A 144,179-nucleotide genomic window follows, 5' to 3' on the forward strand; every position below is an offset into this window, starting at 1 on the left:
GTATAGGTCGTAACAACAATCTCATTCAAATCGTCAATGTCGATGAGCAAACCGGCAACAAATCGTCCTTCAAAATTGTCTGTCTGGTGTCAGTGGTCGTATAACCAGGACTTGTGATATACAGCAGCGCCCCAATCGACCATCCTCCAGCAGCTCCCACGGCTGCACGTGGCCATATCGGTGGGGTTGGGGCGCTGAGCCGTGGCTGCAGCATGCTCGAGTGTAAGCTGAAGACTCGTGGACGGAAGGAGCGTTTTATCATCTCTGTTACTTGGTCTATCTGCACAAAATTAATTCCAGGCATTGCTCAGAGGAGTAGTGGATAGAGAAGCTAAAATATGAAAAGATGTGCAGCTTGTGTTCAGTGATGCAGATAATTAAACACACGGAGGACCTAAAATAGCGAGTTCACATCACTTACTGCTTTATACAGTTGCTTTTATCTGATCCCGTATAATGCCAATAACATAGTAAACATAATGGTTAAATATTCCTCTAACATACTGAAACACTAAATATATTGTGATGAATGCTACAAATAAGCATTCAGATTCGTGTTATTTCAGCCAGGCTGTGTAGAGCAACAAAGAGAATTATTCTACATCACGAATCAGATTGATTGCAGTCAGAAATAGATGTAGTTAACCCGTTGTAGCTCAGCACATGCAGAAATATGGAACACGTCACATGTCGGTGTAAAATGAAATTATGACATGTTATAATTAAAGATTCTGCAAGGATTTGAAATGCTTGCTCCAATTGAAGTAAATATTCCAAGGAAGAGGTCTCTGCGGATGGGACGGATGTGAAACATAACCTTGATGAATCTGCCCGAAGTCTCCACTACTCATGTCACTGACCACGCTGATGTTGTCACTGTTCTGGATCTCCACTCACTAAACTGAGATGATGCAGGCCAAGATGCCGAAGTCATTATTATTCCACGCCGACTGTTGATCGTGATGGTAATATTATTGTCTCTAGAGCCTTAACACTGACCACGGCGGTAATGTTACAGCGTGTCCTGGTCATTCACCGAAATGTATTCCTAAAGCAACTCTATTTTAGATTCCTTCTCGCAGCGGAGAGAGATTTATCCATCTCCTGGAGAGTTCCCTGCAGTCATCTGATCGCGATTATCTAGATCAAAGACAGCAATAGCTTGTTTTGTAGCTCGGACGACGGAGCGAAACGATTGAGCAACGCAGTAATGTAGTTCGCACCTTCAAATCTCTTACTATCTCTTCTTCCAGTTAGTCCTGACGAAGGGTCTCGGGCCGAAACTTCGACTGTACTTCTTCCTATAGATGCTGCCTGGCCTGCTGCGTCCCAACAGCTGTTTGTGTGTGTGTTGCTTGACTTTCCAGCATCTGCAGATTTCCTCGTGTTTGCAGCAATGTAATTTGTTGGCAAACGCGTCAGTCATTTCAACTTTACCTTCTGTGCAGTCAATTTTTCTACAGGATAAGTCATCATAAGCATCTACTTCATTACACCTGGTGGTGGAAACGGGACAGCTTTCTCACCATGCGAGACAGGACACTACTTAGACAATAGAATCGGGTGAAGAGCTTGATAATACAGAGGAGTCTGAGGAAAAAGAAATTCCAACCATATGTCAGTAGGAATATGGACGCACTGAGTAAGGTGATTGGTGGTAGAGGGTAAACACAAATCTTTTGGATGTGTTATGTTTTAAAGTAGACTAGGAATGGTGCCAGATATGATGGAGACAAAACGTTTGCTCTTCTGGACCCTGACTACTACCAGAGGCGTAGTTGAATTCTTAAATGGAGCCGACGCAGCAATAAACAAAGCAGCCGCGGAAGTTAGAAGCGAACCAACTGCACAAGCTCAGAACCAGAACCATGTCGTGAAATGCGGCAGCTGTACGTGGCAACAGATAATAATTAAAACAAAACTATACGAATAAAAATAATAATAGAAACTGTAAATCACAGTTAGGAGATAATATATAAAAAGATAAATTAAATAAGTGCAAAAAAGGGCGAAGCGAAATGAGGAAGGGTTTATGGGTTCAACGTCCAATCAGAATCCTGATGGCTGGTGGAACGACGCTAATCCTATGTTATTATTGCAGATCCAGACACATCACTGACCAGACTGACAGGGCCCCTAATGATCAAATCCACAGCCCGAACCACAGTGATGATTTGGCTACATATCCAGTCCCATCACTGTCCACACGGAGAACTAAGCTGCTCGCCCAGTTCCATTATGATCAGCACGAGTAATGCCGCTGCTCCTCCAACACCATCACTGCCAATCCGAATGTGTGTCTTTAAACACGCCACTCAGCAGAACTATACGACCAAAGATGATGTCCGTTTGCCATCGATCCCTTTGTTACGGATTACAAAGGCAGGAATGAAAATATTCGTATATATTGAATTGCTACTGCCCGCCCACATGCCAGCAAACTTCACGGCTATCTGTTCAGCAAGATATAAAAGCTTTGGATCAATAAAGGAACTTATAACACATGGACATGAAGATCAAATGATCCCTTTACACAGAATTTTCAGCAAGCAGCCAAGCTGTTGGGGAGGAACGTTCGCTGTGTTTTATTGCTATCATTACATTGGCTCGTGGTTACACTCCGAGCAGACTGGAGAAAGTGAGTGTTACACAGGGTTACACATTCTTAATGCTGAAAGTACTTGTTTAATGTACACCTAAGACATTTGTGAATTATACGTTCCAGTCTAAATGTGATCGTTGTTTAGTTGATAAGCAGATAAACAACTTGAATTACACAATCATGTGCCGTTTGTATTCAGTGTCTGGACGTAATGGTGCCGACAATACAATCTGTTAACATCTTTACTTCAACAGCTATAGAACGTTACACAACTTTGCTTGTCTGATGTTTTGTGTGATGAAACAGTATGTTTTAATGTAAACTACATTTAGCTCCATCAGCCTGCGAAAATAGGACCATTTTCCAAGTACTTCAAATAATATATCAATGCAGATTTTGCTCAAGTGACAGAATAATAAATTAAACCGAATAACGGATTTAGATCACTGGTGGTTGTTTGTTTTAGTGTGATTTTCAATGGAGATTAAATTCTACAATGTCACAGCTTCCTCGTTTGTCTGCCAAAAAATACAAAGTATTTTTGTATAAAAATGCTTATGTTCCTGAATCAAAGCCTATTCTGTCATGGATCAGAATCCAGGAATCCGGGAGGGGCATAATTATTTCATTATTTTAAGTACCATTTTGTAGATATTAAGGACAATTTTAAAGAGCTATTTTAAAGAGTTAAGATCACCGAAATGTTTTGAGTTTTTTTTTTGTCAATTCCAATATGTGAAACAACAGCAGCGCTTATCGGCACACTTCTTCCTCAGCTCCTGGGTAAACCAAGGGTTAACTCTTCGTAGTTTCAGGGAAAATAATTAGTGCTTTTTCAAAGTTGGCTGCTGACGTCACTGGAGAGTTTCTCTCTCTTATTAATAAGAGTCGCTTTCAATCAGTTCCCCAGTTTCAGCGAGATCAGCCTCTCCTGCCACGGACACAGATCCGGAGCTGAACAAAGAGGGAGAGTAAGGACAGACAGGCTCGTTCCGTCATGGATCACAATCCGGGAACGACAGCTTGGAACATAACAGGGAATGGGAAATATATCTTCTGGATGGTTCCATATATTTTTGCAGCTGGTGATTGGATAACGGTAGATTTTCGGGTCACGCATACTTTAGTCACCATTCAAGTGATTTTCTACCCCGTCCTCGCCATCATTGCTCTGCCCGGTGAGTCTCTTTCCAAAGATAACTTATGAAGCAACATTTAACTGCACATTTTCCTTCCGATGTGCACTTCTCATTATAATAACTAATGCTGCTCTCGTACATACCAGCTGCTGATTAAGCAAACCTTTGCTAAGTTACTGTCCTGAGGACCTCTGTCGGACGCAGTGATGATCCAGAGCAGGTATGCGAGGATAATCTGGGAAATAATAGATTTAATGTATGAATCGTGTTTCATAGCCCTGTGCCTGTATTCGTAGGAATTCAGCAGAATGGGACCGGGGGACCGGGGAAGCTTACCAGTAATTGAAAGGTTCAGATAGAGCTGTCGTGCGGAGGATGTATCCATCAGTGAGGGAGTCTAGGGCCAGAGAGCGCAGCCTCAGAATAGATGAATTCCCCCTGAGAACAGAGCTGCGGAAGAATTTCGACTGCCAGAGACATTATGTGGAACTCATTGCCTTAGACGGATGCCTATGCCAAATAATGGGTAGTCTTTTAAGCGGAGGTTAATAGGTATGTAATTAACAGAGGTATCAAAGTTTATGGATAGAGGACAAGATAACAGTGTTGGGAAGGAAATTCATCACCCATAATTGAATGTCATTTGGTCGTTTGCTGTGGTCATACGGTCTCAGTTAATGCTCCGGATGTAACGGTCCAATTTCTGACCTGAAGAGTTACATACACTCGTTGCACACAGCAGCCTATCGCTGATCATAGGGCATTTTGTTGGTGACAAATCAACTTCTTGGTTGCGGAAAAACAAAGCATTATCGAGACCTTAATGAATAGCATTCGATTGTAAAGACGAAAGTAAAAGAAGGAGACAGTGAGCCCCGTGGTATGATTTCAAGGTGGTAAATGCTTCCTCAGTGCTGGTACACAGCAAGAGAGGTGCAATAACAGGGTTTTGGCTGCTACTCCACTTGCAAATCCAGGCGCCCTGGGAAACGATAAGGGGCCGGAACCTGCGCTTTATCTGAACTTGACTGTTATCAATTACACTTATTTCACGACATTTGAGATTCTGCAGTAAATAGATTCAGCGCTCTTTCACTCAACGCATACGAAATTGTCTAATCATCATCCATCCTCATCCGTGATCCTTACTGTTCCTGTGATCTTCCTATTTCATTAGTGATATTTGACCGAACAGATTGCAGTGAGTTTACACTGGTTTGCAAAACGGTTTACTTTTATTGATTGACAATCGCTACGATTGTATTATTCCGTCAAGTACACTTACTTTTCTCGTTGGCACAAGTAGAAAAGCCGTCTGCAAAATATGTTTGCTTTTAGAGAACCCTTCCTGATGTGTTTACCCTGATTGTTTCGTTTGTTCGCAGTGAACATGGTGACCATATTCATCCTGTCTCAGGGAAAGTGCGGCCTCTCCAGAGTTGTCACTTACTACCTGGTTGCCATGGCAGCGGCGGATCTTCTGATTCTTATCCTGGACCTGATATTGAGCAAATTTCCACTTATGTACATGTCATACTATGTTTTCATCCAATCAATGCCCAAGGGGTGTAATATCCACGCGGCTCTGATTTACACCGTCACCGACTGTTCGGTCTGGTTCACCGTCACGTTCACCTTTGATCGGTTTATCGCCATTTGTTGCAAGAAGCTGAAAACAAAATATTGCACCGGGAAAACTGCGGCTGTGGTTTTGGGAACTGTAACTGCGATCAGCTGTTTAAAGAATATCTTCTGGTATTTTCGGCTCTCAGAGAAATACACGTGGGTAATCCATCCATTCATTTGTATGATGAGAGATCATTATTTCAATGTATTTATTGCGACCCAAATTGAACTCTTTTATTACTTCCTCACCCCTGTACTCCCATTTGTGTTGATTCTGGTATCGAATGGCTTCACCACCAGGCACGTCTTAGTTACCAGCAGAGCTCGCGGGAGACTCAGGGATCCCGGCAACGGACAGAGTACCAGAGACCCGGAGATGGAGAATCGCAGAAAGTCCCTCGTTTTATTGCTGATTGTCTCGGGTAATTTCATCCTGTTGTGGGCACCTTTCACGGTGTATTCTGCGTGGAATCGACTGGATGATCTTACCATGTCCCTGCGTCCGCCCGATTCGCTGCGAGAGCTGGGTATTATTCTGCAGCTTCTGAGCTGTTGTACGAACACGGCCCTTTACGCCGTTACACAGACCAAGTTCAGGGAGCAGCTAAAGAATGTGGTGAAATCTCCCCTGAGATTCATTGTTGCGAGGTAGTCGTGAATTATCAGTGTCATCCGCACTGGCATAACTGAAATCCATACATTGCGGGCACCTTGTGTCCCTCTGGTCCTGGCGCTGTCCTTGCACCACTCACACCTCCCAAGCGGATATTACATATGAAGTTCCGTCACACAGACTCAATGCGTTTCCTTCATTCGCCGACCTATCTTCCCATCGCTGATCCTTGGGAGCATCCTACAATTCTAATACATTTTGCCCCAGAATTTCACCGTGTAGCCCTGCTGTCCGCCCGTGTACATCGGTCCAGCGATAAGCCTGAGGGGCATCAGTGTTCCCGAGACAACGTCGACAACGACGACTGAATTGGTGCTGCTACCCGTACTGACGCTGAACTCGCCAATTCCATTAGTGTTTCCGACAACGTTCCTCAGCGCCCTCAGATTTATTCGGTCCCCCCCCCCCCCACCCCCAGATGCCTGCCTCGACTCTGGCCTCCAGACATCTTCGCCCCAATTCCAGAGGCAGATTGTCTATCAACATCGTTTGGAAAACCATTTATCCTCTCGGCTGTTGAAACTATACCGCTGCCTCACTGACACATTCAAAATGATATTCCATTCTATAATTTCTTTGATGAGTATATTATCTCTAGTCATGGGGAGTGGGGGGAGAAGGGAGGCGACATTTCCAAATTTTACAGTAAACAGAAATTACCTTCCACCATGATCTACGCTTACATCAACAGTATCTGCTGTATTTTCATCAGGTCTAACATCACACCATACCACACAAAATAATACATAAAAAATAAAGGATATTGGTCTCCTTGTCCGCAGATAACAAGCCACGAGCCTCCGCATGCAAGATAACCCATAACTTCCGTAACCTCTAAATCCACTCTACCAATAAACACGTCCTTTTCTTCCAATTTCGAAGATCGTTCTCTGCGGAATTATTTTATTCACTCGTCGCTTCCCACAGGTCTCCCTCATTCCTGCCACCTTGCTTATTACTACATCTTCCCGTACACTATCTCTTCACCGTCATTAAGACCCCAAGCCGTCCTCTCCTGTACGGTGATGCTTTCACCTGCGAATCTTTCAGGGTCATTGACTGAATCCCGAGCTCCCACTACGGCCTCCTCCACCTCTTTGGGACCCCAGGCAGATTGAGGGACCGTTTAATAGGACACATTTGTTCTATTCGCTGCCTCATTCAGAATTAGCAGGTGTCTATCTACTTGAGTTCTGTAACACAGCCCTACACGTTATATCGATCCACAACATCCAATTCTGCCACAATAAGTCCATCTCAGGTAAAAGGAATAACACCTCATAATACCTCTGGTTCTGCATTTCTCTTAGCGCCGGGAACAATCGTTTTTTTCTCACCGCTTACCCCTTTGTTTTCCAGCAGTATGTTGCGCTTCTCGCGCATTCTCGGCCACCCCGCCCTCATGACCTGTCTATCACCATCCTCTAGTTCCCAGGCTCTGTGCTTTATTCCACGGTTCACAGTCCTCTTCGTCTTCCTCTGCTCTTTTGTCTTCCACTGATCAACTCCCTGCTTCACTTGTGATTCTGTTTCATGCCACCTTTCCAAACCACCTGCTTTCCCGCTCAGCTGAACTCAGAGATCAGCTTCTAGTTTCAGCTGCACCCCTTCAACGGGACTTTTGTTTATTCCCGGGCTTCTGTCGATATCCCTTCCAAACCTAAAGGAGCGTGTCGGCAGGAAACGGCGACAGCCCATGCTGGCTTCCTCCTACAATTTGTTCGTTTTGCTCATCATTTCCACTATCTGCAGCGGTCAATTAACTCACTTCCCAGAATCAGACGGGACAGAATATTCTGAGCTGGCTATCGCTGAAACGATGACAAATATTGCAGAAACTCCGTGCAGTCTCAGATTTCCACCATCTTGGGTAATCGATGCTTTTACCGTGATATTTGTGAGCGCAGAAGCGGAAAATTAAGTTATTCAAGTTTGGTCATAGCGGATCAATTTGGTGACTGACAAGCGCGAGAATAGATATGCCAGTGTGGGAAAAAGAAGGGGAATAAATATGACTTTGGGGTTGGGGTGGGGGTGGTGGTGTCGGCGGCTCTAGACAGCAGCAAAGACAGATCCAGACTGGTAGATGAAGTGGTTATTGAGCCAACGTCAGACCTTAACACTGCAGAGGATTTGTCACAATCGGAGCATCGGTGATTTCACTTAACGCCCAATGGTTTGCATATGAAATACTGCCGCTCCGGCAGGGCAGTTTAGGCACCTGGAGAGTAACGAAGTAATTGGTTTCTCGCAGATGAAATACGTTTTTGCTGACTTTCCTGCTAAAATTTCTTCTTCGGTTCAATGTTGCCGAATCTGAGCGATGCCTGGAAGCGTTTGTGTTTTCATGTTTTACGACGCGAATGTGTTTACAGCAAGTTGACCCCTTCACGTCGTCCCTGTTGCTGGTGCTAGAGGACAGCTGATATGATTGACCCTTGAACTCACAAGGTATCTTGTTGTAGCATTCTACATGATTGTTCACCTGTAGCTGTTACAACTTATACTGCACTGCTGATGCTTTACTTCAATTCACTGTATAAAAGTTATTCTCCATGAATACTATGCACCACAAGCTTTTCCATGAACATCCAATTCATTGCTTTACCGTATACATCATAATAAACAAATCCAATTGCATAATAAAACAATTAATCAAACAAATCCCACTACAATCCACCCGAGGGGAGTCGCTGATCGCATGTGAATCAGGGTGACCACTACAAGGGTTCGCACTGCAACAGATGGCCCACAATGGGTTTTCTTGTCTAGAGCACATCAGTTTCCGTTGCCGCCGGTAAACAATCTCGACCATTTTCTCACAGCACTTCCTTTCCTTTCCCCTCAGTCAGGTGAGCTTCTCGTGCGGTCTCGCCATCCACACCCTCATGACCTGCCCATCAGCATCGAAATTCTTTACATGATTCCAGGGACTTCTTTCCTTTCGGATTCGTCATCCAGCTATCACCTCCCGGCTTATTTATGAATCTCTTTCATCCCGACTCCCCAGTCACCTGCCTTCCCACTCCGCTTAACTTTCCTATCACTTTCCAGCTTCTGTTCCTTCCCTTCACTGTCCTTTTACAGTGTTTACAGTGAGTCGGCTCCTTTACGGGTTTCTCTCTTGCTGTGGCTTGTGTAGAGCGGGGAAGACTGAAACGGCCTCACCGTGAATCTTGATGTGGTATTGTGCCTTACTGTTCACCTTTAACTTTAAAACTTATTCTGCACCGCTGTTGTTTTACTGCAGTTCGCTGTATAATGATTTGTTCTGCATGAATACTATCCATTATAAGCTTTTCGATGAACGCCCATTTCACTGCTTTACAGTAAGTGTGACAATAGTGAAAATAACCAATTCCAATCCGCCCGCCGGGTATCCCGGAGCACATGCGAAACATCCTGACCGCTACGGAGATCAGAATTCCATCAGGTGTCCCAGATCATCTTGCCCAAAGAAGTGTGAGACCCGACCGCTAACTTGATCACAGATTCTTTATGATATAGTCACGAATATTCGGCCAAACTTGTCCACATGAAGTATTCGCAAATATTGCATTTGGTCAGAAGCCCTATTCGTCTTTCCTTTCCAAGTGTTCATGTCGACACTTCAGAAGTCCAGTGAAATCCGATCCAATTGATCGGGCAACATGTTAGAGCTAGTAAACACTCTCTGAGTGAAGGAAGAAGGACCTCTTTTCCCCTTTGAACCTGTTTCTCTTGACAACAACCCATCCCTCTAAATTTGTACGCCAACTGATTAGTCCGCTGATATTCTATGCTCTCTGTCCGCCTCGGCTTGTTTCACCGCAACAAGTACACTCTCTGCCGGATCCAGTTACTTCTTTGCACTGAAAAACTGCCACGGCACAATTGCAGTACCATGTTCAGCACCATTGCAGTACCGTCATTATTTACTGTACAGTGTCGACCGGACCGGCTTGTAGTCCACTAATGGTAGAAGAAACGATGTTATATGCATTTGTAAGAACACCTCAATGTACTTGTGTTCTATGTCGGAAGTGAATTAAAAAAACAAAAAACAAAAACTGGTTGTATGTAATATCAGACGGCGGAAATGTTAGGTTGATGTTTATTTAATCAGTGCCTCTATTTATCTGAAATTTCGAAATCGCCTGTTTGTTCTTGCTCTGGTCTGAGCAAAGGGAAAAAAATGTGCATTATTGACTGTCCCTTCCAACTTTGTGGCTACCTTTATGAACCGATCGATTTAGAAGGCGGGAATGGTCTGTTACTCCAGACTACAAATCTGGCACTCAGAGCGCCTTCTCTCTACTTAGCAGTCTTTCCAAATCCCTTCAATATAACTGATGCACGTTAGAAAAAATGTCGCAAATTTCAGGCCCAATGTTGGTCCTATGCAATGATCTTCCGACTTACAGAACATAGATTATTTGGAGATTAGCTGTGGTGAAGAGGGTGGAGGAGAATATTTCAGCACAGGTTCAGGGTATTTGACCCACTACATTTATGCAGAGCACCGTGTTAATTTTCCACTATTACATGTTAGTTTGCACGGTCCATATCACAAGTACCGCCGGTTGATCTGCCGAAGTTCCTCTTACACTTTCTGACCGTATCGATTTCGACCTCCTCCTCGGGCAGTCCGTTCTGCCTGAGAAAATGCCATCGATATGGCCTCTATTTTTTTCCCCCTCTCGGAAGAAAAAGATGCTTTCTAATGTTTATGATTTACTCGTGAGGGTAAAATGTTGCTGACTGATCTATATCTCCCATTCACTTATGTACTTCTACCAATTCAGAAGCTTGACCACGCAAGGTGACAGGCCCTGTCGGAGTACCTGGTGAGCCTCTGAGAACCTGCACCGTACAACTACCGGGTGTATACAAGGCAAATATCAACACCTAGTAAGTATCCATCTGCTTCAAAATGGCAACAATTATACCATATATTTCAAACTCAAGGCCCGCGGGTCAAATACGGCCAGCGGTGGAATTATCTTTGGCCCGCGAGATAATATCTAATTACTATTAAAGCTGGCCCCAGTAATCGAAGCGCCTATGGCGTATGATATGGCTAATGCTGAGTTTATTCAGGTACCAGGTTTTCAGGGTTTTTAGTGTTTATTCGGCAGTCTTCTTCATAAGAAACGGAATTTGTAAAGTGAAACACTTTGTAGTTATAGCAGAGACTGAGACGCATGAGAGCAGGCTAAAAAAACGGAGGCAACGAAAGCTGCGTTCGCACGCGTCGACTGATCCGGACCGCATGAAGCTGCATTTTGCTCAATCCGGCCCGTGACCTAAAATGAGTTTGACACCCCTAAATTATACTAATGTCCAAGAAGTGTGGTGTGAGCGCTCTTCATCCCTATCATCCAGTATCACCATTAGTCCTCATTAGAATGAAATGCTTTGAAAGGTTTGTCATGGCTACAACCAGCTCCATCCTCTGCAAGAACCTGGACCCGTTGCAATTTGCCTATCGCCACAATAGGTCTACTGCAAACGCAATCTCAATGGTCCTTCGCATCTTAGATCACCAGGCCAATACAAACAGCTATGTCAGGATGCTGTTCGTTGACTGTAGCTCAAAGTTTAACACGCTAATTCCTCAAGTCCTGATGAAAAGGCTACCAAATCTGGGCATCTGTACCTCCTCTGCAATTGGATCCTCGACCTCCTGACCTCAATCTGTGTGGATAGATAACTCAATCGCCTCCACACAGGCGATCAACACTGTTGCACTCAAGTGATGCGTGCTTTGTCCTTTATTCTACTCTCTTTATACCCTTAATTCCGTTGCTATGTATAATTCTACTGTCATCTATAAATTTGCTACTGATAGAACCATTGTTAGTAGAATCTCAGGTGGAGATGTGTACAGGAGTGATATCCATCAGGTAGCTGAGTGGTGTCGCAGGAACGTCTTTCCACTCAATGTCAGTAAGCGAAAAAAAAAACTGATTGTGGACATCAGTAATGGTAACACAAGAGAACAGAAGAGAAACCAACTCTCATAGTGGGAACAGAGGTGGAGAGAGTAACTAATTTCAGGTTCCTTGTTGTTGAGATCTCTGAGGACATAACGTCGTCGCCTCATATTTATGTCGCTATAAAGAAGGCAAGGGACTGGTAATGGTTCTTTCGGAGTAGGCGGGGATTTGAAACATCACGTGCAACGCTCGAGTACGTCTGAAAATGTTACATAGGTTTATTCTGACAGGCTGCATCACTGTCTAGTTTGCGGGATTGGGTTGCTACTGCACAGGATCGAAAGAAACTGCAGAAAGTTGTAAAATTATTCACCCCTATCTTAGGTACCGGCTTCCGTAGTACCCAAGACATATATAGACAGCGTTGCCACAGAAGTATGGCATCTAATAATAAAGACAACCATCAGCCAGGACATGCCTCCTTCTCATTGCTAGTATCAGGATAGAGGTACCAAAGCCTGGAGGAACACGCTCAGCGATTCAAGAACAGGTTCTTCCCTCTGCCATATGGGGAATGTTCCTGTTTCTACTTTGTGATTCACCTTAATCTTAGTTGCCAAGGCTTTTCGTGGCCATTCCTGGCTTTCCGAATACCCTTCTGTAACACTTTTCTAACTTCTCTGTACTCCTAATGTGCTTCCTCAGATGCCAACATTCCATGATTTCCATGCGTTTCCATGTACGTTTTGACGAGATTCATGTAAACATCCAAGTTTATATAGACATAGCAGCAGAATTAGGCCATTTGCCCAATCGTCTCTCCTCCAGCATTCTACCATTGCTCATCCCTTTTTACCACTCCTCAGCTCCACTTCCCGTAACCGTTTTGCCCTCAACTTTGATGCCGTTCCATAAAGATCATATAAATCTGCGCCTTAAAAACACCCAACGATCTCGCCTCCACAGCTACATCTTGCAACAAATTCAACAGATTTCCCAGTCTCTGGCTCAATTAATTTCCCGTATCACTATTTTCAATGGACGCCGCTTTGTCCTGATACTGTGCCCTCTTGTACTGCACTCCCCACCGTGGGAAACATCTTTTACACGTTCGCTCAGTCTAGGTATTTCATCATTAGAAATGTTTTACTGAGATCCCCCTTCATTCTTCTAACTCTCAGCGAGTACAGGCCCAGAGCCATCAAACGACCCTCAGATGATAACACTTTCATTCCCGGAATTTTTCCGGACTACTCTGAACCCTTTCCAATGCCAGGACATTTTTCTCAGATGAGAAGCCCCAAACTGTTCACGCCACTCAGTATGAGGCCTGACCAGTACCTTAAAAACCTCAGCATCACATCCCTCCTCTTACCTTCCAGCGCTTTCGAATTGGATGCTGATATTGCATTTGCCTTAGTTACCATTGATTCCAATTACAAGCTAACATTTAGGGTGTTATGCACGAGAACTGCCAATTCCATTTGCATCTCAGATTTTTGGAGTTTCTCCTTGTTATGAAAATTGCCTGCACATTTATTTCTTTTACCTAAAAAAATGCCGATGAATATTCCAACACTTTCATTTGCCACTTCCTTGCTCATTCCTCTTATCCAAGTCCGTCCGTATCCTGCCTCTTTCCTCCACCCCCATTAGCTCTTCCACAAATCTTCGTATCATCTGCAAAATTGGCAACAAAACCATATAATCAATCATCTAAGTCATTGATATGCAGAATAAAATGAAGCAGTCTCAACACAGAACCCAGTGGAGCAGCACCAGTAACATGCTGCCAAACGGAAAAGGATCCTTTCTTTCCCACTGACTTCCTCTTACCAATTAGCCAACGGGCTGAACATACTACTAACTTGCTTGTAAAACCATAGGCCCTTAACTTGGTAGGCAACCTGATGTATGGCATATTGTCATAGGCATTTTGAAATCAAAATGTACAACGTCCACTGCATCTTCTTTATCTATCCTACTTGTTATCTACTCAAGAACTGCAACAGGTTTGGCATGATTACCCTTACAGAAAAGGTGTTCATTTTGACCTATCGTGTCCTGTGTCATCAAGTTCTCCATAATCTCATCCTTAACGTTAGATTCCAATATCTTCCCGACCACTGAGGTCAGGGTAGCCTGTTTACAATTTCCTTCCTGCTGCTAGAGGTTGTGCAGGCAGTTCAGTGTTGAGGTGAGTGAAGGTACTCATTGTACTTCCGGATGCTGAGGTTTTCAGAATTTTAAATGTCCTTCAATTTGGTAGAGTGGGGCCTAAGCCTCCTGCACCTCGTTTCTGATGGTAGCTACGGGAAGATAGCATAGCCTGGTTCGTTGAGTCTTTGATGAATGATGTTGATTTCTTGTGGTAGCACCAAGTCCGGAAGCTTTGAATGGTGAGGAAGGCTTTTCCTATGATGTACCTGACTGGTCTACATCCACCACGTTTGTCGGCTTTTCCATTCTTAGACATCACTGTTTCTTCACGCGGCTCACTACCAACCACTCAGGACACACCACAGTGTACATCTATAGAACTTTGTCAAAGGGTTACATGATACGCCGAATCCATATAATCGCCTGTGAAAGTAGGGAGTGTTGCTCTGTCTTCTTTCTAAAGACAATTTCGTCCGGATCCCAGGACACGTCCTCAGATATAATGCAAATTAATTTAATGTTACTGACCATTTCCACCTCGGATTCCTGAATGTGGGTTCTTAGAGTCATCTGAAAACTTCTCAATCTACCCATCTAGATGTTCATCCAAATTTTCGATATCACAAACAAAAGAGAATCCACCACCGATGACTGTGGAACACAACTGATGATGCAGTCATGCATCCAGAATAACAGTTTTGCACCCCTATTCACCCTTCTCTGGGTAAGCCAGTCCCTTATCTAAACGGATTATCTAAATGAATCCAGTACATCTCAATGAAGATGGCATGAAAATAGCTATTAAGAGCATTGATACGGTTCACGTAGATAACATCAACTGTATTAGCATAATCACATATCTATTTCACTACCTTAAAAAAAACCTCACTCAGGTTAATGAGGCATGAACTGCCCAGACAAAGCTATGCTGTCCTGTTCCCAAGCAGAAACTGCCTTTCCAAATTTGCATAAATCCTGTCCGTCTTTATCCTCTTCAACAGCTTACAGCGATGTTTGGCTCACTGGCCTATTCTTGAGCAAAAGGCACAAAATTACTACAAAATTACTCCAGGGTTGTTGCTTCCGAGGCTATACTGATCCTTGTCAAATCCCCATCATTATTCTCACTTGCTTCTTTTACGATTGTGGGATGTAAGCCATCAGACTTACTGTTTTCTGAAGATCCAGCATTCCTTCCTCGTCAATCTCAACACATCTCTGCACACTCAGATTTCTTCACCTCGGTAGATACCGTCAAAAAATACTCATTTAGTATCTCGGCAACTTGCAGTGACTCCGACCACGACGTTCTACCCTTAACCTGTCCTCTCCTTGCTTAACTCCCTGTCCTTAAATAAACTATAAAATGCATTGTGATTATGCTTGATCCTGCTCGTCAAAAACATTTCATGGACTCTTTTTGGCATTTCAAATCAATCTTTTGAGTATCCTCCTGCTGCCTCTGTCCGTAACAGATCGGGTTTGTATTCGTGTTTCTTGAAACCCTTTAGCTGCGCTGTAGTAGACTGTTGGAAAACAGATCTCTTTGTATATTTTACTCTTCCTGTGACCGGATTTTCATTTCGTCTTCAGTCACTGGTTCATCTTCTGTTTTGATTAATTAATCACTAATTACTGATGAAGGCTAAGCCAGCGACAATATTTAGTGCTCAATGACAAATCCAGGGTAGGACCAAACCCAGTTTACGCGCCTGATGTTGATATCCTACATTTAAGACAGGAGGAGTACCTGCTGATGGACGCCCTGCAACTTGGGACAGCCACTGCAAAGGGTCGGTAGAAACGGACCACAGTTTCATGTTGTTCTGCTACTCCAGAATGAGGGGCCAGTTTGGAAATATAAAGCCCTCAGTAAGTGCAGTAGTAAACCACAACAGGACGTCACATAAGTTGCAGCAGTGCTAATAATTGGTGTGTAATATTGACTTTGTCTGGAATAAATTGTAAGGCTTCGCACGTTTTATTCCTATAGTTTTTAAGTGAATGAAGTTAATTTTATAATAATCTCCCGCCGACTGCGTATCTGCAAAACGATGTGAGTCTAGATTGCATAGTCCAGCTATCTTCAGCTTCCTTAGAAAGTACACAACTGCCTGCGTTGGAATGTACTTGCCACTCTGTAGCCCTCTTCCCCAACTGATCAGGATTTCCCTGTGATCTATGATAACCTTCTTCAGTATCAACATCATGTCTTAACTTATCAATCAATTCTTCTGCATTTGAATTGTGCGTTGAGTGTTCCGCCCTTTGTAACGGCCTCCTTTGGCGCCCTGCGCCCCCCCCCCCCACTCTGTGAGTATTACCTGTACGTTGCTGAGGCCAAGCGAGTCCTCTCAGTCCCCTGCTCTTACATACCTCTTGAACAGGACCCCACTAGGGATCTCAAGCCATTGCCCCCTACACCTCTACTTACCTTATTAGCTTTGGGGATCTCCCATCCACTGCCACCAACATCATAGTTCACTCACCTCACAGCTCACGTTCTACCCCCTAACCGTGATCCATAAACCTGTCTTCCCTGTAGACGCATTGTCTCTGTTTATTCCGGCCGCACTGAACTGATATCTGCATACTGCGACTCGTTTTCACATCCCTGTTCAAGATTTTGCTATTTAAATCGCTAGCAGTTACTACATTCCTGATCTTTTCAGTGATTTCCAGTTCCACCGCCTTGATATCCAGTACCAATAAACATCCAGCCACCGCAGAAAACTTTCAAAACTGTCTGTATATGTTTTTTAACATCAGGGCCAATCCGATCCACTCCATCACCAGTCACCGCCGTTTAGAATTTCAAATTCGTCGCATACATCCCAGTTATGCATGCATTCTTGTCAGTTAAATGGAACCGTCTATGTTTCAAGCCTACACTAGCATCAGTTCCAGGCAATTCCTACACTACATCGACGACTGCATACGTGATGCTTCGTATAATCTTCAACTACTTTGACTCCGACATAGCCCTCAAATCTACCTGGTCCATTTTCACACCTCAGACACGGTCCTTAACCTTTCTAATTTTATCGCTAGAGACAGATTATCTACTGATGTCTTTTATAAATCAACTGACTCTCACAGCTAACTGGACCCCACCTCTACCTTATCTGTCACTTGCAAAATCACCACCCTCTTCTCTCAGTTCTTCCGTCTCCACTGTATCTGCTTTCCTGACGAGACCTTTCCTTCCAGAACAACAGAGATGCCATCCTTCTTCAAAGAAAGGAACTTCCTATCCTCCACCATCAACGCTGCCGTTAACCGCATCGCTTCCATTTTGTGCACATCTGTCTTCACTCCGGCATCTCACCACGCTACCACGTACAGCGATCCTCTTGACCTTCCCTACCACCCCACTAGGATCCAAGTCCTGCACATAGTGCTCTGCAACTTCCACCATTTGCAAAGGAATCCCACCACGTAGCATATATTTCCCTTCCTCCCTCTTTCTGTATTCCACTGGGATTACCCCCTTTGCGACGCCATTTTCCATTTAGCCATTCCTATTGACCTCCCTCCTGGCACTCATCCTTCCATGTGGAATACGTGCTACACCTACGCCAACACCTCCTCCCTCACAAACGTTCAGAGCACAAAACAGTCCTTCCTGGTCAGGCGACACTGCATTTGAGAGTCTGTTAGGCTAATATTCTGTACCCACTGCTCTTTCAATATTTACCATTCCTATTTCCCTCTCTTACGTTATCCCCTTATTTGCTGCACATTTCTCTGTCGTGCTCCGCCTTCCCTTTCTTCCATGGCATTCTGCACTCTCCTATCACTTTCTCCCTTCTCCAGCATTTTGAATCTTTCAAAATTCGCCTTTCCAGCTATTTGCTTCACTCGCCTCAACTAGCGGTTTCACCTGTCAATTACTACCTGGCATTTCTTCCGCACCTTGCCCCATATTCATAGTCTGTACTCATCTTTTTTCTCCAGTCCTGATGAAGAGTCTCCGACCGAAACGCTGACTGTTTTCTCTTTTTCATAGATGCTCCCTGGCTGCTGAAAACCTCAAGCAATTTTTAAAGGAGAACGCAGCACATTCTTCCAACCCCAGCGAGTACATGCCCAGAGGCAGAGAACACTTCTCATATGTTAACTTTTTCCTTCCGGGAATTATTCTCATGAGCCTCATCTGGACGCTCTCCAGTGCCATCTTATTTGTTCTTATATACGAAACCCAAAACTGCTCACAATATTCCAAGTGAGACCGGATCACTGCCTTATATTTGCCCAACACTGCATCATTTTTTTTTTCATATTCGATTCACCTCAAAGTAAATGTGAAGAGTACATTTGCCTTTCTCACCAGCGGCTTTAGGAAATCCTACAGGAGGACTCACTATTCTCTGTGCTCCATCGATTATTTATTAATTTGCTCTCCATTTAAAATATTGTCGGTATCCTTAGTCATTCTATTAAACTGCATAATTATACATATCCCAACAACTTTTTCTATCTGCCACTTCTTTACTGATTACCTAATCTGTCTATTGATCTTGCATAGCACTGCTTATTCCACCGGCTATCTTCATGTCATCGGCAAACCTGGCGATAAGAGCATCGTTTCATTGAGCGATAATGTGAAAAGAAGCAGTTCCACACTGAAGTGTGCTGTGGCATTTGCAATGTTCCTGTCCAACAGACAATAATATGATAAGGCATAGGAGCAGCTTTTGGCCACATGGCTCATCGGGTCTATTCCGCCGTTCAATCATGGGTGATTCATTTCCCGTTCTCAGCCCCATTCCTCGACCTTCTCTCCGCAATCTTGCATGCCATGGCCAATCAAGGATATATAAGGCTCTGCCATTAATATACCCAACGAGCTGGCCTGCACAGATACTCGTGTGAAACAGGAGCCGAGGAGTACATGAGGAACATTACAATCCTACACTCTATTTCTCTGTCTATGGCTGTCTGTCTGCTTACTTGTCGGTCAATCTGACTGTCAGAATCTCAGACTGATTGACTGTCAGACACCTACACAAACACACACACCCCTAGACACACATTAAAACAGACCCACATGCGCACACACACAGACACAGACACTGACCCACACGCGCATAAACACACACACACTCACCAACGCAAACACATAAATAACACCGTATCTGACGCTTGTCCTTTTTTCATTCACTTCCAATCTACCTGCATCTGTTCATCTCCCATTTTAGAGTTCTGTTTATTTTTTTCATTATTTAAATAGTCTGCTTATTCTTTTGCAGATTGAAACATTCCTTCCTTACGTCTGGCAGATTTGAGATATTGATAAAAGTCCATAACATCAGTAACATAACAAAATGCTGGAAGATATCAGCAGACATTTTCCAGCACCTTGTGTGTATTCCCTTGTATTTCCAGCGTCGGCAGAATTTCTCATGTTTGTCCAACAGCAACAAGGACATCCGAGCGTTGCCATCCCGACTTTATTGTGTGTGTGTGTGTATGTGTGTGTGTGTGTGTGTGTGTGTGTGTGTGTGTGTGTGTGTGTGTGTGTGTGTGTGAGTGTGTGTGTGTGTGTGTGTGAGTGTGTCTGTGTGTGTGTGTGTGTGTGTGTGAGTGTGTGTGTGTGTGTGTGAGTGTGTCTGTGTGAGTGTGTGTGTGTATGAGTGTGTCTGTGTGAGTGTGTGTGTGTGTGAGTGTGTGTGTGTGTGTGAGTGTGAGTGTGTGTGTGTGTGTGTGTGTGTGTGTCTGTGTGAGTGTGTGTGTGTGAGTGTGTGTGTGTGTGTGTGTGTGTGAGTGTGTGTCTGTATCTGCATGTGCTTGAGTGTGCGTGCGTGTGTATGCAGCCAGGAGGCTATTGAAGGACTGAGGTACAGTACGAAATGGGTAACGACAGGGACTGAAGTTAAATGTCGGGCGCTGTCGGTGAACTCCGTTTACAGATAAGTGAGTAGCTAACAACAAACCTGATATCTGAAAATGCAGCTGCACTCTGGCAAAGCTCAGTGTTTGTAATCAGAGCTTCGGCATTATTTTCACCAGATGAGCAATGCTGAGGTAATGGTCAGGAAATTTGCTCATCTGGTGAAAATAATGCCGTGGTATTGAATAAAATTGTTTGTTCTTGTATCTTTAACAAATGAAGTCAGTCAGGGGTATAACCGTATTTCAGGAGACTGATCGTCTGCATAAATAGGGCCGTTTTGAATGCATCAGATCAGAGTTTCCGCCGGAGCTGTGAATTCAGAAACAACAGAGTCACAGATTCTCCCTGAAATGGTGTATCCAGTCGTCTGGAGGATAGAGGACGTTTACCATCCTTTCATTTCAGCCTTTGGAATTCCCGGTAAGCCCCAGTGTCAGAGCCATAGGTGGGAATTGACATTTAATTCCAATGTCATGAATGTTTCTAAAGCTGGTTTCCACCGCCGCATGTCCAGTCCCAGTATTCTGCATTTCAACAATGAATTGGAAGGATTGGGACTGTGGAGTCTGGGATTTGGATCTACAAACGGTTTTGTAGAAACAAACCGCATTTCAAAGGGTCCAGCTGCTTGTCATCAATAATGTGATGTCAGAGTTTCTTTTCTTTTGTTCTTATAGTAGCTGAACAGCATTTACACACATTGTGTTTACCAGTTGATTGTCTACATTTGTATGTGAGCGGTTATCTGAAATAGGTTTATCAATCAAACCATCGACAGGTAGCAACACTTCAGCAGATGTGAGGAGGTCCATGTTGTGGCATAAAACGTGTGGATTGTTACTGAATCTGTGCGCCATGACTGAATGTGAGACAGTTCATGGACAACACAATGAAGTCTTTGTTCCGCAATTTCGCAAAACAGACGTGATGCTTCATAGTTATCTATATTGTGAAATACATTCTATTCTATCTATATCTGACACTGTTATAGGCATATGATTCGGGCAATGAGCTTGGTGCTGGACGTTGAATTCCTCTTCCCTGCCCCACCCCCCCCCCCCGGTGAGGGATTTAGTGGGGCATGTCATGTTTATCTGTGAGGTTGTGTTAGAATGCGCTTTATTTGTTGGAATCAGTAAATGTTCTGTTGTAATGAGTGAACTGACAAATGCTGGAATAGGAAACAAACATGGAGAATGCTGGAAGCACTAAGACCCAGCAACTTGGTTTGGAAATAGAAGCGAGTAACACTCATATCAGGGGTCTGTCAAAGAATATTTCTCAGAAGAGACACGAACATATTTTCCATTTGGCCTGGATGTGTTTTCAGCATTTCCTGTTTTTTGTTCCGCCCTTCGACTGTTCTGTCGCTGACAGGGAGAACCAAGGATGTTGATGATTCTCAAATGGAAGAATCCCTCCATGTATTCTTTCCATCCTTACGGGATGTGGAAGGCAACGGTGGAAAATGATTCAGTATTGATTCTAAGGAGTCTTTAGCTTTCCGCTAACCGTTCATATTTCGGGTATCAGTAATGAATCGGTATTGAGAACACATTGACTCTGTTTTACCGTGTAAACTCCGTCCATGACTCTAGCAGCTCTGAGCACTCGCTTGAACACCACTAAATGCAGCAAAACGGTGAAATATTACTGAATACCCTCACACTGCTACATTAGTTTCTGCTCAGAAATTTCGCAACTTGCTGTTCCTGTTTCTCTTCCAGTGAATTTGGTAGCGATTGTGATTCTGTCCCGGGGAAAGTGCGGTCTCTCCAAATGTGTCTCTCGCTACCTGGTGGGAATGGCAGCGGCCGATCTCCTAGTCGTTATCTCCGATCCGCTGCTGAGGTGGACTGCTCGGATTTATTTTCCCCAGTCATTCCTTCTCTTCACTCCCGTGTGCAAACTCTATTATTGGTTGATTTTTGCGAGCACTGCGACCTCTGTCTGGCTGACTGTCGCTTTCACCGTCGATCGATTTGTGGCCATTTGCTGTGAGAAGCTGAAAACAAAATATTGCACCGAGAGAACGGCGGCTGTGGTTATCGGGACAGTGACTGTGCTGGCCTGTTTGGAGAGTGTCCCCTGGAGCTTTACATTGGAGCATGTTCTAATAATTAATGGTCTTCCCTGGGATTGTGCTCACAAACCGAGCTTCGTTAAATCTCCCTCCTGGGCGGCATTTGAGTTGTTACACCGGATTTTAACCCCTTGTGTCGCATTCTTTCTTATTTTGCTGTTCAATGTTCTGACTGTCAGAAGGATTTTAACGGCCAGTCGAGCCCGCAGGGGGCTGAAGGGACAAAAGAGCGGACAGAATGACAAGGGCCGGGAGATGGAGAACCGACGCAAGGCCATTGTTCTACTCTTCAGCATTACCGGTAGTTTCATATTGTTGTGGATAACACAGGTGGTATTTTATATCTATCAACGGATTTCAATGAGTTCTGGTTGTTCTGTCACCGATCCCCGTTACATCACAGAACATACACCGGTGATGCTACAGGTTCTCAGCTCCTGCACCAACACGTGTATTTACGCCCTGACCCAGAGCAAGTTCCGAGAGGAACTGAAGAAAGGGGTGACATACCCGCTGAATCGGATTTTGAAACTCAGTAATCGTTATAAATAAATGTTGTGATGTATTTCATTTCAGCTGCTTTCATGTTATATTTTCTATTGTCCTAAATATGGGATAAGATCAGGCCTGATGAATGGTGTCTGTCAGAATTGTGTTCTCCCTGGTTGCTGCCTGGTCTACTGAGTTCCTTCAGCATTTTGGGTTTGTTCTCTTACAGTAGCATAACAGCTGTTTATAGCTGTTCCCCACAACTCACTGGCCTCAGCATCCCAGAGACATCCTTGTTGCACCTTACCTCCCGGATCGATTAAATTGTTTTTTGTGGCTAACCTGTTATCCCTGGTTCCTGGTTCTGAAAAAATAAAGGAGCTTGTAAGCCTTCTCTTTTGCTTTCACTTTCTGACTTCACTTGTCAACCATGGTATTGTCCTTCTTCCGTTCGAAAATTTCATCTTATTTGGAATAAACCATTGCTGCTCTGCTGTCCTTCCTGCTAAGTTATCTTCATAGTCACTCTTGGTCGGTTCCCTTCTCATTCTATTGTAATTTCCCTTATTCCACTGAAATACCGACACATTGGGATACAGTTCCTTCTTGCACTCAAATTTCAGTGAATTCGATCATATTGTGAATACTACTTAAATGTCCCTTAGCCTTAACCTCTCTATCACCTCCGGATCGTTGTACAACACCCTATCTACCACAGCCGATCCCCGAGTAGGCTTAACAACAAGCTGTTCTAAAATGCCACTCTCAGAAATCTCTGTCTTGAGGTCCAGTACTGGCCTAGTTTTCCCAATCCAGTTTCATATTAATGTCCCTAACGATTATCCTCACGTTGGTCTTCCGCTATAATTTGTACTCCACACCCCAGTTGTTGTTTGGATGCCTGATGACGACTGCCATTGGGGTCGTTTTACCCTTGTCCTTTGTTAAATCAACCCACAGGGTTCTTTACACTTCCTGTACCTATATCATCCCTTTCTAATGAATTAATATTTCTTATACAAATTGCCAGACCACACCCCCTGCCTATTAATTAACTTTCCTATACACAGTATATCTTTGAAAGTTCAGCACGCAATGGCGGCCTTCCTTTAGCCAAGTTTCAGAGATGGCCACAACGTCATACTTGGCTGTCTGTAGCTGAATTTCCAGATCGTCCATTTTCTTTCAAGCTGCGTGTATTCAAATATAACTTTCCTGGTGCAGTTTTTGTTTCTTTCTGTTTTAAGGGCACAACGCTTCTATTGACCTGTAACGCATCCCACTGGCTGTGATTATGCCTCAGCTCTTGGATGTCTTTTCTGTCATCTCCGCTGTACGCTATCTTTCTGTTTCCCCGTTCTTCAGCCCTGTCACTCCGGTTCCCATCTCCGCTGTACGCTATCTTTCTGTTTCCCCGTCCTTCAGCCCTATCACTCCGGTTCCCATCTCCGCTGTACGCTATCTTTCTGTTTCCCCGTCCTTCAGCCCTATCACTCCGGTTCCCATCCCGCTGCCAAATTAGGTTAAACCATCCCGAACAGCGCCATTAAACCTGCCTGCTCGGAAATTGGTCCCATTTGGGTTCAGGTGGAACCCATCCTTTTTCTGCAGGTCGTATGTTCCGCAGAAGAGGCCCCGATGACCTGGGAACTTGAGGCCCTGCCCTCTACACCAGTCCCTTAGCCAGGATTAATTTAATATGTCTGATCATGCTATTCTTGCGTTATAATGTCGCTCAGGCAGCAAACTTGAGATTGCTAGTTCTACTAAAGCTGAGGGCTAACTGAAATAGGTTTAACAATTAAATAGTGAACAGTGGCAGTTGTAGTTGCGATTCAAAACGCGTTTGTGAGTTATCCGCAACACTTTCTGTAATGAGCATTTTGTGTCATTTGTCACCCCTTACATTGTCGTACAATTGCACCATGACAGAGGGTCTGCGGAGGCAGAGGAAAGAACCAATGTTCCATCACCCTCAGTATTGGCGTCAGTGCACAGTCCCCTTCTGAGCCGAGTCGTCCAGTTCCTGCTAACGAATCTATGAATCTTTGCAATGCCTTTCTTGGTTATTCGCAAAATTCCTGAGGCGGTCGATCAGATATGCACAGAGCATTCCAACAGTTTTCCTACCAGCATTGAACAGTACAGCATTGGCCCTATGTTGATCAGAACCAACTGAACTGAACATTTCATGTCACACTAATCCCTTCTGCCCACACAAGGTCCACATCCCTCCATTCTCCACATACTCATGTGTATCTAATAGCCTGTATCGCATCTGCCTCACGCACAATCCCTGGCATTCATTCCAGTTACACACCACTATGTGTATGAAAATATTCCGAGTCAAGTTTAGAACTACTGCTTTTTTAGGTTGATTATTCTTACAGCAACAGTGAGGGGAAAATATACAGAATTACACGAAATTACAAAGTAAATAAAAAAAATAAACAGTGTGAAAAAGGACTTATGAGGTACTGTTCCCCCTTCCAAACTGAATACATGCCCTCTGATATTAGACACTTCAACTGAAGGGCAAATTACCGGCTGTCCACTCTGTCTATACATCTCATGTTCACCTAAGTGCACATTAGATTATCCTTGAGCAAGAAACATTTCAAATAATTCTAAAATATCTGGCTCACATTAGAATAATAATAATAATAACAAAAAACAAAAATAAAAAACAGTGCTCAAAGTGCAAATAATATTACAGTTTTATATAAATGAAACATCTTTGAGATTTGTCACTATCCCGGAACCTCACAGACAAAAGTTCATGTGCACCTATATTCGCCGTCGTTCCCCTGAATCTGCCCACACCCATAAATCCTGAAGTGCAACATAATCCTTCCGCAACGCCTAATCCATCTGCACTCCAAATTTGTGTACAACCCCAAACCAACTGATTGACCCATATTCAATCTTGTTTATCCTGAAATCTGTGCACATTCGGAAATCCGGAAACTCGAATTTGTTTGTTATATCTCCCCTCTCACAGTGACACGGAGACACATTTTTTCCCTTATTAGGGAGAAAGAGCCTATGGAATGTCGACTTACACGATGATCAAGTAGTCTTTGAGGTACAGCATGTCTCTGTCCTTATTGATTCTTTGCTGTACGCTTGGGTGCGCGGAGGGAAGCTCCAATGCTTTGTTTGCTGACGGGGAAGCGGATCGCTGCTAAGCTGCTGCTTGCGCGTGGGACGGTGGTGCTGGCGGGGAGCATTGGGTCTTAACGTTCATTACAGCTGTCATTCATGCTTTGGTACAGACCTCTGTTTTGGTCGATTTTTGCGAAGAAAAAGATTATCAGGATTTATATTATACTCATTTCTCTGACATTATTCTTACCTTTGAATCCTTTGAAATTTCTTCAGCAGTTTTGATCGGCGAACAACTGCGCAAGCACGTGAACGTCAACCAATGAAAACAGCGAGAAAAGAAGACGTCTACTTCTTCAGCGGTTTACTTCTTCACGACTGAGCAAGCGCGTGGACGTCAGCCAGGGAGAAGAGCGAAAAGAGTTTAAAAGGAGAAAACTTTAGAGAGCGGACGTCAGGGGAGCGGGCGACAGAGTAGAGAGAAATAGAGTAAGAAGGCTTTGCTTCAATGGGGTTTCAGCGATAACGGGTTGAGGCGAGGTAGGTTGACTGTGTAGAATACAGACAGGAAAAAAGTGCGTGAGGCCGTTGTTCTGTGCCCGGTGTCACATGTGGGAAGTACTTAGGAACCGTGTTAGGGAATTGGAGATGCAGCACAATGACCCTTGTCTGTTCAGGAAAAGTGAGGAGGTGATAAATAGGAGCTATGTGCAGGTAGACACACCGGATCCTAGGGTATCAGATAAGTGGGTAACCGTCTGTTGAGGGAAAGGCAGGATCGGAGTCTAGAGAGCACACCTGTTGCTTTTCACCCTGACAATAAGTATAGCTTGAGTACTGTTGGGGGACGGACTACCTGGGGGAAGCAACAGTGGCCGTGCATTTGACAAGGGACTCCATCAAACGCTTATTGAGAAAGTAAGGAGGCATGAAATCCATGGAGCTTTAGAACTGGCTTGCCCACAGAAGGCAAAAACTGAGTTGCAGATGGGTCATATTCTGCATAGAGGTCGGTCACCAGTGGTCTGCCACAGGGATCTGTTCTGGGACACCCACACTTTGTGAGTTTTTTAAATGAACTGGATGAAGATGTGAGGGGATGGGTTACTAAATTAGCTGATGACAAGGTTGGAGGTATTGTGCATAGTGTGGAGGGCAGTCAGACGTCGCAGCGGACATTGAGAGGATGCTAAACTGGATTGGCAAGTGGCAGATGCAGTTCGTCACGAAGTGTGAAATGCTTCATTTTGGTAGGTCAAATATTACGGCAGAATATAATTTTAATGGTAAGACTCTTGGCAAAGTGGAGGGTCAGCGGGATCATAGGGGTCCGCGTCCGTAGGACACTCAAAGGTGCTGCACAGGTTGACTCTGTGGTTATGACGGCATACAGTTGCATTAACCTTCATCAATCGGAGCATTGACTTTAGGAACTTAACGCCGAGTTTAATGATGCTGTTATATAGGACCCTAGTCAGACTCCACTACAGGAAAGACGTGGAAACCATAGAAAGGGTGCAGAGGAGACTTACAAGTATGTTGCCTGGATTGGGGAGCATGCCTAATGAGAAAAGGTTGAGTGAGCTCGACCTTTCTTCCTTGCAACGACGGAGGATAAGATGTGATCTGGTCGAGTTGAATAGGATGATGAGAGACATTGATCCTGTTAAAGTCGGAGGCTATTTATTTCCCCACGGCTGAAATGGGTAGCCCAAGAGGGGACAGTTTTAAGGTGCTTCGAAGTAGGTACAGAGGAGATATCAGGGGTATTTCTTTTACGCAGAGATTAGTGAGTGCGTGGATTGGGCTGCTGGCGATCGTAGTGGAGGCGGATACGATATGGTCTTTTAAGAGAGTCGTGGACAGGTACATGGAGCTCAGAAAAATAGAGGGCTATAAGTAACCTTAGGTAATGTCTAAGTTAAGGATATGACCGGCGCAGCTTTGTGGGCCGAAGACCCTGTATTGTGCTGTAGGTTTTCTATGTTTATGTTTCTATGTTTCTAACCGACAATCGCGCTGACACCCCCATATACACATTCGTTATCCCAGAGGAAAAAAAAACATCATTTCAAACAGTTCGCAAAGTAGCTGCCTCCACCTTACAGAAACAGCAAGGCCAAAGTTCAGTTTATACATGCTTTTATACATGTATTATAAACATGTAATAAAGTATCTATAAATGAAACAATCTTGAGTTTCGTTACACCTCCAAATGCACTGACACCTTGCAAATCCGTGTGCATTCAAATACTCGCAGACACACCCCAAAATCTGCGGACATCCCTATATCCGTGAACACCTCAAATCCGTGACCATATCTACAGAAACACCTATATGCACATTTGATCATCCCAGCAAAACTATCATTTGAAACGGTTCAGAATGTAAATGTCTGCACCATAAAGATACTGCAAGAACAAACTTAGGTATCCATAAATGATACAAATTTGAGACGATTCAAACCCAAAATCCACCGGCATCCATTAATCCTTGTGAACCTATATGCGCTGACACACCCCTAAATCCTCAAATCGGCACACACTGACCAAGTCAGAGTGCAAAACAAAATGCATGCGCATCCCCAAAATCTCTGACAGCTGCGCATGCACAATTGATTATCCCAGATAAAGATTCCCTTCAAACACTGCAGAAAATGTTTTTTCCACCTTAAAAATAGAGCAAGAATGGCGTTCAACATTTAAAGATGAGGATTTAAACATGAGGGTATCTATAAAAACAAACATCCTTGAGTTTGTCACATTTCTACGTACACCTTTCCATTGACAGCCATTTTCAACACACCCCTAAGTGTGCGCACCTCCCCAAATCCGCACGCACCCTCAGACCATGTGCGCAGACCCTAATCCATCTGCAGCACCCAGCAAACATGCAACCCAGAAATCAGTGTGCACCACATAACACACCGACATCCCCAAGTCTGTGTGCACTCCCAACTTCTCCAGCAGAGGTAAATCTGAGTACATCCCCAAAGCCACTGTCACCGCCACGTGCGCATTAGATTACCCCAGAGCAAGAAACATTCTTATAATAGCTGTCTCTGCTCTAAGCAATATCAAGGACAAAGTTCAAAATTCAAAGTGCCTTGAGATTCATCACACCGCATATCGCTTGTAATCCGTGTGCACCCGAATCTCTGTCCACTGCCATTCCGAATCCAACAAACTATTCGAAACCACACACCAAATCTCTGCACACCCCAAGTCCGCGTGCACCTCTATTTGGCATACAGATCCCTAACTCTTTTCGCATCCACTAAGTACGATGCACACGTATTTGCCGACGAATCCCAAACTCTGTGAGCATCCCCAAACCGGTGTGCATCATATCCATGTTCACCCTAAAATCTGTGTTTTCGTCTAACTGGAAACAACCCCAACATCAGCGTGCACACTTAAATCCACAGGAATCCCAAATACGTGTGTTCCCCCAAATCCTCAAGCAACCACAAATACGTCCACCCCAAGCCGGCTAATACCACCTGCCCTCCACACCCCGCCATGCACATGAGATTATCGCTGAACAAGAATCATTACAGTGAGTTCATAAAATAGCTGTCTCAATGAAACAATATCGAGTTTCGTCATACATCCGAATGTGCAGATACCTACATGTGTGTACACGTGACAGAGCCACAGTCCCAAATGCGCATACACACCCAAATTCGTGTGCAACCCTAAATACGCCGAGACACTCCAATCTGTGTTCATCTACCAATTCGTGCGTTTCACCAAACCAAAGGGGTTGCCCATATCCCAAGTAAGTGCGCACCCCAAGCCCGCTGATACCCCGACATGCACAGTGGAGTACCCTAAAGGAATAATCATTTCACACAGTTCACAAAATTGCAGTCTCCATTATAAAACCACATGAGTACCGATGAAATTTCAATGTGCATTGATTATGAACGTATCTGTGAATGAAATGTTAACATACGTCACAAGTGCAAATCCAGTGACACCACAAATCTTTTCCGTTTTCCCAAATCGGTGAGCACCTTTATTTGCCGGACACTGCACTGAATCTGTGCAATCCGTAAATCAGTGCGCACCACAAACACACGGCCAACGCTACATGCATTTTAGTTTAACCCAAAGCAGAATCATTTCAAAAAGATCTGAAACTGGGTGTTTCGACATTAAAAATCCGCAAGCAGCCCAAATTTCGATTGCAACGCCAGATCGGCCGACACGCCCATGTCTGGGTGTAACTGCAAATCCGTGTGCACCGGAATATTCGAGAACACACCCTAAACCTGCTAACGTCGCCAAATCCTTGTGCAACACTAAATCTGCGCACATCACCAAATTCGAGCAACCCAGAATCAAAGTACACCACAATCACATAGACAACCCCACATGCACACTAGATTATTCAAAAGCAATAGTCGTATCAAACTGTTCACAAAATAGCTGCCCACTCCTTCAAAGTTGAAAGGTGTATGTGCATTTATTATGAGAGTATCGATAAAAAAGGACCTTGAGATTAGTCACCCACCAAAATTCATCAACACTTCCAAATCTGTATGTACGCAATTTCGCAGTGCATATCGCCAAATCTCTGTCCACTCTCAAAACCGAATGGGACCCTACATGTATAATTATTTATCCCAGAGCAAAGGTTATTTTAAACATTTCACAAGATTGTTTAGTCCACTTTAAAAATAGCAAGAACGCTGAAGTTTAAAGTTCATTATTTATTAAAGTATCTGTATACGGAACCCCAACTCCTCTAACACGTTCAAATCCACGTGTCCACACTCATCCGTCTGCATGACCAAATGGGTGCGCACTCCGAATCCGCCAATATACCCTACATATACATTACAGTATCCCAGAGGAGGAATACTTACAAATAGTTCACTTAATTGCAACCTCCAACTTAAAAATCACGGTGACAGCAGAGTAGAAAATTGAACGTGCATTTATTAATAAAGTACCTATCAATCAAATTGGGGGCTCTGCTCCGCCATTGTATCATGGCTGATCCTGGATCTAAGTCAACTGCATATACCCGTCTTCTCGCCATATCATCTGGATGACCTGACCGCTCAGAAAACGATCAACTTCCCCCTTAAGGAAATGCACCGACGTCGCTCCACTGCAGTCTGTGGCAGAGCATTCAGATTTACCGCTCTGTGTTTAAAAAAGAAATCTCGCCTTCCCTCGAGTCCACAATTGTGAGCCTGTGCCCTCTAGATGTGATGCACCCAACATAGAAAAACAACCTTTCCACATCCACACGATCCGTTTCTTTCAACATTCGGCAAGTTTCAATAAGATTCCCCCGCAGTCTTCGAAGTTCCAGTGAGTGCAGTCCGAAAGCACACAAACCGTCCTCTGATGTTTACCTCTTCATTCCCGGAATCATTCTCGTCAACTTCATCTGGAGTATCTATAACGACAACACAACCTTTTGGAGATATGGGGCACATGACTATTGACAATACTCTCGTTATTGTTACCTTTTATGCGCTTTTCTTTATTTTTCTCTCGTCTGTAACTTCCTCTGTTAGCAACGATCATCTTCTTATGTGGGACTTATCAAGCCTGCGCTTTGTGTACGGCACAAACTTCAGCCATCCCGGTTCCGCCGTCATCCCCAACAGTATAATCCTCCAATCCACCTGGGCAAGTTTCTATTCCATGCATCTCTGATTCCATTTATTCCATTGCGATACTGATCCATGTGAGTTAACCTTCCGCCTCTCAAACTTCAGCTTGAGTTCAATCCTATTATGCTCATTGTCTCCCGAGTGTTCCTTAAGTTAAGCTCCCTAATAAGACCTGGGTTATTACACATAACCCGATCGAAGATAGCCTTTGCCCGATTAGGCTCGAGCGCAAGCTTCTCTTAGAAGCCATCTCATAGGCATTCAACAAATTCCCTCTGTTGCGATCCAACACCAGTTGTCTCAATCCCCTGGAATTTTGAACACCCATTACATTTTTTTTGCACTTATTACATACTTTATCCCGCTCCCTTTGCAAACTTACCCCACATCTTGGGCACTCTTTAGAGGTCTATATGTGAATCTCATAATGGTTTATTTTACCCATTGCAATTTCTTAACTCCACTCACAAAATTATATATTCTCTGACCCTATGTCACCTCTTTCGAAAGATATACTGTCATTCCATCTCTTACCAACATATGCGCACCGCCTAAGACTTTCCGCTTCTCATTTCGAAACAAAGTTTCTCTTTCGATCTCCCAAGTATGGCCTTCTTTCAGTCATGACTCAGTGATGCCCAGAATGTCATGCCAATCAAGCTCTAATTCGTTCGCGTTATACCGAATGCTACGCGCATTTAAATACAGCAGGTTCAGTCCTGCATGATTCGGACTTTTGAATTGTGCCTCTGTGGTATAATTTAACTCTCCGCGCTGTCTGCGTTTATAGCCAAATATTGGCTTGTACTTCCTAACATTCATGTCCGACGCATCGTCTAATTGTAAACCTTCAGCTCCATTATTCTGGTTATATTTCCCCTGTCATATTAGTCTAAACCACACCAAACACCTCGTGTATATCCGCCCCCAAGAATATTCCCCGAGGCCCCGGATTCAAGTGCAATCCGCCGCCTTTGTACAGGTCCCACCTGCCACGGAAGACGTCCGAATTATCCAAAAATCGAGGTACTGCATCACAGATTCCTTCCCAACTTTCTATATTCTGTTTTTTAGGCCCTCCTCTCTTCTCCTTCCTTTGACTTTTATAGCCATATATACACGATCCAGGCACCTTGAAGCGAACTACCACCCATGCTTCACTTTCGCGTCCACATACCATCTACCTCAGTTACTATAGAGTCCCCTATTAATGCCACTTTCTTCATTTCCCCACTCTTCTCATCCACAGGGCCACACTCAGTGCCAGAAGCACGACCACCGTTGCTTCATGCAGGTGTCGCTCTCCCCAACAATATCCAAATGATCAAAAGCACAATTTAATGTATGAAAAATGCATACAATCTGACACGAGAAGAATGCTGAAAAGGGCTTATGAATTAGCTGCGATCCCGGCTGCTAAACGTAATCAAGTTAAAAAAAAAGGAAGCACGATCAAAGATGAAGTTTTCCCAGCTCCTGCCGGGAGATCGGGCCCTCATAAGGAACTTGGAGATTCCTGGGAAACAAGTTGGCGGACCGCTGTGCCGCTGTGCCCTATGTGGTGGAGATGCAAAAGCCAAACCTCAAACCAAGGGTTAGGAATGGGCGTGTAAATATTCTCCATTGGAAAAGGAACTACTGCCTCTTGGACAACAGGTGCAGTTAGACCCAGAGCCCAACCTGGAGCCTACATCTACACTTGGACTCTGCAGAAACGCTGAGGGACTTCAGGACCCACAGCAAGAGAGGTTAGGGCTTACCCCACTCCTGGGATGGATACTGATTCGGAGTATGAGGCCCTGAATGCGTGATATATGCTGTCTTTTGCTAACTCCCCAGTGATTGAGGAAGAAACTCCCAGCCCTTCTCCCGCTGAGTCAGGTGAAATTGGGGGTGGGGCCTATCTGTGTATATCCTGGGCTGCAGGGGTATCCTGCAAGGGTTGAGGCGGGTGCTGGCCACTGTACAGAAGGCTCTGAGTCGTTGGTGGGCACGTGCAATACCGGTGGAGACCTGGACACGTAGACCAGAAGTATCCCTAGTTGTGTCTGAACCTGAAGAATTAGGTGAGGGGTCCAGACTTCTTGAGAATAAAGAGACCACCGGATAGGCTGGCCTACGTAGCACCGGGGTGCAGAGTGTGACTCCTACTGTTTTGGGAAGGCTTTGTCACTGCATCCTTACACCAGGAATGGACTTTGTGTATTGCAGGAAGGGTTGGCGAATTATCTCAATGTCATGAGAACACGTCTAAATTTGGTGGGTGGGGGAGTGTAACACTCTGTAACGTTTCACTGCTAATGTAACGGCCTCTCTGTAACGCTCCACACCTAAGGTAATGCTAAGGTAATGCTTTCTTTGTATATGCAATGTTTGTGTTATGATTAAGGCGAACAGCTGCTTCGTATGTGGGATATCCAATGAGAAGCATGCCGTTCTTTCGTCTGGGTCTGGGAGCAAGGATTGCGCGGTCTTTTGTTGGACAGAGAAGAAGAGAGAAGACGCGAATGGAGAGAGCTGGCGGACCACCGGACGGACTGGACTTAAAGCGAGGGCCGACTCAGCTCCGATGAGGTCGATGTGGAACGATTGGACCGATACGTGAGCTCCCTTGTTCACAACAGACTGTTTCATGTGAATGGGCTTTTTTATTTACATGCATCGAGTCAAATTAAGAATTACAATTTCAGTCATTTAACCGCTTATTGTGTACCCTTTATTATCTCGTGGTATTAATTTGCAATAGGGAAACGCATTACGCAGCATCCACCTGAACAAGATTTCTTCTGTTTGGCCGGAGGGGGCTGGTGGCTGAGTCTGTCTTCCCCTTGATTAAGCCGTTAGCATAACCGAGGGTTACGTGTGTTTACATCCAAATATACACTCGTCCTTGCCAGATATGCACGGCATGATGTGGAACACGTGAAGTACAAAAAAAGAAAACACAATAATAGCTGTTATGGGTGTTATAACAGAAGGGGCCCGGTCGACACGTTAGTCAAAATTTACAAGAGCAGAGGTGAACATTTCACTGCATTTGCATCTCGTTTATGGACCTTTATGGGGTGTCTGTAACAGCAGCAGAACAGGACTGTTTGCGACTAGAGGCCTCAAATAGATTGTTGAAGATACTGGTGTCTTACTGAACCGATGAATCTAAAAAAGGCATTGGAAATGTTTGATCCTTCTGAACCCATACATACTGGGGCACGAGTACTGAGGAAAATGAGTGGAGCGCGAGAAAATGAGATACAAGGAACAACTAACCCCTCTAATGGGAAGGGGATACCTGTTAAATTCGCTTTCTGGGAGACTGGTTCGTTTGGAAAGCAACAAAGAATACTGCTGAATATTTTGAAATGCTGATCTTGAGTTGCAGGGTTCCACTGGGGAAAAAAATGTTTTGATGTAATCGTAGCACCTACCCTGTAATAAGTAAACGTGATTTCAGTTTAGATAGCTTGCAGTTTCAGTCCAGATTCAGTATTTTTTCTTTCAAGATCAGCTCTAACTCAGTAAATGATCCAAGTCCTGCAGGATGGTCATATTAAAATATGTCTGTTAGGATACTATAACAGCAGAACCTAGCCATATTTGTAAAGTGTACTAAAATTATACCTTCCTTGGAGAACTTCATTAGCCACTGTCCTCCAGACAGATTACACTCCATCCACTACCTCATCGGCGATCCGTTGGTTAGCCAGTTCTAAATCTAAGCAGCCAGGTTTCACTAGATCCCAGGCCACCTAACTTTCTGAAGGTTTGTACCATCGGGAAACCAGTCTTATACCTTACAGAATTAATATACTCCACGTCGACTCTTCTGCTTTATCTGTCTATTTTTCACTTCTTCATGGAATTTCACTTCTTTATGTGTCTGCATGCATCAGCACACCTGTTGTTTTTTCGCTGTGTACACATTTATAAGCGTCCCGCTCACTGGTGAACCAAAGGATCATTAAGGACGTTCACTGCCTTCTTGCACTCAGACCAATGCTTACTACTTTATCTCTTATCTCTTCAACATTCTCTCTCGTCATGCTCTTGTTTTTTCACCTACCTTAAGTTTAAGTTGCCTATGACAACAGCTGTGATAATATTTGCACCTATGCAGAATAATTGTCCTGATCTTTCATTGTCTCACTGTTTCTGTTTTGGTGATGCGAGCTCTGTACAGAGTAGTCTGAAACGAGAGTTTGTTCCCTTCCTACTTTTAAGTTCCACTCACAGTCTATTAACATGCGATCACACCACGGCGTCCTCCTTTTCCGTAATAGTGAGGGTGTCAAGCTCTCCCTGTGTTTAAACGACTTTCCCTTTATTCTTTTTAAGCGATTATGAGCATTTTGAAACATCGGAATCCAGAAAAGTTCCGAAGTCAATCCTCCCCTTGTGATTGAATTGACTTTATTTCTTACATCCTTCACGTGCATGAGGAATAAACATCTTTATGTTACGTCTCCGTCTAAATGTGCAATCTACAATCCTAGTAACTTATAATCACTTATAATAAATTGAACAGTCAATGTGACATAGAATAACACTTAAATCAGCGTGAGTTAATCAGTGTGATGGCCTGGTGGATGACGCAATTCTGGAGTCTGTTGGTCCTGGCTTTATGCTGTGGTAACGTTTCCAGGATGATTGTCAAGTCTCTGTGATAGTTTGGAATTTATTCGTTTCAGGATGAACAGGCACGATTGCTTGAATTTATGACATATTTGCCAAACCTAATGATTTATTCCAACTGTGTTATTCTAAAACTGATCTGAATTGCAATAGGAGTGGGCGTTATCTACACAGGTGGCCATTTAACGTTAAAACATACTTCATTCCATCCTTCAGCTCTTGTCTGAATTTCCTCTGTGTCAGTGTATAGATACAAGTATTGGTGCAGACACTGAGAGTTTGCAACATGTACGCAGATTGTTGTAGTATATAGACCGGGGAAGTCAAGTATCTGTCCAGGTAATAGTAATTTTCCGTTTGCCATTTCCGGGCACGAACTGTAGAGGGCATCCAAAGTAATATGAAATTAGCTGAAATTGCAAACAATAAAATCATCGATTTTCTGCGGTTTTCCACCTCAGTATCTTTATGTTTATCGCTGCTCTTCCGAAGCCCTCTGCGGACCCTATTTGCCGCAATTATATGTCTTACTGTTAACCCATTGAAGATAAGAATTAAGCCGATTGGTAGCACGGGTGTTGAAATGCCATCTAGTAATTCGATTCCTTTCCACACGGGTAAAGTAGCGTATTCTTCTGTGAGGGCGCAACGCCACGGTATGTTGTCAATGATGACGTAAGGTTCAACAACAAAGTAAAACGGGGCACTTTTCCCGCAGCTCACTATAACCACGGTCACCATAACCACCGTTGCTGTTCTCTCAGTGCAGTATCGTTCCCCGAGTTTTCGACAACATATTGCAATGAAACGACCGAAGGTAAAACTGACCGTAAACCAAACAGAACAGTCCAACGTCATAACAAATAATACACCTGTCATTGCGCATACAGGAGTGATGAGCAGGAATCTAGAATAAATGTAGATATTGTTGGTCTGTTCCACTAGAGCGACGACTATAACCGCCATCAGATCTGCTGTTGCCATTCCAACCAGATAACGGGTGATGCATTTGGAGAGTCCGCATTTTCCCCGAGATAGGATCACAATCGCCGTTAAATTAACTACGAGAAATTTAGAGAGAAAGAAATTTAACACAGAATTATCGTTAGCTGCAAATGTCTGAATGCCCATAATTTTTCCAATGCTACGCAGGGTATAATTTTTTTTTCGAAGTGAAAAGCAGAAATTCAATTTGTGCGGATTTTGCCCGTGCACTCGGGCTGGACAACAATGGACAGAATTAGCAGTGGGTTGGTGACTTTCTGACAGATTAGAACCGGGCATCTGATTTCCACGTCACATACCCGTGAAGGTCGGTCACTCCATAAACAATACCATTTACATTGTTTGTTGTGAAATAGCTGAAGGGATCATTTGTTTTAAAATCATGAGATTTAATGCATAAGTTATAATTGAACGTTTTATGGAGGAACAAACCGGAGTGTCGATTTTCGATTGGCCGGTCAGTTTAAAAAAGCTTCTGATCTGGAAAAGCGACCACTGTCGGTTCAGAGCGCCGAGGAAGGTGACACTATGGAACTCTGGCAATATCGGCACCAACGCAATTGACAATTGAAATAAAAAGCTTCACATAGAAATGATTTGGAAGCTGAGTAACAAAATTATCAGATGCTTGAATCCTCAATTCCAGAAACACATTTCAGGCGACGGTAGCATTGGTGCTCAGTAAATGTCCTAACAGTGCAATTGAACAAAAGCAAGATGTCGTCGGTAGAATACATATCCAGTATCAACTCCAATATCTTACCAGGGATACCGATCGCTACAATTGTAGGATAGAAAATGCCTGCGATGTAGTAAATCGCTGGATATCCCATATTCCGTCAGAGTATATCCATATATCCCATATTCAATTTCAGTTGAACGGAAATTTCCCACTGCTAATATGGACTGGTGGCAGGTTTTACAGAGTTATATGCAATTCAGAGTAATTCCACTGAGGCAATTAGTGTGGTTATGACATCAGCCGCATGAGGGACAATCAGCTACACAGTTACATTAAAATGTTTTTGTCACTCCGAAACATTGCTATGAATTTGATTCCCAAAGGGATGTTGCAAGTTACTAACCTTTAAACAGAGGATAATATGAAAGGTACCAATGTACTTTCCAAGAAATCTGACATCAGCTGCTAAAATGGGACATTTACTCATCAGTTTTCTTTTTAACGTAGACAATCATCCTGAGCAATCAACATGGACTATCAACTTCAAACAGATTTATTTTGTCCCATTCAACGGGACACGTTCACTGATGATATTGAGGGGAGGGCTTTCAACTCAGAAGGTGAAATAGGGTAGAATTTATTGAGGGGGAGGATAGGATTATTTTTACTGTCGCTTGTTTTAGTCATTTCGAGTCACTTGAATGAAGAAAGTCACAGTAACACCACATGACATGTATCACAATAAAACACGTTGTACGTATGTACTTCTGAGCATATAAAAGAGATAGAGAGTAATATCTCAGGGACCTTTGATAATAAAAAAAGTTATGCGCCCATGCGAATTTAGACGCGGCTTGTGCACAGATTGATGAACGTTCTTTTCTCGATTAGCAGAGAATGGATGGTTGATTCTTTGACTCTGACAAATGTAGTACACGAATTAGTGTTAGGACCATTTTGTTTTTATTAACATGTACGCTACTTATTGAGATGTCAATGTCGAAAACTGAATCAAAAGAATTACCGACGACACATAATTTGGAGGCGTTGTTCCAGTCAGGATCTCTACCCAAGCATGTAGCTTGATGTTGACTGGCTAGGAAATGGGCTGGAAAACAGCAGATGACATTTAATACAGACAAATGTAAGATCGTTTGCGTTGTGAGGAAAGATACAACAGATTTCAACGCACATATTGAATATGCGGACTTCAGTGTGTAGTATTGAAAAAGAGACCTGGAGGTACAGATCGATAATTCCAGTAAGTCGGCATCACGGACAGATCAGCTCGTATTGAGCTCTGATCCCAGTGCCCTTCACAATCAGATCACGGAGTATACCAGTTGGGACGTCATGTTGAAGATTTACAACACGTTGGTGAGGCCGTAGATAGAATATCGTGGGCTGTTCTGGCAACCTACTTACAGTTTAGAAATATCAATAAGCTTCAAAATGTCCAGCGATAATTTGAAAGGAAGCGTTCGGGAAAAGAACAAGATGAATGCCTGCAGACTACCCCTATCCAGGGTCTATACTATACACACAATAGAGAGGGTGCGTGGATACTAGAGAGGGAACGCAGAGGCGATTTACTAAGTTTTTGACTAGAATAGAGGTCTTACCTTAGGAGAACAGCTTGAGTGCACTTGATCTTTTCGCCTTGTAGTGACGGATGTTGAGAGGTGAACTGAAAGAGGTGTATAAGATGAAGAAGTCATTGATCGCGTGGATAGTCAGAGTTATTTTTTTCCCCAGAGCCGAAATGGCTAACACAAGAGGACATAGTTTTAAAGTGCTTGGAAATGGGCACAGAGGGGAAACGAGGGGTAAGTTTTTCACACAGAGAGCGCTGTGCACATGGAATGCAGTGCAGGCACCTGTGGTGGCAACGGATAAAGTAGAATTTTTTCAGAGTCTTTTAGACAGGTACATGGAGCTTAGAGAAATAGAGACCTATGTGCTCTGGAAAGTCTACAGAGTTTCTAGAGAAGGTTACATATTTGGCACAACATTGTGGACTGAAAGGTCTGTAATATGCTGTAGATTTCTGTATTCTATGTTCTATCCTTAGAGTGAATCTACAACTAGAGGTCATCGGCTTGGGGAAAAATTTGAAATATGCAAGCAGTGTATTTGTTAGAACCTATTCACTCAGAGGGTCGAGCGAGTGTAAAAGGAACTGCAAGGTAAACGGTAGATCAGATTTAATTGTTTCATTTCCGTGATGGTTGTGTAGGTACGTGGACGAGAGTGGGACAGAAGGTGCAGATATATAGGGCGGGGCGGAGGATCACAGAGAGATGGCTTCGATGAACGAAAGTGCCTATTTCTCTGTGGTAGTAACCTGTGTCTTCACGACTATCTGTGTCAGATTTTCCTATTCAGTGTCTTCTCATTTTCGTCAGCAATGTAAGTATGTGCAGAACAGAGGGTGTGTCCAAACTCACCTTTCAAGCTTATTTCCCTCTGCTTTTCTAGTGCAAACTACACTGTGCCTACTGTGGAGCTCGTTCCGATGAATGGCCCTCGTAATATTGGAAATACAAACACTCACACTTCTATATGTGGAACTTGTACCAATGTGCAGCCCTCAGTTGACTGGAGAGAGTCTCACGTCCGCCTCTATCGTGGAACTGGTATCACTGGAGGACGGCTCGCATTTCTGTATCCATCGTGGAGCTGGTATCGATGCGCAATGTGCAGAACTGCCATCATCACTCTGGGCTGACTCATCACTCGGTATCCATTGTGGAACACGTACGGATACGTGGCCCTCGGCTTCTTTGAATATATCTCAGCCCTGATAACGCGCTTTTCCCTCTCACACTTTGAATACGATCTGTGAGGCTGACTGCACTAGTCTCACCGTGTGTTTCGCCTTTTCTTGTAAATTTTATCAGTAACACTAAAACAGTTGTCATTTGTTGCGAAAGCAATTCATTTCAATTCCTACTCCGCCATTACATTGTCCACTGCGCCATTAATCAATATATCCTGTTCATTGGTCAATACATCAACGCTCGTACTAGTTCTGTTGATTACTGCGATACGTGTGTTGTTACCAAGACATCATTTATTATCTGTCTCCGAAAGCAATGATTAACTTATAGGATTGCAGCCTTTCCAGTGGCGAATGGGAAGAGGTAGAGAATAAAAGTGACAGACGGAGATATATTTATCGGCAAAGCAGGTTTCTGACTCAAGTGGGGACATAGATGGAGAGTTCCCCAGCAAAAGTGTCCAGTACTGGTCGCCTCAGTACGGGAAGGATGTGGAAGCATTGGAAAGGGTGCAAAGGAGATTTACCAGGGTGCTGACTGGTTTAGAGAGTATGGATTATGATCACAAATTAAGGGAGCTAGGGGTGTGTTCTTTGGAGAGAAGGAGGATGAGAGGAGACATGATAGAGGTGTACAAGATATTAAGAGGAATAGACAGAGTGGGCAGCCAGCACCTCTTCCTCAGAGCACCACTGCTCAGTACAAGAGGACATGGCTTTAAGGTAAGGGGAGGGAAGTTCAAGGGGGATATTAGAGGAAGGTTTGTTACTCCGAGAGTGGTTGGTGCGTGGAATGCACTGCCCGAGTCAATGGTGGAGGCAGATACACTACTGACGTTTAAGAGACTACTAGATAGGTATATGGAGGAATTTAAGGTGGGGGGTTATATTGGAGCCAGGGCTTGAGGGTCGGCACAACATTGTGGGCCGAAGGACCTGTAATGTGCTGTTCTATTCTATGTTCTATATTAACTGTGGTGATTGGTCCAGTTGTCTGGACGAGCACTGTAAGCGGTACACACTGCAGAATGAAATGTGAAGTAACGGGGTCCATTACTGATGGCATCAACATTCCTATTGACTTTCTGACGATTGAAGTGTGGAGTATTCCATCATACTATTGTTTCCGTCTCACCTGTGGAGAAGAAGGTAGGAAACTTTAGGAGGAGAGTCAGAGAGTAAGTTTCCAATGTGAAGCTATATATCCTGTTGCAAGTCAGTTTGAAACTCATCTTGCCAATCCACCTGGGATTCATTCTTACAGACCGGCCGCAGATCCGTCTGGATAGGAACACCGGGGAATGTTGACACGTTCATTCGCTAATTCAAAAAGAGTCTAATGTTTAGAGGGTGAATGTGAAGCGATAGTGATCCACAATGCGGTACAGGAATCTGTATTGGGTCTCACCAATGTGGAATGAGGGAGGACGTGTATATGCAGCTAGTGAACTTGTAACGCTTGCAGTGATAAGTGCCAGGAAGGAGATTAGTCGGGAGGGATCGTGATACCTGCAGACACCGCAGAAGGGGCTGGGGGCTGTGTAGGGAATTGAATCGTCGTAGGATTCCCATTGATCGGGGAGGAAGTTACGGAGAAGGAATGCTGGGTGTGTGTTAGGTAACAACATAGAGATCTCTTTTTTTGTTTTCTCTCTCCAGCTATAGGAAGGATGTGGAAATCACAGAAAGGGTGCAGAGGAGACTTACAAAGATTTGCGTGGATTAAGGATCATGCCTTATGAGAAGAGGTTGAGTGAACTTTTACTTTTTTACTTGAGCGACGGAGGATGAGACGTGACCTGATAGAGGTGTATAATGAGGAGAAGCATTGATCGTGTGGATAGTCAGAGGCTTTTTCACAGGGCTGAAATGGCTAACACGAGTGGGCACAGTTATAATGTGCTCGGAGGTAGGTTGAGAGGAAATGTCAGGGGTAAATATTTTACGCAGGGGGCGGTGAGTGCATGGATTGGGCTGCCGGCGATGGTGGTGGAGGCGGATACGACAGCGTCCATTAAGAGAAGCCCGGACAGGAACTTAGAAAATTAGAGGGCTATGGGTAACGCCAGGTAATTTCTCAGGTAAGGACATGTTCGGCACAGAATTGTTGGCGGAAGGGCCGGTATTGTGCTGTAGGTTTTCTATGTTTCTATGACGCTGGAGGAAGGTAAGGGTAAATCCTCCAGAATGTGAGACCCAGATATCGAGAAATACTCACCCGTTTCAGGGTGATAATGTCGTTCAGTCAGTCGGAGGCAGGCAAATATTGTGCAAAAACAAACAATGAACCCTCTAAAATAATGATGATTGCTAGCTGAAGTAAACGAGAATGTAGGAAGCTGCACCAAATTACAAGCGCGTGAGGATGTTATAATCTGGATCTTCAATGGGAAGTATCTAATGAACGACGTAATATTTTCCTGCTAGAAAGTGTTGTTTTGTCAACTCTTTAACAAAATTCCAGATACTGTCTCTCCGGTGAAAACAATTATGGTCATTGCCATCTTGAAAATGTGGGTTTTCTACTGGTCATATAAATATCGTAAACATTTATTATGCTAAATATGATAAACGACAACCAGCATTGAATTATTAACGGCTCAGTGAAACATGGGTCTTCCACCTTCAGGAACACATATACATTTAGTTCATTTTACCCGCTTAAAAACTCCCTGTCGTTAACAGACAGCCATGGTGCTCTGCCAACGATCAAACTTGATACTTATTTAGTGCACGTTGTACATGCTATGAAAGTGACTAATTATTAATATTTCTCTAACAGCTCAAGTTTCGTGCCTAAATAAAATCTCCAAGACACTTCATTTTAAAGTGTAAAGATTATCTTCTTTTCACCTCTAGTCCTGGGCTTGTCGTACTCTACCCAGAGGCAGCTCATCCGCTTTTCGTTCCCTCCTGTCACCCAGCTCTTACCGGTGGCTCCAATTAACTGTTCGCATCCGACAGTGGCAACCCCGGTACGGCGCTTCGACAGGCGGGCTAACCAGCTGAGGGTAGCCACCAAACATGAAGCTCCGTCAGTTAGGGATTTGCCTACCACAGCATGTGAATCCAGTTTCCGGACTCGGGGGATGAGAACAACTACAAGATCCAACACGCAAGAAGGCGCTGCAGCAACGCTTCACGGAGAACGAAGTCAAAACAAGGCACAGAAGACGTCATGGCTACCGCTGCAGCCGAGGAAGACTCCATAGAAATCGCCACTATATCTCTTTCAAAGAAAGAGGTTTTCAGTTTATCGCCGATGTGCGCATATAAATAGGTAGTTTCGTACATAAGTAGATAGATATACAGATAAATAGATTAAGAAGGATTACATTTACGGGACAGATTATTTGATTCCTATCCTGGTCTGTGTGGAGACCACTGGGGTTATGTTCCCTCCTTTGGATTGATCCATTACTGCAACGAACAGGACTGTCACAGACTGCAGGAACATCAGCGACCACATGGTGTTTTCAGTACTTAATCTGACACGCCACTGACAACATGGATAATGTCACTGCCTGCCCAGTTCCACCAATACTACAATGTTATTATCACATCTCATTCGGCCCCACGAACTCTCACAGAAAGAATGTCACTGCTTATTCAGAACCATGTTCAAGTGTACTGGTAAATTCATTGCTTATCCAACGTCATGATGGATACAGCGAAAACAAGATGCATGACCATAAACCTATATCAATATAACTCTTTATATATAAAAATGATCTCCAGCACAATAACACTACCAGTGATGATGACTTGCAATCAATGGTCACTCTGCAACTGTATATCAGAACATATAGGTTATTTTTAATGCCCGCTCCCTTGCAGCAAATAAAATGCAATTAAAACAGAAATTACAAACTGTAGAATCAATACATCAAATGTGTAATCATTAATGGCATTTATAGTACCCTGGAAAACAGGGGATGGCGATGTGATGTGGACAGAATCTCCGAGCAACTTTTCGTGCAGTGGGGTTCGGTCGGGTTTTGATCGTGTACGATCAATGTACCAGCGAGTGACCGAGACATCAGTGGACATAAAGATAATTAACCTCGGCTTTTGTTGATATTTTCGTACTCAGCTGTGACCCAGCGGATAAGGAGAAATATTCACTCGTTTTTTTTTTCTGTCATCACATTGGACCATGTTTAAATTTCGAAGCACCTGCGCGTTTTTATTTTCGTATGTCTAATTGAAATTCAGCGTTATTTATTTGTTACACTCTTATATTTAGTCTTTTATTTAGCACGGGGGAAAAAGGAATATCCAGACATTGATCAGTGGGTTCCCGGTTAAAGAACCGCAGTGACGGAAATAGGTAGAACTTGCATTCAGTGGCGGAATGGACGGGGACCGAGGGTCCGAAGGTCGGCGACGCTCGGTGGAGATCGATGGTTGATGAATGGCCGTCTTTGTGAGCTCCAAAAAAGTGCACTTCTGACTTTTCTCTTAAAATGGGGCTTTTTTTTCTATTTATTTTATTTACTAACCCTTTTTCAGTTTAAGATTTATATAGTTCAATCAGTTAATTGCATACGGTGTACTCTCTGATATTTTGCGTTTGGATTTGTAACGTACAACGCAGTATGCGGCATCCACACAACCGATATTCCTCAGCTTGGCGGGGCGAAGACTTGTCTTCCCCTAGACAAACATTTGCTGGCCGAGCCTGAGGCTTACGCGAGGTTGAGTTGCAAGACTGACGCTCAGCCCAGCACGGAGGGAAAGCGTGTAATAAACGTGGGACCATTTACCATTCAGTCCGATGCTGATATCCCCACTTCACCGGTTTTCCCCTTTGCAACCACATAATCTCCATTCTGTACCGCGAAATATCGAGCATAACGGGGCAAGGTGATGGAGAATCCGATGGGATATACAGGTATTTTAAGAACAAAGAGATTGTGAAATTGACCCTCTGGATTTTCAGAATGTCAATTTAGGCGTGGAGTAAAAGGAAAAGTTATGAACACGTTAATAGGGCTTTATTATAAACCAACCAACAGGTATTTGGAGGAACAGATTCGTAGGAGATCGCAGACTGCTGGAAGAAACATAATTCGTTATAACTTCCACAGAAAGAATTTACTTTCCATATATGGACTGGGATTCTCATTTTGTAAAATGACCAGAGGTGATAGAGATTCTCAAATATTTTCAGTTAAGTAGTCTTGATCAGTACATTGACTCCCAATGAGAGAGTGTTCGAAAGCTCATGTGGTATAGGGAAATGAGACAGGACAATTTACACAATTTTGCGCTGGGGAACTCTTTGTATCTAGTGGTCAAATGCCATTAGATTCAAATGAAATATCGAAAGGATATTTCTACTCCGAGGGATGAGATTTTGAATTAAAGAAAGGCTAATTTGTTGTTTTCAGAACGGATATGAAAGTGTCGATTGAAGCAGGCTGTTTTCTGGGGAAAAAATACAGTATCAGTGGGAGAACATCAAAGGTAAAACTTTGAAATTTTAAGATTTTCTGTGTCTGTCAGAATAAAAAAAGTAAAAGTAACACGTTTTGAGAATAGTGATTTCCAAGAGATATTGTGCCCTGGTAAGAAGACAAATTGAAATGTGTGTCATATGATCATGTGTATAACCATATAACAATTATAGCACAGAAACAGGCCATCTTGGCCCTTCTAGTCCGTGCCGAACGCTTACTCTCACCTAGTCCCACTGACCTGCACTCAGCACATAACCCTCCATTTCTTTCCTGTCATGCAGAGGAAGGTTGAAATAAATGTGGTGCTTATGGAGTATAGGAAATTCCAGCGAACGCTTAAGAAAGACATCGGCATCGCTATAAGAAGGCGCGCGGTTGCCCTAGCAGACAAGGTGATGGAGAATCCGATGGGATTATATAGATATTTGAAGAACAAATGGATTTCAAGGGACAAAACTGACCCAGTGGATTTTGAGAATGGTAAAGATGAAAGAAATAAAGATGAGGGCGATCATAAATTGATTTGTAATATCCGTGGTTACCCAGGAAACGGACAGAATCAGCAGAAGTGAGACACGGCAGCAGTAGGTCATGGACGTGATAGAGATTACAGAGAGGACGTGCTTGCTGACCTGAAGCAAATTAGACTGGAAAAATCGCAAGAGACAGACAACTTTATCCCTTGGACCCCGAGTGAAGCATAGCGGAAAGAACAGGGACCATAGCTGATATGAGGGAGGTGTAGGGACAGCGAGAAAGGGTACAAGAGAGATAGCAAAGAGGGTAATGAGAGGCGCAGAGCGGGGAATGTGGATAGGCGAGAGAGAGCATGAGAATAGGTCTTACACAGCGCACGGTAGGGCACTAACATGTACGGCAGAACAAGGGAGTCTGGGAATGCAGATCCACAATTCATTGAAAGTGGCGGCACACCAAGATAAGGTAGTAAAGAAATCATTGGCACATTGGCCTTCATAAATTAAAATATTCAGTACAGTAGATTGCATGATATATTGAAGTTGTGTAAGACGTTAATGAGGCCTAATTTGGAGTATTGTGTGCAGTTTACATCACCTACCAAAAGGAAAGATTTAAATAAGATTGACAAGAGCACAAAAAAAATCTACCAGGGTGAGAGAGTGGTAGGAGACCAGGGAGGAGTAATGGGTAAGGAGAGTGAGGAACTTGAGTAGTAGTGAGGGAGTACCAGATGGAGTATGAGACAGGATTAGGGAGATTGAAATGATGAGGGGGAATAAAGAGGGCCGAGGAGGGGTTGAGGGAGTGCGAAGTTGAAGGAGAGGTGTGCACGAGTCATCGATGAGAAATGGGTGAGTGACAGAGGCAGCAAGCAAGGAAGGGTGTGACTAGGGATGCGTGAGATGGTCTGCAGGGAGGGAGGGGTGGTGAACTATGAAGCGAAGAAAAAGGGTGACGAAGTTGGACGGCGAAGGAAGACGGGTAAATGAGATGGCATCAATGACGACAGTGAGCAAGACGGGTTTGAGGCAGAAGGAAGAAACGTGTGTGCTGCAGAGGGGCAGGAGGGTGAGCATGACGGAGATGGTGAGAAGGAGGGTTGAAGGTGATGGGTGGTGATTAGTGTAGTTGGGGGGATGAGGGAGTGGGAGGAAGGAGAGAACAGGGTGTAGGAGGGCGACGGTGAGAGCATAGATGAGTGAGAGAGGCTCTGTGCCTGGTCAGAATTATTGGAATAACTATTTAATTATCCAGAATGGCAAGGATGTTCGTCATGGCTTTTCACGAGCCACGGAACAAATCCACTGTGAGATTGCTGCTCCCGCACTTGGTATCCCAAGTGGGGACGTTCACAACACAAGGTTCCCGGTCTGCGATTCCACACGTAAATCTTCCACAAACGATTCATTCCCGGTCTTTGGATCTTATCGCGCACCATACCAGGTTTCTATATCGCGGTTTTACCGCGAATGATTCTCATTCTCTGTATCCCACAGCAGGAGATTTAGTGCGCACAGTTCCGGACTGCAGGTCGAACTGTGAATCTCTCAAGTCTCATTGATCTGCTCTCCGTCCCCTCCCATCCATGTTCCATGAAAAAAAAAGATACTTATGGAGTCGAGGAAAAGCAAAATAACACTGGAGAAATAAAATAGGAAGGCTAAAATGTGGCATAAGGTTGCTTTGCAGAGAAGATGACGAAGAATCCTAAGGGATTATCCAGGTATTTTAAAAGCAACAGGGTTGCAAGGCACACAATTGATCCTCCGGATTATCGGAATGGTAATCTATGCGTGGAGCCAAAAATGATAGAGGAGTCCCTAAGTGGATGTTTGCATCTCTGTTCACTCGTACAAAAGGGCACAGAACCTGTAGAAGTGAGGTCATGGACGTTATACCCGTTACGGATCAGGAGGTCGATAAGTCCTCAACGACTGACAGGTTGATCCCTCGGACACTGTGCACGGAAATTGTAAGGACGTGGCCGATTTCTTGACATTATGTTTAGTGACAGGAGTCGTACCAGAGGATTGGAGGATAACTAATTTTGTTCCACTTTTTCAGAAAGGCTCCAAATTTAAACTAGAAAATTATAGGCCAGTGCGCCTCACATCAGTAGTGGCAGTCATTGGAAGGACCAGAAAAATTAGCATTAACTTTGTGTATTCTAGAAAATCTTATAGATTTTATTTGAAGAAGTTTCGAGGAATTTTATCAGAAATATTGATGAAGGCAAGGCATTGGATATGTTCCACATGGACTTTAGTAAGGCTTTTGACAAGGTCCCGCATAAGATGATGGTCAATCAAATTCATTCTTTTGGCATTGGCGTTGTGAGAGGAGGCAAATAGTGGTAGCGGATGGTTGCCTTTCTGACTGGAGGCCTGTGACTGGTGGAATGTCGCAGAGATTGGTGCTGATGTCCGTTGTTGTTTGTGATCTATATCAGTGATATGGATGATAATTTGATTAACTGGATCGGCAAATTTGCTGATGACAGCTAGGTTTGGGTTTCATTTGACAGCAAGGAAAACTATTAGAGCTTGCAGAAGGATCTGAATCAGGAGGGAAAGAATGGGCAGAAAAGGGAAGATGGAATTTAAAGCAGGCCTGCGAGTTGTTGCTCTACGGTATGACCGGTCAGGATAGGTCTTACACAGTGCACGGTAGGGCACTAAGAAGAACAGTAGAACAAGGGCGCCTAGGAATACAGGTCCACAATTCATTGAAAGTGGCGACGTACCTAGTAATCTTTTGGCACATTGGCCTTCATAAATTAAAGCATTCAGTACAGGAGACTGCATGATATAAGAAGTTTATAAGGCCTAATTTGGCGTATTGTGTGCAATTTACGTCACCTACCCACAGGAAAAATGTAAACAAGGTTGACAGACTACAAGAATGTTACTGTGATTGGAGGAGCCGAGTTATAAGGAAAGTTTGAAAAGGTTACGACTGTGTTCATGAAACGCAGAAGATTTGAGGGAGAGTTGATGGAGTTCTACACATTCATGTGGGATATAGATAGGGTAGATGGGGTAGAGGGATGGGGAAAGTGAGGTTTAGGTTAGGCGACAGAGGGAACTGAGAGTCCGATTTTTAATCAGCACACTACCACTCCCCAACCCCGTCGTAGCTCATTTTCAACGTCCATCACCACGCCCCACTTGGTAAAACTTCTGGCTATTTGAAATAACAGAATTGTAAGAGAAACAAATTCCTCAAGGATTTCCGGCAGGTTGTGAATCAACAACCACTGTTTGTGAAACAAAACCCGCTGTTAACCTTGGGTAAGGGGATTTCTTGTGACAACAGTTGTCCGGATGGAAATAAAATAATCTCTCAATGATGGAGTTAATAAATGTTATCGAACTCCTCTGAATAGAGAGGCGCTGAGAAAATCATTGACTATATTTGTTTACCCCAATTCACCTGGAATATGTAGTCGAAAGTGTTTGGATTAATTTCAGCAGAAAGGAGGCTCCCTGTACCTGAACAACGGAAGGTCGTTTCAGTTGAAACTATACCTACGACGGACAGTCCTGTTTACACATGGGGCGGAGCTCAGACCCTCCCAGAACCCGGCTGGATCAAATCGGCAGCCTGGAACTCGCTGAGTTAACCAGAGAAAGTCCGCCCCACTGGTTGCGATGAGAAAAAGGAGCGAGCTACACCGAAATCCGGACAGAAAGGTTAACGCAGCCTGTTCGTTTTCCTCTTTAGAGTTGCTACATTGAACCCACTCCCGCCTCCTCCCGCTGTCAGACCCGTCCTGAGCCGGTGAAAGTTAGTGTGACCCTCACCGCGGCAGTCCCGCTTTCCTCCGGCTCACCCGGACCTGTCCGTCTGTAATGAGCGACGGACACATCAGAGCCGAGTGGCCTCGGGAGCAGCAGCTCAGACGCAACTCTCCGTGCAGGGTGAGCACACCGGTGCAGGAGCAATGTAAATCATCCGGGAAGTCAGACTGATCTCACGGACCATCCTGAACGCCGTCCGGTTACAGCATCAGAGGTAAGTGTTGTCTATGATTCTATACAATGATTCAGCGTTTACAGCGTGGCTCGGCTTTGGTCGGGATCGGGAGTGAATTTAGTGGGAGAAAGGAGTTCTGACATCTCCATGTTAACAAGACAATCATTGTCCAAATGGATTCAGAGAAACGATGCCGTTGCCTTCAAACAGAAATACTCTCCAGGGTGGTTTCTACTGAGTCCGACCTAAAGCATCTTACACCCCGGGAGTGACATGTGAAATCCCTCGGGGTAGTGACCCATCAACGGTCTCTCTCTCCCTCATTAAAACACAGCTAATCAGAATAACAGGGCGACCTCGGATTATATTACGAAATGTTGCTTTTGGGGATGCTTCGGTTTGATTTATTTGAATAAAGCTTGAAAATTATTGAATTATTGGGAGTCTGAGATACTGGAAACTGGCAGAATACAGGGCAGCAAAGTAACCGATAACGTCGCGGGATCGACACCCCACGTAATGTTCTGCACATCACGTCATCGGTTCTATCCCTCCCTGTAGCAGAAAGGGTTAAATACATATTAAACTTTCTACAGATTTGGAAGGCAGTGTTTTGTCCAACCGGTTGGATTTGATTTCAGCGTAACGGCCACTCCCTGTTCTAAGGAATTTATACAAACAGGCAGCTACTTGCACACAGACCCTGAGCTCAGATTCAAACAGAACAATAAGCCGCATCTTCCAAATCAGTCGATCATCTGCCTTCCTCCCCTTTCCATTCCAGTCCTGATGAAGGGACTCGGTCCACAACGATGACTGTTTACACCCGTCCATAGATACTGCCTGAGCTGCTGAGTTCCGCTAGCATTGTGCGTGTTGCCATGGTTACACGAGATCCATGTGGGGCGGTGGCAGGGTTATTTTTTAAGAAACGATACACGGTATCCACATTCTCAGAATATACTTGGGGATTTACGGTTAGAATAATTCAGCTTCTGATATTTATTTCGGATCTTTTTTCTACTTAGCCAGTCCTCTGTGCATTGGATCAACAATCAAGGGGATATTTTTAGGCCAGTTTTGTCTGTGGTGCTTTTTCTGTTCATATTGTTACCTATTGACATTTTCCACAGGGTAAGTAAAGATTAAGAAAGCTCCAGAACAATGATACCTGATTCAAAGCAAGGGTGCGGGAGTTGTACAGCAAACATCTGCTTCCTTTTCAGAATGTCTTACTTAAGACGAATACATCTACTGTTCCTGTGCCAATTGAGGGAGTTTTGAACTCTTCTCCTCAATAGCCAGTGGAAGCAAAGTCTTTGAGACTGTTTAAGGCCGAGATTGTTGATAAAGAGCGGGTTTGAAGAGCTACAGGGATGGACAGGGTTGGGGGCGGGCTATGTGTAATGACATTTTAGATCAGATCTGCCATGATATCATGATCTGCAGGAGCAGTTTCCAGTGGCCGTGTGGTCCATTTATACGTATTGGTATGTTGTACTCGAAAAGCTCTGAGAATTTAATTATTGTAATTTAGTATAGTGACGGCATACGAAGGGGGATATGATTTTGCTTACATGGTTGAACTGGAAACAAATGTTAATAATATTAATTATTTAATTTCCAGTTTTGTGCGTTAACTATTTACCCCAGCTGGGTAAAGGGATTATGCTGAGACGATTTTGGGGAACCTTGTGTGCCCGTCATCTGTCAGACAACCGTCGTCAGAAGACGTGCGAGTAATTTAGCTCCATTAGTGCCAAAATGTGTCAATCTAGGCATCATCTCAGATTGAACTCTTCGCACAGATTAAGCACACTGATCCAGGTCGGTTGTCACTCACCCGGAAAGACAGACTGTGGTTACCCATGCCCGCAGCGAACGCCATCCGGTGACAGCATCAGATGTAAGTGATGTCTCCATATCAGGGTATAGGTTTTATCAGTTTCCCAATAGGAGAAAGGGTTGAATGAAATATGAAAGCGACTTTGATCATACCCGAATAAGACTGAATTGTCGGATAAATTGGACTCAATTTCAGCAGAAAGATCACCCGTTGTGTGAGGAATTTGCGCGGACAGGCAGCTGCTGGCACCACAGACCCGGGTATCACTGAACCACAACCCGCACCTCACGAATCAATCAATCTCCTGGCCCTTCCCACTCCCTTTCCAGTACTGATGAAGTTTTTCTGCCCGAATGTTTCGACTGTTTACTTTCCTCCACAAATGCTGCCAGGCCTGCTGAGTTATGCCCTCAATTTATGTATTGCCATGGCTACGAATGATCCGCGAGAACCCCCTTTTGGGCAGTGGGCGGAATCAGTTAAAATAAATGATTGGCTGGATGTTGATAATTCTGTGTATATTGAAATCGTATCCATACTGTCAGATTATTCCTGGGTAATTAAGAAGAGATCCCCGCGAAGCACCCCGGTGGCGGGAGGTCCTCACATCTTCACCATTGTTGGGAAGCCGGAGGGACAAGGCGAGGGCTCGGCTATCGGGCCCTTTCTCTGTAACACTCCCGACCTCCACATCAACTCCATCCATCCGAGTCAGGGCGAACTTTAACAACCAACAAACATAATTCCTCTCAGCGACCAGCTGTCTGAATGATCCCCTGACTTTCAGAGGAAGGGTTACCTATGGTCCACATTGTCAGATATTTAGTTTACCAGGATTTCAAGACAGCAGTGTCTTCTGTTTAATACACCGTGTGTAGACCTGCTGGCAATTCTAGTTTACATTAGTAAAACAGTAGTTTTTCAAAATACTGAACAGCGAGACACTACACTGATTAGATACCCACAAGATCAGCCTTAAAAGTCCTCGCCCAAAAAGTTATGGTTTTGTGACCCAACTCGAGACAAACAGCACGCTGCCCACTCCACCAGTAACTCTGCGCAGCCGGGTGAATCCCATGATTGATTTTGATTTCCCTCTGAAATCAAATTAAACGTCCATTCAGGTATTTTAAGATATAAGTGCCCCCCGCACCTCACACCGGGATTTGAAGCCAGGTGTGCGGTAGCTTACGTCATACACGCGCTGACCGGCTCATGTCTGTGTCTGACATGCCACTGAGAGATAGGAGCAGACTGCTCGGCCCATCGGTTTAATGCCGGCTCTCCGGGGTGGGAGGGATCACGGCAGAAGAAGGAGTGTGAGGGGGAATTTTATTGAAAGGATAAAGATGGTGTGAGAGAGGGCGAACAAGATGTCTGTACCGGAGGGGACAAGGAGGCCTCAACTGTAGAAATGTCTGAGCCTACGGTGGTGAGGAGCAGAGGGATTCGCCACATTGGGGTCAAACACTGGCAGACTGTTTACCTAAAATTGGGTCCAATAGTCTGGGGAAAAGGAGGATAGTAGTGATGTTGGGAGAGATGGTCAATAATGGACTGGCCTGGGGTCTTAATGATTGACAGAACGGGCTGGAGGGGGCGAGTGGCCGGCTACTGTTCCTGTTGTCTGTGTGGTTAAAGAGAATGACTAACTACACCATTCGTGGGCCTTCAGGATTTTCCAACGGGTGTTGTAGGGACCGGCTCTTGGATTCCAATTGTTCCTAAACTGTCAATAATTTGGCTGAGAGAGGAAATTGGACATTTCTGTTATCGACACAAGGTGTATATTTATATACTTGAATGACGTAAACTGCTATTTTTTATTGTTACTGACAGAGAATTGTATAATTTATGTTCTCTGTGTTATCTGAATGTACTTGCCTGTGATTCTGCTGCAAGTCAGCGTTTCTCTGTACCTGTACCTTCCCGTACTTGTGCACTTGACCACAAATTCAACAGGACCTGAGGAATCTCAGTGAGATTTGAGTATTGATGATCACCTTGGCACCTCGGTAAGTCGAATGTAAATCCAAGACCCTTAGCAGTGTCGATGAGCACAGCGATCTTGGAGTCCAAATGGATTGCTCTCTGAAAGTGACTGCATAGATTGATGAGGTCATTAAAAAGGCAAATGGCATGCTTAACTTTATTACACGAGGAATTCAGTTCAAAAGTCGGGAAGTTGTCGCAGCTTTATGAAACTAGTTACTCCACATCTGTATTTCGTACAGTACTGATCGCCCCATTCTAGGAAGGATGTTGAGGCTTTGAAGAAGGTGCAGAAGAGGTTTACCAGGATATTGGCTGAATTATAGGGCAGGATCTATAACGACAGATTGCACAAATTTGAGGTGTTTTCTCTGGAGCGGTATGGGCTGGTGTGAGCCTTGAAAGAGGTTTATGAAATTATGAGAGGCATAGATAGACAGACTATATCTTGTTTTACAATGGTAGAAATGTCTAACACCAGAGGCCATGCATTTAAGGTGCGAGGGGGACATTTTAAAGGAGATGTCAGGAGCAAGTGTTTCTTACACAGAGAGTGGTGAGTCGCTGGAAGGTGCTCTTTGGGGTGATGGTGGAGGCAAACACATTGGGAGCTTTCCGGAAACGTTTCGGTAGGCACACGAATATCAGGAAAATTGAATTATAGACATTTTGTAGGCAATTGAGATTTGATTGGTTAACCATTGGAAAATGATTTTAACTATTTTTTTGGGCTTTGTTAAGATTGTACCTGGAATATTGAGTAAAATCCTGCTCCGCATACTAACACGGGTTCTATAGAGCAAAGAACAAACTACCGGAGTGTGTCAGGCAGCATCTGTGGACAGAAATGGACAGTTAACATTTCGAGTTGAGACTTTCCCTCTGGACTGACAGTAGAAGGGAAATAGTACAGAAAAGAGGTGAGGGGTGGGGATGGGGAAAAGCTGAGGAGTGAGAGGTGGATCCATGTGATGGGGGAGGTATGAACAAATCTTCTGCAGAAGATGGTAATTAATTTCATAGTTGATTAACAAAGAGGTTAGAGAGTATTTGTTATAGAGAGTGCAATGAAGATTCACCAGTCTGATCCCTGGAGTGGTGGGGTCATCATATGAAGAGAGATGAAATGCGATAACCTTTTCATTTAGAGAATCGAGGACTGAGAGATGACACATTGAAATGCACAACATCATTACCGGTTAAACCAGGGATCCCAGTCTCTGAAAAAGGGGTGGACTGTCCGGGACTGAAATGTGGGGAAATGTCTCCAACCCGAGGGTGGTGAATGTCTATAAATCCCCAGCACAGAGGGCGATGAAGACTCGGTGATTCTCCTTACATAAAACGGAGGCCGGCAGATGTGTGGAGACCGAAGAAATCGAGGAAATGAGGATCGAACAGAAACATGTGCCTGAGATAGGAGAGCAGCAAACATCTTGTTGATGGTTGGAGGGGTTAGTTTCGGTGTTCCTGTCCAGTGAGGCCGGAGGAATATATAGCAATTAGTGTTTATAAACATAGAACTGAGTTAAATGAAACTTGCACATTTCCTGTTTGATGTCTGTTGTGGATCTTGAAATCGGTCAATAGCTGTGCATCGTTTAATTTAAAATAAAAACAAAATGCTGGCAATTCTAGGAAACATCCAGTCTCCCAGATAATCAGTTGGAGCTCTTCACAGAGCTTTTTAAGAAACGGGAGCAACAGCTCGATGACCTTCAGCTCATACAGGAGACGTAACAGTCAGGCGCTACCGGGAATTGGACACCTCTAGGTTGTAGGAGAAATGGTTAGCGTTAGGGTTAGGGTGGTTAATTTCTGCAAAATACTGGAGAAAACCAGCTGATCAGGCTGCAAATGTGGAGAGAAATAAAGGGACAACCTTTAGGCCGAATCCCAGCAGCATGGCAAGACTGTGTACTCCTCTACTTAGTTGCTGCCTAAACTTAGTTCCTCCAGCATCTTATGTGTATCTGTGTGCGCCTGAGTATATCAACATTAACAGCAACTGTACAGTCTCTTGTGTTTATATCTGCATTTTTAGGAGGGTTGTTCTTTATATTAAATGTGTAGAATGCCTGTTGATATTGAGTATATGGTTTATGGGAGCTGCTTTCTGTGTTTTCTACCCAACAACCTAGGTATTTTTACATTACGTCTCCTTCTCAATGTGCAATTTATGATAATTTAAAATAAATAGTCTGTGCAACGGGACAGTCAATGTAACATAGAAATACAATTATATCAACTTGAATTAATCAGTCTGATGGCCTGCTGGAAGGAGCTGTCCCAATGCCGGTTGTCCTGGATTTTAAGTTGCGGTACAGCTTCCAGGATGGTAGAAGCTGGAACAGTTTGTGGTTGGGGTGACAGGCCCCCGGTGATCCTTCGGGCCATTTTTCCACACCTGGTATTGTAAATGTCCTGAACAGTGGGAATTGCACATCAATAGATGCCCTGGGCTGTCCGCACCACTCTCTGCAGAGTGCTGCGTTTGAGGGAGGTACAGTTCCGATACCAGGCAGTGAAGCAGCCAGTCAGGATGCTCTCAATTGTGACCCTGTAGTACGTTCAACGGTCTGAGGTGAAAGAGGCACTGGTGTGTCTTTTTTCACCACACAGCCGGTGTGTACAGACCATGCGAGATCCTTGGTGATGTTTATGCTGTGGAACTTAAAGTTGATCACCTTCTCAACTCCAGACTCATTGATGTAAATAGGGGTTAGCCTGTCTCCATTCCTCCTGTAGTCCACAATCAGCTTCTTTGTTTTTGTGACAATGAGGAAGAGGTTATTTTGTTGAAACAAGACAGATGTTCAGACGTCAAGGGATGGAATTATGATATTGTAGCCATTTCTGCAACTTGGTTGCACCCAACAGCCTGTGAGATTTAGAGGAACATAATTGTAGAGAGATCGCAGACTATGCAGGTAACAATGCTTCATAAAGTGAGTGATTTTAACTTTCCATATATTGACAAGGACTCCCATACTGCAAAGGACGAGGTGGGGTATAGTTTGTCAAATATGCCCTTAATCAGCATGTAGAATATCCAAAGTGGAAGTGTACAATAGGCTATTAGGAAACGATCCAGGGCTAGTGACAGAAATTAGTGTATGGGAACATTTTCTATCTAGTAATCATAATGCCATCAGATTCCAAGTAAATATGGAAAAGCAGAGGCCTGGACCTCTCTTGAGATTCTAAATTGGAGGAAGGTCAATTTTAAGGATCTGACAAGTGTGAATTGGGACAGGATGGTTTCTGTAAAGGAGTACATGGTAAGTGGCAGTTCTTCAGAAATGAAATTTTGGTGTTGTAGAGTTTGTATTTGCCTGCCATATAAAAGTTGAATGGTAACTGGTGCAGGGAACTTTGGTTTTCAAGAGATCCTGAGGCCCTGGATATTTTGTTACGCTGAATGTTTCTGGCTGTTTGGTGCAACCAAGACTCATTAATGACTACAATATCATAATTCCACGCCCTGAGCTTATCTGATATATTTTTGTAGTCATCTTCCGTTAGTTTCTAAAAGCTTCCCAATGGTCATGGCTCTTTTGTTTTCCCTCGTTTTGGCTTTTATGTTCGCTCTGGCTTCTCATTTCAGCCACGGTTTTGTCTTCCTGCCTTTCGACTGCTTTTACTTCTCTGGGATGTATGCCAGAAACTCCAGCCATTGCTGCTCCGTCGTCACTCCTACCAGATTCCCCCTCCAGTCAAGTTTGGCCTGCTTCTCTGTCACAGAAACATGGAGAAGGTCAGAACAGAAACATGCCCCCTCTGGACGATCAGAATGGTAATCTATACCGGAGACAAAATAGGTGTGGAAAGTTTTAAATAGTAGTTTTGCATCCGTATTTACTCAGGAGATGGACATAGAGTCTATAGATGTGAGGCAACGCAGCATCAACTTCATGGATCCTGTACAGATTACAGAGGTGGAGGTATTAGTTGTCTTAAGGCAAATTAGCGTGGATAAATCCCCAGGGCCTGACAAGTTGTTAACTAGGACCCTGTGGAAGACAAGTGCAGAAATTGTCAGGGCTGCACTGCCCATACTGTTCGATGATAATGAGACTGAGGAGGAGGAGGAAGCCTGGCGACCCCAGCCCACGACACCGCCACCTCTGTATGCTCCACCTACGCGGTTGCCCCAGGATAATCCCAACTCACCCCGACCAAGCCCAGGGTCACCCGCACGAGGGGACAGTTGAGGCAGCGGAAGGGTAATAAACAGCCAGGGACCAGGAAACCACGACGTAAGCGGAATTTTCCGGTAGGATGCGGTTAACGGTATCACCCATCTCATACAATCCTTTTGTAAGCAGGGCATTCTAGTCCCGTGCCAGTCCCTTTGCAATACTCCTATCTTGCCGGTTCCAAAACCGGGAAGGCCAGAGTGGCGGTTAGTACAGGATTTCCGTAAGATCAATGAAATTGTGCAGCCCATACATCCGGTAGTCCCAAATCCCGCTACGATTTTAAGCAGCATTCCACCGGATTCCCGAATCTTTACCACAGTAAATCTGCAGCATGATTTTTTTGCGATACCCCTGGCACCTGAGTCGGAATACCTTTTTGCATTTACCTTCAAGATCAGCTGTACACTCGAACTAGGTTACCCCGAGGGTTCGTGCACTCGCCAACTATTTTCTCGCAGATATTGCATAGGCAGCTTAGAGATTTACAATTTCCGGGGGGGGGGGAGGGGGTCTATACAGTAATAAACTATGTAGACGACGTCCGACTGGCAATCCTGTCAGAAAGAGCAAATGAGCAAGACAGCAAGACACTTCTGAATGCCCTGCTCTCAAGGAGTTACGTGCTTCCTCCCTAAAAAGTAAAGAGAACCTAACGGCAAGTGAAATTTCTGGGAACCCTTATGAGCACTACCGAAAGGCAGCTCACTCCTGAAAGTGTAACCCCGATCCTTGCGACACCACCCCCCCCCACCCCGCCCATTACGCCGAAAGCCATGAGTGCTTTCCTTGGCCTGGTTAGCTCTTGTCGGTAGTGGATTCGCATGTCGCCCTATATACGAGGCATTTGAGCCCCCTGGCGTCTAGCGCGCTTAAGGTGCCCCGAGAACTGACTGAGCAACAGAAAGAGGCCTTTGAGGAATTGAAGAAATCGCTCTCAAGGGCGCCTGCTCTTGGTCGCCCGCTCTATGACAGTCCGTTCCAGCTTTTTGTGAATGTTTTAGATGGCTGCGCCTCTATAGTTCTCATTCAGACTCATGAGGACAGGCATAAGCCTGTTGCCTATTATTCCACCAAGTTAGACCCTGTAGTGCAGGGATTACCCCCTTGCTCACAGATCTTCCCAGCCATTTACTTACTAGTTATGGCTGCTTCCAACATCACTCTCCCATGCCATTGTAGCCTTGCTGACCTCCCACCAGACCGACATTTCACACAGGCCAGACTAAGTCGCTATGAAATAGCATTACTTAATAACCCACTCCTTGCCTTTGCATACTGTAATGCCATTAACCCCGCTACATTTTTGGAGACGACCCCCGTTGAGCTGACTGAGCCCCCTCATGACTGTCTGTTACAGAACCATTTTCTCAGTTCACCACGCCCCGACCTCCCAGATATGGCTAATCCATAAACTTGCCCTTTACGTGGATGGAGCTTCCACAGTCTCTGAGACCGGGGAACGCCTCTGCGGCTACGCCATTGTCGACGACGAGCACACGCTCGAAATTGGCGCTCTCCAGCCCCAGTCTCTGTCCAAAAAGCAGAACTTTTTACTCTGATTCGCGACATTTTAGCTAAGGACAACAGGGCCAATGTTTATACAGACTCTCGCTACGCATTTGGGGTGACTCATGATTTTGTACAACTCTGGGCCCAGCGGGGATTTCTCACCTCCTCCGGGATCCTCATCCCGAATGCCATGTATGTAAAGAATCTCCTCCCCGAAAAATTGGCCATTCTTAAATGTTCGGCTCACCTAAAAGACAACTCTGCAGTGAATAAAGTCAACAGCAGGGCCGACTTGGCAGCTAAACAGGCTGCACAGGAGGCGACTATCATAGTTTCCACTACTGAGCAATTGGCTTTCATCACGATTATATCGCCACCCGCGCCGGGTGCTCTAGACAGGGTTACAATTCAAAAGCTCCAGGGGGACGCCCTTGATTTAGAAAAACAGTTCTGGAAGACACACGGATGTGCGCATATGGTGTCAACAGGCCTCTGGCAGACGCCAGTTGGCCAAGTTTGTATTCCTGAAGCTTTCTTACCGCTGTTTATTGATTGCCTGCATACGGACACCCACCTTGCCAAGAAGGGAATGAGTAATATTTTGCTCCACAGTTGGTGGCTTTCGAGGCTGGAGGAGGCTGCCACAACAAAAGTACAAGCCTGTTTGATCTGCCAAAATACAAACCTGGGAAAAGGAGTATAATGTGCTCAAGGGAAAATCTCCCTTATCAAGTGGTCCTTTTGAATGCATTCAGCTTGATTTTATTGAGTTACCGCGTGTACACTGTTATCAATATTGTTTAGTAATTGTAGATGTGTTCAGTAGATGGATTGAAGCCTTTACGACTGCCAATAATAAAGCTTCCACGGTGGTAAGGGTGTTGCTTACAGAGATTATACCAAGATTCGGGGTACCCAGACAGATAAGTTCGGACAATGGCCCTCATTTTGCGTTGAAAATAAATAAAGATCTATGCGAGAGTTGCACATTTAACCGCAGTTTCACTGTGCCTACCACCCGAAGGCTGCAGGAATAGTGGACGGGCTAATAGCATCCGACAAAATAAGCTGACTAAGTTAATGTTCGAAACCCGACTGAGCTCGCTGAAGGACTTTCCTTTCCTGCTTTACGTCCGCTTGTGTAGAACCCACGTCTTCTAACTATACTCCGCCACAGATTGTTCTGTTTAGTTCACGGTCGCTTACACCTTTGATCGATTTTTGGTTCTTCATGGTCCAAAATATCTATGCTTCCTCTATCATAGGGTGGCCTTCCATGCAAAGGTGGGAATTATGGGTTCACTGCTCTGGACAGTAATCGATGCTCATCGTTCCGTCTTGTAAACTATTATCCCATTCGTCGTCGTTATCCTGCTCAATGCTTTTACCATCTTGAAAAATTAACTGGTCAGTAGAGCCCGCGGGAGACTCCGGTGTCACGACAAGGATCCGAGTTCCTTACACCCGGAGATACGGAGCCGCAGAAAATCCCCCGTTTTACTACTGGTCGTCTCGGAAAATTTCACCCTGTTATGGGCATTGTATGGGGTGATGGCTATCTGGAACAGAATGGAACAAAGATATCACTACCTCACAACCCCATCTCTACGCTTTACACCGGGATCGTTCCCTCCATAATCCTCGGTTTCATTCAGCCCTCCGCATCTATCACCCCTGCGCGGCTTATACCAGCAAGTACCCAAAGAGGTACAACGGAGCATTCATCTCCTCTCTGTCCATTAGTCCGGGCCCCAAATAGTTCTTCCAGGTGAGGGAGCACTTCACCTGCGAATCTCCTGTGGTCTTCTGTTGTGCCTGGAACTCCTGGTACGGACTACTCTACATTGGTGAGACCCGTGATAAACTGGGACTCATTTGGTCGACCACCAACGCTCCATCCGTGAAGAGCGGAGTTTCGCGGCGTTCAAACATTTTAATTCTGATTCCCATTCCCGATCGGACATTTTCGATCCGTTGCTTCCTTTTGTGCCACGGTGAGGCTGACCTCAAGACGGGGGAGCGACGACTTATTTTTCCGTCAAGGTAGCCTCCAACCTGGTGTCATGAATGTCGATAAAAAAGATCCCTCCCTCTCCGGTCTTCCTCTACTCACTACTCTGGCTTCATCCATCACCTATCCGCTCCTCACGTCATTTTATTCAGGCGTCTTCCCTCTTACTTTCTAGAACTGAAGAATGATCTCGGCCCGATACGTCAAGTGTTTTTGTGTGTGTGTGTGTGTGTGTGTGTGTGTGTGTGTGTGTGTGTGTGTGTGTGTGTGTGTGTGTGTGTGTGTGTGTGTGTGTGTGTGTGTGTGTGTGTGTGTGTGTGTGTGTGTGTGTGTGTGTGTGTGTGTGTGTGTGTGTTGCATTGTATTTTCACCAACTGCTGAATTAATTGTGTTTGAAATATTTGAAATGGATGGAGTCGCACGCAGAATAAATCACTGAGAAATAATTCAGGCCGTACGTGTATTTGGAGATTCCGTTCTCGGAGAAATATGAAAAGAAGAAAATCATCGTTAATCACTGTTTCAGGAGGAATAAAATTCAGAACAAAAATCACTCACATTTTATTTTCAGCTCCGAATAGTGATGGATTTTACCTGAATGAGAAAGACCCTTTAATTACGCAACGCCTCACGACGGTGGTGCACCTCAAAATAACACATAAGCTGTCACACTTTATCAATTCAGACCATGTCCGTTTCAGGAATAGTCATAAAATATCAGCATATTGGCAGAAATATGGAATCACATATGGAATCCACAGAACAGGGTCAACAGGATCATCCGAACAAAAGAGAGAGGATCAAAGGTGAATCTTCAATACACCCGACAGAGAAATGGCGACCAGACGGAGGAATGAGGGAGACGCTTTTAGCATCTTGGACTTCAGCACCGTGGGCCGACAAAGCGTCTGTGATTGTTGAGCATTTCAGTCTGGCTTTGGACACGTCAATAATAGAACATCACGGAACGGAAACAAAAATATGTTATGTTGAAATGTCAACACATTTGAATCTTTCTCGTTCATCCCCGTGCCGCTGAGAACTTGGATCAGATTCCGACATGGAACCAACTCTCTTCCTGCCACTGTCGAGAGTTGCGCTGCACTCAGTGTCGGATGGCCCACTTAGAAAAATAAAACATTTCGGGAGTGATACCTGGAATATGAGGGAGTGTTTTCCAAACTAAAAATTTCAGTCAATTTTCAGTCAATTAGCGTGCAGGGAAATATTTTGCATCACTATCAGTAAATAATGGGCAAATCACCCCGAGTTTCGCATGTAGAGGTTAACGTAAATTGTATTCGAGGAAAGAATTGGAAATCGCTGGACAAGTAAATTGGGCAGAGAACCAATCTGGATTGTAAACGGAATAAACAGTGTCCAGAATAGAGTTAATTTACCAACTTCTGCTGTAACGTCGAGGGATACATGAAACGGGGTAAATGAAGGGGTTGTGTTACGTACTCGTGACACGTGACAGTGGTACCCTTGTCACGTGACTGGGGTTCAAGCTATACTGGACTTGAGGTAATGGTCTTGTGTTGGTGGAGTGACGTCATTTTTCCCGCCAGTAGAGATCATGTGACAGGTTTTTTTTACGGGTATAAGAGGAGGACCCCTCCCTGTGAGGTGGGGCAGTTCGTGGCTGAATTTACCATGTTGACTTCATGCCACTGCGTGATTTAATGTGATGACGTAGTGTAGTTGAAAAATGAAGTTTTATATAATGCCTAAAGTTTAAAAGGTCATTGCCAGCAGTTTCTTTACAATACTGTAGGTTAAGAATCAGTGGGGAATGAAGATCGTAGCTCGGGAGTTAAAGATCGAGGGGAATCGAAATTCGACGGTGAAACAGGTTCGACCTTGTTTGATCCTTATTCGGAAGGAATTCGTTGACTGTTCTCGTGTTAATCTCTGCTGGGTAGTAGAAAAGATTGAGGACAGTGTGGAAGGAAAGGCCAGTGCCTTTAAGCCGTTACGTTTCATAAAATTCTTCGTGGGAAGAGTTCGACTTTGGAAACTGAAGAAAAACGACGTGAAAGAGATTTTAAATCGTCTTATAAAGTCTCTCCTTTTAAATAGACTGTGAGCATTTTGAACTTTTAGAAATACCACTTTAATGATCTGTTTTTGCAACATCGCTTTAAGAACTGTTCAAGCTGCTGCACAGCAGCTGATTTCCGGTTACGTTAATGATTTGTTTACTTTTGGGGGGTTTGTTTTCAGTGTTTAATAAACGTGTTATTTGTTATAAAAACCCTTGCCTAACTCACATATATTTATTGTTGCCTGAATACGTAACAGTTGCAACAGAACAAGTTGGATACGAACATGATACCACAATATCCAGATCAAGGGGGCAGTATTTTCATTACATTTTATAGACAAACAGATACCGGTTTGAAGGGGAATCTCTTCACTGTGACGCAGTAATGGGAGCCCCATATTCCACACAGTAAGCTTCAAAACGCGACCAAAAATTACTGTTTTGGCCCGATTAGTTGCGAGGGTGGAATCGTCCGCAGTCAAGACACCCATCGCACTAGGTTCATCACGTGATGTCCGAACTCAGGTGCCCGATTCAATCATTGAGCCACTTTCCATGCGGAAAAGCACAGAGAGAGTTGGTTAAAGCAAAGTAGGTGCATCATGCCAACACCCCCCCCCCCCCCCACCCATGTCTACACATTTCAGACGGTCGATTATTCCTCTGTGGCTCTACTTTCACATTCTGCAATCCCGTATCCGAAAATGACAGGATTTCCTGAACTACTGGTTCTGTAGATCGATTCCCTGTTTCCCTGTTTTCTTCGTCACAGCTTGTAATTCAGACCTGGTCTCACCTGGTTCCTCAATACTTTTAAAGCAAAATACTTTTAAAGCATTTCATCAAAATCTGCCGCGTACTGGATTGCCATAGGAGAAGTACCAGACAACTGGAGGGTGGCAAATGGTATTCCTCTGCTCAGGAAATGTGGAGAAGATAACACGGAGAACTACAGACTAGAGTCTTATTTCAGCGGTGACTGAATTACTGGACAAACAGGATTTAGATAGATAGATAGATAGATAGATACTTTATTCATCCCCATGGGGAAATTCAACTTTTTTCCAATGTCCCATACACTTGTTGTAGCAAAACTAATTACAAACAATACTTAACTCAGTAAAAAATATGATATGCATCTACATCACTATCTCAAAAAGCATTAATAATAGCTTTTAAAAAGTTCTTAAGTCCTGGCGGTAGAATTGTAAAGCCTAATGGCATTGGGGAGTATTGAACTCTTCATCCTGTCTGAGGAGCATTGTATCGATAGTAACCTGTCGCTGAAACTGCTTCTCTGTCTCTGGATGGTGCTATGTAGAGGATGTTCAGAGTTATCCATAATTGACCGTAGCCTACTCAGCGCCCTTCGCTCAGCTACCAATGTTAAACTCTCCAGTACTTTGCCCACGACAGAGCCCGCCTTCCTTACCAGCTTATTAAGACGTGAGGCGTCCCTCTTCTTAATGCTTCCTCCCCAACACGCCACCACAAAGAAGAGGGCGCTCTCCACAACTGACCTATAGAACATCTTCAGCATCTCACTACAGACATTGAATGACGCCAACCTTCTTAGGAAGTACAGTCGACTCTGTGCCTTCCTGCACAAGGCATCTGTGTTGGCAGTCCAGTCTAGCTTCTCGTCTAACTGTACTCCCAGATACTTGTAGGTCTTAACCTGCTCCACACATTCTCCATTAATGATCACTGGCTCCATATGAGGCCTAGATCTCCTAAAGTCCACCACCATCTCCTTTACTAGTATTTGGAGAAATATGGTCGGATTAAGAATAGTCAACATGGTTTTCTAAGGATCAAGTCATGAATCACGAGCCTGACGCATTCTGTGATGATGTGACGAAGCACATTGATGAGGGTAGAGCAGTAGATTCGGACATTAGTTAGGCGTTTGATAGGGTTCCCCATTGTAGGGTCATTTATAAATACGGGGGGCATGCTGCCGAAAAATGTGGTTGTGTGGATACAGAATTAGCTTTCGCAGAGAAGTCAGAGGATGGTTGTAGTTAGAAAGTACCACTGGTTTCTTCAGGGAAATCTGTTCCGAAACCACTGTTCTTTGAGACTTTTGAAAATGGCTTGGTTGTGGTAATGAGGATGGGATTGGAAGTTTGATACAGAAGTTGACTGAGTCGGCGTTAGCGTGGAGGATCTATTCTAGTTGGACGGGAACATTGCTGATCGGTTAGATCATCAATGGATATGGCGAGAAGACAGGTGAATCGGGTGAGTGGGATCTGGGATCAGTCATGATGGAATGGCGGAGTTCACGTAATAGGTTGAATGACGATTCTGCTCCCGTGTCCTATCGTCATATGGACTATACGGTTTTTTTAGAGGCACGTTCGTTGTACAGAGAATGCTGGGAGCACGGAAAGCTCTGCTGGGCGTGTTTGTAGAGGCAGATGCTTTGGGGGAATTAAAAACTCTGAGTTAGGCCCATTGGTTAGATAAAAAAGCAGGCTGTGTTTTAGCGGATCGTTAGATAAATCATAGATGGGTAGATTAAAAGGGCGGTGCAACGTCGTCGGCCGATGGGCTTGTAAAGTGTTGTAATGCTCCATGTCCTATCCTCCCGGGAATGGTCATTGAATACAAAACTGTAACTGAAATCCTGCTAAAGGTTCATATGAATTCCTAGCTATCCCACTCACTAGCCGTGCACTGGAGGCAAACATGCCTAATGCGCTTTTAACATCCTGCCATCTTTCGTACACACTGTCAGTTATCTATATATTTAGGCGGACAGTTTGCTCTGTAAAACAATAGTGCACAATTCGTTTAACGGTGTGTCATTGATTGCATACCTTCACTTACATTAGAACTCCAAGTGCAGCCCCCACATTTGTTTGGATTCAACTCCATCAGACCCGTCCCTAACTGACCATTATTGTCCAAATGCTAAGCAAGTGATTTAGAATTTTGTTACCCTTATTCTCCCTTGCACGACATTTATTAGGTAAGTTCGTCTTTCATTTCAGAAATGACTGCTGACCTTTATTTTTGAATCCATCTGACGTCATTCAGATATACTGTGTGCTCTCTTATATATCAATTCCCCGCTTTCATCAGTGATTACCAATGGAAGGGAAAGGCGGGCTGTGATACCTTAAGGCATTTGTTTAGCTTTATTAAAGTTTCGCTTTAGTAATTCGTTTGTAACTATTTTCTAGTTAAATTAAGGTTGAATACTTCGTTGCAGTTGTTGGAAGTAAATTCATTGTCCGTGATGTAACGCGGCATGGGATGACGTCATACCCGGTTTCGCCGCGTCTTGTGGCTAAATACCGGTTTGGAGAAGCGGGAAGGTAGGGGCTAGTGTATGCAGAATCAGTGCGAGAAAAGTTCCGTTTCACGCACTAAGAAACTTCATAGAAGCAACGCCTTAAGTTCATAAGATAATCGATATGTTGAAGTAAAAATGTTAACGCTGATTTTGTTAAAAGTAATGACGGTTGATAAGTTTATTTTCTTGTGCTATCGAAAGCGTTGCTGGAAAGTTTGTGCTGGAATCTATTTAAACTAGTTGATGGTGTAGGTAGATTCTGACTGTATGTTTTACTTTAACGAGATTTTAAAGTAATATAGTTTGTTGTAGTTTTACTTTTACAAGTATTTATGATGTAAATGTGATGCCAAGAAAGAAACAAATACTATATATATTTTGTATTGTTTTATCAACAGTTTTCACCATTCGTTAATGTGGGAGAGTGAACAGTAAACGGTTAATCTTACTGCGATTCTTGTCTTCATTGACTACGGTTTACCTGGGTGTTTAGTTCAGAGTCTTTACACTTGCACGAGAACACTACATGGGCAGAACAGAAGAAGACTCCACGAGCAGTGTGTCAAAAGGCATTCAACGCCTGCGTTGGTATTCGTTTCAGTTATGACTGATCTTTACAGTGAAAAGGCGGCTTTACTAGGTGATTCTACAAATGATATGTTGGCCACGCGATCAAGTGGTTGCCATCCAGCGCCAGGAGCAGTAGGGCATCAGCAAGCAAGGCCAGCCTCGCAAGAGCTAAAGCAGAAACCCCCAAGGTGTGAGCGTCATACGCTGAACAGGAAGCAAAACTGAAAATGGAAAAGGTTGCCAGAGAAAAGGAAGAGGCTGCCAGTGAAGCCGAAAACTAGTTGGCAAAGGTAAGGATAGAAACAGAGTTAGAACTGCTGGCACTCCACCAAGAAGCTGACGCTGCCAGGGTGGAAGTAGAAATATTAGAATGCGCTGAAGAAATGCATGTTCTAGATGAAGTAAAATCTACTTCAGACAGGACAAGATTGGAGCGCACTAGCCAATATGTCCAATTTCAAAACGACCTCAAGACTCGTTCTTCCTCTCCATACTTATTTGCTAAAGTCCCATTCCATGAGGAGTCAAAGAGAAGCCCAATCGCATCGCATCCATTCGAGGAAGAAAATTTATGCTTTTGCAACCTTGCGAGCTCAAGTATGAAAGGGCTGACGATAAATACTTCTCGATACCAAGCTTACCATATTTGGCAAGAGAAGACGTAAAGACTGATGTCAGAACAGCAAATCCCATAAAGAATATACACGCTCAATCATATGCTCGCCAAAATATTCCCCCAGCCAGCATGCCACTTGCAGTTGAACCTTTGGCACAGTATTTAGCACGACGAGATCTCGTCACTTCAGGGCTATACCAGTTTGAAAATAAGCCTGAAAATCACCGTGCATGGTGCACCTCATTTACAAGTGCAACCGGCGGTGTCCAGCTCACAGCAACTCAAGAGTTGGATCTTGTGACAAAATGGCTGGGAAAAGAATCATATAAACAGGTGAGACGCATACGTTCAGTGTACGTCAACAACCCCAAGCTGGCTTTAAGCAAAGCATGGGAGAGACGTCGGGAGTGTTATGCGGTTCCTGAAGTTATTGAAACGGCACTATTCCGAAGGTTGGAAAATTTTGCTAGGGTGTCAGCCAAGGACCACACAAAGCTAAGAGAATTAGGAGATTTACTCATGGAGATTAAAGGCGTTAAAGAAGATGGCTATTTAACTGGCCTGTCATATCTAGATACTTCATACGGAATTAGACCAATCGTGGACATACTTCCATTTGGGCTGCAGGAAAGGTGGGTGTCTGTTGGATTAGACTACAAGGAAGAGAATGGTGGTAGATTCCCTCCCTTTAAGTATTTCACTAGGTTTGTGTGCAAAGAGGCGAAGAAGCGGAATGACCCAAGATTCATGAGCCCAGGTAGCAATACTATTCACACCAAGCCAGTCAAATTCACTTCGAATAATTTTAACATTAATAAACCCGTCTCAGTGCGTAAAACTGGACTCCACAACTAACAATGAACCTAGCAAGAATTGTCCATTGCACAACAAACCCCAACCCCTCAAAAATGCAGAACGTTTAAAACAAAACCCTTTGATGAAAGCATGGCTCTCCTCAAGGAGAAAAAGATATGTTTTAAATGATGTTCCTCCACCTCTCACGTCGCTAGAGAGTGTCCGGTCCCCGTGGCTCGGACTGTAACAGCATCAAGCACGATCGGGCCATGCACCCCTACCCGTCACCGCAAACAGACAAAGCTCCTTTACCCTCATGAGAGGACTGTGGTGAGGGAGAGGATCACCCCAATACAATTGTTGTGAGCTCCAGCTGCACAGAAATTTGTGGTCAAGGTCAATTAAGTCGTTCTTGCTCAAAGATCTGCCTCGCTAAGGTATACCGAAAGGGAGCCAAAGACAAGGCCATCAAAGCCTATGTAATTCTAGACGACCAGAACAATCGCTCATTAGTCAGACCAGAGTTCGTCGACTTGTTCAACATAGAGAGTATTCAGTTCCCATACTACTTGATCAGGCAGCGTAGAAATATATGGATGAAGGCAGAAGGCTTCCAGCTCGAGTCGATGGATGGTAAAGTTGTCATCTGTCTCCTTCCACTCTTGGAGTGCAATGAAATCATGAATAACCTCACCGAGATTCCGACGCCAAACGCAGTGCGACTCCAGCCGCATCTCCGCCACATTGCCAAACACATCGCAGAACTGGACCCAGTAGCAGAAATACTCCTGCTACTTGGAAAAGGCGTTCTCCAGGTGCACAAGGTCAGGCAGCAGGTCAATGGACCACACGACGCCCCCTTTGCCCAACGCCTGGATCTGGGCTGGGTGGTGATAGGAGAGGTGTGCCTTGGCAATGTACACAAACCGACAGTTAATACACTCAAGACCAACGTGCTAAAGAGTGGCCGCCATTCAATTTTTCAACCCTGCACAAGCTTCATGTGTATCAAGGAAGCACAACAAGGCTTTAAGAAGTGTAGCGAAGTAACTGAGAAGAACTGGGACAGTCATCTTCGCTGAAACGTGAGTACGTTAATAAATCTGTTACACCAGCGGAAAAAAACTCAAACGAGCTAGATATTTGAACTGATCGAACACGAAAGGGTTTCTGAAATTCGTCCGCGAATACAAACCGGTGTCACCTTCCTGGAATAATCATACGTACCACCGAACGTTTTCAGCGGTTCTCCACTTGGAAATCCTTAGTGAGAGGACTCGTGTACCTCATTCACATGGCCAGATCCACAAACATTCATCCCGAAATAGTAAATGCAAGGGATGGCACAAATGTAACTTACCTCGCACTGCGGACGAATTGGCCCAGGCAAAGGACGTCATCTTTAAAGCAATTCAAAGAACAACTTTTGCAAAGGAGTTTTCGGCCCTCCAAGCTAGTTATCCAAAACCGAAGGACAGCTCTCTGAGGAAACTCAGCCCGATTCTGAAGAATGACCTCATTTGTATTGGAGGCCGATTAACACACTCTCACCTCTCAGCTACAGAAAAGAGCCCAATAATCCTGCCTAAAGACAGCCATGTGTCCTTACTGCTCACACGCCATCGCCATGAACAGGTAAGGCATCCGGGCCGTCACCTGACGGAGGGAGCAATCAGGGCAGCGGGACTGTGGATCTTGGGAGGCAAAACACTGATCAATTCAGTACTTCACAAATGTGTAACCTGCCGGAAATTGCGAGTGAAGCTGGAATCTTACCGTATGGCGGACCTCCCACCAGAACGCCTGTCCTCCTTTTACATATTTTGAGCTCGATGTAATTGGTCCTTGGAGCATCACCTCTAGACGCACCAGAGGAGGACAAGCAGAGAGCAAACGGTGGGCCATCATGTTCAGCTGCATGAGTTCAAGAGCGGTATACATTGAGGTCATCGAATCTTTGGATTCATCCAGCTGCATTAACGCTGTCAGGCGCTTCTTTGCACTAAGAGGCCCTGCAAACAGTTAAGGTCTGATTGCGGCACGAACTTTGTTGGAGCGTCCAAGGAGCTCAGGATAGACGAAACGGTGCAAAAGTACCTTAGTGAGCAGGGATGCAACTGGGAATTCAGCACACCACAAGCCTCTCACCTGGGAGGCTCATGGGAGCGGATGATTGGCATCGCCAGAAGGATCCTGGATTTAATGTTTCTGCAGCAACGCACCCAACTGACCCACGAAGTACTGTTCACACTAATGGCAGAGGTCACAACCATTATAAATGCACGACCTGTCTCTTCCGACCCGCAAAGCCCCTTCATAATCTCTCCATTAATGCTCCTTACGCAGAAGACAGGAGCACCCCGTCCACCTGAGAACTTCCCGGAAGTACATGTACAGAAAGCAACGGATCGAGGTTCAGGCTCTCGCAAATCAGTTCTGGTCCCGATGGAGCCATGAATACCTGCCTTTGTTGCAACACAGCCAAAAGTGACAGAACCTTGCAGGAATCTTCAGGTTGGAGACTTAGTCCTGCTCAGGGACAAGCAAATCGCCCGCAACTGCTGGCCAATGGCCAGAATCACTGCCGCATTCCCTAGTAGGGATGGACATGTCAGGAAGGTCGAGTTGAAAACTTCTGACCAAGGCGATGTGAAAACTCATTAAAGTCCAGTTGCAGAAGTTGATCTGCTTCTACCTAAAGAGTGATCTAGAGACTGAAATTTGTATCATGTTCATACTGACCTTACAAAGGTGTGTTGCCTTTAAGGCATTTGTTTAGCTTTATTACAGTTTCGCTTAGTAATTCGTTTGCAAGTATTTTCTAGTTAAAGTTAAGGTTGAATACCTCGTTGCAGTTGTTGGAAGTAAATTCATTGTCTGTAATGTATCGCGCCATACGATGACGTCATATCCGGTTTCGCCGCGTCTTGTGGGTAAATACCGGTTTGGAGAAACGGGAAGCCGGGGGCTTGTATATGCAGAATCAGTGCGAGAAAAGTTCCATTTCTGCGCACTAAGAAATATCATAGAAGCAACGCCTTAAGTTCACAAGACGATCGATATTTTGGAGAAAAAATGTTAACGCTGATTCTGTTAAAAGTAATGACGGTTGATAAGTTTATTTTCTTGTGCTATCGAAAGCGTTGCTGGAAAGTTTGTGATTAGTCTATATAAAACTAGTTGAAGGCGTAGGTAGATTCTGACTGTATGTTTTACTTTAACGAGATTTTAGTGTAATATAGTTTGTTTTAGTTTTACTTTTACAAGCATTTATGATGTAAATGTGATGCCAAGAAGGAAACAAATACTTTATATATTTTGTATTATTTTATCAACAGTTTTCACCATTCGTTAATGTGGGAGAGTGAACAGTAAACGGTTAATCTTACTGCGATTCTTGCCTTCATTGACTACGGTTTACCTGGGTGCTTAGTTCAGAGTTTTTACACCTGCACGAGAACACTACATGGGCAGAACAGAAGAAGACTGCACGAGCAGTGTGCCAAAAGGCATTCAACGCCTGCGTTGGTATTCGTTTCAGTTATGACTGATCTTTGCCGGCGTGCATAAAGCTGCGATGCCAGTTCTGAAACGCTCGCTATAGCTCTAACTTCAAGTTTTGTATTTTACTGTGATTGGGCTATTTCTAACCATTTGTCTTTCAGAGAACGCGGTGTCAATTCAATTCAATTAAAAGTATATTTTAGTCAAAATGACTCTTGTTCATGAGTGACAGACAATTGAAAGCATTCAGCATATGTTCTGTTCAATTCAAACCCACATTTTTGAACAATATCGCCCTGAATCTTCAAAACTCAAGGTAAATGTATATATAAACAAATTTCCCTTTACAGGAAGAACTTATATCCTGGGATATCAATTACATCCTATGAACTAGCAAGGTGGTTGTGTTCTGCAAAGACCTCCATGCTGCTCCGGGGCAGTTCCGTGGTAAAAGGATAACACCACAACTTAAGTATAGACTGATAGGCATTTAATTCATCCTGGAGCCAGAGAAGAACACCCGTACAGAGAAAGCCGCAAAGCCATGCGCTTGAAGTGGCCACTCTCACAGATAAATGATTGCATATATAATTCTAATAAAATTATACAATTATATCTCAAATACCGGTATCAGAGTTTACGTATATAACGGAAATTTAGTGAAATTCACTCAAAATGTTAGGGCTGAATAAACAGTCGATGTTTCTGATAGTGCCCCTTGTTTAGGATTCGTCTGGGGTCTTTATCGCCGGAGTACTTGGTACAGATATGGAAGGACACTTTGCCTGCACCTGCTGCAACACAATACTTACACCAGTTTTAATTACAGAAGAGATCGAGAAAATATGCATAAAGTTCTCTTCTGCTCTTCAGTTATACAACCATATGTGGCAAAGCTACAGCAGTCACACGAGCAATAAAAGAATGCTTCCGTCCCTTGCTCACGAAAATGTAAGAAAAACATGCTGTGCTTTGAAATCTATTAAACATAATGCAAGATTCAACAAGAATATTTTCTGTTACAGTAGAGATCTGGAGTCCACGGTCCCCTTTGTTAATGATAGCAGTCCATGGCATAAAAAGGTTCGGACTACAATATTGTTAAATCTGATTTAATGGAAGGAAACTAAATTACACAGTTCTATGATTCCAATGAGTTTGTATTAACGCGGGGAAAGAGACCTAATATGGCTCGCTGGTAACGAAAGGCACCGTGTAGCGATCCTGTAGGTGTATGAAATGCAAACATGGCTATGAATTACTGCCATCCTTATTCAGTGTTTGTGATGGGAATGTGACTTCCCCAATCACACCCCACACCCCAACTAAGAATGCATGCTGACGTCACAACACAGAAGATTAGCACGTGACAAAGACATCATTGATATCTGCACATGCATAAGAGATTACAGCACGCAATCTGGATTCAGCTGAGTTTTATTCACGCAAGAAAAAGATAAGCAAGTCAGGAACCATCAATGGAGGGAGGTTTGCAGTTGTGACTCCCGACCTCACTCGGAACGGAATAGAAGTTAACAGAGATCAAAGTAACTGAATGTGGTTGGATTCGGGACCACATATTACAAGGTTGTATTGCAAGTATAGTCATAAAACTTTCCCCGCATTCGGCATTTAAACTTTTAAAGACTTCTACAGACTCACAGTGGTTTGTTCATTTTGTCTGCTTTTGCGTGTTCATTGTCGTATCTCGTATCATCGGCGTACATTTTATAAAATTACTTTGGAATTTGAACTTCGTCATTCTTAGTTCTGAGCTTCAGTTCTTCATCAACCACCGAGGAATTTAATCTAATGTTATAGGTATGAAGAGTCATGTGGTGCGCTAATATAATAATCACTTTGTTGTTGCTTAAACAGCTGGTTACGTTTCTATGCAAAACAGAGAGTTGCAGAGTGAAAGCTGAAATCAGGATTTACATTTTATTTACAGAGCTTCCCATTTAGTGTAAACAGATACTTTGCCCCATTCTTCAGCTCTTCCCTGAATTTCCTCTGTGTCAGCCCATAGATACACGTGTTGGTGCAGGAACTGAGCAACGTCAACATATACCCAAACTCTTGTAGGATAAATGTAGGTGTGTTGTAATATTTGTCTCTGAACAACACGTTTACCGCTGCCCAGGTCATGGACTGCACAAAATTGGTTATCCACAATAATATGAAATTGGCAGATAGAGAGAACAACAAAACCATTGACTTTCTCCGGTTGTTAACCTCTGGATCGCTTTTGTTGTCAGTATTGCTCCGAAGTCCACGGCGAACCATATTCGCTGCTACAATAGATCTGGTGGTTAGAACATTGAACAGCAGAATTAAGCCAAGTGGTAATAATGGGGTCATGATGGTGTCAAATAACTCGTAAGCTCTCCACAGCGATGATGTATAGTACTCGAGTTTGGAATTGCTCTTCCCTGATTCTCCAGCAAAGAGAAATGGAAATGTCTGAACACAGCTACCTATGGCCACTGCAACGATCACCAGAGTCGCTGTTCTCTCCGTGCAATATCGGTGCCGCAGCTTCTGAAGGCAGATCGCGACGTAGCGATCGAAAGTGAAAGCGACCGTCAGCCAAACGGAACAATCCATCGCTGTATTCCCCAGAACAGGTCCCAGAGCACGCAGCCGAGATTTCATCAAGAAGACAGCATACACATAAATAGCATTGATTTTATACAATACAACACCGAAGAGAACGACCATCAGATCTGCTGCGGCCATGGCCACGAGGTAGCGTGTGATACATTTGGAGAGCCCACACTTTCTCCGAGACAGGATCACAATCGCAGCTAAATTAACTGAGAAAAGAGAGAGAAAAAAGATACAGTCATTTTTTAATGTTTCTCGATTGTTCAGTGTGGTTTGCTTGCGTGGTATGACTGGTGGTCCAGATTGCGCCATTTCGATAACAGTCCGAACTATTGTTCGTTTTACTAAAATGATTTACCGTACATCTCCCAATGCTGTATTCCATCTGTCACTTTTGTGCCCTCTCTTCCAATATGTCTATGCACTGCTGCAATCTCATTGCTTCCTTAGGTACCAACTTATCCGCTTTTCATTCTTATCATCCGCAAACTTTGCTACAAAGCCGTCAGTTCCATGATGGAAATCCTTGATAGATGGAAGAAGAAACCCATGATGGAAATTTGTTTCTGGGATCAGAAATTTGTTTCTGAGTGTTAGAGCAGATAGTGAGGTGGAGGAGTATAAAGACCATGCAAGAACTACAAGTATAGTGCATGGAGTAAAACCGGATCTAACATATAAAGTGGCTTTCAGGAGAGAGAAGTAGAACAAAGGGTATAAAGGTGGCAAGGTAGAAGGGCTAAAGTGTGTATACTTCAATGCATGAAGCATCAGGAACAAAGGTGATGTACTGAGAGCTTGGATACATACATGCAGTTATGATGGAGTGGTCATTACAGAGACTTGGCTGGCACCAGTGCAGGAGTGGATTCTCAATGTTTCTGGATTTCAGTGCTTTAAAGGCATGGCGGAGGGGACGGGAGAAAAAGTGGCATTACTGGTCAGGGATACTATTACAGCTACGGAAAAGGTGGGTAATGTAGCAGGATCCCCTTTTGAGTCAGCTTGGGTGGAAGTCAGGAACAGGAAGGGAACAGTTACTGTATTGGGAGTATTCTATAGGCCCCCTGGTAACAGCATAGATACCGAGTAGCAGATTGGGAGGCAGATTTTGGAAAGGTGCAAAAATAACAGGGTTGTTATCATGGGTGAATTTAACTTACCTAATATTGATTGGCACCAGATTAGTTCCAATGGTTCAGACGGGGCAGAGTTCGTTAAGTGTGTCCAGGACGGATTCCTGTCACAGTATGTTGACAGGCCGAAGAGGAGGAATGTCATGCTAGATCTAGTATTAGGTAACGGACCGGGTCAGGTTACAGTGGGTGAGTATCTGGAGGTCAGTGACCACCGCTCTCTGGCCTTTAGCGTTATCATGGAAAAGGATGGAATCAGAGAGGACAGGATTTTTTTGAATTGGGGAAGAGCAAATTATGAGGCTATAAGGCTAGAGCTTGCAGAAGTGAATTGGCATGACGTTTTTGCAGGGAAATGTACCATGGACATGCGATCGATGTTTAGGGATCTCTTGCAGGATGTTAGGGATGAATTTGTCCCGATGAGGAAGATAAGGTATGGTAGGGTGAAGGAACCATGGGTGACAAGTGAAGTGGAAAATCTAGTCAGGTGGAAAAAGGCAGCATACACGAGGTTTAGGAAACCAGGATCCGATGAGTCGATTGAGGAATATGAGAAAGGAACTTAAGATGGTGCTGAGAAGAGCAGGAATGGGTCATGAGAAGGCCTTGGCGAGTAGGGTAAATGAAAAACCCAAGGCATTCTTTAATTATGTGCAGAACAAAAGGATGACAGGAATGAAAGTAGGACCGATTAGAGATAAAGCTGGGAGGAGGATGTGTAAATGAGTGAGGTCCTCAATGAATACTTCTCTTCTGTATTCACTATTGAGAGGGAACTTGATAACGGCGAGGACAGTATGAGTGAGGTTGCTGTTCTGGTGCATGTTGATATTAAGGGAGAGGAGGTGTTCGAGTTGTTAAAATACATCAGGACGGATAAGGACGGGGCCTGATGGAATATTCCCCAGGCTGATCCAGGAGGCGAGGTAAGAGATTGCTGAGCCTCTGGCTAGGATCTTCGTGTCCTCTCTGTCCACGGGAATGGTACCGGAGGATTGGATGAAGGCGAATGTTGTTCCCTTGTTCAAAAAAGTTAGTAGGGATAGTCCGGGTAATTATAGACCAGTGAGCCTTACGTCTGTGGTGGGAAAGCTGTTGGGAAAGATTCTTAGAGATAGGATCTATGGACATTTAGAGAATCATGGCCTGATCAGGGACAGGCAGCATGGACTTGTGAAGGGCAAATCGTGTCTAACAAGCCTGCTAGAGTTCATTAAGCAGGTGACCAGGCATATAGATGAGGGTAGTGTAGTAGATGTGATTTACATGGATTTTAGTAAGGCGTTTGACAGGGTTCCACACGGTTGGCTTATTCAGAAAGTCAGAAGGCATGGGATCCAGGGAAGTTTGGCTTGATGGATACAGAATTGACTTGCCTGCAGAAAGCAGAGGATCGTGATGGAGGGAGTACATTCGGATTGGAGGGTTATGACTAGTTGTGTCACACAAGAATCGGTTCTGGGACCTCTACGTTTCGTGATTTTTTAATAACGACCTGGATGTTGGTGTAGAAGAGTGGGTTGGCAAGTTTGCAGACGACACAAATGTTGGTGGTGTTGTAGATAGTGTAGAGGATTGTCGAAGATTGAAGAGAGACATTGATAGGATGCAGGACTGGGCTGAGAAGTGGCAGATGGAGTTCAACCTGGAGAAGTGTGAGGTCGTACACTTTGGAAAGACAATCTGCAAGGCAGCGTTCAAAGTAAATGGCAGGATACTTGATAGTGTGGAGGAGCAGAGGGATCTGGGGGTACATGTTCAGAGATCCCTGGAAGTTGCCTCAGAGGTAGATAGTGTAATTAAGAAAGCTTATGAGGTGTTAGCTTTCATAAGTCGAAGGATAGAGTTTACAAGTCGCGTGGTAATGATGCAGCTCTCGAAGACTCTGGTTTGGCCACACTTGGAGTCATGTGTCCAGTTGGGGTACTCACTATAGCAGGGGTGTCAAACTCATTTTAGGTCACGGGCCGGATTGAGCAAAATGCAGCTTCATGTGGGCCGGATCCGTCGGACGCGTGCGAACGCAGCTTTCGTTGCCTCCGTTTTTTCAGCCTGCTCTCATGTGTCTCAGTCTCTGCTATAACTACAAAGTGTTTCACTTTACAAATTCCGTTTCTTATGAAGAAGACTGCCGAGCAAGACTGCCGAATAAACACTAAAAACACTGAAAACCTGGTACCTGAATAAACTCAGCATTAGCCATATCATACGCCATAGGCGCTTCGATTACTGGGGCCAGCTTTAATAGTAATTAGATATTATCTCGCGGGCCAAAGATAATTCCACCGCCGGCCGGATTTGGCCCGCGGGCCTTGAGTTTGACATATATGCACTATAGGAAGGATGTGGAGGCATTGGAAATGGCACAGAGGAAATTTACCAGTATGCTGCTTCGTTTAGAGAGTATGGATTATAATCAGAGATTAAGGGAACTAGGGCTTTACTCTTTGGAGAAAGAAAAATGAAATGAGATGTGATAGAGGTATACAAGTTATTATGAGGAATAGATAGAGTGGAGAGCCAGCTAGGAACCGCTGCTCAATACACGAGGACGTGGCTTTAAGGTAAGGGGAGGAAAGTTCAAGGGGGATATTAAAGGAAGTTATTTTACTCAGAGAGTTGTTGGTGCGTGAAATGCACTGCCTGAGTTAGTGGTGGAGGCAAATACACCGCTGAAATTTAAGAGACTAATAGACAGGTATATGGAGGAATTTAAAGTGGGGGGTTATAATAGAGGCAATTAAGGGTCGGCACAACATTGTGGGCCGAAGGGCCTGTACTGTGCTGTTTTATTCTATGATCGAACGTCAGCTAATAGTGATTTGTTCAGCGATAGTTACTCGGCCAATTGTCATATGTCCTCTATATCGAAGATTTGGATAACAACGTGCAGAACCCGCGGAACAAATTTACAGACAACAATGAAATAGTGGAGAGCGAAGTGAGCTATCAAACATTAATTTGTTAACTTCATCGGTTCAGTAATTTGGTCGAAGAATGGCATGGTGGAGCTTAACGGGGACACATGGGGGTATTTCTGGTAGAAACGCAAGGTAGGATCTTCTCAGCGAACATTAGTAATCAGTGAGGACTCGAGAATAGAGGTGTCTGCTTTTCAAGAACATGGTTTACTGAAAGTGGATCATAAGGTAGATAGGGTGGTTAAGAAGCTCGTGTCGATAGGCTTCATCAATGGAGGAATTGAGTAGAAAAGTTTGGATGACGATGCAAATGCGCACGTCTCTGTTATGGCTGTACACACAGAACTGTGAGCATTGTGGACACCTGGGAATTGGAAAAGCTCACACTGAATTAATCCAGAACAATTTACCGGAATGTCTCTTGGATTTTAGAAACTGCTTTGTATAGAGAGATTGTTCAGATCCGGACATTATTCGTTGCGGCGTAGGCCGATGGGAGTTAAACAGAACAGAAAACCACAAGGGACAGAGACAGTGTAAATTCACCCAGTCTATTTTTACAGGGTTGAGGAATCCTGATCCTGTCGGTGCGGGTATAAATTGAGTGGGAAAGATCCAATAGGTGTTTGAGGGGCAACGGTTATAGAAATGAAGCAATTAGTTGAAATATGCTGCGCGATGATGTGGCTGCGGCAGGCCCAATAGTAAAAGGCAGTTGGACGGGTAAATGGTTATGAAGCATTTGAAATGTTGTGAGGTGAACGCTGAAACATTGTGCGACATCTTATTTGGCATGGAATCTTTGTATCAAATTCTGACTGACTGTGCCCACATGTTCTTCGAGGGAACGCTCATGATCCGTTCCAGGAAGACGTTGAAGAGAGTGTAGGAAGAGAAGGCAGTCCTGACGGACTCCTACAGAGGTATGGAACCACTCCCCAATGGTGCCCTGAGCAACTACTGCACTGGTTGCCTGGGCGTAAAGCTGATGGATTGTATGAATCAGCTTCTGCTAATTCTAAGATTTGCTGACGACTTTGATAAACTTGCAGGAAAAGAGGACTAACAGGCCAAGCGGGTCAGCCATCTTAATAGAGTCCATACAAAGTTTGGAATGGAAATGAGTGCCTAGAAAACCAAGCTCATGGCAAATGCCAACGGTGCCATCACAACAGACATCTCAGGCCATGGTCAGAAACTTGAGACAGCCCAGCAGTTCAAATACCTGGGAGCAATCATCAGTGATGCAGGATGAAGATCAGAATACTGGCAAGAACCACACAGACAATGATCGCACTATCCAAACGCAAGACAATAAGGAGGGGCAGCAATATCACCAAGAAGTACAAGATCACATCCCTGCGTGCATTGGTTTTCTCCATCTTCTTCTACGCATGCAAGACATGGACCCTCACAGCCGAGCTACAGGCATTGAAAATGAGATGCTATCTCAACATCTTGGGCATCTCATACTGAGACCATATCACAAACGAGCAGGTCAGCAAATCCATCCAGCACCAAATTGTTCCCCATGAAGACCTTCTCACAATGATGAAGAAAAAAAGCTGAGATGGAGATGGCTACGTAACAAGATCTAATGACCTTGCAAAGACCATTCTACAAGGAACTGTGGCGGGCCGGGGGGGTGGTGGAGAAGGAGAGGCAGACAGAGGAAAAGATGGACGGACAACATTGAAGAATGGACAAGGAAAACATTTGCCGTGACTCAGGCTCTGGAAAACAACCGTGACAGATAGTGCAAAACTTGTCATGACGGCGCCCCAACGACGCCACCAGGAGTGATGGGCGCAAGGCAAGGCAAGGCTTTGCATCAAATATCCCTTTATCGTGCTGCATAAATCTATCCCTCCAAAATAAACCAGGATTCTCGTTATTCCTAAATCCAGGGTATTTCCATAGAACACTTTTCCATCTAGATTATTTTTACCTTTCCCTTGTATCACAGATGACCCTTGAAATAACAATTTCCAATTGCCTGACAACCAGGACAGCACATGCCATTTGGTTGAATACACAACACAGCTACCATAATTATTCCAGGCAGAGGGCATCATGTATCTCACACATTTACTTTGCATTAGAGTCAGAACCAGACATAGGTTTAATATCGGCGCCAAAAGTCGTGAAATGCATTGCATCAGAAACATAAATGTGTAAGGTTATGATAAATTACATGAACGCAAACAAGAATAAACAGTAAAGACATCAAAGACAATTAAATCATATTTTAAAACACATCGACGAAACGTGCTTCTATTAACATTACATCCAGACTGAGTTTATATTATTAAATACTCTAATAGCAAAACACTTCCGCTCTAAATAGCAGCGCATAATATAAAGACTACATTATGTCATATAACTCGGCATTTCCACGACCTTACCTGGAATACCAACGGCTGCCAGTACGGGATAGAAAATAGAGACAATATAATAAATTGCAGGGTATCCCATTTTCTACCAGAAGCGGCGATCAGTTGTACGAAAAGTGCCAACTGTCCAGTGCACTGGTTCAATGAGCCCTTATACACCAGCAGGCATGTCCCTTAAGTCAATTAATGTGCCTTTAGTTACATTAGCTACAGGACAGTGAACAAACAATCCGTGTTTATTTTGGTCTATTTTTACTCATTGTGACAGTAGGTAACACACTTAACTCTTCGCAATGCATGGCAAATAATGGATTCGATGTTCATTCAACGTATTTTAGAGTAGACAGAGAAATAATGTACCACAACACAAAAAAAAACTGAACCCAACCAGTTCGTATCAAATTCTACGTCGATTTTCATACCGTTACATTCATGTACTTACCCAAATTTGTCTTAAATGTTACATCAAGTCCACGTCCACAACTTTCGCTGGCAACAAGTTGCACACTCTCCCCACTCTTAGAATAGAGCTGCCCTTTTAAGTTTCCCTTAAATATTTTATTTTTCACCTTAACTTATGAACGATAGTTTTAGTCTCATCCAAATAGTGACGGAAGACTGCTTCGATTTACCCCTCATAATTTGGATGTTTCTACATAATTTCCACATATTATTCTGTGCTCCAAATAAGGAAACAAAAACAATGTCCTAACCTATTCAAACATTCTCTACAAGTCAGGTCTTCAGGTTTCGACAATGACCTTGCAAACTTTCTCTGTATTTCTCTGTGCAGGTAGGTGATTGGAACTCCACACAATACTCCAAACTGCTCCTCACCATCGTATAATGCAACTGTAGAATTATATCCTCAACTAAAGAGTCTGATTTATCAATGATTAACTGTCCAAAACCCGCTTTACGACCCAATTTACCTACGGCGCCATTATCAATGTATAATGGATCTGTACTCACAGACCCCCTCGTTCCACTGCATTAATCAGTGCCATATTATTCCATGTGTAAGTCCAACGCTAATGAGTCCTCCCTGTGTACAACATCCCACACGTCCCCATTAACAACAGAGCCACCGGTGATCACTGCAGCACTCCACTACTTTCAGGCCTCCTTTCAGAGTAGCAACCATATAACTTCATTCTCTGGCTTCTACCATAGTCATATTGAACCCGGTTTACTGCATCCCACTGAAAGTAAGGGACTGAACCGTCTGGACTAACCTCCCTTGTTAATACCCAAGTCTACGAGATTCAATGACATGCCTTCATCAGATTTTCTGATAACTGCTAGAAAAAAAGAAGTATTTTGAAAGATTGCTTAGATACGATATACCACTGACAAAGCCATGTTGAATTTCAACAATAATGCCATGTCTATCGAAATACCTACCATATATATCCTGTCCCTTCGAGAACCTTGAAATAGTTTATCCACTACTGGCTTCACACTCAATGGCCTGTAATTTCCGGACATAATCAGAGCCATTCCCGAGCAGGAAAAAAATGACAACACCTGTCCTCCAGTCACCTGGCCCCTTACCCGCGACTAAGGATCTATTAAATATCCCAGCCGAGACCCCGAAAATTAATGCACTTGCTTTCCACAAGATTAGTATGGTCAACTTTTCAAGGATCTGGAGATTAGCCACCACAATTAGACTCAAGACAAATTTATTTGTGTATCTATCTATCTGTCTATTTCTTTTTCTATTTATCCGTCTATGTATGTATCTGTCTGTCTAGCTATTCTTGTTCTAATAGTTATGGTATCAAGGGATATGGGGGAAAAGCTGAAAATTGGATCTAGATGGCAGAATAGTTCAGCTTATGGTGGAGTGGAGAAGCAGAATCGATGGGCCGAGTGGCCTACTTCCGCTCCTTTGTCTTGTGATCTTGTGATCTGTCTACCTAATTTCCTTCAGGTTTTCTGCTTGTGCAACATAATGACAGATTTTAAACCTGCTGATTTCCCTCTTGTGTTCTCTGTAATGTAGTTTTCTTCTCACGTTTGTTATACAGCCCCGTCTGCCTAACAATAGTAAATATACCGCTTGAAAAGCAAGGTACTATATGAATGGTGGCCTTTGGATTTTGTTCTAACAGGAACATAGGAGCACTGTTCTCACAGTATCACTTCTGATGGCCTCCCACTTAGCCATCATTCTTTTGAACATATATGACAAATAAATTCTATCCCATCCTGTTATTGTCAGAATCGAACTCCCAGTCAATATGTAGAAAGTAAAACTCAACTACGAACACAGCCTTAATTTTCTTGCAGCAATCGGACACTCCTGCAAATCTGCTCCTCTCATTTCCGCTGCTCTCCAATGGAGTCAGGAACGTGATTATCGCTTTGTTTTTATTCTGTAGTTTCATGCGGATTCATTAGAGAAGCCCTCCAGTCGGTCCTGTTCGAACTCTGTTGTGACATCTTCTGTGACTAGTAATGCCACTAGTAATGCCTCTTTAATGACCACCTCAACTGTTTTTTCTCCCACGGCCAACACCAACATTAACAATGCAATGGCCATTATCCGAAGTTTCTCCGACCCTGCTACCTAGCGGACATACTATCTTCGAATCTCGTTCTCGTCCACAGAAACTTCTGCCTGTTCCTATGACCAATGTCTTCCCTGTTATTAATATTTGTTTGCCTTCTCATCCCATCCAGTAGTGAGGTCCAAAACAATATGGACATCGGAGTCACTGGAGCGAGTGCAGAACTGGAGTGTATTCAGGGATTCACCTTCGACTCTGGAGTCCACCATCTGTGCGGACTGGAAATAACATCTCCGCCTCGCGGACATTCAGCACTGTCGCGCCACAAGGACGCCAGAGTGGTCAGCGACTTCATTAAACACTGCGTGGATGAGTGTTTGCCTGTGAAATCTCCCTGTACATTCCCAAACCAAAATCCGCTGATGAACCAGGAGTTTACGTCGTCTTCTAATGGCCAGATCTGTGGTATTTAACTCTAGTGAACCAGGCCTATACAGGGACACCTGGTATGACTTCCGGAGGACTATTTCACGAGCTAAGAAACAGATTCAAGTGAGTTTAGAGGTGACGTCAGCTTTAGCAGGGTTTGCAGTCACCATTTGCTACAAGTAAAACACAACCTCTTGAAGGACAGTGATGCTTCACTTCCAGTCGAACTCAACCCCGTTTATGCTCGATTGGAAAGGAAGAATAATGCTTCAGCTATGAGGATCGCGGCAGCATCCGGTGACCTTGTGATCTCTGCGCTGGAGGCCGAAGTGAAGTTGTCTATCAAGAGGAGGAGCTCTTCACGGCGGCAGTCCCCTACGGAGTAGCTGGCAAGTCTCTGAAAGCTGTGCCATCTAACTGGCAGGTGCATTGAAAGACGTTTTCAATGTCATTGCTACCGTTGGCAGTTCGCGCCTGCTTCAAAGGTGCAGCAAATATACCAGTGCCTAGCAGGATCAGTGTACGCTGCCTTAACGAATATTGTGCAGAGTACTCACATCTACGGTGAGGAAATGCTTTGTGATGTAGATCATGGCTAGAATCATCTCCAGTCTTAGTAAGGATTGGATCTTCTGTACTTTGCCTCCGCCACCTTAGATCTATAGCAGAAGCGATCTCAATGAATCTCCTTGCAGCCTTGGGTCACCTGGACAGTACAAATACCTACGTCAGGATACTATATATTGACTGTCGCTCAGCGTACAACACCATCATTCCTACAGTCCTGATGGAAAAACTACAGATCATGCGCCTCTGTACCAGCATCTGCAACTGCAATGGCTCGAGTACAGAGACCTCCGTCAGCTGCAACCGCCTTCGCGAAACTTTGATGTTCCTTTTACCCTGAAGCCTCAGTTGGCGACAGAAGCATTGAATTGGTCGTCTACAGGGCAGAGCTGGACCGCTTCCCGGAGTCACGTCGTCCGGGATGTTCCTTCATATGTCGGAAAACGGCCGGTCAGTGAGCGCCCGGAGCAGGAAACACAAAGGAGAAACGATAGTTTGAGTGCAGCTGCAGATCCGAGACCAACAAGACCCCATCCACCTTGGAAATAAAAAAAGAAAGAGATGAAGTAAAGTAAAGCTGTCCGCGGATGTGCTTGAAGAGGCAATCATTTGGTGCAATCTCAGCACTTCCTCCCCTAAACACCCAACCCCCACCTTAGCTTTGGTAGATACTCCTTAGGTAGTGTTTTCAGCATTATCTGAATTTCTGTTTAAACCACACGCCTCTATCAGCTAGTGTAGGGGAATAGTTATGGCTCCCGATGTTATTTTCAATCAGTTGCTTTATTGATCAATATTGCCCTCGTCAGTCTCGCCAAACAACACGCAAATGGTAACCTTCTTGCAATATTTAACTCTGACTCTTCAGTGATACGACCCCTGTTTCGGAGAAGTATGTAGAAACTGATTATTTCGTAAAAGAAATCAGTTCTCCAAATAAATTTATTATTTGTCAGTTTTGTGTTTGTTGTACGGAATACTGTCACACGCAGTAAGTCCCATTTGAACTACAGCATATCGAAGATGCCCCACGTTTACAACACTAATATATTTACTCTGTTTGGCGGATATCTATACCGAGATATAAACGATCGATATGACATGAAACAGCGGACACTGCCGAGCTTTCTGAACTCGGTGTCTGAAAGTGAACTAAAACACGTCACTGTGAGTTTCACTGCACTGCACTGACACAGTCACTGCTTTCAATATACAAGTTGATCTCTGTAACTCTCCACCTGTCAATGACCACATACTATTTTCCACTTGAATTCTCTATCGCTTACTCTACGGCTTTGTCGTAGTCTGTTCTGTTCACATGACTACTGCCCTTCGGCTCCTAGCAACACGGTCTTGCGCTTATTCCCTGTCCATTCATGTTGCTGAGAATCTCTTCAGTGCAGATATCTCATTCGCTTTCAAATTATCCGCAAATTCTGGTACCCGTCTCTCTGTTAATAAGTTGCCGCTCACATATCTTTGCCCCTATAAACATCAATACGTACACTCTAATGATAGACATTTAAACCTGCGAAACTTATACCGACTCTTTGCTCTAACTACGCCTCTCATAATCTCATAAATCTATAACATATATCCTCTCGGTCACACAGTAAAAAAAAAACCTGATTTTGTCCACATAACTTCTAACTCAGGCTTAATCTGGACAATATCATCTGCGGGTTATCAGAGCCTCGTTTCTGAAGACAGATGCAAAGTGCCCACTATAGTTATCTGCAATGTCTTTGTCCCCCATTGCTACCTCACCAGCACCATTTTCCAGTGATCCAGTATTAACCCCCAGCTCCCTTCTACGCATTATATAACGGAAAAGCGTTTTAGCTTCCTGCTTTATGCTGTTGACTTGTTTGCTGTCATTTCGTCTTTTCCTTTTTTTTATAGCTTTTTAATTTCCTTTTGTTGGATATTAAAAAGCTTCCCAATCACCCTTCCTCCTAACTTCTGCGTCCTAGATATGCCCTTTCCTTGCCTTCATCCAGGCCGTAACTTCCCCAGTCAACGACGGTTGCTTATCCCTGCCATTTGAGAACTTATTCCCCCGTGGAACTTATCCATCCTGCGTCTCGTGAAGTGTTCCCAGAAACTTCAGCCATCTCTGCTGTGCCGACATCACCGCCAGTATTCTCCTCTGATCGGCTCGGGCAATTTTCTCTCTCATGTCCCTGCAATTCCCTTTATTCTGTAGAATAATGAAGAATTCTGGAATTTTACCCACCCCCAGCACACCAGCAGAATATCTCTTCCAAACAGCAGTAACTGAGGAGACCGCCATATTGTTCTGTGGAATGCAATCACACGTAAATTCATTTCCAGCGAATGTGTTCGGTTTGGCAATGTAAACCTCTCATTCACTCCAAACACTTCTGCCACTACACTCTCTGAACCATAATAGATTTGTCCGGTTTGAGAAAGAGTTTATTGTCTGTTAGGCATGGAAAGGATCTTTTGGTGATTGCTCGGCTGAGATGTGTCAGTGTATCGGGCGGTGTAATGTAAATACAGCACTAAAATCACTATGCTGACGGGCTGTCCCGCAAGAGTAGCCATACACTGACCCCATAACCCAGGTCAGCATGGTAACGTTATATCCGTCATTTATGTTTCTCCCTCTCTTCCTTCGGGGACTTCAAAAGTGATTTATACTGCAGGCCAAGTTGTTTCCGTACTTCACTTTCAATAACGACCGAGCATCTACAGTCAAGGGGTTATATAGTTCATAAATTTGTCCCACAGCTCGATCTTCGGACAGACTCCACGGCCGGCTCACAGCGTGGTGTCAATCATGATTTCTGAACAGTGCGAAACAGGATTTAGTTCTGACCACGCTTGGTTTTGTTTATCCGATATTTCGGTTCTAATACGTCAATTATAGTCATGTCCCGTTTTTTTTTTATTTTCAGTCCACTCCACCAGTGTGCAAGCGACCCTGAAAATGTGCTCACCTTTCCTTGGATAATTCTTTGTCTTGGGGTTTGCCCCTCTCCTGCATCTCTGCTTCGGTTTCCTGAGCGTTATAAGGCGGGTTAGAGGTGTTTGATTTTGTCATGTAACTTCAGCTAACTTTCAAACTGTGCGCAGTTCTGAATCCGGGCTTGGCTCGGGCTGTGTTAGATTACTGAGGTTAGGATGAGTTTCAGACCTCCCCGTTTTTTTGCTCAGGGCATCTTTTTTTTTCTTGGATTCGGAAGTTGATGTCGCTTAACTAACTCCAGCACGTATTCAAGTCAGGACAAGTCAAGTTAATTGTCATTTAACTACACACATGCACACTGACAAAGGAGATAACATTTTTCCGAACCAGTGTGTAAAGCACACTGTTGTGTGTAAACACAACACACAACTAGCAAGGACAGCATCCTCCGATGAGATACGCTTAAATAAACAGAAGTACACAAATCAAAGCACCTCATTATATAATCAGAATCCCACGTATGGTCTCCGACTTCGTCGCCAGTTTCCTGATTAAAATATTTAATTTCCCTTACCTCACCAGCTGCTGCCCCAGGGTTTTGTTTTACCCTATTAACATTTTGTCTCATGTGTTATACTTACCCGATGTTTCCTTTACCTTTACAGAGAAAACTTGCCCCGCATTTCTCTCATCAACTTAACTAACATTACTCTCCATCTTCCTTCAATCTACTTACCTCGATTTCTTCTTTACTAGGAAATCTTTCAGCATCATCATCAACAACTTCACTATTATTACTTGCTATCTTACTTCAGCCTACTTAACTGGTTTTCATCTTTGTCGTTACAGGGAACTCTTTCCCCCGCAATCCTGATCAACTTTACTGTTTCTACTTCCTATCCTACATCAATCTACTCACCTGGCCCAGCAAAGAACGACAGTCAGTCGCAAGGACAAGCACGAACACTATTTTCTTCTGTGCGCCTCTTGAGTTTTATTTATATCTATTGCCTTTATTTACTAATCAGAGAAAATCTTGGGTGCGACTAGGCTCCGGATCCTGACATACTTACTGCACACAATACTTCACATAATGCTGTGGTCTTTCCCACTTGGTCTTACCGATCCCAGTAAAAAGAATGTTTTTATATCTAGCTGCAGAGAAGCATGCTAGACCTCAGTAGAGCAAACGAATAGGTGCACGATGTTGATTTTTCATGGTTCTGTGGCTCATCTGTTTGCACTCATCTCATTCGTGCAACTGTGTTATCATTCTAAGGAGCAGTACTGCCAAGCGCCATATTTCATAATGGAAAACGCAGAAGTCCGCAATGTCACAAAACTAAAACAACATACATCCCTCCACACTTCATATTCGGAAATTGCATCCACATGAGGGAGGTTGGAGGTCAGAGAGAGAGAGAGAGATAGAGAATGGGTGATGTTGCCGCAGAAGATTTCGAGGGACGCAATTCGTGCATGCCGGTTGGAAAGAGTGGGATCAAAGGAATGCTGAACGGAGACAGGAAGGGTTGGATCTTTCCTTAGCACTTCATGGTAGCACTGCAGTCCCAGAATGCTATGCATGATCGAAAGATCACTATCTCTTTCACGGTACTTTTGAATCCGGAATTTGACTAAAGCGCGACTGGTGAACCACCTAGGCAACAGTTGTTGTATACGCAGGCTTTCCCATCTTATCGACTGAATCTTGCATCTCCTCCAGAGCTGTCATAGGTCTCCTGTGGTCCCCCTTTAATAGACCCCTTCTTACATAATTACTCGGTTTTTGAGGAATGCCATATTTTTTCCCCATTTCTTGATGTTTGACTTAAATCTACTTTAAGAGATATTCAGTAACTTGGATTTTTTTTTATATCCATCTCCTGACTTGTGCTTTTCTATCAGCTTTTCCGCGGAGTTGCTGCGAGTGCTCCTTTGGCTTCATGCTGCAGTTTTGTCTGGGTACTGACTCACCAACAGTTGGACTTTCCAGATAGAGCTGCGGTTTTACTACAATGGATTGAAACACCTTGACTGCACCCAGGTGATCTCCAGTTAACTAATTATTTGCCTTCTGAGCACAATTAGCTGCTCCAGTGATGATTCGGTGTGCCTTTTGTACGGTAGTGAATACTTACGTAAACAATTACTTTATATTTGTAATTAATTTAGATCACGTTGTTGAGGAACGTTTTCACTTTGCTCTGAAGAGACTTTTTCAGTTGATCAATGTTAATAAAAAATAAAATCCGATGCTGTAGACTGTAGAGCAATCTTCTAAGGGGGCGAATAATTTTCAGAAGCACTGTATGGGTATATGAAAGAAAGTTTAAACACTTAATACACTCTAAACACGGGAAAATGGAGATGTTGATCCGCGTGGAGACGTTGCTGCGGGGAAGCAAAAATCGATTCTTTCTGTATTGGAATGCTCTGGGGCAAGACTGGGCTTCCGTCTTTGGAGGATAAGAAGTGACGATGGATCGTAAGAGGCATCTTACGACTGTAAGAGGCATAGATAGACTCAACTGCTTGTGTCGTTTTTTCCCCCCTGGATGGAAATGGCTCATACAATGGGGAAAATAGAGCGGGTGGGTGCTTATAGGTTTACAGGAGAGGAACCCGCGAACAAAGCGCTGCCAAAGATGATGATAGAGACTGATACATTGGGGCGATAAAACAGACATTGGCACATGCAAGCTCTCAAGTTGATGTATAATTTCAATGCTGCTTTTCACAGGACAGCGCTTCTTTCGCACAATGAGGAGCTCGCTTCTGATACAAAGCCTCACTTTCGCGTGTACATGCATTTCGTCTCAGGCGGGTCCAATTCTATGCTGCCACTCTGCAAATTGCCCACTATGTACCATTTCTAACATGACTACACGCGTTTAATCAGACTACTCCGCTGTCGTTGTTGTTCCGCCCATATATAACAGGAGGAGGGCGACGTGGTGTTATGAACGGGTGACGTCATAGAGAGGAGGAGTGGGAGTTGGGTGAAGAAGACGAGAAGAGAGGGGTCAACATAATTGGGGATTGTTTCAGAGGTACTTTACAATGGTGGCGGTGCAACCGCAGAATTCCCAGCGGGTTGGAATGCGGTCTAACAAAAGCTTTTCTCTATCTCAGAACACCATACCCTCCATCAATTCAATCTCACTCAGCACTCATTCTCTTTCTCTTCCACCTCCCTCTAATCATTAACCTCTCCTCCTCTGCGTACTCCTATCCGTCTCTTTCACGGTCTCTCTCTCTCCTTCCAGAAACTAACCAGTCTCTCTCTCCAACTTTTGCCTTTCTTCCCAACGCCAGTATCTCCAATCCCCGAGCCTCTCTCTCTACGCACCTACCACACCCCGTCTCGTTTTCAAAAAAAGTTCTCTCTCCGCTGCTCTTTCTCCCTCACCCTTCACAGTCACTCTTTCGAAGCCGTCTCTCTCTCGCTCTGCACTCTTTTTCCTACATCTCTCTCTCCGCTTGTCTCTCAGGCTCTCTTTCAGTCACTCTACTGTCCCAGTCTCTCTCCTTCTCCACTCCGATCTTTCTCCCCATCCCAAATATTTCTCCCCACTAGAGGTCGGTCTCCTCACGTCGACTTCTCTACACTTCCAACGATCCACCACTGCCCTCCTAAACTTGTTCTCCTCTCGGTCTATTAATCGCCCCCGCCTCTCTCCCAATCTCACTCTCGCTCTCCTCTTTCTCTCACTCCTCAGCATCTAGACTCTCTGTCTCTCCCAGCCTCTTTGTTCCTCCAGTATTCTCATTGTCATTCTGCCTCAGACACTGTCTCCGTCAGCATCTCTCTCCCTTGTATTTTCGTCCCTACTTTCACTCTCCCAGTCTACTGCTCTACCCACTTTCGCCTCCGCCTCCGTCTCTCTCTACAGCTTATCTTCCCAGGACACTCTCACCCGTCTTTCTCGCCCCCTCTATCTTGCCCGTATCTCGCGCTCCTCAGTTTCCCTACACTCGTCCTCCACCAGTGTCTATCTTCCGCAATCTCTGTCCAACCGTTTCTCTGCCTCGCCAAAGTCTCTCTCCCAGTTTCTCGTTCATTCCATTCTCCATTTGTCCTCCCACCCTCTCTCTTTCTGCCGTTTCTCCTCCACATTAGCTCCACCTCTATCTGACCTGCTTCCTCTGCACGTCCAGCTACCGTTCCTCTCTCCTCCAGACACTAGCGCCCGTGACTCTCCACATCCCCCAGTCTCTCTTACCGAATCTCTCTCTATCTCTCCATAGTTTCTCTTTCTCCCGTCTTACTCTCTATCCCAGACTCTCTCTCACCCAGTCTATATCACTCCCCATTCTACAGTCTCTCTCTCTACGCACCGTCTCTTTCTCACATAATTTCTCTATCCCAGTCTCTCACTCAGTCTAGCTCACTCACTTCTCCCTTTCTCTTTCTCTGCAGTTTTTCCTCCTCTAGTCTCTCTCCTGCCTATCTTCCTCTCCGGTCTACTTTCCCCTCCATTCTTTCCTTCTGTCTCTCCCCTGACTCTCTCTCCCTCTCTCTTCCCCCGTTACTCTCTCTCGCTCTTTGAGTCTCTGCCCATCCCGGCGTCTCTCTTTTTCCCAACTCTCTATCGTTACTCTCTCTCTCTCACCCTGATTCTCTCTTTTTCTCCTCTCTCCCTCTCTCTCCATCCTGCCTCCGCCCCATTCCCCGCTATTCTCTTCCCTTCCACCTATCCTCTCTCTCCCTTTATCAACTCACGCCATTATTGAAGCTAGGGCAAACCATGATAACCGTCCAAATAGAATATTTCAGGATAAATAAGCCTGATTAACTTATCGAATAGATATCGTCATTCCAAACACCCACAACATTCTGAAATCCATATGTTTAATAAATGACACCAGAAGTGTACTGACTTTAGAGGAATTTGAATGTCTCTGGTACATGAACAGGATATACGTTATTCCAATTTTCACATCTTTATCTGGTTTCATCCTAAATTCACATCTTAGGATCAATGTACAATTTGGGCTACATTGTAAAATCTATGCAAATCTCCAAAATGCCACAAATATTAAACACACAAGAATAGTCACAAAAATCCTCAACATTCAGGTAATGAGGACCGTCTGGATGCTCCTGGGCTGTACTCCCTGGAGTTCAGGAGAATGAGGTGGGATCTCATAGAAATAATCCGAATGTTAAAAGACCTGAGCAGATTAGATATTGCGAAGTTATTTCCCATTGTAAGCGATTCTAGGACAAGAGGGCACGACTTCAGAATTGAAGAGCGTCCTTTTAGAACTGAGATGAGGAGAAATTAATTTAATCTGAGGATGGTAAATCTGGGAATTTGTTGCCATGGTCGGCTGTGGAGGCCAACACATTTGGTGTATTTACGGCAGAGATAGATAGGGTTATTGATTAGCCAGGCATCAAAGTGTAAGGTATGAAAGCAAGGGAGTAGAGGCCACAGGTATAATTGGATCAGCCCGCGACTGATTGGCGGAGCAGATTCGATGGGGTGAATTGCCTACATCTGCTTCTGTATCTTATAGTCTTAAATGACTGTGCTTGTCTCTGACCAGACTTCAGTTTCTACCTGTTTGAGCTAAGAAAAAGATTTTTTTTTTTTAATTGTAATCATGCGATTGTACTGGAGAGAATGTAGAGGAGAATCAACATCGGATTGATCGGATGGAATCTACTTCAAAATAAGGAAGTGATATGACACTCTTTCCTTGAATCTGAACAGGTCTTGGTGTGCTGTATCGAAAATGGCACAGTTATAACGAGAATGCATGTGTTCTGCAGCGTTAAGCATTACTCCATAAAAGGTTTACTTAATGACAAGGACATGTGCAACGTCTACTGTACATTCGTGTAGACAGTTTCTGGAGATAAATTGTCAAACAACATCTTTTATAAACCTACTGATTTCCACGGTTATTTCGACCATACTTCCTCCCACCCTATCTCTTGTTAATATGCTATTCTCTTTTGTTAGTTTTCTCCGCTGCATCAGTTCCCGGGACAGCTTTCCGTTCCAAGATATCATAGAAGTTCTCCTTCTTTAAATAGCAGGATTTCCCTCCCACTACTAATGCGGGGGAAAATGCATGGCCATGCACTTTTGCAATAGAAATAAATGTGCAGACTATTTTCTAGACGGAACAAAAATCCAAAATCTGAGATGTAAAGGGAGTCGTTGTGTATAATAGATTAAGTAGATGCAGCGGATGTTGTATACATGGTTAACCACTAGGTAGAGCCGGTGGTGAGGAAGGCAAATGCACTGCTCGCACTGATCTTAAGAGCTGGAATAGAAGAGCACGGATGTGATGCCAAGGCTTTATGAGGCAGTGGTGAAGCTTTCCTTGAGTATTGTGAAGAGTTTTGGGACTCTCGTGTAAGAAAAGATGTGCTGGCATTGGAGACGGTTCAGAAGAGGTTCACAAGGATAATTCCAGGAATGAAAGGTTTATCATACGAGGAATGTTTGCGGCTCCAGGTCTGTTCACGCTTGAATTTAGAAGGATGAGGAGAATCTCATGAAATCATTTCCTATATTGAAAGGCATAAGATTAGATGTGGAAACGATGATTCTTATGGTGTCTAGGACAAAAGGATACAGCCTCGGATAGAGGGACGCTCATTTACAACAAAAATCCGGATATATTTATTTAGCCAGAGGGTGATGAATCTGTGGAGGCCAGCTCGCTGCGTACATTGGATAGGGCATCAAAGGTTAGTAGGAGCAGGCAGAGCATTAGGGTTAAAGAGCGGGGAAAGTATCAGCAGTGACTGACGGGCGAAGCAGACTTCAATGGGCAAACAAACTCAATCTGTTCCTCTCTTATGGTTTGATGGTTTTATTATCCTCTGCAACTTCCGCCATCTCAAAAAGGATCCTGCCACTAAGCATAGTGTACCTCCTCTACCTCTCCGCAGGATGACCCTGTCCATTTCTCCCTCCCCACCAATCTCCCTCCAGGCACTTAATCCTGCAAGTGGCCTATGTGCTACACCTTGCCATACACCTCAGCCCTCACTTTCCTTCAGGACCCAATCAGTCCTTCCAATCAGCAATTCTTCACCTGTAAATTGGTTGGGCTCATCCACTGTGTCCGTTGCTGGTTTATATCAGTGAGACCATCGCACATGGTGGGACCGCTTCGTCTGGCACCTCTGCACCATCAGCAACAATTTGGATATCACGATGGACAAATATTTTAATTTCTATTCCCATAGCCTTTCTGACGTGTAGGTCCATGACCCCCTATTGTTCCCATAGGAGGACACCCTCACTGTGTCGGAGCAACAGCTTATATTTCGTTAAGATATCCACCAAGCTGATGGCGTAAATGTTGATCTTCAGATAAACAAATCCGCTCCCTCCTCTATTCCCCCATCTGACCCATCACTTCTTTACACTTGATTATTACTTGCAGCTAGGTCCGGCCCCCTTCCCTTTCTCCTATGGCCCACTCTCCTCTACTATTAGATTCTTTCTTCTTCAGCCGTTGGCCTTTTCAACACATCTCGCCGCACCTATCACCTTCCAGCTAGCAGCTTTCCCCTCCCCCACATTTTTATTCTGTCATATTCATTCCACCCCCTTCTTTCTCAGTCATGATGAAGGGTCTCACCCCGACATGTCCACTATTTATTCATTTCCATGGGTGCTGCCTGACCTGTTGGGCTTCCGTAGCATTTTGTATGCATTGCGTTGTATATCCACCATCTGCAGCCGTTCTCATGTTAATGTTTCTAAAGAGTGGGAGATAGCTAATGGTGCGTTGTTATATGAGTGAAGCAGAGACGTATCAGGAACGACTGGTAGGCGGACTTTAAAACAGCGGAGAGTCAGTTTAATGGATGGGATTCAGATGGGTGGGATTTATTTGCGGAGAGAAGGAGTGTCGCCGTCAAGGGCTCTATGGAAGGCTATCCAGTTCGGCATGGTGAGCAAGGACGTCGCCGGTGAAATGAAGCGGATGCAGGTGCGCGGTATGTACTTTAGAACGAAGCCTTAATGTGTAGAAAAGTTTCTAAGTGTGCAGAAATTTCAGAAAATATAGATGGATTTTGAGTACTTCCGATTTCCCTGAAGGCTAACTTGCAGGTTGGTTCGGTCGTAACGAAGGTAAATGCAATGCTCGCATTCGTTTCAAGACGATTCGAATCTGACTCCACCGAATGCATGGAGATCAAATCCTTTGGCGTAGTGAAGAAATCTTTTTAAATGTCCTCGTTTGTTGAGGATGTTAACGGTTTCCGGGAGAAGGAAAGAGGTTGGGGTTGAGGAACAGATCATCAAAAAAAAAGAGTCAGAAACATTGGACGGAACGAATAATCCGGTTGTCCGGTGACTTAATGGTCTTATCTCACATCGTTTGACAGTCTTAATTAACAATCAGACCATCCCCCAAAGTCCCGATAGGCAGCTTCTACCGCACTGCGTTCATTCAAGTTACTTTATTCCAATAAAACACGCAGTGTAATGGGGAAGAAAGGCTTATTCCTCGCAAAGTCAAACAAGCCACACGTAAAGTGGACTTTCTGTGGATGGCAAGTGGATCTTGTGGAGAAATTCACTGTACAAGTACACATATAACTCAAATCACTAGACACTGGGACACTCACAGTTGAAGTTAGGATTTCTGTACACGCGGGAGCTGTCTGTTTGTAGCGTGTTGAAGGACGTGCTGGATGTTCGATGCAATCAGGTAGATCACCGTGGCGCTGCCTACTCACTCCGATCATGGACCAGGCCCGATCTGAATGCCGGGGTGCTCGGCAAAGGGTTCTCCTTGTGATGACACAGTATTTCCGCTCGGTGCTCCGTTTCCTCTCTGCCACCGAGAAACAATGGCTTTGTTTTGCTATTGACCGATGAGCATTTAAGTTGGCGTGCGAGATTCATTATCTAAAGCGATATGAATGAAACCCACACTCTCACACTGTAGCAGAGACTGACAGATACAGAATGAAACCCACACTCTCACACTGTAACAGAGACTGACAGATACAGAATGAAACCCACACTCTCACACTGTAACAGAGACTGACAGATACAGAATGAAACCCACACTCTCACACTGTAGTAGAGACTGACAGATACAGAATGTGTGATACACCGTGTGGCGGTGACGAGAGCGGGAATATGGTTGGGACAAAATAAGAAAAAAAGGAAGGGTGAGTTTAATAATTGGTAGGGGGTGGAGGTCGTGGAATGCGGGTGACGACGGGTCTCTGTCTCTCTCAGGTTCTGAACAGGTTTTATTCTTCCCGTTGCCACCTTTAGCGGTGAGCGCCAGTTCTGTAGTATCTAACGGAAAACACTGCGACCAACATTGAGAACAACTAGATATTTCGTTTATACATCAGTTGAATAATAGACGTGAGCGGATATTTCACTGCGCTGATAAACTGCTCTCTGAACTTGGACTGAGTCACCCCATAAATAAACGTGTTTGTGCAGCAACTTAACACCAACAACATATCTCCACAGTGTGCAAAAATGTATTCTGAATCGCTGTAATTATTCTGATCCAAGCGGGCAATCGAGTAATAAAGGACTTCGGCAGCACCCACTGACCACAGGATGATGAAGTTTCCGGAGATGGTGAGAAGTAAGATCACAGACCTCCTTCTGCTCTCCATCTCCGGGTCATTGCGGTTCTCCGCCTTGCTCTGACCCCTCAGCCCCTTACGGACGCGACTAGTCACTAAAATGAGTCTGACTGTCAGAACATTGAACAGTAGTATTAACACGAACGGGAGAAATGGTGTAAGAACGATAGAAAGCCAGCTATATCCCACCCACCCGGGATCCGTATAGTAGCCCGGCTTTCGAATACAGTCCCAGGGTATATTGTCAATGACTTTCACAGGCTGGTATATAAAGGAGTAGGGCACATTTTTAAAGCAGAGCAGAAGGCCGGTTGTTGTCAGAACCACAGCCGCAGTTTTCCCGGTGCAATACTTCACTTTCAGCTTCTGGAAACAAATGGCGACAAAACGATCAAAAGTAAAAGTGACAGTGAACCAGACAGAGCAGTCTGTGGCTGCAAATGTCAGGGCAGAGATCACACTGCATACGGGGGTGATGTCCAGGAAAGTCCCTGGGAAGTAATAATAACTGACCCGCCACAGTATAACCTGAGATATGATGGTTAGTAGATCTGCCGTTGCCATGGCCACCAGGTAGCGAGTAGTGCAGGTGGAGAGGCCGCACTTTCCACGGGACAGGATCACAATCGTCCCTAAATTAACTGCAGGATCAGAAAAAAAATGGGAATTACTGTCTCTCCGCGAGTCTCAAGCCACAGATAAACTGGACATTAAAAACATTTCCACCTTTGCAGACAACTCATTTCTGGAAGATTAAAACGTATAAAACGGCAGTGTGCTCGGTACTGGAAGAGGAGAAGTGTCCAGCATGAAGACATTGTCAATTGATCGCGGACAGGGCTTTTGAGAAATGACAGTAAATCTCCAGTCATCAGGTGTTCGAGTGATATGTGGAGCTAGGCTACCAGGGAAAAGTTCTCAGCGATGTTAGTTGCCGCGTTACTGTCACTATATTCTGTCACTCTCCCGATACAGCGGTCCCGCTCCCTCCGCCTCTGTCCACTTACAAAGTTCAAAACAAATTTACAGCCACCGTCCACTCTTCGATTTCGGTTCGTCACATGCCCGCAGAGCTCCGCTTGCCTCGCTTGTTTTAAATTCCGCATTTACTCCTTCCCGGGGTCCTTCATACTATGTCAAAGTGTCCGATCAGAAATTTCCTATTCTCGCTTTTAATATTTTTGCTTGATCCGCTGAATGTTTGACGTATGTTGCACGTTAGCAATTCGAACATCCACCGTGTAAGAAAACATAGGCACTTCAGAAACATTGGCCTCCTTTAGGCTGATGTGTAAAGCCTAGATGCTCTTGTACATTTCTCACTGCCGCGATCCCGTCACTGATGTACTGCCACTTTCCTCATAGAGCGAAGTACCGCTCATCCGCCTCTGTCCATTGGAAAAAACAAATCTATACCCACGTTCGCATGTCTTGTCATGGGTTGCTCCAAACTACTGCAGCATTGTTCCAAATGCTTCGATGCTCATTGTTCCTGAGCGGAGTATCGCATGGACTCTCTGGACACCGCTATCCTGACTGTTCACTCCCTCTTCACGTCACGGTAACAGGGAGTGTAAGCAGACCCTGCTACACTAAACCCACACAGCATCCGAAGCTCCGGATGCTTGAGACTAACTTTCAAGTGGCGTTTACGTTCCTTCCCTAAATCTCACCGGCGATCTCTTCTCGCATTCCCTTCAAACTTGCAGCAATTTCTAAAAGCACAGCGCATACCTTTAAATTTCAATTTAAATTCTGTTACAGTATTGATACAGAATTACACCAATAGTCCGTAAAGATGCCCAGATTATCAGAATTTACTTTGGCAGAGTCTTTGCTTTGATAAACTGCCTGCCATGAATCCACAAAATGAATCAATCTCCGCCATCATCAACTATACATCTGTTTCAGCTGCCTGTTTATTTTCAGACGAGCCCACGGATCAAACTGCTAAAGAACTTCTGAACCAACACTGAGTTCTGTCACAATGTTTCCACTACACTCACTGATACACCCGCATCACAACCGAACGAGTCCAAAGAACGTGCACTCACGATGGCAAATGTTACGTCGCCATGTTCTTACCAGGAACACCGATAACGGCAATGATCATGTAATATATCTTTCTCACACGGTAAAATGATTCACGCATATTGTGAGATTCAGCCTGTCTTCCAGCTGACCGCGATCTTACCGAAAAAACTCTGAGCCGATGAATCTCCACGGTCTTTCATTTATACTCGCTCCAGCAACATCAATATTCAATTGTACAGAAGGCTGACGTGTCTTCCAATAGCCGCGGTAAAAATAAACATGATGTCATTCAAGTGAAATCCCAGTTGTGATGAGGTATGGATACCTTGACACGGAATTGCAAAATCTCGAAGACGAAGAAATGACGATTCGGGAAGTCAGTGAATGTCGTTGCGAAACCCTCTTAGGCTCACCTCTTGGCTTCATGACTGTCATTGTTGATCTTGTCCATTTCTAGGCTCCACAGACAAAGTAATCATAGACCAATGCGATACTGTTATTGGGCTGCTCTGTTTTACTCTGGGAATTGTTTCGGTTATAGATCTTGCAATAGAAATCTGAAATAAAGTGTATATTGTTTGTACGTTCCTGTCATATAATGAAGAGCCTAAAAATAATATCACATCCAGTCTTACGCAGATACACATGCAAACCGTTAATCAACTTAAATGCAACACACACACACACACACACACACACACACACACACACACACACACACACACACACACACACACACACACACACACACACACACACACACACACACACACACACACACACACACACACACACACACACACACACACACACACACAATACGGGAGGATGTTAACAAACCAGTCAGCAGCTATGGAAAAAAGTAAATAAACAGGTTCTGGCCATTTTTTTTTCACTTTAATTAATCCTTCATTCGGCCGCTCAGCTCCATTAGTAAAAAGCGGAATTTCACATTGCCCAAACATTTAAATTCCTGTCCAAATCCCGACAGACATGTTGGTCCATGACCTCCTTTACTGCCGCCATGAGACCCATCTCAGTCTGGGGGTGGGGGTTAACACCTTATATTTCGTCCAGTTGTGACGGTTTCAGTCCGAAGTCCGTTGTCCGGCCCGCGGACTCCGGAATCCGGGCTTTCCGGCGGTCCCTTGCCGCTTTTGGATTTAAGTAGAAACACCTGAGGTATTGAGTGTGGTTGGGGGGCGGGGTCGTCAAGTCAGTATACTCATGGCATAAATGGCTGATGGAAGGCTACAACGGACTCTTGCCATCCTTGAGGCTGTGTTGGAGAAACATGGCTACTGGGAGCCTTGCTTGTAGTAGTCGGAGCTGCCATTGCAGTATGGATTCAGCTGTTTCCCGGGCCAGCTGGGTGGCCGTCCGCCACTCCGAGCTCGGTAGGGATCCGATTGCTTCGGTAGGCAGCCAAGGCTGCCGACCGTAACGGCTACTCGGAGCTACCCCGATGCAGAGGTGGAGCTGTCTGTAGTTCTTTGATGTTTGTCTCTTCCTGTCCTCGCCTCTGTGGGTTAAGTCCGGCTGTTCTGCTGTTGCCCTGCGGGGGGAATCTGTCTTGTCTTGTCTTTGCCTCCGTCGGGTAGCTCCGGCCGTTCTGCCGTTACCCCGATGGTCCTGCCACACCTTGGTGTGGAGTTAGAGATGAATCCCGGCTTGTCGGAGGATAAGTCCTGGCTCTATGTTTGTGTACTGTCCCGTCTCATGTCAGTGTCCTGTCAAAAATGAGTCCAGGATTATCGGAGGATTAGCCCCGGCTCCAAGTTGATGTGCAGTTCCGAGTCTGCCCCCAGGTCCAGCCTCCGAGTTCCCCAAGATCCAAGAACGCAGCCTCAATCCTCAAGCTTCGACCCAAGCCTGCAGCCTCCAGCCTCAAGCCAAGTCACCAAGCCTCCTGCCTCCAGACTCAAACCTCGTCCCAGGGCCTCGATCCAAGCCTCAAGACTCAAGACCTCAAGCCTCGACCCAAGCCTGCAGCCTCCAGCCTCAAGACAAGTCACCAAGCCTCCTGCCTGCAGACTCAAACCTCGTCCCCAGGCCTCGATCCAAGCCTCAAGCCTCAAGACCTCAAGCCTCGACCCAAGCCTGCAGCCTCCAGCCTCAAATCTCGACTCAAGCCTGCAGCCTCCAGCCTCAAGCCAAGTCACCAAGCCTCCTGCCTCCAGACTCAAACCTCGTCCCCAGGCCTCGATCCAAGCCTCAAGCCTCAAGACCTCAAGCCTCGACCCAAGCCTGCAGCCTCCAGCCTCAAGCCAAGTCACCAAGCCTCCTGCCTGCAGACTCAAACCTCGTCCCCTGGCCTCGATCCAAGCCTCAAGCCTCAAGACCTCAAGCCTCGACCCAAGCCTGCAGCCTCCAGCCTCAAGCCAAGTCACCAAGCCTCCTGCCTCCAGACTCAAACCTCGTCCCCAGGCCTCGATCCAAGCCTCAAGCCTCAAGACCTCAAGCCTCGAGCCAAGCCTGCAGCCTCCAGCCTCAAATCTCGACTCAAGCCTGCAGCCTCCAGCCTCAAGCCAAGTCACCAAGCCTCCTGCCTCCAGACTCAAACCTCGTCCCCAGGCCTCGATCCAAGCCTCAAGCCTCAAGACCTCAAGCCTCGACCCAAGCCTGCAGCCTCCAGCCTCAAACCAAGTCACCAAGCCTCCTGCCTCCAGACTCAAACCTCGTCCCCAGGCCTCGATCCAAGCCTCAAGCCTCAAGACCTCAAGCCTCGAGCCAAGCCTGCAGCCTCCAGCCTCAAATCTCGACTCAAGCCTGCAGCCTCCAGCCTCAAGCCAAGTCACCAAGCCTCCTGCCTCCAGACTCAAACCTCGTCCCCAGGCCTCGATCCAAGCCTCAAGCCTCAAGACCTCAAGCCTCGAGACCTCAAGCCTCAAGACCCCAAGCCTCGACACCTCAAGCCTCAAGACCTCAAGCCTCGAGACCTCAAGCCTCGAGACCTCAAGCCTCAAGACCCCAAGCCTCGAGACCTCAAGCCTCAAGACCCCAGGCCTCGAGCCAAGCCTCAAGCCTCAAGATCCCAAGATTCGAGCCAAGCCTCAAGACCCCAAGCCTGAGGACCCCGTGTCCCTAGCCAAGGCTCGTCTCGTCCTCGCCTGGGTTTGGGGGTCCGAGCCCGAGGGAAGACCCAGGTTCTGGGTCCTTGTCCAATCTCGTTCTCGGAGTCCATCCCAGTCTCCTTGTTCCCAGTCCCTGGCCCTGGTCTGGCTCCCCTTGCCTAGACTGCATCCCGTCCCGTCCTTTGATTCCGTCTCGTCCTGTTTCCGGGGCTCCAGTGTCTGTGTCCTACAGTTGGGTCCTGATTCAACACGCGACTTATGACAGCAGTACTCTACAGTCTTATGGCATCTTTATTTATCTTTATCTTATCTTTCTTTTCCAGCATTTCCCTTTCCCTTTCCTATTTCTTCATTACCCCCACTCATGATTTCTCTTGTCCTCCCCTGTCTACAGTCCTCTCCCGGTACCCTCCCTCTTTCCCTTTCTCCCACGACCCTCTGTCAGTTCCCAGCATGATATACCGCTATAGCCACTCTGCCCTATTAATCCCTGATTCTGCAAACACTCATAGCCCGTACATTGACCAATTCAGACAGCGAAACTATCGCTAACCGCGCACATACATCCCGATTACCGTCCCGCATTTTTCCTACGCAACATTGATTACTGCATTGGTCTGCTTCCTGTACCCGTGCATAATTCGTCGATTTCATCCTTTTTGCCTGCAACTTCCACCCTGCCCTCAAATTCAACTGGTCCATTTCCGACACTTACTTTCCTTGGCTCTATCTTCGGAGACAGCTTATCCACCAATGTGTAGTATAAACCAATGGACTCTCACAGCTACCTGGACTATACCTCGTCCCACCCGTCTACTTGCAAAAACGCCATCTCCCTTCTCTCAAATCCTCCGTCTCCGCCGCAGCTGCTCTCAGGATGATGCTTTTCATTATTGAACGAAGGAAAGAGCCGTTTGCAAAGAAAGGAGCTTCCCTTCCTCCACAATCAGCGCTGCCCTCAACCGCATCTCTTACTTTCACGCACATCTGCTCTTGCACCATCCTCCGGCCTTCCCACCGGGGATAGGGTTCCTCTTGCCCTCACCTACAACCCCACCAGCCTCTGCAACCAGCACATAATTTTCTGAAACTTCCACCACCTCCAACTGGACCCTACCACCAAATACATCTGCCCCCCCCCCCCACCTGCCCCTCTTTCTTTTTGGCAGGGATCATTCCCTACGTGGTACCTTGTTCACTCGTCCCTCCCCACTGATCGTCCTCCTGGCACTTATCTTTCTAAGCGAAACAAGTGCTACACCTGCCTCTAAACCTCCTCCCTCACTACCAGTCAGCGGCCTCAAAACCCATTCCAGATGAGGCGCATATCACCTTTGAGCCTGTTGGGGTCATATACTGTGTTCGATGCTCATGTTGCGCCTCCTGTATATCGATGAGACCCAACATAGACAAGGAAACGGCTTCGAGGAGTGTCTACACTACGTCCGCCAGAACAGGCGGGATCTCCCAGCGGCTCCCAGTTTGATTCCACTTCCCATTCCCATTCCGATATGTCTATAGATGGCCTCCTCCACTGTCGTGATAAGGCGACACTTTGGTTCGGTCTGTTTGGGTGCCTCCAATCTGATTTCCAAGAACATCGATTTCTCAAACTTCCAGTAATGCCACCCCCCTACCTTTCACCACTTCCCATCCGTTTTTCCCTCTGTCATCCTATCTCCTTGTCCGCCTATCTTCTCTTTTTTTCTTTATTCTATGGCCTTCTGTCTCTTTCACCTATCAACTTCCTGACTCTTTATGTCATCCTCCCCCTCCAAGTTCACCTATCACCTGGTGTATCTCTCTCCCATCCACTCACCTTTCACATCTACAACTCTGCTTTATTCCTCTTCAGTCCTGACGAAGGGTTTCGGTCCGAAACATCGGCTGTGTTTTTTTTCCACGGATTCTCCCTGACGTGTTGCGTTCCTCCAGCATTTTGTGCGTGTTATCCCGATACTCTTCCCACTAATGCTAACCCGCGTTAACCGGCTCCCACTGGCCCAACCTATCCAGCAGCCTCCACCTCTCCACCGGGTTCTCTGACCCAACACACTTGCAACAGCCCTACTGAACCCGTACCGCTCAACCGGATGAGTCAGTAAACACACTCATACTGACAACTCACATGACCCCACATCTCTCCTCGCAGCTTATCTCAGACAACATAGTTCATAAAGGTTACGAAGATCGCCACATTTCTTCCACTTTTCCCCACTGCCCTGTACCCACAAAAATCCAAGTACCAATGAACCTACATCTCCCCAGCAGTTCCCAATGACTTCTCATCGCTCCCCGTTCCCAGCGACACGAAAGTCCCAACATTTCCCACTGTCTTTGCACTTCCGCCATTTTCCAATTAACACCACAACTCCCCTATAAGCCCCCAATGACTCCACACAGTCTGCGACCCAGGTGTCTCCACACATTCCCAGTAGTTCCTACTGTCCGGGCCCAGAAGATCTCGACACTTCCACTAGCTCCCAAAGACGCTGTACTTCCTCCACTTAAGAACTAATACCACATCTCGTCTCCCAGTTCCCACCGACCGTAAACCGCCTTCATTGCCGCAATCGTCACACTCCCCACTTTCCATTAATTTCCACTGACCACCACTTCCCCACGACTCCAATGGCTACACGCCTTCTATATGCTCGCTGACTCCACTCATCCGCATCAGCTCACATTGTGATCAAACCGCTGCAACATACCCCACACGTCGAGTCGACTGATACTGATCACACTGCACTATCGAACACCCATTCAATCCACACCTCGCCCGCCAAACCCTGAAACGGATCGCATGCTTCCCCAAGAGCACACCTGTATCTCTGCCCCCACATTGGCCTTGCCAGCGAAACAAGACCCAGTTCCTAACGATCCTATGGCCCCATGAATCCACGTCATGCGTTTCCCCGCCACCACCCTACTCCTCGCGCTCAGTAGACGCCCACTGCTCAATATCCACAGATCCTCGCCAGTAACATTCGCTCATCTAACTGACCGTACATTGCACCCTCCGGGTCAGATGTCTGTGAATCTTTGGGTGTATACCCTTCGGTCTTTTTGAGCTGGTGCTGCGTCGTCCGAAACTGTGCAAGTTTCCCTTCGGTAAACCTCGAAGATACTTGGAGGAGCAGAAGCCGCTATTATCAAGGTGATGAAAGCAACAATCATCTGATTCAGAACGGGGAAAATGGGAGCAAGTGTGAGAGTCAGTATTTTGGGAGTTCAGTATCCCTGACCGCCACTGAATTAACCCAGTGAAAGGTACAGAAGGAGGTCCCTCATCCAATCTTCGTTGTGCTGACAATTCGACGAGCGGTCTCCCTGACTGTGCTGCAAGTCTCGTTTTGATATCTACACATATATTGGCATTCAAAAATTCGGCACCCTGGTCAAAATCTCTGTTACTGTGAAAAGCTAAGTGAGTAAAAAAACCCTGCTTTTCAAAAGGCATAAAGTTAAAGATAACACATTTCTTTAATGTTTTAAGTAAGATTTTTTTTAATTGCCATCTTTTACAGTTTCAATGTAACAAAAACGGAGAAGTGCCCGAAGCAAACGTTTGGGTGCCCTGCATGGTCAGTACTTAGTTGGGGATTTTGCCCATTCTTCTTTGCAAAAAGATACTATTTCTGTGAGTTTCATGGGCCGTCCTGCGTACACTGCGCTTTTGGGGTCTATCCTAACAAGCTAATTAAGGTGTAAGACCGTAATAAAGTTGTCTGAGAGCTCAAATTTCTTGAGGTTTCCAAACCTTTGTATGGTGCTCCTTTCCCTTTTTATGCTCTAAAATTGTGCAAAACAATAATAATGCACTAATATTGCTTAAAATCTTGAGAAGAATGTTTCACCTTCAATTTTATGACTTTTGGAGATCACTTCATCTTCTACTCACTTTACTATTCACAGTAACAGGGCGTTTGACCAAGGCTGCCCAAACTTTTTCACGCCACTGTAAATCGACGTCATCTGTGTGTGCAGTTGCCTTTAAAGCCTCCGGGTGAACCCTTCTCAATCATAGTATCAGGCAACGCCTTCAAAAATATTTTTTTTTCTTTTCGAAAATGCATAGTGCCGTTCCAATCACCATCAATCTCTACTCAGCCGTCCATCAACCCTGCACCAGTGTGTCGTCCCGTTTACTGTCTTCAACTGGTTCTTGTCTTCTTTGTAAAATCTATCCCGAACTGTCTCTGCACCAATGGTAAACTCGGTTTCTGTATCCACAAGAGATACCGTCTGTTACCTTCCTTGAACGTCCTGAAGTACTCGGCCTGCTATTGGAAGCAATAGCCAGGGCACAGGCAAGATTTCCATAGCACCACACAGTCTCATGGAAGAATCGGTCGAGCAGCATCTGTAGGGGGAAAAGGAATTGGCGTTTCGAATCGAAACTCTGTATCAGGACTGAGGATCCGGCGCATTTCTGTGTTCCCCATGTATTGATTCATCTTCCTCTTTGTTGACATAACACAATTTGTCGTCTACTAGGTCCGGTGGATACTGGAGGATTTGCGATTGTCCGAGTTTCTGTGCTTTATTTAAACCGCTGATAACCCATTTCTCTGGAACCCTGAATGACACGTGTATATGAAAGTATAAACTTTAATGCTGGCAGGCAATGGATAGTCATACAATAGTCCATTGACTAGGATGAATTAGTGATATCATAGCTGAGACCATGGTCATCAGAGGATGTGTGGCGTGGCTTAGGAGACAGGCGGAACAATTGGACTTAAAATTGTCCAAATGTGAGCATCACAATCCCAGATATCACTGCGGCAAAATCGGTGAGTCCCTTTACCTTCTCTTCCATCTAACCACTTTATCCTCATTTGTGTCAGTCAAAGATCAACCTGTGCTAAAGGGCGCACAAGATGCCGCCTAAGTGAGTGATGCCAGGGATGTTTATAAACATGCTGAAGGTGTCAGAAAGGATCGATAGATCTGGCGAAAAGGAGGAGACAAAATATTGCAGAAAGAGACAAGGAGGAGTGAGAGAAAAGTGAGGAGAAACACAGGGAACCAAGAAGCTGGTTGAAAATTCAACAATGGGAAAGGATGGGCTCTGAAGGAGAAGGAGACACCATGACGTGTGTGAGAAATAAATACAGATAACCAGAAACCGATCGTGGCGAAACAGGTGAGGGAAAAATAAACATTGAGGTTATTCCCTCCACAATGCCTTTCCTTTTGTTTATTCTGACCAAAAAGAAAATGTCAAAAACATCACAGATGAGATGGGTTACGAATGAGCGATCCATCATGGGACATGACTAGCACTGTGTATCTGTGGTGACTGAGAAACTGGATGGGGAGGGATATTAGGATGTGAAACATGAGGTTGGGACATCACACAGCAGAAGGATAGGATATAGTTCTAGTCCTTGGCAAACAGGTCTGAATTTGAAGTTGCACTTGCTCTCAATTAGGACTGTAACTGTAGGCCACGGTATTGTTATCTTGCCTGGGATCACGGTTTGACAGCATGAAATTTACAGCCCTGATAAACAAGGCAAGTCTCAGCTGGATGTGAGCAGATCAGAGGAGACGTGTGAAGAAGAGCCTGTAGAAGAGATAATTGGTAAAGGACGGAACTTCCTCATCCCTTTGGTAACTGTCGCTGTAACGGTGAGAAAGGGGAGACATGCAGAAGCAACAGCAACTGGGTGTCAGCAGAAGACAACGTTGCTGAGTTCTAGCATTCCAGGCAAGCGTTTCCGTCGGTGCTGACGGGTGTGTGTGCAAGTGTGGATGTGTGTACACGAATGCCTGTCATGTGACGTGAAAGCTGTAGCATCTGTGTCTGTCCGGCTATTGCGTGTATCTGTGTGAGCAAAAGACACATCGTAACTACAATCCTCTCTGCACACTCTCAGTATAATCACATCCGCAAATCCTTTCTGCACTGTTTCCAATTCTGTCACATTCTTCAATCCTGTCCGCTCGCTTTCCAAAGTAAGCACATACTGATCTACACTCACAAAATGCTGGTGGAAACGTCTCGGCCCGAAACGTCGACAGCGCTTCTCTCTATGGATGCTGCCTGGCCTGCTGTGTTCTACCAGGATTTTATGTGTGTTGTTGTTTGAATTTCCAGCATCTGCAGATTTCCTCGTGTTTGCTCGATCTACACTGCATCCTCTCTAAAACAATCACATCTTCCGAGTAATCTCTGCACTCATTCCAAAACAAACATATCCTCTATTCACTCTGAATCCTCCAAAATTCAATAAAACCCCTAAACCTCTCTTCGTCTCCAATACAATGCATCAACAATACTCTTTGCAGCATCTCCACTCTAATCACTCCTCATATGCCGCCTTTACCCTCTCAAATGCACTCATATCTCAATTCCCTCTGAACTGTCTCCAAGACAATCAAATACACTAATCCTCCCGGCATCCACTCCAATGCAAATAAAACCAATAATCCGCAAACTCTCCAATGCAACCACATCGACAATCCTCTCTACATCCTCCGCAATGCAATCACATCCACCATCTCCACTATCATCTCATCTCAGATTACCTGTACACCCTCCCCAAATTAAACACATCCACAATCCTGTCAACACGATTTCCAATATATCTTATTTAAAATCCCCTGTTCACCCTCGCCAGTTCAATCACACAGCACTTCCCTATGATACATGAACATGCTATCAGAAAATCTGATTTTGCACAACTACGAAAATACATGTGCATTGCCTCCCCTCCCATATCTCCAGCCCCACATTGAAAAGTCCATTATCCCCAGACCAGTCACGTTAGGGACCTCTCTCCCAGTATCGAGAAACACCCGGTAATTTACAAACGCTGAGCATTTTGTTTGAAGCCGTTGAATTCCGCCCACTAACAGCGCTCGTCCTCCCCTTAGAAATACATCTGTTTGCATTAGATTTCCAGCTGATTTACAAATGCAGCTGCGTTCAGGGTAAGAGGACAATAGATATCAACTGATGAACAAGCCGGTAATTGGGGCCGTCTGGCAGATGTCTCGCCTCCTTCACTCGCTGCCAGCTTCAACCGTTTTACTCTGCTCCCAGACAATCGCCTGGACTCACCGAGCTGTCGAAACAGACAGCTGTCGTCCTTGTGCATTTCGAGGCCAGATAGCACCAATAGCAGCAAATCGTGGAATTCCGACATGGAGATGAAGCGGCAGAAGAAGAGAGGCTGGCCTTGATGTGGTGATCCAGTCAGACTATCGGAGCTGCGACGCACATCTGTCTCCTACGGTTTCTGGCTGCGGCGCCTGTCGGTCAGTTGAGAACTTACACGATAATTAGTAAATAGGAACTTCAGTCATGGAGAGGGGACTTGGAAAAAGTTAATCCGTAGATTGTTAAGAGTCAGAGAACAGACTGGGGAGTCAGTGGATACATGACGGCATCAGAGTTCTCTTGCTGAAGATATCTAACAGTTAGTGAGGTATATAACGGATGTGGTATATTGTACTGCTCTGTCAGTACCTCCAGTTAAATGTTGTCCTTGCGTGTGTGTGTGTGTGTGTGTGTGTGTGTGTGTGTGTGTGTGTGTGTGTGTGTGTGTGTGTGTGTGTGTTCGCCCAGCCGTCAGTCTGTATTGCCATGTGCTTTTGTTTTTTTCATGATCCATTTGCTCCTATCCCTGCTCCTGCTCTACTCCTGCTCCTGTATTACTCCGCCTCTCACCTGCTTCTCATTATTACCTGTTTTGCTGCCACTACTGCCTCACTGTGCTCCTCCTATCATCTGTCTCCCTGTTTATTTCTCAGTGTATTTCAGTCCTGTGGTTTTACCTGCTTGTTGCCAGACTGTACCAGTGAATTTTCCTGAGACTTCTCAGCATTTGCATCTGTATTCTGTCCGTCTGATATCGATTCTGCCTGTTTTCCGATTCTGGTTTTTGGTTTTCTCTGGATTTTTTGATGTTTTGAACTCTGCCTAAATTTTGACGCCGAATTTATTTGCAACTCGGAATTTGTTACTCAATTACTCAATTAATATCACTGTGTGCACATTACCGGGTCTGCGATTGGATCCAGCTCCAGCGCCCTAAGGAACGATCTGACCATTACGAATCATGCCATTCGGTCTCACCAACGCCGCCGGCGTCTCCAAGCCCTGATAAATGACGTTCTCAGGGACATGCTGAACCAATTTGTTTCTGTGTATCTCGCCGAGATTTCTATTTTATATAAGCCCCTTGCTGAATACGCAGGTCACGTCCGCAGATTTCTCCAGCGCCTTTCGGCGAAGCAGCTCTTTGTGAAGGCTGAGGAATGTGAGTTTCATCACAATACGGTTTCCCTCATGTAATTTCAGGCACTTCTATTCAGGTGGACCAACAGAAGGTCAATACGGAGCTCGAATACACCCATCTTGGGCTTTACTAACTTCTATCAGTGCTTCATCAGAAATTAAAGTACACTGGCTGCACCACTCACTGCTCTTGCATCATCAACTGTAAGGATCTCCTGGTCCCCTGCTGCTGAAACAACTTTCACTGACCTGAAGGAACGTTTCACCTCTGCCCCCATCCGCATTCAACCCGACACCGACCGACAGTTTATTGCGTAGGTGGATGCGTCTGACGTCGGTCGAAGCTGGAATCTCTCAGCCTTCCGCCAAGGGTGAGAAGCTGCACCCCTGCGCCTTCTTCTCTCAGCGTCTCGCCCCCACGGAGCGGAATTACCATGTCTGAAACTGGGAGCTGCTGGTTAGCATGCCAGCCGTGGAAGAGCGGAGACATTGGCCTGACGGAGCCAAGGTGTCATTCATAGTCTGGACTTTTTACCAGAATCTGGAATATATCCGTACGGCCAAACATTTCAACTCCAGTCAGGCTCGTTGGTCCCTGTTTTTCCCACGATTCAATTTTACTCTGTCCTTTCGCCCCGCATCCAAGAACCTGATGCCCTCTGCCGAGGAGTTCCCTCCTTTGAGTCCCATGAGGTCCCGATGTCATTCTCCCTGCTGTCTGTCTCACATTGGCCCCACATTGCCCTGGATTTTGTCACCAGTCTTCCCCCGGCAGATGGTAACACGACAATTCTCAAAGTAATTGATCGTTCGTCCAAGTCTGTACACTTCATTCCTTTACTTAAACTCTCCTATGCCAAAGAAACAGCCAAATTACTAGTATTGAATGTTTTAAAATTACAGTTGAAGTCAAAGGTTTACGTACACCGTAGCCAGATACATTTAAACTCGGTTTTTCACAATTCCTGACATTTAATCCTAGAAAACATTCCCTTAGGTCAGTTAGGATCACAACTTTGTATTTCAGCTTTTATTTATTTCATCCCATTCCCAGTGCGTCAGAAATTTACATACAGTTTGTCAACTGTGCCTTTAAACACCTAGGAAAATTCCAGAAAATCATCTCATGTCTGGTTCATCCTTGGGAGCAATTTCCAAACGCTTGAAGGTATCACGTTCATCTGTACAAACAATAGTACGCAAGTATAAACACCATGGGACCAGGCAGCCGTCATACCGCTCAGAAAGGAAACGCATTCTTTCTCCTGGAGATGAACGTACTTCGGTGCGAAACGTGCCGATCAATCCCAGAACAATAGCAAAGGACTCTGTGAAAATGCTGGAGGGAACAGGTAGACAAGTATCTATAAGCACAGTAAAATGAGTCCTATATACACATTGCCTGAACGGCTGCTCAGCAGGAAAGAAGCCACTGCTCCAAAACAGCCATAAAAAGTCCAGACTACAGTTTGCAAGTGCACATGGGGACAAAGATCTTAATTTTGGGAGAAATGTCCTCTGGTACGATGAAGCAAAAATTGTACTCTTTGGCCATAATGACCATCGTTACGTTTGGAGGAAAAAAGCGTGATGCTTGCAAACAGAAGAACACCATCACAACCGTGAAGCAGGGTTGGCAGCTTCATGTTTGAAGCAGGAGAGATTGGCGAACAAAGTATGTGGATATATTGAAGCAAAATCTCAAGACATGAGCCTGGATGTTATAGCTCGTTCGCAAATAGGTCTTCCATATCCACAATAACCCCAAGCGTACCTCCAAAGTTGTGCGAAAATTGCTTAAGGACAACAAAGTCGATCACCTCAATCAGACTGAATATTTGTGGGCAGATCTGAAAAAGCTTGTGCGAGCAAGAAGGTCTACAAACCTGACTCAGTTACAGCAGTTTTGTCTGAAGGAATGGATATACAAGTACTTGGACAGTAAAGGGATGGTTAAGGATTCTCAGCATGGCTCTGTGCGTGGTAGATCGTGCATAACGAATCTTGTAGAATGTAGACAGTCTGTGAATATCGAGCACCCAAATAATCGGGAATTAAACCGACATTGCCAGACTGGAAGGGCGAAGCGCCGTGTCCTGGCCCCTTGCCGTACTTTGCGATTTCGGTTTATTATTTACGCCTGTACCGAGGGACTGTGACAGTCTTATCTTGCAAACCGTTCACACAGATCGTATCATTACACAGTGTATTAAGATAGAACAAGGTAAAACAATAACAGAATGTAGAATAGAGTATAACAGCTACAGATAAAATGCAGAGCAGTTAAACAATACGGTCGTTGGAGCACATCGGGCGACAGCCTTGTCGGCTCTTTAACACTTCCGTCTGTTTTTTTTTTACGAGGTCGAGTTCCCAGCTGGACGCTCGCACCAGCATAGATGGAAAGCGGGCAAGGAGCCGAATTGCACTCCAGGATCACTCGCCTCGTTGTCCGGTGCGGATGCCAGTACAACATCAGCCGGTTAGCCAACGAGGTACAAGAGCATAATCCGCTAGATTGTGCGGCCGTCCATCTTCTCATATTAGGGAATATTCTTATTACATCAGAATATCATAGAACATTTTCAATATCCATATAACAATGGGATAGAGACTGCCCTTGATCCTGGTAGTATGTGTTTTCAGGCTCTGGTATCATTTACCCGATTAGAGGGTAGAGAGAAGAATGCCTGTGTTTCGTAGGGCTCTTGATTAAACTGGGTGGCTTCCCAAGGCAATGAGTAGGCACCGAACCCGTCTCACTGGGAGACAAAAACACCAGGAATGGAGGACGGGTCATTAATGGTCACTGTGTAGAGAGGACTTAGTATTCTATACAAAGGATTTTTTGTGCTAGAAGGCTGCAGAGAAGATTCATCATGATTGTAGAGGCTTGTTCCATAACACCATAAGACTTGGGAGCAGAGTTATGCCATTCAGCCCATTTAGTCTGTTTCGCCGATCCCAGATTCCACACTGAATCCCATACACCTCGCCATATCTGACCGATCAAGTAATGATCAACTCATTGAATATACACAGAAACTTTGCCTCCGACGAAGTCTATGGCAGAGCATTCCACAGATACACTACCCTCCGACTAACAAAATTCCTCCTTCCCTGTCACAATCAAGTGATAATCTGCAGATGATGGAAATCCAAGCAACGAATGCTGGTCGATCTCAGTATTGGAAAAACGAATAGCTGACGTCTTGGGACGACACCAGTCGGCAGGACTGGAGAAAGTGAAGAGGTGTAGATTTAAAAAAGAGGAACATAAGGTGACATGTGAAACCGGGAGGAAGCGGTGAAATAAATAGCTGCTGAAGCTGATTGGTGAAAGAGATACAGGACTGGTGAAGTAGGAGACTGATAGGTGAGGATAGAAAAAGGTGGAAGAAAGAAAAACAGGTAGAAGCCACAAAGGGGAGCGATTGGCGGGCAAGGATATAAGAAGAGAGACGGAAGAAGAGGATGAGGCTTGGTGAAGGAGGGCGGGAGTGCCATTACACGAAGTTTGAGAAATCGTCTTTATGCAGTGAGCTTTGAGGCTACCCCGACGGAATATAAGGTGTATATAAGATCTGAGTATGGCCTCGTCGCGACAGTCGAGGAATTAACATATTGGAATGGGAGGTGGCATTAAACTGGGTGGCTAATGGCAGATATCTCTTTTTCAGGTGCTCGTCGAAATGGTCTTCGAACCTACGTCGTGTCTCACCAACATACGGGGCCCTACCCCGGGAGCACCAATCACTGTAAATTACTGCATTGGTCTGCAGAGGGATCCTTGAGTTCATAATTCACAGTTACTGGTTCCAGTGTCAGGCAGTTGTGTCAGTTGTATAAACCTCCAGTTTAAAGCAGAACATTTGGATGGTGAGGAGAAAAGGTTTATCAGGATACTGCCTGGATAACGTGAGACTGCACAATATATGGAATTTTTCTCCGGAGCGCCTAAGACTGGGACATGTCTGACACACTTTATAGGAACTTCAGAAGCACAAACAGTGTGGATAGTCGGCATTCTTTTCTCTAAGGTTGAACTTTGTAAGACCAGATGGCACATATTTCATTAGAAAGGATGAACAGTACCTCAATAGTCACTTCTTGCACTGTTTTTGCAGTGTGTAATTTAGTGGAGGTTCTGTATCTTTTCCCGGCACTGCTGCTGTAAGAACACTTTTTAGTCAGATAGTGATGTTAAACCTGACTCAGAATGTTTAGAGAAGATGTGTGTTGAAATTTTGACTTTAATACTCGTCGTGGTGGGCGCAGTGAATGCATAACAGTGGCGTTGGAGGAGGCAGATGTGACAGAGGTTGTCAGATACCAGATGAACGTGTGGAGAATGGAGGGATGCGGACCTAGCTAAGGTTGAAAGGATTGATTTGGCAAGGCATAAAATGACCCGATCAATTGTTTCAGAAAAACACAGTGAGCAGCAGGGCCTGATTCCCTGCTGTACTGCTCTATGTTTTTGAGACCACATCTGGAAAACTGTGAGCATCTCTGGTCGGCCGCCTCTGGAAGGACTTGATTAACCTAGAAAGGTGGAGTAAGAGTTCACGGCTTTCATTGCCGGGACTGGAGTACTCGAGGCAGAGACGAGCAACGCCAATTATCTCCGTCACCACAGGCCCCGCTGTAACCATGCCATCGTGGGATAATGAAAAGGGTGTCCAACATAGAACATATAACATAGAAATCTACAGAACATTAAAGACCCTTCGGCCCACAATGTTCTATGATCCATGTAACCTATTCTAGAATCTGCCTAAATTTCCCTAATGCATACCGTCATTTTATTTCTAAACTCTATCTACCTATCGAAAAGTCCCTTAAAAGACCCTATTTATTCCGCCTCAACCACTGCCGCCGGCACTGTATTTCACCATTCTCTGTGTGAAGAAACTTACCTCTGACATTCCCTCCCCCTCCCGTACCAACTGCCAAGCACATTGAACGTATGCCCACTAGTGTTAACCATTTCACACCAGGGACAAAGCCTCTGGCCAAGCACACGATGAATACCTCTCATCGTCGTATAGATCTCTATCATCAACTGTCGGTCTAAGGAGGAAAGGTCATGTTCACTTTGCATATTTCATAAGGAATGCGTTTCCATCCAAGCAATATAAATCTCTTTTGCACTCTAATTTATCCACATTCTTCCTGCGTGAAATGATGAGAAATGGGGTCTTCCTAACGTCCTATATAGCCTTAACGGTACTTCCACATTCTCGAACTCAATTCCAGGGTTGATGATAGCTCACCGATCATACGCCTTCTTAATATTGACTATCTGCGCAGCATCTTTGAGTATCTTATGGATGGAGACGGACCCCGAGTTCCCGCTGATATTCCACACTGCCTAGAGTCTTATCATTAATATTATATTATGTAATCAAATTTGACGTACCGAAATGAACTGCTTTATACGTACCTGGGTTGAACTCTATCAGCCACTTCTCAGCCCAGTTCGGCATCCTATCGATGTCCCGCTGTAATTTCTGAAACCTTCTTGACTATCCACAACACCGCTAATTGTTGTGTCATAAGTAAACGTACTAACCCACCCATCTACTTCCTCCTCCAGGTCATTTATAAAAATCAGAACAAGGAGAGAGCGGAATACCAGTCGTCACCACACCCCACGCAGAATACAAACCATCTATAAACACCCTTTGCCTTCTGTGGGCAAGCTAATTCAGGATAAGCATAACACGGTCTCATTGGATCCCATGCCTTCTTACTTTCTGAATGAGCCTTGCGTGGGGAACATAAACATAAGCCATACTGAAATCCATGTATACTACATCCACTGCCCTAACTTCATCAATGTGTTTTGTTTCATTGTCAGATAATTATATCAGGTTCGTGATGCACGACATGTCCTTAACAAAGCCATGCTGACTGCTGCTAATCTAATTATGCCTCACCAAAGGCTCATTAATCCTGACTCCCAGGATCTTCTCCAACAACCTACCCACGTCACTAGTCAATAATTTTATGGGTTTTCTCTAATCCCTTTCTTGAACAAGAAACAACATTTGCAAATTTCCCTTCTTCTCAAACTTCCTTCCACCCAAGTGATGATGCAAAGATCATCAGCAGAGACTCAGCAATATTTTTTCCTCGTTTCCCACAGCAGGCGGTAGTATATATCATCCGGTCTCGGTGATTTATCTAACATAATACCTTTCAAAAGCCTGAACACACCCTTTTTCTTAATCTCAGGTACCTCTGCTACCTCCTCCGATTCCATTCAATGCTTCCACTCCTACACCTGACTGTTCCTATTCTAACACGGCTCAGCTTCTTGCTCTTCACAAACTTTACCATGTGGTTTTCCTTAATCTTGTGTTGGCAAGGCATCAGACTAGTAACCTGAAGGTCATTGGTTCGAGCCTCAGCTTGTTTCCTTGAGCAAGGCACTTAACAACACATTTCTCTGCGACGTCACCGGTGCCAAGCTGCATGGGTCCTAGTGCCCTTCCCTTGGACAACATCGGTGCCGTGGAGAGGGGAAGGCCTGCAGCTTGGCCAACTGCCGGTCTCCCATACAACCCTGCTCAACACTGCTCAGGCCACCATTTCCTTAATCCTGATCACCAAGACATTCAGATTTTCCTAGCTCTCTTAATTCTATTCTTCAACTCCTTTCCGGAGCTGAAGCTCATTCTTGCTCTAGTTCAGATTTACTGTTATAAAATCATCAAATGTAATTCCATATACAACGTATGGATTTACATGTCAGCTTCTTAAAGATCCTTGGTCACAGAGGAGTTGGGGGAAGGAGCGAGTTGACTGTTTTGCAGAAAAACAGTTAAAATTCAACTCTGGACATGGACCTTCCACTTAGAAATTAGAGGCAAAGGATTTGTGGGGTTAACAATTATGGGTTTTTGGCATAATGGGTACAAGGGGTCTAAACAAATGGTTAACATATCATAGTAATTTATTTAATGTATTACGGAATAAGTAAAAAAATTAAGTTGATGGGAAAAGGCGGTTGAACAAGAAGGGAAGGAATAATATAGACGCGACTTAGATTTGGTCATTCCTGGAAAACAACATTCTAGGTCGTGTAGATTTTGTCATTATGAAAAAGTTGCACACATACTATTTCAGTGTGAGGCATATCAGATAGAAAGAAATAAAATTCACGATTCAATACAATTTTTAATGTGAATAGTTCTAACTTAAAAACGTTCTTAAGTTATGGAAGATATTTTAATTTAATTCACAGCATTTTGTCCCATTGAATATAATCTGTAGGGATTTTGGGTTAATTTACCATTCTTCAGAAAATAAAATAAGCAGTGAAGGTTTTTAAAGAGCAAACACGAGGAAATCAGCAGATGCTGGAAATTCAAACAACAACAGACACAAAATGCTGGTAGAACACAGCAGGCCCGAAACATCGACAGTGCTTCTCCCTATAGCTGCTGCCCGGCCTGCTGTGTTCTACCAGCATTTTCTGTGTGTTGTTGATTGAAGGTTTTATTTACAAATTCCCAGTACCGTATGACAGTCCATTTAGTGGCAGGAATGCGCCTTGAGGTTGGAGTGTCCACCAGCGTTTATTCAAATCTAGCCCTGTTTTCTTTTACGTTACTGTTCATTCAAGGGGACGGACCAACCTAGTATGATTGATATTCGATCAGCCAAACAGTACTGAACAGTGCGACAAGGTCGGACTGAGGTTGATAGGAGTGAATGGGAAAAGATTGACATATTCGCTGACCAATGGATGGTCGAAATTCCGGAGTAATTCTTTCACTGACATCTGGTTGGGCCACGGGGGTACAGGATCGGCAGGATGGTGGCTTGCCGCCAACAATTAACCACCACCCCCCCCCCCCCCCACACACACACACACACACACACACACACACACACACACACACACACACACACACACACACACACACACACACACACACACACACACACACACACACACACACACACACACACACACACACCACTAATGTATGTCAAGGAGATGTCAGTCGATGAGACAACCGCCCGGGAATTACAACTGAGGGTGAAATTGACATGCTGGAGCCTGAAATGGGGGCACGGTGGCTGCCATTGACTTGTGCTCAGGAGGTGGCTTTCTTAATGAACTGAAGCACAGAAGTGATCGGATATTTTACGGTACTGATCACGTGCTCCCTGAATTTCGTCTGTGTGACCGAGTAAATAATGGTGTTCGTGCAACAGCTGAGACCCCTCAGGAAAATTCCGACGTAGTGAAAGATCCGTTCAGAGTCATTGAAATCGATCCCTTTTCCTAAAACCAGATAATATATGACATTTACAGTGGATGTCATCCACAGGAGGATGAAGCTGCCGGAGATGGTGAAGAGTAAAACCACAGACCTCCTCCTGCTCTCCATCTCTGGGTCACTGCGGTTCTCCCCCTTGCTCTGACCCTTCAGACCCTTACGGACCCGACTGGCCACTAAAATGTGCCTGACTGTCAGAGTGTTGAGCAGTATGATCCCAGCATAAGGTAGTAATGGGGTTAAAAATGTATCAAGCCAGTCGTATCCTACCCACCCGGGGTCAGTGAAGTAATTCTCCAAGGCAACACAGAACCAAGGAATATTGTCGGTGATCATCCAGTGTTCCCACGTGAAATATCGCGGAAGGTTTTTCAGACAGAACAGTACGCCAGTTGTTGTTAGAACCACAGCCGCAGTTCTCCCGGTGCAATATTTCGTTTTCAGCTTCGTGCAGCAAATAATGACAAACCGATCAAAGGTGAAAGTGACGGTGAACCAGACAGAGCAGTCACTGGCTGAGTACCTCAGTACATCGATAACACTGCACACAGGGGTGATGTCCAGGAAATTCACCGGGAAATAATGCACGTTCGTTTGAATCAAGATGACCTCGATGACAATGGTCAGGAGATCCGCCGTTGCCATGGCTAAAAGGTAGCGAGTGGTGCAAGTAGAGAGGCCGCACTTTCCGCGGTATAGTATTACAATTGTCATAAAATTCACTGGAGAGAGAGAGAGAGAGTGAGTGTGAGAGTGAGCGAAGGAAGAGAACATTACCCTCTGCACATTCTCCGGGACGTAACACGGGATCGAGATTCAGATAAAGATCCGGGGCTAGAGACTTTATAAGGTGGAAATCAGACACGGGTTATCGTGTCTCTGACCTGCCTTCTTCAATATGGAGATAGGACGAGCTGAGGAATCGGCGGCGAGAAAACCGAGCAGTATGAACAGCAACGATCTGTGGTCTCCCGAATCCAGTTGGTGATGTGGCCGATTTCACAGATTTAACCGTGACTGATCAGGCCTCTGGAAACTCTGCATCTGATGGGGCCGATAAAGGATACAGAGAGGAGCTACACACGCAAATTACTGGAGGAGGTGGCACTTCAGGCAGCATCCATTGAATTGAACAAACTCTCGTTTGTAGCCGAGACCGTCCTCAGGACGAAGCCGTGTTCCAATTCATGACGTGTCTCAGCGCGAAAGCAGCGACGTTAGTAACCAGGTATGAGTGGCTCCGTCAGCGGATTAATTCTGGACATGGGTTCAGGTAATCAGACCCAGTCATTGACCAACAAGCTGTGGAATCCGTCTCTAAAGACCCCACAGGGAGTCGTGAAACATGGGACCACGGTTCACCCTGATCAGTAACTCAGAAACAGTGACTTAACAATGTAAAACTCTCCCAATCACCCTTGCTGGAGAGCTGCCTGTCCCCATCATTGTTGCAAATTTAGACTGAGTCACATTAAAAGCCGCCCTGTCTCACCTTCCCGGATAGCAACACTGGGACAGCTCTGGATATGGTGTCATTAAAGGCCGGGACAATGTCCCAGTCCGTTCCAGTCAGAGGAGAGTCAGGTACAATAAATGTCCGACTTAGATTAATACAATACAATTTTTTTACATCAGGTATATATTACACCACAAAAAATAAATAGATTAAACCCAAATTTATCTGACCAATGTTTCCGATGTAATCAAGAAATCGGTACTTTTTCACACTCTACTTGGTCTTGTTTTAAAATTCAACCTTTTTGGATAAATCTAAGACTTTTACTGAAACAAATTATTGGAATACAACTGCCACATAGCCCAATATTATTTTTATTAGGCGATATTGAAGGGATAATACCGAAACCTAAATTGAATAAATATCAGAATTTTTTAAAATAGAAATTGCATTGGCAGTAGCCAAAAAAGTTATTGCAATTACTTGGAAATCAGATTCATACTTAACTATGGACAGTTGGAATAATGAAATATATAGCTGCATTCCACTTGAAAAAATTACTTATAATTTAAGAAACGAATGTGATATACTTTTGTAAATTTGGCACCCCTATCTACAAAAAGGATTAAATATATACGTCCTTTGAAGATAAAATTATTAGTTATTTGAAAAAAAAATAAAGATATATACTAAAGTTACTTTGTACTCCATGGAGCATGTGGGGATCCTCCGATATCGAGGCAATCCTTTTTTTCATCTTTCTTTTTTCTTTTTTTTTAACAGGGATGTTAAGGGGGGAAGGGCTAATAGTAATTTTCATTACTCTGTTATTCTATTCATTTTATTTAATTCTCTTAAAATTAATAAAAATATATATAAAAAGTGCAGAGACAGAGATTCAGTTTTGCTCTGTCATTAAATATGAAAATTCAGAAAGTTGAACTGACAGGATTGTTATCACTGATATATATTTGTACAACGGTCAGAAATTTAGCAGCGTGCAAAATGGTCATGAACAGATTCACAGTGGCCAGCACACAGAAATACCGAACGAGAGTTGCTCTGCTGACTCACCAGGAACGCCAATGACGACAATGAGCAGGTACAATATTTTCTCCACACTCAAGTACGTATCCAAAATTGTAGACATTTTCTCTGTATAGTCATTTGTTCCCGTGCTACAGACGATCACTCGGAATGTCATACTGAGGCAGCACATGCCTGAGGTTTTTAATACCATTCAGCAACTCCAAAGGGACAGATTTCAACAGATTTAAAATTAGAGATTTTTAAGTTATTTACACGATAATTACGGCAGTCAAGTGCAATCCCCATGCTGACAGATTGTAAGTGATTGCGTGAAATAATTATAGAACATCTGTGAGGTTCAATTTGTCCTAATTAACGTCACTGAACCTTCGGGTGACCTGCCGATTAAATGTGTTTCCAAATGCAGTTCAAAGGAACCATTTGCCAGACACAAAATATTGGAGTAAATTAGGTCACTTACGGAGAGCTGCCGAGGCAGATTAGATTGGAACGTGTAGGTGTGTGTGTGTGTGTGTGTGTGTGTGTGTGTGTGTGTGTGTGTGTGTGTGTGTGTGTGTGTGTGTGTGTGTGTGTGTGTGTGTGTGTGTGTGTGTGTGTGTGTGTGTGTGTGTGTGTGTGTGTGTGTGTAGGCGCTTTTGTTCGTTTTTGTGTATCTCTGTGACTTCTCTCTGTGTTTGGGTGTCAGACGCCAGCTAGCAAACTGCTGTCGTTTTATTACTTATCCCCAGCATGGGTCTTACACAAACACATTGGACAAGGATTGTCTGCATTTTCCTGAACTGTATAACACACATCACACTGTATACATCAATGAAATGTCCCATCGTGTTTCGAACATCAAGTCCCAGCAAACAGTCCGTGTAAATTTTCTCGGCACAAATTTATTTCCCTACTATTGAAGTTTTTCCATTTTTCACGAGGAAGAATGATTGCCTAACATTCAAATATTAATCAAAAATATTAATATTAGCTCAAGAGAGTTTGATTTCTTATGTCTAATCATACACTAACATATATCATCCTTTCCTGGAGACGTCTGACCTGCATTAATAATAGCCCTCTTAAATTCACACATGGACAACTTAACCACTGATACTATCATTGCTACACCTGACTGCCAACACACCAGTGTACGCACTGCATTTTTAACCTCTTCGCTTAAATTATCTTGTTTATGTATCGCGGCAAATGACACAGCCAATAACTCAACATTCTCTATTTGAGTAGCAATCATGTTAGCCTCATCAATCAGTACTGAAATATCAGGATCATTACGAACCGTACTCCACATTTCCTTTAATCATTAGCAAAAGTTCCCTAAATTTAATATCCCTTCCAGAATAATCTCAATATGCCCTCCAGTAAACACTTTTCATAGTCTTCAACACTTTCCTCAGCACAGCCTGTAGCCTTTTTTATTATTGATAAGTTCACTGGTAGTTCTTAACTTGCCTGAACTCTTTAATTCTGTCCCTAATTGTTTCTATGCATTCTTCAGTCCACCATGGTGCAGCCTTTCTCCCATGAATTCCCTTTTAATAGGAACCACCTTCGATACTGTTGGATGAATAATGTGAAATTCCATTTCATTGTAAAAATCGACATCAAACTCAACCTTCAGCCCTGACCGACGCTGATCACATAAAGCTTTAAACTCCTCCCAATTTGCTTCAACAAAAAAAATCACGTTCTCACCGTGGCTTCTGACCGTAATATAAATCTAAACAACGGCTTATAAAGACAGGCAAATGTCACTCCCGGATCTTTCATCACCCATAACGTCCAACATGCTCACGACAGCCAATATGTTCAAAACTAAAGCTGGATCTCTAACTGTATCAGAATTATTATGAATATTGAATTTCGTGGCGAGAACCAGGATTCCTGAATACACATAACATCGGGAGGATTCCGCAAGTCAGATATAATGTTTTTTAGAGTATGGAACATTGGAAATCGGGCTTCTCGCGTAGCACTGCAATATTTTATTCCCATAATGTAGACTGGGATTCAGACACCGCACGCTTCAGTGCTTCATTTACTGCTTTCCACATAACATCAGTTATAACAAGATACTTTTCTGCAGGTTTCAAAATACTTTCAATTTCCACAGTTTGATGTGACGACTGAACAGCAGAATTCACCAGGTCGGTTCTAAACATCACAAACTTTATTTTATCCAGCTGTAAAGCACCATGAGTAAGAGAACTGTCATGCCGACATAGATCCATTGATTTCATAGTCTCTTCTCCGACTGGGAAGAGAAGAAACTATCATCGTTTTGTTTATCTGTATACAAGATCACTCTCCCTGACTGATGTTCATATGAACTAACCGTCGTATGAATTCATATTTGACGACAGGCATCTCAGTCCCTGACAACTGGGGAAAACGTGGATCTGAGCTACGACAGGCCGCGTGCAAATCTGCCCCAAACCCAGCACAACCACTTCTGCTCCCTTGCCTTTGTGGAGTACATCGATTTGCTTCGGTCGGTGGTCGCCAGCCCGCGGTTAGTCTCTTCGGGCGGTGTTTGTTGTGGCTGAGGAACAGAGTTGAGGAGCGAAATAGGAGCAAAGGAAATATAATTACAACTCCCAGATGGCTACGCGCCTCCCCACCCCACAACCTCAGTTCAACAGCTGCCGCTGAGAAAATCCAAAAACTGTCTGATTTCTCATTATCTAGGCAATAACCTTGTATACCACGGTCCAAAACCTCCATAACGTTTTTTCTATAATTTAATTGCAACAGTTCAGGTGCGATTAAACTAGAGATCCATTAAAGTGCGGAGTAACTACCTCACACTGGAACTCAGTGCCTCGACTACTCGTGACCGCTACCCATCATCCTGTGCAGCTACTTTCAGTGATTTATGAACTCCTGTCCGAGGATCCATCTGTAGATCAACGCTGTAGAACACACTGACCAATCTGGCAAGACCTCACAATACAGGAAATCTCATCTGGAGACTTCCAGCAGAAAATATTCCTTGTATATGATGAACTGAATGCAGCATTTAAAGAAACTATTCAGGACAGGCAGCATCAATTGACAGGAAGAGAGTGGACGTTTTAGACGAGACCGTTCCCTTTCCGCAATGGCAATGGCCCTTCTGCCTACCTATTGCATGACGAGCAGGTGCCCCGCAAAATAGTCCGACTCGCCTCCGTTTCTCCCACCTCCTGTCGGGCAAGAATTTGTTTGAATTTACATCTCAGTCATGTGGCCACAGAGCTGAAGGTTCTTTGCTCTGCTGTAAGTGTTTATAACTAACCCTTTCCTATCCTGAACTTATCCACTAAAGAGTTACTGTTTGGTCTCTTAAAGAGCTATAAAGTGAATCATTCCCAGAAGCCTGGTGTGATACATCACAGATTATTGAGAGGGGCAAGAGATGAGATTACAGGGACTTGATGGATATATTTGTGTTCTCTCGAGCCATGAACAACATCTCAGAAAAACGACGATGAATGATATTCTATTGTTTAAGAAAGGGGATGAATAATCCTGGCAAAGCTGGACTCCATTCAGAGGTAGGGAATTTACTGCAGACGTTCTTACGGATAGGATGTAGATTTATAGAACACCACACACATAAGCAGAATGGCTGGTTCTTCCAAACTTTGACAACCTGTTTTCCGGCCTAGCCTCAGTGACCTGCAATAGGACTATTGCCTGTGATACTCCTCCCATTTGTGTATCTGTCCAAGTCTCTGCTCAATATTGCAATTAAACCTGCATTCACCACTTCCTCTGGCAACTCATTCCACACACACACTGCCATCGGATTGAAGAAGTTCCCTCCCTAGCCTGGTACTTCCTGGGAAAGTGCAACACCTCACAACTGTCTGCATGACACTCCATTGGCAACGTGTCCAAACCCCCATATCCAGCTGCTCCACTCACGCCCCATGTTCTGATGAACTATCTCGCTGTCCGATCACACTCTGAAACTTGGTGTCATCTGCAATCCCAGTTTGAAATATTGCCATTGAAATACAAAGACTTATGTATTCTGTCCTTTAGAATGTCTTCCAATAAGTTAACAACGACAGACGTCAGGTTCACCTGCCTCCCCGACTTATCGTCAGAGACTTTCTTCAAATATGGAAGCTAACCCCTCGCACCTCACACGTGGCTTAGACATCCTAAATACTTCTGCCAAGGCGCCTGCAATGTCTGAATTAACTTCCTGCAAGGATCGAAGGGATATCTTATTTGAAAGTGAATATTCATTCACCCAAATTTAGAGTATCGGACCATAAGATATAGAGGCAGAACTTGTCCATTAGACCCATCGATTTCCCATTTCACCATGGCTGATATATCTACGCTAAATCCCTCATCTACATCCATCTCTTCGATTCTTTTCATGTCCTGAGTAACAAAGAATCTTAGCCTTTACCTTAATGACCTGGCCTCCACTGTCGTTTGTGAGGCCTCTCCATTCCTTTCAAAAGTCTCAAATTTACATTCTTCCTTTTCTTTATGTTCTTGTCTCTTTGAAATGAATGCTAACATCGCATTTGTCTTGCCCACCAGACATGAACTGCAAATTAAACTTTCGGGAAACCTGCACAAGGACGTACAAGTCCCTTTTCTCCTCGATTTTTCTATTGATCTACATTTAGAAAATACTCAGCGAAGAGCGTGACCAACATCCTGAAAAGGGAGGGTGAGCAGTTAGAAGTCCTGGTACATGATGGAAACAACAACATAGATAGATAAAGACAGGAGAACATGAGAAAGGAATACGACTAGTTAGGAAAGAACTAAGAACCATTTCCTCAAGGATAGTAATCTAGGAATTGCTCCCTATACCTCGAGACATTGAAGATAGGGATAGAACGAGTTGCCATACAAATGTGTAGCTAATGACTTGAAGCGGGGCAAAAGATTTTGATTTCTGATCATTGGGACCTCTTCTGGGGCAGGCATGATCTGCACAAAAAGAACGAGTAATACACGAATCCCAGTGGGACCAATATTCTTGTGGGGGTGATTACTAGAATTGCGGGGAGTGGTTGAAACTAATACGGCAGGGGTTGTGAACCAGTATAATAGAGTTGAGGATGGGCCTGGCGGATTACAAGTAGATGATGGATGTAACATGAGTGCACGCAAGGACAAGCCAATAATTTGGTACACCTGCATGCAACTTGAAGAGTTAAATTGCACAATAGAGGCAGAATTCAAAAGGGCAGGGAATACAGGAAAGAGCTGAATGAGAGGGTACATTTAGGAGTCAGGAAGCATAATGAGACTGAAATGATGCTGCAATTTGAGAGGGAGAAGCATGACTCACATTGCATCTGTCTGGAAACGAAATAAAGGGAATTTCAAAGGTATAAGAGAGGAGCTTGCCTGGGTAGATTGCAGAGAGATACTGGCGGGGATGACAGGAGAGAAATGACTGAAGTTACTGGGAATAGTTCTCAAAGCGCACGATAGATATGCCCCGCAGAGGAAGAAGTTCCCAAATGGATGTGGCAGGAAACCGTGGCTGATATGGGAAGTAAAGGATTACATAATTGCTAATGAAATGGCAGAAAGGCAGGTAAGTAAATCGGAACTTGGATGATTGGGAAGCTTCTAAATTTCAACAAAAGGCAGATACGAAGCAATAATAAAGGAAAAAGATGAAATATGGGGACAGACTATCCGATAATATAAAGCAGAATACCAAAATTAATTTTCAGTTATACAGAGTGAAAGGGAGGTAAGCTTTGATAATGGATCACCGGAAAATAATGTTGCTGTGATACGCAAGGGGTATTATGAACGAAGCGGTTGTGCTTAGGGCATGGATCAGAACTTGGAGCTACGTTGTAGTGGTCATTACAGAGACTTGGATGGCTCAAGGGCAGGAAAGTACCGGGTTTTAGATAGATAGATAGATAGATAGATACTTTATTCATCCCCATGGGGAAATTCAGCATTTTTTCCAATGTCCCATACACTTGTTGTAGCAAAAACTCATTACATACAATACAATACTTAACTCAGTAATAATATGATATGCATCTAAATCACTAGCTCAAAAAGCATTAATAATAGCTTTAAAAAGTTCTTAAGTCCTGGCAGTTGAATTGTAAAGCCTAATGGCATTGGGGAGTATTGACCTCTTCATCCTGTCTGAGGAGCATTGCATCGACAGTAACCTGTCGCTGAAACTGCTTCTCTGTCTCTGGATGGTGCTATGTAGAGGATGTTCAGGGTTTTCCATAATTGACCGTAGCCTACTCAGCGCCCTTCGCTCAGCTACCGATGTTAAACTCTCCAGTACTTTGCCCACGACAGAGCCCGCCTTCCTTATCAGCTTATTAAGACGTGAGGCGTCCTTCTTCTTAATGCTTCCTCCCCAACACGCCACCACAAAGAAGAGGGCGCTCTCAACAACTGACCTATAGAACATCTTCAGCATCTCACTGCAGACATTGAATGACGCCAACCTTCTAAGGAAGTACAGTCGACTCTGTGCCTTCCTGCACAAGGCATCTGTGTTGGCAGTCCAGTCTAGCTTCTCGTCCAACTGTACTCCCAGATACTTGTAGGTCTTAACCTGCTCCACACACTCTCCATTAATGATCACTGGCTCCATGTGAGTCCTAGATCTCCTAAAGTCCACCACCATCTCCTTGGTCTTGGTGACATTGAGACGCAGGTAGTTTGAGTTGCACCATATCACAAAGTCCTGTATCAGTTTCCTATACTCCTCCTCCTGTCCATTCCTGACACACCCCACTATGGCCGTGTCATCAGCGAACTTCTGCACATGGCAGGACTCCGAGTTATATTGGAAGTCAGATGTGTACAGGGTGAACAGGACCGGAGAGAGTACGGTTCCCTGTGGCGCTCCTGTGCTGCTGACCACTGTGTCAGACCTACAGTCTCCCAACCGCACATACTGAGGTCTATCTGTCAAGTAGTCCACTATCCAATCCACCATGTAAGAGTCTACTCCCATCTCCGTTAGTTTGTGCTTTAATATCTTGGGCTGGATGGTGTTAAAGGCACTAGAGAAGTCAAGGAATGTAATCCTCACAGCACAACTGACCCCATCTAGGTGAGAGAGTGATTTGTGCAGCAAATACGTGATAGCATCCTCCACTCCCACCTTCTCCTTATACGCAAACTGAAGCGGATCCCGGGCGTGCCTGGTTTGTGGCCTCAGATTCTGTATTATCAGCCGCTCCATGGTCTTCATCACGTGCGACGTCAAGGCAACAGGTCTGAAGTCATTCAACTCCTTTGGCTGTGGTTTCTTCGGTACCGGGACAATACAAGATGTTTTCCACTGTCTGGGTACTCTTCTCTGATCTAGACTCATGTTGAAGATGCGCTGTAGTGGTTCTCCCAGTTCAGTCGCACAGGCCCTTAGTAATCGTGGGGAAACTCCATCCGGTCCAGCCGCCTTGCTGGTACAGATCTTCCTCAGTTGACCTTCCACCTGTGCAGCCGTAAACCTGGACGTGGGCCAGGTCTCCTGTGAGTGGCTATTTTCCTGTGAGGGATGTAAGCCTGGTGTGGAGTTCTGCAGTGAGGGTGAGATTGTGCTGTCGAACCTATTGAAGAAGTTGTTCAGCTGGTTCGCTTTCTCCACATCTCCACTTATGTTTGCCCCCCGCTTTGCACCACATCCGGTGATGATCTTCATCCCATCCCACACCTCCTTCATGCTTTTTTCCTGCAGCTTTTGTTACAGCTTTTGTTGCAGTTTTAGATGTTACAGAAAGGACAGGGAGCGAGGCAAAAGAGGTGGGGCGTGGCACTGTTGACCAGAGATAGTGTCAAGGCTGCAGAAAAGGTGGACGTCATGGAGTGATTGTCTACGGAGACTCGGTGGTGGACGTTAGGAACAGGAAGGGGTCAAATAACTGTACTGGGTGTTTTGTTATTTATAGGCCGCCCAGTAGTAACAGGGATATCGAGGAGCAGATAGGGAAACAGATCGTGGAAAGGTATAAAAATAACAGTTTTCATGATGGGAAATTTTAATATCAATTGGCATTTCCCTAGAACAAATGGTGTAGATGGGGTAGAGTTTGTTAGTTGTGGAGTTCTCCTTCGGTAGGTTCCGGTGAGACAGGGAAGTTATGGTAGGGTTTGGGCGCGAGGAAAGTTTGCCCGTCAACCTCTGTTTTGAGACTGGCAAGGAAGATCTATCGCAGAGGACTTACCTGAAGTATGTGTCCGATATGAGAAGGGAGCTGAATAAGGCTTATGAATTAGCTGAGGTCTCGGCTACAAAGCAGAATCAAAGAAATAAGAGGAGGTATGTGAAAAAGTAAGGTTCTCCTAATGCATGCCTGGAGACCGAGTACTCATAAAGAATCTGGGGCTACCTGGGAAGCAAACGTTGGCTCACAGCTGGAAGTTACGCACTATCAGGATTCTGCATCAGAAGCACCCTGTACCTTTGGAGCAAGAGGTGCGTGTTAACCCAGAGCTTGACCTGGTCCCTGCACCCGGTAAGAGGACTCTGCGGCGCCATGGAGAGACAGAAGGACTCGGAGGATGAGGAAAAGGGGTTGTGAGATATGCTGCCTTTCGCCAACTACCCAAAATCTGAGGAAGAGATTCCCAACCTTCCCCAAACGGAGGCAGGTATCCTGGGTGTGGTGGGGGGGATTGGCAGTGCTCAGACAGGCTTGCAGCTGGATCAGGAAGGGGGTGTAGGCTCCAGTGTAACTGGGGATGAAGCTGAGCAGAGGGATCCGGTTTGCAGGAAGGCACGAGTGACAGACCGGGGGAAGCCTCGTCATGTACACCAGAGGTGTCCCAATGAGTGTCTGAAACTGAAGGAATAGTTGATGGGACAAGGAGGTCTCAAAGAATCAGGAGACCCCCCCGTATGCTTGCCTATGTAGCACCAGGGAAACAGAGTGCTACGAATATCCCACTCGGGAGATATGTCACTACAGTTTACTAATGGATTGGAGCTGCTGACGTCACGAAATTCCATTGGAAGCGGTGTTATTAACCTGAGATGACAAATTATTTCCAAGTCATGAGGACATGACTATTTTGTTGTGTGGAGAGTGCAATGCCCCGGTTCCTAGTTTTACTGCACGTGTTTCATATTGGCTGTTCTGTGAAAGCAGCTTGTTTTCAGCTTGTTTGGCTTGTGGTTGAACGTAAGAGATGAGGAGACATGTGCACCATCCAATTCGGATGGTTGAATTAAGGGGATGTTTCTCTGGGGAGGGACACTAAGTTTGGGTTTTGTTCTGCGGGCGACGGGGAGAGATGACGCTGTAGAGAAGCGGCTGAGGCATAGGATCCGGTGGGAGAGCCGTTTGTTCGAAATGGGTTGCGAGCGACGTTCGGAAGGTGGTGTGAGCTTTCACGTTGACCGAGGACCCAGTGCCTGAGTGACAGAGAAGTTCTACATTAGTTCCAACCTGAAGAGAAATTGAAGAGCATGAAGACCAGATCAATCTCACCGTGCTGAATTCGGAAGCGGTGTGGAGAGAACATGCAGAGGAAATAATTGAGACGAAGAAAGGAATTTCTCTTCATTGGCAGAGGGACGGAACTTCAGAGAAACCCGTGTGGAGAAACTTCCAATATTGGAAAAGTACAGCAGAGGCATGGAGACTGTAAGAATGGAATATAGCTTCAAATGAGAAGTATGATGGTGTGGAATGGATGCAGGAGGGCGGGGCTGAGGAGAACCATGGAGTGAATACAAGACTCAGAAATGAACTGAATGAAACTTTTCCACACTGAAGACAGGATACAAAAGAAAGTACACAGAGGGAATTTTCCCGAGGTGAGGAGACAGGAAACGGGATAAGTTGGAACTGTGACGGGGAGAATACCCTTCAGCAAATGTAGTGTAAGTTTGCAACATTTCACCCGAGGTTCCACGGATGCTCAATCTTTGAAATACTTCATAATATTCTCTTTATATATATAAATCGATGAGATTAGATGCGGAAAAAGGAAAAATTTCTTCGTGGGAAAATATTAGCCATGATAATGTCTCATTAAGGAATAGCTTCTCCTCGTATTTCACAAGTCTATCCGGATTTCCTCTAATGTTCACAGTGTTTTCTCAGTTATTACCCAGTAGGCTATGCTCTATTTGCCCCGTTTTCGTTTTCAGTTACGTGTCCTTTATCATATGGCTTGGAGAATTTTGGTGGTGAGTTTTTGTCAGGAAGCGTATCTCGCCCAGTTTTCCACTGAGACAATGCGCAACAATGGAAGGAAAAGACAGGCTACTGAGCGGACGGGTGTTACTGCGGAATTTCCACCTCAGGTAGCTGAAGGATGGACGTCCGCGGTGGACGGAGGGCCAAGCGGGAATGACTGAAAGAGCACTGAACTCTGGGATCATGGGACTGATTTGGACGGGACTTTGGAGTGATTTCCATACAAGTGCATAAAATTATAAACTCAGCGTTCTCGATTAAGCTGTGCCGTTAGTCATGCAAACATCTGTCTTCAATTTATCCCCTAAACTCGGTTTACAATTTGTGGCTCATAAATGTATTTTTCTCCCGTCTTCACCGATTCCACATCGCTCCCCTTATCACTTCATTTCTTGAATATTGAGATCAGTTCTCTTTATATCGGCGTGGGAATGTCATGGGGGAAAATTCCGGTTAACAAAATTGATGTATATACAGCCCGGAAGGTAGTTCATCTAAGCGAATAATTAGTAGTGGTGTCTTGTGACGGGGACGTCATGTCTCAGAAATATGACTGTGATCTTAAAGGAATAATCTCGGCAATTTAACGAAGCAGGAAGGTAGAGGGAGTTTGGATGGACTTCAGTAATGTTTCTAAGAAGGCTCCCATGGCAGATACAGGGACACCGAGATGAGCTGTCAAACTAGTTACAATATTAGCTCGGTAAATGGATGCAAACGATAGTGTGCGTGTGTCTCTCTCTTCCCGGACGCCAGCAATAAGCGGCGAGTGTAGATTTGCTGTTGGGTCCTTTATTGTTTGCAAAACAGTATGTGAAACAATTTGTGACTTAATGCACTTCGTGAAATAAAATTCTGGGAGGACATACAGACCTTTGTAGGGTCGCTTTTCGTTGTAACCTTGCAATGCTAGGTCATACCTCTCTGAATGCAGTGGGACAAGTGGACAGGACAAGGGGCTCTTTTTATACTCGCATTGTCTAACAAGGCTTTGAGCGATGGTAGATCAAAATTCACCAGATCGTTCTGGACTGTGGGGAAGGGAATAAACTATAAGGAGAAGTTTGATTGATTGATATAGAAAATAAATTGAAGGGTCTTTGTAGAAGTTTATACAATTATGAGGAGGTGTATATTGTGCAGATAGCCAACAACTTTGTCTTTTCCTACGTCAGTAGTAGCTAACACTACAGGCACATGCATACACCGATCTGAAGACATCCTTTCTTTGCCCAGTGTTGCGGGTGCAATTCTGATTCCCACGCCATGTGAAGGATTTTGTAAGAACTGAGCGATGGTAGATCAAAATTCACCAGATTGTTTCTTGGACTATAGGGAAGGGGATAAACAATAAGGAGAAGTTTGATTCTTCCAAATAGAAAATGAAGTGAAGATTCCTTGTAGAAGTTTTTCAATTAGGAGGAGGTGTATATTGTACAGATAGCCAACAGCTTTGTCTTTTCCTACGTCAGCAGTGGCTGAAACTACAGGCACATGCATACACGGATCTGAAGACATTCTCTTTTCACCCCGTGTGCGTGGTGATGTCTACAGCAGACGTGCTGGATGGAGGTGACAATAAAATAATGGAAAAGTGTCTGGATAGCCCTTGGTTAACGAAGGAAGCGAGGGATTCGGGATGTATTATGGCTCTGGGGATTAACATAATTCGCCATAGTCGACTTGGGGCAGAACCTATGCAATATTGATCCCCCGCTGCAATCTACAAGAAGGTGGCTCTGTCAGAGCGTTGACCGCAGCGAATCTCCACTGCCAGTGTAAAAATCATTGCGATTGCTCCAGCTTTACCCGAGTTACCCTGCGGCCAGATGAGCCCTGAGTGTCAAAGCAGATGTGAAACGGAGCGAGTGAATGAAATCAACTGAGTGATCGGATACCGATATTGTTGATGACGTCACGCTGTCAAGGGCGCTCCTGCACGGAAATGGAGTTGAGTGTTATTTTATTTCAAGTCAATTTAATAGCGAGACCCATAATATTAAACACATAAAACCCAGATGCACATCGCGACCCAATGGCGGATGCCCGATGCGGAGAATTAGTTGTTAATGAACTTTTGACCTTTAGGAACATGTGCTTTGCTTTAACTGCGTTTATTAATCAATATTAAAAACAAAGTCCAAGGAGATTTTAACACCCGCCGCATTTCTTCTCTAAACTGAGCCTGGGTCGCTGTATAAATGCAGGTGTTCGTGCAGGAACTCAGGTACATGAGCATGTAGCCGGCTTCAGTGGCGACATAGGCAGAGTCGGTGTAATTGCCGTCGTAATGCGCGGTTCCTGTGAGTCGGGTGGTCAGAAAGCTCACAGTGACCGGCAGCCACAACAGAATGAAACTGCTGGACACACTAAAGAGTAAAATGATGGATTTCCGGCGGCTTTCCATCTCCGGATCATTCTGTGTTTGACTGCTGTGACCGCGCAGTCCGCGGCGCACTTTACTGGCTAATAAAATGCGCCTCACTGTCAGACAGTTAAACAGGGCTATCAGAGAAAAAGGTAATATAACCATTAAAATACTCTGCAGAAAGGAGAATGTGACTCCCACAGGAGACGTCATGAACCATGAGCTCGGCTGACAGCCCCATTGCCTACCGTTAATTACACGCACAGGTTTATACTGAAATAGATACGGGACGCTCTGTAAATGCAACAGGACCAGCACGGTTATAATGCCGGCAACAGCCGTCCTCACTGTGCAGTATTTCGCTTTCAGCTTCTGACAACAGATCGCTACAAACCGATCGCCTGTGAACAGGACAGTGCACCAGACCGAGGTTTGCAGGCTGGTTGAATTGAAGTACAGGACGACCTTACAAGCGGATGTGTAGGACAGGAAGGATGTTGGAAACTGGTACATGACGATATGATACCCGATTACACAGAACATCATCACCAGGAGATCCGCCATTGCCATGGCAACCATGTAGTGGGATATACATTTGGAAAGGCCGCAATTCCCTCGGAAGAGGACCACCATTGTCAGTAGGTTCGCTAGGGAAAGAGATACAAAGTGTGAGTTACAAACAGGGCGATGAGAAGTATTTGCTAAGTCCAATGTGAAAATACTATTCCGACAGTGATCGGTAAAATTACTGGCCAAATATGTTCCAAGCGAGAACATTTTAAAAATATTTCAAGAGACTGAAAACCCCTCATTCAGTGAACTAAAACGGTTTGCAGCCGAACTGCGCATTTGCTCCTGGTTAAGTTGCTGATGACACGCTCTCGATTTCACCTTGGCGATGTAACCGACAGGGGCAGCACCTCTGCTCATTAGCCATCACAACCCAGAAACACGGAGATCACCATCTTCTCCCATACCTCCCTTGCGCCCTGCAACCCCCACCCGTGGGATCGTCATTTCAATGGCTCTTACCCTCGAAACTCCATTCAGGCACCAGCTGTCGGGATTGACTGCCGCTGAACCCAGCGGCTGTAGGAGAGTCGGCTGATGTGAACTCGACAGATTCCACTCAACGGAGCTCTCATGATTATTGAGCCAGTACTGCCCCGGACTAAGTGGGGTCGTGTTGTTCTCGGTCACCAGGCCCAGGGTGAAACCGATGCACTCGTTCCCTGCGTTTAATCAATGAATGAGCACGGGGCCGGTTGAACAGAAACGGACTTCACTGACTTGTCCAGTGTCGCTTGTACACAAACTAACTGAAATTCAATAGTTTCACACATGTCGATCAATAAATAAGCTCCTCCTCTGGGATATATCTGCCCTTTTGATCGCATTCGTTATCATCTTGCAGGAGCAATAGGGAGAAATTATTTCAAATCCCTAGCTGGGCATGCTTGTGATAGCTATATTTAATATAATTCCCAGCTAGTACGGGTGAGACATATTATCAAAGGTTTGATCGAAAAGCCTAAAGTGGCGGGGCGCGGGAGAGAGGGGGAGAGAGAGAGGGAGAGAAAGAGAGAGACAAAGGTAAGCAGAATGTATCCTGAAACTCCACTCTCTGTCCAATTATGACAGATTGGAAAGTGCTGTGTTCAGCGGCAGTTGGTACAATCCACAATGATCCCACAATTCGTACTCTTCTTCAAAAATAAGTTACATCACAAGATTTATTTCAATCTGTAACGATGCGTGGTTGCCGATTTATACCTGCCAGCGGGGAGGATTGGTTTCTCTGAATTTGAGCAGCATCGTCAGGGGTGACCTTTGGAGGGGGGAGGGGGCGGCAGTGAACGTGAGAGGATCCACCGGAGAGGATCATCTCTGCAGCAGTAGTCTGCCGTGTCTCCGCGCTGGGTTGGTTTCACCGGTACAAGACACCCAGTGAAACCACTGTTAATCGAAGAGCGTCCCGAGCATTTCAGACAGAGAGTAATTTCAATGTGTCGTCTTACCCGGAACACCGAAGGCTGCGAGAATAGGGTAAAATGCAATCCTTACATCCCGGATTGTTGGTAGAGCCATTTTTCGGGTATTGTACAAAATGTACCGCACTCCTTGCACTAAGCGCCACTCGCCTGCGCTCTGAGCTGGCTGCCCTTTTATACATTAATCTATGCCCCGATAAAAATAAAACAACAGGCACAAAGGTTGCACAATGACTCAAGTTAGTTATAGTCAGTGAACAAACAAGGCGCCGTTTCTAATTCTGTGTTCTCTCGGCACCACACCGTCTAGCAAAGTAGACAGTCAGGAAGTTTTTAAAGCCGTTCCAGGCATTCCGCATTGAAATGCCATTCATGACCTGTCGCCTAGTTCTATTGTTGCCTTCATATTCATTTTATTTAATATTAATTGTATGATATCTCGGTCCATATCCTTCAAAGCAAACGTTTGCTCTGTGCGAGCTCACGGTTTATCCTGAACACAACCCCACGTTATAGGAGCATTACAGCGGGCTTGCACAGTCTGCATTAGTTGCCCAATAAATGTGTGGAACATACCGATTTCATCACCTTATTCCAACTTTGTTCATTTTTCTTTTTTTTAATTTATTTTTTATTGAATTTCATCATTGAACTGACATTTCCATAAGATATATTTCAGACATTGTACATATATATCATATAATCATACATGTCACAAATCTCCACATAGTATTTATCTGAGGTAAACACTTATAGAAAACAGTCGAAAGAAAACAAAACAAGCAAAATGAAAAAAAACTATGTACAAGTAGAGAGTGATTTTTTTTAACAACATATTCATTGATATGTGAGAATAAAATCAGGCCTATGAGGCATTATGTAGTTAACTCATTTTACCCAGTATGAATCAAATTGTTCCAGCTAATGATTAAAATATGCTGTTGTCTTCTGCAATTTGAAAATGTCCATTGTAATTTCCATCCATGAATTTAAATGTGGGCTCTCCTGTGATAACCATTTCCTAGTAAGAGTCTTTTTACTAGCCACCAACAGTATATTCGTTAAATATTCATCTATTGTACACCATTCTTGAGGTAGATACACAAAATATATGGTCGTACTCTCTAAGGGTATTTCACATTTAAAGATGTCTTAATGATTTGCATTTTGATTTCCACTATTTCTCCAACGAACAGGGAGGTTACTATCATAATGGGATTTCTAAGAGGGTGTAATAAAATATCTTATCAAATTATTTCCATCCGAACTCCCTCCATTTCTGTGAACTGGTACTCTTCCATTGATACCTCCATATTATTGTCCATTCTTCCTCAGATATAATTATCCCTCCTTCATTCTCCCATTTTGTTTTAATGTACGAAGCCGAACATGTTTTAAGATTTGACAAACCCTTATACATGCTTGAAATGATTCTACTACCGTTATCTGAATTATATGCTTTTCTAAATAGCTCTACCAAGCATGTACGTGCCTTGGTTACATTTTTAAGCGTCTTATTAACATATTGTCGCATCTGTAAATACCGATAAAAATCTTGTTTTTCTAATAAGTGTTTCTCTTTAAGCATTTCAAAACTGAACAGTGTTCCTTCTTTCATTATGTTGAAAATAAATGTTATTCCTTTAGCTGCCCAGTCCTTAAACCTAGCATCCAGTTTATTCGGTGTAAAATCCGAGACATATGCACACCATTGAATAATTGCAATATCTCCCTCTAGATTATATTCTTTTATAGTAGTATTCCATATTTTAAGAGTCAATTTCACCCATGAGTTATCAATAGTATTTATGTACCTTTGCAGGTTGTTAGCAGCCAAAATTGCTTGTATGGGGATGGGAAGTACCCGCTCCTCAAAGTTTCTCCATTGAGCGTCATATGATGGGTTGCACCAACATTTCACAGCTCTCAACTGTGCTGCAAAATTATCATCTCTAAGAGAAGGTAAGCTCCATCCCCTTTTCCTTTGTTAATTGCAAAGTTTTCAGACGACCTCTAGGCCTTTTACCCTGCCAAATATTCCTTGATAACATCTTGTTCCATTCATTGAATTGATTTTGATTAATCTCTATTGGTAGTGTATGAAAGAGATATAATAGGCTGTGCAATATATTCATTTTAATAGACTCAATCCTTGAACTGAGACTAAAAAAAAGAAATCAGGTTCCATCTTGCCATATCTTCCTTAATTTGTTTTATAAAAAGGCTGATAATCACATTCTGATAATTTTGCCAAATCTTTTGGCACAATGATGCCCAGATATTTGAAAGACTCTGTTTGCCATGCCCCGGGTATCGACTTTCTATTTCCCTTGGTGGGCTCTAGTTATATGAAAGTAATTGGGTTTTATCTATGTTGATCTTGTACCCTGATATTTTACCATATTGTTCAAAGGATTGCATCAATTTAGGTAAAGAGTACGTTGGTTGCCCTAGATAGATCAAAATGTCATCAGCGTAGCAAGCCAAATTATGCTCTGTACCTTTAATAGTAATTCCCCTGATATCTTCATTTTGTCTGATATATTGAGCTAATGGTTCCAGACACAATGCGAAGAGTAGCGGTGACCATGCACAACCCCGTCTCGTGCCCCTTTCTAGAGTAATACTATTTGATAAATATCCATTGATTTTAATCCATGCCATACAGTTATGTCTTCGGCAGGACAGTAGCATCTGGTGAGCTGTTATTTGCACTACCGCTTGGGACCATCCACGCCAACAAAAATAAATACTAAAAACAATAATGTACAAAATACAGGACTGCACTTGATCTAGCTCAACTGTGATCAGCTGACTGCAGCTGACATTAAGGTAGAAGTGGTGCAAAGTGGGCGCGATTTTAAATCAATGTTAGCAGGAAAATCATGCTACGAGAAGAATAAACACCAGAGAGTCTGCAAGAGATGGTTGAGATTAGGAACAATTCTCTAACCCAGTATTACAATTGCAAAGCAAGTGTGCGAAGAGCTGTTCAGGCAACATGAGTTCCCTTTTACCAAAACTTAACGTTTCGGATGTAGGTATTTTGTTTTCTCTTTGAGACTGTGTATATTGTGGGTGTTTCTGAGCTGATCTCCTGAAAGTCCTGTTGAAGCAAAGGCTTTGATTCTGTTCATGGTTTCGATACATCGCAAACAGTTGGGGTGACCAGTTACAGAAAGCGGCAGACGGCATAGCGGAACGAAAGCCATCATTTCACTACTTAGTGCAGAAGGCTTGGTGGGCGAGAGGCGAATTTTTCATGGTATGTTTAAAAGAAAAGCTGTGACAACCGCGAGATTCTAATCATTTTAGTGGGGTCCTACCAAGGCAAATGGGTATCCTATGGAAGCCATAATAGTTTATTTTACTATTCTGAAAGCGTCCTCGTTGAGTCCGGCGTGATAGCGGTTACAGAGATATGGCTGTAAGATGACCGGGTTGGGTGTTCATTATTACAGCATGTCAAAGAACAAGAGGCAGCACAGATGTTCAGTGGGAAACCCGAATAATCTTCATTGTTGATAGAGACGTAGCTGTAATGCAGAATATGTGTGATTTTAAAATCAGACAATGGGAATAGTAAACACAAAAGAGTCTGCAGAACTATTTGCTGGGAAAACCCAAATCGTCGGACGCCATCTATGGAGAGGAATTTCTTGACGCGAAACGTCGAATGTTTATTTCTCTGCATAGATACTGCCCTACCTCCTAATTCCTGCAGTTTTGTTATGGATTTTTCCCAGGGCTGAAATGGCTAACATGAGAGGGCACAGTTTCAAGGTGCTGGGAAGTGGGCACAGAGGAGATATTTAGGGTAAGTTTTTTTTTACGCAGAGAGTGGTGAGTGCATGGAAAGGGCCTCTGGCGATGGTGGTGGAGGCGGATATGATAGGGTCTTTGAAGAGACACTTGGATAGGGACATGGACCTTAGACAAATAGAGGGCTGTGTGTAACCCTGGGTAATTTCTAAAGGAAGTAGAGGTTCGGCACAAAATTGTTTGCCTGGGATATCACAGAGTCCTGGGATACACCAGTTTTAGTTGCAAGTGCAATGGACCCGGGTTCAAGCAGCGCATGTTTATAAGGTGTTGAGCTACTATTTATTTTCTAAGCTCAGATTTTTGCTTCTGGTGTTCCTTTGTTATTGCTGAAAATGTGTTCAGTCCCACTGTTGCTCACACAATTCACAAGAGTAATCTCAGGAATGAGAGGGTTTATGTACGAGAAGCATCTGATGACTCTGGGCCTGAACTCTGAGGAGTTCAGAAGTATAGAGCTGGACGGGATCTTATTTAAACCCGCAGAACGCGGAACAGCCTGGAGACAGTGGACATGGGGAGGATGTTTCCATCAGCCGGAGAGTCTGTTATCTGAGAGGACAGCTTCAAAATGAAGAAGTTTCTCTTTAAACCTGAGATGAGAGAAACTTCGTCAGCAAAAGAGTGGTCGGCCTGCGGAGTTTGTTGCAACAGCTGGTGGTTGAAGCTGTGATTTGGTATAATATTGGTAATATATTATTGATCGATAGTGTAGGAATCATGTTTTGTTAGCCAGAACAACTACACGATTAATTCAATACAGCACCAGGCATGGCTAAAAGCAGCCTTTACAATTTTAGATTCATCATTTCAAAATGGCTACAGTGTTAACCTTTGTCACAATGTAATTCAGAGCGTGTGCTGCTGACTTTGTTATTTCCTTTTTCAGTTACTGTTGTTGAGCCACTTCCTCCGTTTCCACGGTAACAAACCACGAGAACTGCAAGAAGTGTTGCACAATTTCATCGTTCTGTGTTCACTTCCTCTTTGCGTAGAATCAGTAACCTCGGGAGCAACTTCAACGGAATGATAGTGGGAGGAAAGGATTCTGTGAGCATTAGCTGTGTGGAGTGAACATAGAAATATAGAAAACCTGCAAGCCCTTGGCTAACCCTCCTGTCCGAAACATGTACTTACTTCAAAAATTTCCCAGGGTTAGCCTTAATCCGCTATTTTTCTAAGATCCATGTATATATCCAAGATCCTCTTAAAGGACCCTACTCTGTCCGCCTCCACCCACGTCGCCGGCAGCAGTCTCCACGTACACACCACTGTCTGCGTAAAAGGAAAAAAAAATACCCCTGACATTGCCTTGGTACCTACTTCCAAGCACCTTAAAACTGTGCCCTCTCGTGTTAGTTATTTCAGCCGTGAGAAAATGCCTCTGCCTACCCGCACGATCATTGCCTCTCATCACGTTATACACCTCTATCAGGTCACCTCTCATCCTCCATCTCTCCAAGGAGAAATGGCCAAGTTCACTCAACCTATTCTCAGAAGGCTTGCTCTCCAATCCAGGCAACATTCTTATCTATCCCCTCTACACCCTTTCTATAGTTTGCACATCCTTCGGTTAGCGAGGTGACCAGAACTGAGCACAGTACTCCATGATGGGTCTGACCAGGGTCCTATATAGCTGTAACATTACCGCTCGGCTCTTAAACTCAATCCCACGGTTAATGAAGGACAATGCACCATAAGCCTTCCGAACCACACAGCCAACCTACGAGGCAGCTTTGAGTGTCTGATGGACTGTGATCCTCTACACTGCCAAGAGCCTGACCATTAATATTATATTCTACCATCATATTTGACCTAGCAAAATGAACCACCTCATACTTACCTGTGCTGAACTCCATCTGCCACTTCTCAGCCCAGTTTTGGATCAAACCGCGTCCCGCTGTAACCTCTAACAGCCCTCAACACTATCCACAATACCACCAACCAACGTGCCATCAACAAATTTATTAACTTATCCCTCCACTTCCTCATCCAGGCCATTTCCAAAAATTGCTAAGAGAAGAGGTCCCAGAGCAGATCACTGAGTCGCAGCATTAATCTTCGATTTGCATGCAGAATATGACCCGTCTACAACCACTCTTTGTCTTCTGTGGAAAAGACAATTCTGGATTCACAAAGCAAGTTCTGCTTGGATCCCATGCCTCCTTACCTTCTCAATTAGCCTTGCATGGGGTACCTTATCAAATGTCTAGCTGAAATCCATATACACTACATCTCCTGTTCTACTTTCACCAATATGTTTAGTCCAATCCTTAAAAAATTCAGTCAGGCTCGTAATAATCATATTATGCCTCTACAAATGTTCATAAATCAGGATCTCTCAGGATCTTCTCGATCAACTTCCCAACCACTGAAGTAAGACTCATTGGTGTATAAATTTCTTGACTATCTCTGCTCACTTTCTTGAATAAGTGAACAACATCCGCAAGTCTCCACTCATTTAATATCTGTGCATTAAAAATAATCGAAAACTGTTCTTGCAGGAAATTTAAAGTAAAAAAAAGAGAAAATGCTGGAAATATTCGGCAAATCGGCAGCATCTTGGATAGCCCCAGGTCTGAAACTGTGTCTTCACCATTTCTCCTTCACGGATGTACCCTGATGTACTGCGTCTCAGCATTTTCCATTTTATAACTTTACATTGTGTTTCTGCTACCCTGAGGGAAACATCACAGCCAACTGTGCTGTGCAAGATCCCACACAGCAAGAAGATAGTGATCAAATGTGCTCAGTTTAGCTGCTGGAGACAAGCTGAAGTGTATCCGCATCCTCTCACAATCTGCAGACCGGTGAACCATCCTGAGCAACAGCGCAGGCAGAAGACCCTTAGGTTAGGTTCCCGTCCCACCTCGGTCTGTGAATCGAAAATGGCAGGAACACAACGGCAAATAGCCGGCAACAAGTCGTCTTGTGTGTGGCTTATAACATAGATGGAGTCTCTCAGACTATAGAACTGACAGCATACGGGCTTCAATCCAGGTTGGTAATTTTACAGCTGGGATTGGACTTTTTTCTGTCTGCAGTAAGGCTGAAGTCACGGTGGTTAGACGTTGGTTATGGAGAAATTTCCGTCTGCACCACCCAGTGGGACATCATACCTGTCAAGAATTCTGGAGATTTTAGAAGAGATAACTATGGAGATAGATGAAGTTGGGCAGTGATGCTGTCCATATGGACGTTGGTAAAGCCTCTAACATTGCAGCTGATCTGGAAAGCTCGGTCACGTGGGATTCTCGGGAAGCATGTGAAGTGGATTCACTTCGGGCTCTATGACAAGAAGCAGAGGGAGATGATTGAAGATGGATGTAGCGAATGGAGGCCTGTGAGGAGTGGGATGTGCGTATAATTGTCGAGACGTGTAACTCATTATTCATGCTTTTGGCTTTTATATGAATGAGCATGGTACGGTTAGCAAGTTTGATTCTAACTTCGAGTCCTTTCCTGATCTCTCTCTGTCTTCATCTCCAGAGACAAGTTGTCAACCGGCTTCTTTTATAAACCAACACGTACAAACAAGATGGAGGAGCTCAGCAGGTCGGGCAGCATCAGATGCTGTCCGACCTGCTGAGTTCCTCTAGCTTGTTTGTACGTGTTGATTTGACAACAACATCTTCAGTGTACTTTGTGTCTTTTACAAACCTACTGATACCCTTGGCAATCTCGACCATACCTTTTCCCAACCTATCACTTGTAAAATGCTCTACCCTTTTCTCAGTTTCTTTGCTTCCGCTGCATCTGCTTCCAGGATGTGGCTGTCCTCCCTCCACTATTGATGCTCACATTTGTCATACGTCCGTGCTCACCCAACTT

Source organism: Hemitrygon akajei, unplaced genomic scaffold (genome assembly GCF_048418815.1).
Source record: "Hemitrygon akajei unplaced genomic scaffold, sHemAka1.3 Scf000130, whole genome shotgun sequence".
NCBI classification, from domain to species: domain Eukaryota; kingdom Metazoa; phylum Chordata; class Chondrichthyes; order Myliobatiformes; family Dasyatidae; genus Hemitrygon; species Hemitrygon akajei.